The following is a 144179-nucleotide window of genomic DNA, read 5'->3' as shown; positions in this document are numbered from 1 at the left end:
GCTTTGTTTTGCCGTCACTAGTATTACACACCTATAAGTAAAGGTACAAAACAAGTGTTTCTACCCCCTTAGGAACAAATCTAAACTTTTGTTCGTAAGTGTGTAATGTAGTCGCCTGAAACTCACAGTTTACAGTGATGTTACGTTTGATATCAGAGCTTGAGGCATGCGTTGAAATTGCTAAGCAGCTATCTTTGAAGCAGTGTGCGGATGCCTGTATCACTTTATCAGAAGTATGTTATCAATGACGTCAAAGCTTAGTTTGATCACGTGCTTTTTCAAAAACCGTGGGTAGCAAAATGAGAGATCCCACTGATTCCGTCGTGCTTCCCGTGCTTTTTCCGATTCCAAGCTGCTTTCAAACAAGGACCTCTACTGTACACCGTACTTAGCAATATAGTTAGGATTTTGTACAAGCACTCATTTGACTGGCAGCTTAGTAGGTAGAGGAGGGAGTTACGGAACATTCAGGGACGTGGGTGTATGAGGTCGAACCCCATTGAAAGCACACTATTTAAAACAAAATATTTTTGTACTGTTGTTCAAATACTTTTTGTATTTAGTATAGTATAAGCTTCTGTTTTAAGCATTCTAAATAATGCCATAGATTCAGTTTGGAAAAATATTCAACTTGAAGGCAAGTGAAAATAATAATGGAGAAAAAAATCCCTCTATCTGATAATCGCATGCTGCTATTTATTGTTGACCAGCTAATGGGCCTTGTGAACAGAAATACGTTTTTTTTTTTTTCACAATTCGGTGAAATTGTCAAAGCCTTTCCCATCACTTCACATCAGGTCTGCTTAACACATTGTACTGGCTTGCAAAGTGATGCATACTTCCTTTTGGAATCTAGTCAGAGAGGTGTTATCAGACATTTGGAATGTTTTATCACCCACAACCTGCTTTCAGAATGTACCAGGGAAGGGAACAATAAGAAATAATAGGACACTACCTAAAGCATCTAAATTGGAACAACCATTTCAGTAACAGGTGCAATAAATGTCATGTATTGTCATGTTGTGTCTTGTTTCTGTCCTTTCCCTTCACCCTGTCTCCCTCTGCTGGTCGTTATTAGGTTACCTTTTCTCCCCCTCTTTCCCCCAGCTGTTCCTTGTCTCCTCCTAACTACCTCGTCACCCCTTTTCCCACCTGTTCCCTTTTTCCCTCTGATTAGTCCTCTATATCTCTCTCTGTTTTTGCTCCTGTCTTTGTCGGATTCTTGTTTGTGTTATTCATGCCTGAACCAGACTATCGTCATGTTTGCTGCAACCTTGTCCTGTCCTGTCGGAATCTGCCGGTCCATCTGAGCCTACCTATGTTTTGTCATTAAAGAAGCTCTGTTTACGTTAATTCGCTTTTGGGTCCTCATTCACGCACCATAACAGAAGAATCCGACCAAGAATGGACCCAGCGACTTCGGATCCTCTCCACTCAGCCGTCGAGATCCAGGGAGCGATGCTAGGCAGACACGAGCAGGAATTGTCTGCTGCTCGACATGCCGTTGAGACCCTGGCCACCCAAGTCTCCAACCTCACAGAACAGGTTCACCATCTCCGCCTCGATCCACCGGCCACTTCCAGGGCTTTCGAATCTCCGGAGCCCAGAATCAATAACCCGCCGTGTTACTCTGGGGAGCCCACTGAATGCCGCTCGTTCCTCACCCAGTGTGATATTGTGTTTTCTCTCCAGCCCAACACTTACTCCAGGAGCACTGCTCGTGTCGCCTACGTCATATCTCTCCTTACTGGACGGGCTCGTGAGTGGGGCACGGCAATCTGGGAGGCAAGGGCTGAGTGTACTAACCAGTATCAGGACTTTAAGGAGGAGATGATACGGGTTTTTGATCGATCTGTTTTTGGGGAGGAGGCTTCCAGGGCCCTGTCTTCCCTATGTCAAGGTAATCGATCCATAACAGACTACTCTATTGAGTTTCGCACTCTTGCTGCCTCCAGTGGCTGGAACGAGCCGGCTTTGCTCGCTCGTTTTCTGGAGGGTCTCCGCGCAGAGGTAAAGGATGAGATTCTCTCCCGGGAGGTTCCTTCCAGCGTGGATTCCTTGATTGAACTCGCTATTCGCATTGAGCGACGGGTTGATCTTCGTCACCGAGCTCGTGGAAAGGAGCTCGCGTTCTCCGTTGCCCCCCTCTCCGCATCACTACCGTCTTCCTCTGCCGGCTCGGGTGCTGAGCCTATGCAGCTGGGAGGTATCCGCATCTCGACTAAGGAGAGGGAACGGAGAATCACCAACCGCCTCTGTCTCTATTGCGGTTCTGCTGGTCATTTTGTCACTTCATGTCCAGTAAAAGCCAGAGCTCATCAGTAAGCGGAGGGCTACTGGTGAGCGCTACTACTCCTGTCTCTCCTTCAAGATCCTGCACTACCTTGTCGGTCCATCTACGCTGGACCGGTTCGTCAGCTTCCTGCAGTGCCTTAATAGACTCTGGGGCGGAGGGCTGTTTTATGGACGAGACCTGGGCTCGGGAACATGACATTCCTCTCAGACAGTTAAGGGAGTCCACGGCCTTGTTCGCCCTGGATGGTAGTCCTCTCCCCAGGATTCAGCGTGAGACGCTACCTTTAACCCTCACTGTTTCTGGTAATCATAGCGAAACCATTTCTTTTTTAATTTTTCGTTCACCTTTTACACCTGTTGTTTTGGGCCATCCCTGGCTAGTTTGTCATAATCCTTCCATTAATTGGTCTAGTAATTCTATCCTCTCCTGGAACGTCTCTTGTCATGTGAAATGTTTAATGTCTGCTATCCCTCCTGTTTCCTCTGTCTCTCCTTCACAGGAGGAGCCTGGTGATTTGACAGGGGTGCCGGAGGAATATCACGATCTGCGCACGGTGTTCAGTCGGTCCAGGGCCACCTCTCTTCCTCCACACCGGTCGTATGATTGTAGTATTGATCTCCTTCCGGGAACCACTCCCCCCCGGGGTAGACTATACTCTCTGTCGGCTCCCGAACGTAAGGCTCTCGAAGATTATTTGTCTGTAGCTCTTGCCGCCGGTACCATAGTCCCCTCCTCCTCTCCCGCCGGAGCGGGGTTTTTTTTTGTTAAGAAGAAGGACGGGTCCCTGCGCCCCTGCATAGATTATCGAGGGCTGAATGACATAACAGTGAAGAATCGTTATCCGCTTCCTCTTATGTCTTCAGCCTTCGAGATCCTGCAGGGAGCCAGGTTTTTCACTAAGTTGGACCTTCGTAACGCTTACCATCTCGTGCGCATCAGGGAGGGGGACGAGTGGAAGACGGCGTTTAACACTCTGTTAGGGCACTTTGAATACCGGGTTCTTCCTTTCGGCCACGCTAACGCTCCAGCTGTCTTTCAGGCATTAGTCAATGATGTCCTGAGAGACATGCTGAACATCTTTGTTTTCGTTTACCTTGACGATATCCTGATTTTTTCACCATCACTCCAGATTCATGTTCAGCACGTTCGACGTGTCCTCCAGCGCCTTTTAGAGAATTGTCTTTTTGTGAAGGCTGAGAAGTGCTCTTTTCATGCCTCCTCCGTCACTTTTCTCGGTTCTGTTATTTCCGCTGAAGGCATTAAGATGGATCCCGCTAAGGTCCAAGCTGTCATTGATTGGCCCGTCCCTAAGTCACGCGTCGAGCTGCAGCGCTTTCTCGGCTTCGCGAACTTCTATCGTCGTTTCATCCGTAATTTCGGTCAGGTGGCAGCTCCTCTCACAGCCCTTACTTCTGTCAAGACGTGCTTTAAGTGGTCCGTTTCCGCCCAGGGAGCTTTTGATCTCCTCAAGAATCGTTTTACATCCGCACCTATCCTTGTTACACCTGACGTCACTAGACAGTTCGTTGTCGAGGTTGACGCGTCAGAGGTGGGCGTGGGAGCCATTCTTTCTCAGCGCTCCCTCTCTGACGACAAGGTCCACCCTTGCGCGTATTTTTCTCATCGCCTGTCGCCGTCGGAACGTAACTATGATGTGGGAAACCGCGAACTGCTCGCCATCCGCTTAGCCCTAGGCGAATGGCGACAGTGGTTGGAGGGGGCGACCGTTCCTTTTGTCGTTTGGACTGACCATAGGAACCTTGAGTACATCCGTTCTGCCAAACGACTTAATGCGCGTCAGGCGCGCTGGGCAATGTTTTTCGCTCGTTTCGAGTTCGTGATTTCTTATCGTCCGGGCTCTAAGAACACCAAACCTGATGCTTTATCTCGTCTCTTCAGTTCTTCAGTAGCCTCCACTGACCCCGAGGGGATTCTCCCTGAGGGGCGTGTTGTCGGGTTGACTGTCTGGGGAATTGAGAGAAAGGTAAAGCAAGCACTCACTCAAACTCCGTCGCCGCGCGCTTGTCCTAGGAACCTTCTTTTCGTTCCCGTTCCTACTCGTCTGGCCGTTCTTCAGTGGGCTCACTCTGCCAAGTTAGCCGGCCACCCTGGCGTTCGGGGTACGCTTGCTTCCATTCGCCAGCGTTTTTGGTGGCCCACCCGGGAGCATGACACGCGTCGCTTCGTGGCTGCTTGTTCGGTCTGCACGCAGACTAAGTCCGGTAACTCCCCTCCTGCCGGCCGTCACAGGCCGCTTCCCATTCCCTCTCGACCGTGGTCTCACATCGCCTTAGATTTTGTCACCGGACTGCCTTCGTCAGCGGGGAAGACTGTTATTCTTACGGTTGTCGACAGGTTCTCTAAGGCGGCTCATTTTATTCCCCTTGCTAAGCTTCCTTCTGCTAAAGAGACGGCACAAATCATCATCGAGAATGTTTTCAGAATTCATGGCCTTCCGTCAGACGTCGTTTCGGACAGAGGTCCGCAATTCACGTCTCAATTTTGGAGGGAGTTTTGCCGTTTGATTGGGGCTTCCGTCAGTCTCTCTTCCGGCTTTCACCCCCAGTCTAACGGTCAAGCAGAACGGGCCAATCAGACTATTGGTCGCATCTTACACAGTCTTTCTTTTCGCAACCCTGCGTCTTGGTCAGAACAGCTCCCCTGGGCAGAATACGCCCACAACTCGCTTCCTTCGTCTGCGACCGGGCTATCTCCTTTTCAGAGTAGCCTCGGGTACCAGCCTCCGCTGTTCTCATCTCAGTTCGCCGAGTCCAGCGTCCCCTCCGCTCAGGCTTTTGTCCAACGTTGCGAGCGCACCTGGAAGAGGGTCAGGTCTGCACTTTGCCGTTATAGGGCGCAGACTGTGAGAGCTGCTAATAAGCGTATAACTAAGAGTCCTAGATATTGTCGCGGTCAGAGAGTTTGGCTCTCCACTCAGAATCTTCCCCTTAAGACAGCTTCTCGCAAGTTGACCCCGCGGTTCATTGGTCCGTTCCGTATTTCTCGGATCATTAATCCTGTCGCAGTGCGACTTCTTCTTCCGCGATATCTTCGTCGCGTCCACCCGGTCTTCCATGTCTCCTGTATCAAGCCCGTTCTTCGCGCCCCCGCTCGTCTTCCCCCCCCCCCCCCATCCTTGTCGAGGGCGCACCCATCTACAGGGTCCGTAGGATTTTGGACATGCGTCCTCGGGGCCGTGGTCATCAGTACCTAGTAGATTGGGAGGGGTACGGTCCTGAGGAGAGGAGTTGGGTTCCCTCTCGGGACGTGCTGGACCGTGCGCTGATCGAGGATTTCCTCCGTTGCCGCCAGGTTTCCTCCTCGAGTGCGCCAGGAGGCGCTCGGTGAGTGGGGGGGTACTGTCATGTATTGTCATGTTGTGTCTTGTTTCTGTCCTTTCCCTTCACCCTGTCTCCCTCTGCTGGTCGTTATTAGGTTACCTTTTCTCCCCCTCTTTCCCCCAGCTGTTCCTTGTCTCCTCCTAACTACCTCGTCACCCCTTTTCCCACCTGTTCCCTTTTTCCCTCTGATTAGTCCTCTATATCTCTCTCTGTTTTTGCTCCTGTCTTTGTCGGATTCTTGTTTGTGTTATTCATGCCTGAACCAGACTATCGTCATGTTTGCTGCAACCATGTCCTGTCCTGTCGGAATCTGCCGGTCCATCTGAGCCTACCTATGTTTTGTCATTAAAGAAGCTCTGTTTACGTTAATTCGCTTTTGGGTCCTCATTCACGCACCATAACAATAAAGCCATGTAACAAATTGTATTTGTTTAGAAAATGTATGTAATTTATATTTGCGCAGCATAATATTCGTTAATCAATCAATGTACATGCACAAACATAGATATTGAAACAAACAATTTTAAAAATCTACCTGCAATAGAGCACGCTGAGAATTATGATAATAATGGGTGTTGTTTTGGTTCACAGTGATGTGTATGAGTTTCAGGCCCTTGTAGGTTAAAACTAGACCCTCAGTTTAAAACCTTACAAAATGCATATGATATTGTGTTAAATATAGATATGTTTTAATAACATATTCACTTAGGATCTCACTTGGATGAATGCAACAACCATGTATCTGTCACTAATAAATACAGTCATAGGTGGTAACTCTACTCCTTACACTAAGCAGTGTGTTCATTTAACATTGGTTCCAGTGTGTATACTGTCCCATTCATTCACTGTTGATTTAACTTCCCCAGTGTTGATTTAATTTAACACTGGTTCCAGCGTGTATATGGTCCTACTCTTTCAGTGTTGTTGTTTTAACACTCTCAGTGTTGATTTAACCCTGCAGAATTTGCTGTGCAGGAGAAACAATTGGCTGCAATAGCTACCGGTGCAGTCATCGTTCTACAGTAACTATAATTCCTAAGGTGTACATTTTAGGACCTCCCTACCTGCATTGATGTAAGACCATTCCATTATAACTGACTCTGAGTCGTTGATTATCACAACTCAGAGTAGTGGAATGTAATTTCATCTCACCTAAGCGATGTATTTCATCTGACTCAATCATCAGATTATTAACTAAACACCCATTTGTGTTTTTTAAATTACAAATGTAATTTCCTCTTCAAGATGATAGGCACTGGCGTTCAATAAAAGTTGTGACAATAATTGAATAACTCTCCTAATCAATACAAGCAGTTTGGTAATCCTCACAGCAGTTTCTGGAGTTTAGTCATGTGAAGTATGGTGTTGAAAATTCTAATATTGAGTTGCAAGTAGGAAACATTTTATTCACAGTCCTGCAGCCCCCTAGCATTCAAAGAGGTTAAACAAAGGTCATTTAGTAGGTGTATTTTGGGTACTTCAGTATGGGCTGTCTTGTATTGTTTTCGAGGCTGCAGGTGGAAAAGCGTTTCCAGGAGGGGACAGTGGGCTGGGTAGGAGTCACCTTGCTTGTGGGGCAGGAAAGCAGGCACACACACGCAGGCAGGCAGACAGACAGACGGGCATGGAAACTGGCAGGCACAGAGACAGGCAGGCACATTTGGAGAAAGAGTAACCTGGTGTTGTCGCTGAGGACATCCTTGGGACCAAGTGAGTCAAGCTGGCCTGCGGCCACAGAAGTCTATCACCTTCAGACAGCACTTTGCCCATTGGGGAGCGACACTAATACTGCCTGTGGTCACTGCTGGCCCTCCATAGCTTAACACAGGGAGCAGGTGGTGAGAACACACTGCCAAAAGAGACATATTTTTGGGCTGAGATTCTGAAACAGAAGAGGATGAAAATCTTATCAGAACAGTGGTAATGGGATAGGGGTCATTCTCTAAAGTGATATTTAATCACAGATTTAGTTTTGATTTACAGGTTTTATATGACATATTTGAGGCTGGAGATACAGTGCTGTTGTAAATAGGATTGCTGTTTTCATCAATAATGCTTAATCAATAATGTCTTATTGATATGTATCATGATCGTAGAAATACCATTTCAGACTAATCGAATCCATGAAACATAATGGGGTGTTTTGTTGTGGGTGGCATTCCGCTGTGAGCAAATGTTCAAAGATATTAAAGAAAATGTTCACTGAATATAATATGATAATGTTTTATTCAAATGCAATGATTCAGAAACATTTTGACAACTTTTATTAAAAATGCAATATTTAATGTACCACCACCTGGAAAATATTAGATGTCTTAAGAGGTTAGAGGAAAGTGATCTCATTATCTACCGGAAATCAATGTTATGCTAACCAAAATGTGTTTGCCGCCTGGTGATGCTGCAGCAGTACAGTGAGTGGTCTGTGTAGATCAAATCAAAATGTATTGGTCACGTACACAGATTTGCAGATGTTATTGCAGGTGCAGCGAGATGCTTGTGTTTCTAGCTCCAACAGTGCAGTAATAATACCTAGAAAACAACACAAAACACATCATCCAAAAGTGAAAGAAAGAAATTAAGAAATATTGCCCTCAGGTAGCCTGGTTCTGGTCTCCGGTTTAGGAATGGCTGAAAAAGCATAACATGAATCTAAAATTCACCCTGGAATAGCCCTGTTAGGAGATCTGGAGAGACCTGGTCAGTCAATTACTAATATACCCATACCCTTCAACTCGCAATCTCTGGATTCTATTTGATTCGATAGATTCAAATTGTATGTTAAACAACACAGCATAGTTGAAAGATATATGGCGCGTAGAAATCTGAAGAGGGTGGCCAGCAGAGATAGGTGGGATGGGCTGAGGGAAGCTAGGGGTTGGGATGTGGTATTGTAGACATTTGGGAGCAGAGTTGCTGGGCGGGGAATAATAATGACGGACAAAGACAAAAGTAAAAACAAAGTAAAAAAAGCAACAAAAAAAAAGGACGTTTGAATGACACTGAGGGGTAATGTTGTTTCATTTAATGGCTGTTTGCCTGAGGCTGATGCCGCGCAGGTGTTTGTATGAGTGTACACATGCATATACACACACTCGCATTCAAACACACACACGTGCACATACACGGACACACACACACATGTAAATAGTGCCATACATGCACTCAAACGTATTCAGTTGGCCTTGCTGCTTACGATTTTTTGTTGTCCTTGATGTCTTTTGTTTTTGCATTGTTGTTTTCTGTATTCCTTTTTTTCTGATATCTTTTGTTGATTTGATGGTTGCTGGAGCATTGGGGGATGGTGGCTTGGGAGGGGAGGAGTTTCTTGCGGGTGAGGAATGGAATTATGAAAAAATAAAAATAAAATGGGGGGGCTCGGATGTTTGAGGGGCAGCTCTCGGGAACTGTGAGAAGGATCTTGGAGGGCTGGTGGCTTAGCGGTTGGGAGGTTGGTTCTGGTCCCTGTTTTGACCTTGTGGGAGATCTGTCGACATGCCCTTGGGCAGGACGTTGACCCTAGTTGCTCTGGATGGGAGTCTGTTAGATGACTGAATCCATTTTAATCGTTGAGCAGCTTCAATGCTAGTAGATTGTATGTTTTAATATATTTAAAAAAAAAATAAAAAATATATATATAATAACATATATTTATATAAACTCAGCAAAAAATAAACATCCTCTCACTGTCAACTGCATTTATTTTCAGCAAACTTAACATGTGTAAATATTTGTATGAACATAACAAGATTCAACAACTGAGACATAAACTGAACAAGTTCCACAGACATGTGACTAACAGAAATTGAATAATGTGTCCCTGAACAAAGGGGGGGTCAAAATCAAAAGTAACAGTCAGTATCTGGTGTGGCCACCAGCTGCATTAAGTACTGTAGTGCATCTCCTCATCATGGACTGCACCAGATTTGCCAGTTCTTGCTGTGAGATGTTACCCCACTCTTCCACCAAGGCATCTGCAAGTTCCCGGACATTTCTGGGGGGAATGACCCTCACCCTCCGATCCAACAGGTCCCAGACGTGCTCCATATGATTGAGATCCGGGCTCTTTGCTGGCCATGGCAGAACACTGACATTCCTGTCTTGCAGGAAATCACGCACAGAACGAGCAGTATGGCTGGTGGCATTGTCATGCTGGAGGGTCATGTCAGGATGAGCCTGCAGGAAGGGTACCACATGAGGGAGGAGGATGTCTTCCCTGTAACGTACAGCGTTGAGATTGCCTACAATGACAACAAGCTCAGGCCAATGATGCTGTGACACACTGAACCAGACCATGACGGACCCTCCACCGCCGATCTACATGCACATTTATTTATGTGTTTTAAAATACAATATATATGTAATGAGTATTTTAAATAAAAAAGTATTTTCTCATTTATTTTGATACATTTATCTTTATGGCAATACATTTGATACATTGATCTTTTTTTGTATTTTGAAATAAAGACCCAGGGCCCTGAGCTTAGTGATGAGCTTGGAGGGCACTAAGGTGTTGAAGGCTGAACTGTAGTTGATGAACAGAATTCTTACATAGGTATTCCTCTTGTCCAGGTGGGATAGGGCAGTGTGCAGTGCAATGGCGATTACGTCATCTGTGGATCTGTTGGGACGGTATGTGAATTGTAGCGGGTCCATGTTGTTGGGTAAGGAGGAGGTGATATGGTCCTTAACTAGCCTCTCAAAGCACTTCATGGTAACAGAAGTGAATGCTACAGGGCAATAGTTATTTAGTTCAGTTACCTTCATTTTCTTGGGTACAGCAACAATGGTGGAACAAGTGGGGACAACAGACAGTGATTTGGTGAGATTGAATATGTCTGTAAATACTTCAACCAGCTGGTCTGCACATGCTCAGAGGACGCGGCTTGAGATGCCGTCTGGGCCGGCATCCTTGTAAGTGTTAACACGCTTAAATTACTTATTAATATCCAGAGATGGGCAGTATTTTTTTTTATATGTTTTTAAGTTACTTCTGAGTATTTTGTCATTTGTATTACACTGTATTACACTACACTATTTTCGAGAGCTGTAATTTCTATTTTCAAAATAAAAATACTATTTTTTATAGTGGTTAACAATTTTGTGGCCCCTTTTCATACGAATTGTGATGGCACTATGGTGTGATAAGTAAATTACCTAAATATAAATATATGCAAAAATGAACAATTCTAATGAGCTCCGCCCGAAAACAAGGCCAATAGTAATAACCAGTGTGCTTTGCAGTTATTTTGGGTATGTTCATTTTCACATATACACTACGAGTAAAACATTTTAGAACACCTACCCATTCAAGGGATTTTATTAATTTGTACTATTTTCTACATTGTAGAAAAATAGTGAATACATCACAACTATGAAATAACATATATGGAATCATGTAGTAACCAAAAAAGTGTTAAACAAATCAAAATATATTTTACATTTGAGATTCCTCAAATAGCCACCCTTTGCCTTGATGACAGCTTTGCACACTCTTGACATTATTTCAACCATCTTCATGAGATGAGATCCCCTGGAATGCATTTAAATTAACAGGTGTGCCTTCTTAAAAATTAATCTGTGGAATTAGTTTCCTTCTTAATGCGTTTGAGACAATTAGTTGTGTTGTGACAAGGTGGGGGGGGGGGGGGGGGGGGGGAGGTAGCCCAATACAGATGGTAGCCCTATTTGGTAAAAGACCAAGTCCATATTATGGCAAGAACAGCTCAAATAAGCAAAGAGAAACAACAGTCCTTCATTACTTTAAGACACGAAGGTCAGTCAATCTGGAAAATTTCAAGAACTTTGAAAGTTCCTTCAAGTGTAGTCGCAAAAATCATCAAGTGCTATGATGTAATTGGCTCTCATGAGGACCTACACAGGAATGGAAGACCCAAGTTACCTCTGCTGCAGAGGATAAGTTCATTTAAAGTCACCAGCTTCAGAAATTGCAGCCCAAATAAATTCTTCACCGAGTTCAAGTAACAGACACATCAACATCAACTGTTCAGAGGAGACTGTGTGAATCAGGCCTTCATGGTCAAATTGCTGAGAGAGACTTGCTTGGGCCAAGCAAAACGAGTAATGGACAATAGGCCGATGGAAATGTGTCCTTTGGTCTGGAGTCCAAATTTGAGATGTTTGGTTCCAACCGCCGTGTCTTTGTGAGAAGCGGTGGGGTGAACGGATGATCTCCGTGTGTGTATATCCCACCGTCGAGCACGGAGGAGGAGATGTTATGGTGTGGGGGTGCTTTGCTGGTGACACTGTAGGTGATTTATTTTGAATTCAAGGCACACTTAACCAGCATGGCTACCAAAGCATTCTGCAGCGATACACCATCCCATCTGGTTTGCGCTTAGTGGGACTATCATTTGTTTTTCAACAGGACAATGACCCAACACACCTCCAGGGTGTGCAAGGGCTATTTGACCAAGAAGGAGAGTGACGGAGTGCTGCATCAGATGACCTGGCCTCCACAATCCCCCGACCTCAACCAAATTGAGATGGTTTGGGATGAGTTGGACCGCAGAGTGAAGGAAAAGCAGCCAAAAGGTGCTCATTATATGTGGGAACTCCTTCAAGACAGTTAGAAAATAATTCCGTTACTGAGAATGTTGTTGCAGTTTGCACAATCTATTTGCACATTTATTCATGTGTTTTAAAATACAAAATACATGTATTTTGAAACTCATTTAATTAAAATACAAGTATTTTCTCATTTATTTTAATACATTGATCTTCATGGTAATTTGTTATTGTATTTTGTAATTTTTTTACCATTCCTGCTCATGTTGGCCATGGAGAATGAGTGCACACAGTCTTTGTAAGCTGAGGGGGCCAGCGTTGGAGGCTGAATCTTGTTACCCTCGAAGCAGGCAAAGAAGGTGTATAGTTTATCTGGGAGCGAGGCGTCAGAGTTCGCAACGTGGTTGGCTTTCCCTTAAAATATAATAATCCATGATTATCTGGAGTCCCTGCCACATATGTCTTGTGTCTGAGCCATTGAATTGAGACTACACTTGGTCCCTGTACTGTAGTTTTGCCTTTTTGATTGCCTTATGGCAGTCATAGCTGGTCTGTTTGTACAAATCCATGTTTCCAGTCACCTTGCCATGGTAAAATGCAGTGGTTTACACTTTTGCGCAAATGCTGCCATCTAGCCATGGGTTTTGGTTTGGAAAAGTTCTAATTGTCACAGGGGGAACCAAATCCTCTATTCACATAGTCAGTGTATAGGTCAATACTATTGTCAGAGGTGACCCAGAACATTTCCCAGTCCGTGGGATCAAAACAATCTCGAAGCATGGATTCCGATTGGTCAGACCAACGTTGAACAGTCCATACCAAAGGTGCTTCCTGTTTAAGTGTCTGCCTGTAGATGGGGAGGATCAGAATGGAGGCGTGATTTGATTTGCGAAGGGAGGGCGGGGGAGGGCCTTGTAGTTGTCCTCGGAGGGAGACTAGCTATGATCCAGAGTATGTGATGCATGTGTACCACGGGATGTGTTGATATATTAAAGTCACCAGCTACAATAAATGCGGCTTCAGAATTTACGGTTTCCAATTTGCACTTAGTCTAGTGTAGTTCCTTGAGAGCTGTCGCTGTGTCGGCTTGGAGGGGAATATACACGGCAGTGACGATGACTGAAGAAAATTATCTTGGGAGGCAATGCAGTCGGCACTTGATGTTGAGGTATTCCAAATTGGGAGAACAAAAGGACTTGAGTACCTCTTACCACAATCACACCATAAGACAAACCCCTCTGCCTTTTTCCCCTGGACAGTTCTTTCTTCCTGTACATTGTTCCTGTCCAGGTATGAGTCCTGATGTGGTCTGGTCTGGTCTGTGCTTATTAATTGAGAACATCAATTACAACAGGGTCGGTTCTGTCTGGTGAGGAGAGCATTCATCATGAGGCCACAGCAGGCACTGGAGCCAGCCAGGAGAAACTGGAGGAGAAAATGGGACAGCTTTGGCCTAGCCATGGTGAGCAGAGCATGAACAGACTGGCTCGCTGCACAGGCACTGCAAATCATCGCCACCTCACCAAAGTGACAAAGTGCCATAACACAGGCCACACGTTAATGTAAAATTACTACAGCATGTTTCTGCCGCGATCATGTGTATGGGTATCAGAGCTTTCTCTTTCTTGCTCAGTCACTTTTCTATATTGTTGGACGTAATGCTATCAGTTTGGGTGAGACTCACATGATAGCAATTGTAATGATATGGAACAGCAGGAATAACAAAGTAGGTAGGCTTATACAGAGATGGATACTAGCAGAATATCAGTGATCACACCTCTTCAATGCTTGGCTGAAAATAATCCTCATGTTCAATGTCATATGACCTGTTGTGTGAGCATAGTAGAGCATGTTTCTGTAAATTTGGGTTTGGTTTAAGGCTTGGCCAGTTTTAGAATCCTTACAGTAAGACTGTGAATGAGTCTCTCTGTCTGTACCACGCCTGTTTCCTATGCATGCAACAGCCATTTGATCAGAGCTAGAGTGGGTAAAAAAGTGATTTTTAAGTTGATGTTATATTTATATTTACGTGGCCGGATGGGTGTGTGTTCATATCACTGCTAGTGGTGGAGGTTTGTTGGACGCTTATAAGGTGGATGAATTAACGGTGGACTGCAGTACACAGATGAGGTCATCTGTTTATAGACTTCCACTCCACTCTCTCCACTTCCACTCTCTGTTGAGACAGCAGTCTCCAAGCCCCATAGTCAAATAGCCTGGTTAAGCCAGACTGAACCAGCCCCATATTCATACTGTTGACTGGTTAAACCAGACTGAACACTGACAAGCTTTCCAGCCCCATAGTCATATAGCCTGGTTAAACCAGACAGCATACTGCCTACGCCAGACTGTGCTACTAAATTCAATCATAGATACAAGATTGATTAGAATAAGTAGAAAGAAATCATTACTTTCATTTCTATTAGGTAGTACTTGGAACGCTTTGTTCCCTACGATATCTTGACTAAAATCAATAGATCTCAAAGTCTTACCTCATCATGTTCATCTTATTAATGTCGCCCACATGGAGTGTGCAGTACCTCCATTCATTGAAGTACTCCATTTTACATGGGGTCCCTTTGAAGAAGAATTAGCATTTTTTATTATATTTTCATGTCTCCCTATAACATGCCACTGTGCTAGGCTCTGCGTTGGCGTCTCCTTGGGTCTGGGAGGAATAACATAACAAAATTACATGATTTATCCAAACAGCTATTGGGAAGGTTGTACTGTTCTAAAACACTGGTGTGAAACAACCCTTAGCCCTTCTTTTGACTTTATTGACTCCAAGACAAATAAGTATTTTAAATGCATGCAGCCTTTAAATAAACAGAAATGTACCGCATAGTGTACATCGGGTCAGGTTAAGTAAGGGACATAGCTGCTCATTTTAACAAATAGTATTTAATTGTCCTTCAAAGTTAATATGACACAAAGTAAATGTCTGGCATTATTTCCTGTGTCTGAGATTCACTGTTCATCTCATTAGACTGCAGTAAAGCATCATTACCATTATTATTACATTTCTACAGTCTAACAAACCAGTGCAAAAGCTCCCTCAAAATAGCACTTTCAGCCCTCAGTTTTATTGTTCTGGCCTTCGCTCACACGTCTAAAAAGGAGAAAGTGGTGATTAAGGAGCCTTTTCAAATAACAACCAACCCTATCCTCTAATCTTCAAATCAAAGTCCCATTATAGTTTTCTGGCTGCCTACAGATTATTCAGCTAACAGGGGTATAATGCCTCTGTTTTACCTGTCAGGTTTGAACGTTTGAAAGCTCTTTGGTCTGTTTTTAAAGAGTTGAAATGGCCACCCATTTGTCCCTCAGAGAGCTGGAGTAAGCTGAAAACTCACTGTGATTGGTCGGTTGGGGTATTAACCACTAGCCCAGACGACAGGAGGAAAGAGACAGACATAACACATCAGACAAAAGTAGCTTAATCTTATCATCCAATATAAAAACAGAAATTAGTAATGTTTTCTGAGTGCATGATTATTATTAAGTTACATGTTGTTACATGTTGTCGTTTTTGTAAACCTGTCAGTCTTACAGCAATTTTATTTCGTTTTTTGCTACGGAGGCCAAATATGGCCTTAACCCTCATACTAACCTTAACCCTGACCCTTACCCTAACCTTAACTCTTACCTAACCCTAACTTTAACCCTTACTTTAATTAAGACCATAAACAAAAAGCTCATTTTTTTTTCATTAATTTATACGATATAGCCAATTCTGACTTTGTGGCTGTGGGAACTAGTGACAACGCAGATTGAATGCAGACATTTATTAGCACCCACACACACATCGTTGCACTTTGTTGCCATGACAACCCATAATTTATTTTAGCAATAGATGTTTGGATTCCCTTATGTTTTCTCCCCCCAGGCAATTTTAGAAGGTAATACGGTGATTATAAAGTCATTTTATTTAGATCAGAGCAGCTTTACAATAATATAAATTGCAAAACCGTTTCATGTGTCATTAATGAGGATTTGAAAACAACTGGAATTCTGCAGAACTATGTTATTCTTAAAACATCAAGCAGTAACTGCCGGGGCCGTGGTGGTTAGAGCGGTGAACTTGTAACCAGAAGGTTGCAAGTTCAAACCCCTGAGCTGACAAGGTACAAATCTGTCGTTCTACCCCTGAACAGGCAGTTAACCCACTGATCCTAGGCCGTCATTGACAATAAGCATTTGTCCTTAACTGACTTGCCTAGTTAAATAAAGGTAGAAAATAAATACAATTGTTGTATATAATATGAATGAGGTGAGTCTGCTGCTGAAAAAGACACAAGCAATAGGTATGGCTTCCAAACAGCCAAGCAATGATACATCAAAACACTGCTTGAGGAGTAGGAATGTTCTTGGTGAACAAGTGTTCAAATGACAATACAGCATGGATGGATATACATTTTCCAAACAATGTTTGACAAGTGTCATTGTTGTTGAGGTTGCATTACATTAGATTGCTAAGACCTGAGTGGTAGGCTGTGTTGTAGTGTGCTAATGTCCCTCCCTATCCATCGATCGTACCCTGGTGCATATCCGTCTCCTGGATGCCCCTATTAGGCCATTGTGTGTTTGTGTGTGTGTGTGCATGCATGTGGGTGTGCGTGCGTGCGTGTGCGTGCGTTCCTGCCTCCATTAAGCCAGTGTTTGGCTGACCTTTGTCTCTATAAGAAAACAAACAGGGAAGGAGCGAATATGTTTGCCTGAGCTAAAAGATGGATTTGATGTATTTCTGTCTGCTTGGTGTGCCACACACACACCTGTTTTATTTCCTCATATTTCTCAGCTCTTAACTTTGTATAATTACACTCTAACAAGGACCATAGCTCTCCATATGGTGAAGGACGAATTAAATCATGCAAAATTAAAGTTTTCACTCATTAAATACTACAGTAAAGTAAATTGATGTACGCTCTCTTGAGTGAGAAAACAAACAAACGTTATAGAACTTTACATACATGGCAAGTTTCTATGTCAGTATAGCTATAGTATTATGTAGCTTATTAATCTACCTATAGACTCTATGCTAGGTTCATAGGCTTCATTAACACAATAGTATATTTAAGTGATAATGTCTGAGAAGCCTGTGTTCGGAGGATATATTGACACGGGTGGCCCGAGACGAAGTTGAAAACCGTGCCAATATATCCTCCAAACACCGGCTTCGAGGACATTATCACTTTTATACCACAGGTCACCAACATATTCAAATAATGATTGACATATTTTGATTCATTTATTCATACTATTTCATCCTTCCACAAGATATAGTCCAGACACAAATCTAGGGTTTACTACCCAAGCTAGCTGGTCGTTCGTTCAATCTATTCGGTTGCCAGAGACGCGACCCAGTTGTTCAGTCTTTTTGTTCTGTATCTAAGGACAAAACCCAGTCGTTCCTTCTAAATGTTCCATTGCCATACTGGCTGGCAACGTTCTTATCCCTTGCTTGCTAGCTATCCAACTACGGCTAACTTACAGTCACGTCAAAAGGTACAGCCAGAATAACAGCAAAGTAGAGCATTTGCATAAGCTGTTTTCTAGTGACACTTATTTGGATAACAATGAGCTAATGAGGGGAGATTTCACCTGGCATAGAAAATGTGCTCACTCGTCAGAACACTGTTGTTCAGAGGAGCTAACCAACAACACAGCTAACACAATCACTTCAAACTGAAGCTGGAAAGACTGCAACCCAGCTGCATTTAGTTTGACCTTTTTTCAATTGACATTTTTTTGTATATATCCATAAAAATATCCATTCATGATTTCGACTGGCTGAGAAACACTGCCTGCCTGTCTCTTCCCGACTCCCGAAACCTTGATATAGAATTTCAAAATTGAAGCAATGTTGCAAATGTCAAAGAAACAGACAGCAAGGTTTATACAAATCTCTGCTGTTGAAAACTAAATGTTAGTACAAAGGAAATGTGAGATAATGTCTAGATGTTTTTTTATAATGGAGATCAACTTTATAAATTGCTTGGCTGGGCTGATGAGACAGTGGATTGCTGAGGCAGATGGAACAGAGTAAATAGGCATTTTAACGTCATAGATTTAGTCGGTGGTAACTTTTGGAATAGACACCGGCTGGCATGCACTTTTAACCAGTCAGCATTCAGAATTAGACCCACCCATTGTATTAAAACTAGTTAAGCTCTAGTATATTATTTTCCTCTAAAAAGGTCAGTTGAAGTTGCACTATATTATATGAATATATGTTTATTTCACCACTGTATGTGTTTGCTGTATTCCTTTTCCCATCTGTGGTGGTCTGCATCTCAACGAAGTCCAGCAGTGGCTGACAGCCATGTTAATTGGCTGTTGAAAAGGTCAGATGCCAAGTAATGAAACGAGCAACACAGCCATACTGCAATTAGACATTGTTCCTGGGTAATTATCAACAGTAATGCTGCACTGCTATTTTCAAACTTTCTCCCATCATAAGACTGAGTGAAACAAGGTATTATAGTGCCTTCAGAAAGTATTAACACCCCTTGACTTATTTCACATTTTGTTGTGTCACAGCGTGAATTCCAAATGGATTAAATATGTATTCATCTACATACAATACCCCATAATGACAAAGTGAAAACATGCTTTTAGAAATGTTTGCCAATTTATTGAAAATTAAATACAGAAATCTCTAATTTACGTAACTATTCACACCCGAGTCAATACTTTGTAGAAGCACCTTTGGCAGCAATTACAGCTGTGAGTCTTTCTGGGTAGGTCTCTAAGAGCGTTCCACACATGGATTGTGCAACATTTTCCCATTATTCTTTAAAGAAAATTCAAGCTTTGTCAAATTGGTTGTTTATTATTGCCAAAGATGAATTGCTCTTGTCTCAATCCTCTCATATTTTAGCTGTGAAGTAAACAGAGTAACAGAGGGAGAGAACCCCCGGCACAGCCAGACATTTTATATTCCTTTCTTTTTACCTGGCGAGCCGTGAAAGATCAGATTGATTGTCATTTAGAGAATTAAATACATCTTCTCCTCTCTCTGTTCTAAGGGTTTATAGGTCCTTTAAAAGAGGATGATCTGGCCTCTCCTTGATAGATTTGAATTAAAACATCCCAGCCCTGGCAACATCCATATCATAATGTTGTCTGTTTATTCTAACCTTGCATTTCCAACTGTAACACTAGTATAGATTTCTAGTCAAACACTTAACTACAGAGGAACAAAACAAATGTATAGGTAGTCCAGATAACGAATTACCCCTGTTTCTAGTATAGCGGAATGATACCTTCATCCTTCAGAAGTTGTAGACTACATGTTGTTACGGTTCTGTCGAAGGAGAGGAGGACCAAAATGCAGCGTCGTTATTTTGATACATCTTTAATAAAGATAACGAACAATACAAAAACACTAAACGTAACGTGAAAAACCAAAACAGCCCTATCTGGTGCAACAAACACAGAGACAGAAACAATCACCCGCGAAACACTCAAAGAATATGGCTGCCTAAATATGGTTCCCAATCAGAGACAACGATAAACACCTGCCTCTGATTGAGAACCACTCTAGGCAACCATAGACTTTCCTAGACAACTCCACTAACCACAATCCCATTACCTACAAAAAAAACCCTAGACAAAACACACCACATAAATACCCATGTCACACCCTGGCCTGACCAAAATAATAAAGAAAACACAAAATACAAAGGCCAGCGCCTCTCCACCTCCAGCTCTTCCTTGGGGCAGCGATATTCTCCTGGCTGTGCCCAGGGTCCAAGATTTCCTCCCATGTCCAGAAATCTGGATTTTGCTGCTCCTTCTGCTGCTGCCTGTCACCACACCGCTTGGTCCTGTTGTGGTGGGTGATTCTGTTACGGTTTTCTTCTGTCAAAGGAGAGGAGGACCAAAATGCAGTGTGGTTATTTTTGATACATCTTTAATAAGGATGACAACGAACAATACAAAAACACTAAACGTAACGTGAAAAACCAAAACAGCCCTATCTGGTGCAACAAACACAGAGACAGGAACAATCACCCACGAAACACTCAAAGAATATGGCTGCCTAAATATGGTTCCCAATCAGAGACAACGATAAACACCTGCCTCTGATTGAGAACCACTCAAGGCAACCATAGACTTTCCTAGACAACTCCACTAACCACAATCCCATAACCTACACAAAACCCCTAGACAAAACACACCACATACCCATGTCACACCCTGGCCTGACCAAAATAATAAATAAAACACAAAATACAAAGGCCAGGGCGTGACACATGTACAGAAGACCCAAGTATTGAGAGCAGATAATTTACATTTTAACAAAATATTATACATTTAAAACTACAATTAAACATCAAACTGTAATATTACTCCAAATATTGACTGCCCACTGGTGATTAAAGGGAAGGTCATCACCCAGTACAGTAGCCTACAATACAGTCTCTCTCTGGGGATTTTACACATACCAGACTTGATTACCCACATTTAATCTAATAACCAAATATCATCCCCTGGTTGGTGTCTGCAGGCCAGATAGGACCATCTTCCTGCTCTCTTCACACTAAAAATACTGGTTTAAAAACATTCCAATTTGGGTTATTTGGTAAATCAGTGAGGGGTGAATATTGGACAGAACAAAAGCTGGGTTACTTTGATCTAGCCAGTTGGGTTGTTAACATTACAAAAATATTGGTTGATTTAACCATTAGTTGTGTATTTTTTGCTGTCATGCTGGGTTGACCTAGCAGCTGGGTCTTTTTTAATGTAATCCTTAGACTATTTTCAGGAGGCATAGCTTATTAGGGTAGTGGCTTTCAGCTAGATGGCCACCCGTGAGAGCAAATGTAATTTGTGTTTACAAACTACAAATTTTCCATATTTTTTGCATTTCACACATTTGTCTATAATAATATGATTATTTATGACATACAAGAAAGTGTACAACCTTATTACATAATAAGGTACATCAGAATATTGTATCCCAACATCAGGATTTACATAAACTCTAAAGGAACTCATACACTGCTGTAAGGCTCATTCAATTTGCAAAAATATTACTTTCCAACAGAAGCATGTGCTGACTAGACAACAGAACATATGAAAAGGAATGAGATTTAGTCTCAATGGTGGCTAAAATAATGATCTAAAAGCCACACCCCTCTTAAACCACACCTCCAGTCTTCTGATCTTACACACTGGGTCACATCTCCATTACAATAATCAACAATAATCCAGCACCCAGCATCAATTACCCAGCAGTTTTTAAAGAAAACAACCCAACTAAGTGACGCAATGCCTGCAATCCAGCAGTTGGGTCAACCAAACAACCCCGCAGTTTTTAGAGAGTACAAAGCCCTTTGAACAGAAACCACAAATGTGTTACAGGAACCGTTAATGCAGCCAAATGAGTTTAGCTTCAGGCTCAGAAAGTGAAAAAGCATGTTATACTCAGTCTTCTACAACAAGTCTTAAGTTTTGCTTATCACTTCCTTATCTTACTTCAGCTGCAGGGCAGAGGCTGGGGCAGAAGCTGCATACCCATACGTACAGTTAGGCATACATGGTTTTGAATGCACACAAGCACAATGTTACACTTTATGTAATGGCTAGGTATTCAGCTATAATTACAGTACTATACCATGGTGACAGAACACTGCCTCAATATAAAGCCTTTAACAAGACCTTTACAAAGTTAAGATTCTCCAGTTGTAAACTCATATCTCAAAGAAAGCCCTTTCTTTAACCTTCTATTAGCAATTGCATAGGAGTTGTATAGCACTCTTCCACAAATGACATAGGCAAACAGTGGCATGTCAACACAACCTTTGCGTAAGTGTAAGGACAGTAAGAAATCTTGATAGTTGTCCCTTTTTAGAGCCATGGCTGCTAAACCTCTAGTCTGTTGGATGAAGAATTTTCCAGCTTTTATTTGTATAATGTATGAAGGTGTAATACTGTGGTAGTCTTAAATATTGATTTCTTATGAACTCTCAGACAAGCTACTCAGTGCTGGTCCCTGAGGACAATGTGATCGGCTGTTTTTTGTCGCATCTCAGTGGTGTATTGATTCATCAAAGTCTTTCAATCAGCAATTAGCTTTCCAAATAATGAGTCCAATCTCCCAATTAAACAGTGAAACCACAGCATGGCTGTCTTTGACCAGATTAGCATCCCACTGAGCCCAAGTCTACATGTCTGAAGTCTAGTCCACCTTTTATCTACAGTAGGATTTATATAAGATGTATTTATTAATTACTCAACAGTATTCCAGTATAAAACCACAAGATGCGTGACCTGTTGTAACTATGTGAAATGCAGACGTAACAATGAATCGCGACTATTTCTTCATGATCATCTCTTCCCACACATGGCAAATATCAAATAAAACAGGCTGCTCTCCTCATCAAGCGGTTGTATATGAAATGCTCTGGTGGCTTCATTTTTTTATGTTACGTTCAAATTTCAATTTACCACAATTACATTGGCTCATACTGAAGTCTAATAGGACAGGGTTATGAGAAACATTAGATGCGACATGTGCTCCCCGTTTTCTAATGAAATTAAACTAATCAGATCTGCTAAAGCTGCCTTCCAGCTGTAAGCCTGGGCTCCACTCACTGAGGGAGAAACTGGAAACTTTTCATTTCATTTCTTTAGAGCAGGTGTATCTTAATCAGAGGCATCTGTGATGGTACTGTCAGCCAGCAGCAATGATACACTGCTATATCACATTAGTGAGAGGGAAGGGGTTTAGTAGAAAGATTTTATTTGTTTTATCCTTCATTGTCTTGCTGAATTCCTGGCTGCTGTTCCTTTACTGGCTGTCAATATTCAGCCAAAAATGGATATCTATAGAAATCTAGTCAGCAACAAAAATGTTTGTTCAATAAAATCAATTTGTTTTAGTTCTCTAGGGTTTTGTACACATTTCTGTGTACAGGAAGCCAAACCTTTTCTATTCTGGCAATTCTGCGAACATGAAAAATGACCTGGTTCCAGCTGTTATACCTCAGTGATAAGAGTAACAATCTACCTTCTCGCCAGCTGTACAACTTGTCATCTAGACATATTCACATCCATAGAGTTGCTGTGTATATCTTCCTAGCTTTGACCACATCATATGCAGTTTCAGAATACAATCTAGATGTAGACTTATACACATTACTCACAGGGCATCCATTAATATACATGTTGATGTACCTCCCAGTCATCAACATTTACACAAATGAACTTACCTATTTTGATAGACTGTATATTTGCTAAATAGTTAGGTTCAGTACTTTGGTTTGACAATGTAGCCCTACACAGCAAAGTTTCCAGTTTTCCACTGAGAGTGTTACATCAACACTGAAAGAGTGGGACCATATACACACTCAAATCAAATCAAATGTCATTGGTCACATACACATTGTTAGCAGATGTTATTGCAAGTGTAGCGAAATGCTTGTGCTTCTAGCTCCGACAGTGCAGCAATATCTAACAAGTAATCTAACAATTCTACAACAACTACCTAATACACACACATCTAAGTAAAGGAATGGAACAAGAATATATACTGTACATATAAATATATGGATGAGCAATGACCGAGCGGCATAGGCAAGATGCAATAGATGGTATAAGATACAGTACTGTATATACATATGAGATGAGTAATGCAAGATATGTAAACATTTTTAAAGTGGCATTATTAAAGTGACTAGGAATCCATTTATTAAAGTGGTCAATGATTTCAAGTCTGTATCTAGGCAGCAGCCTCACTGTGTTAGTGATGGCTGTTTAATATTTACAGTAACAGTCTGATGGCCTTGAGATAGAAGCTATTTTTCAGTATTTTGGTCCCAGCTTTGATGCACCTGTACTGACCTCACCTTCTGGATGGTAGCAGGGTGAACAGGCAGTGGCTTGGGTGGTTGTAGTCCCTGATGATCTTTTTGGCCTTCCTGTGACATTGGGTGCTGTAGGTGTCCTGGAGGGCAGGTAGTTTGTCCCCAGTGATGCGTTGTGCAGACCGCACCATCATCTGGAGAGCCCTGCGGTTGTGGGCGGTGCAGTTGCCGTACCAGGAGGTGATGCAGCCTGACAGGATGTTCTCAATTGTGCATCTGTAAAAGGCCAGTGTTAAATTAAATCAACAAATGAGAGTGTTGAATCAACACTGAAAAAGTGGGACTTTATACACACTGGTACCAGCTTTAAATTAACATACTGCTTAGTGTAAAACTTTATTCAATTATTTTCCAGAGTGCTTTGCTTTTCCAGAAAATGTTAAAGTAACTACCAATGAATGTATTTGTTAGTACCTACACTCAATTGCATTCAACCATTTTTGGATCTATCGATTTCACCAAATAAGATTCTAAGTGAATGCTATAATTGTTTTTGTTTGTTGTATAATAATACATTTTTCTTAAGATCTTATTTTGAAGGCCTAGTTTCACCCTACAGGGGCCTGAAACTCATAAACTGTGTTCGAAAAGTCATGCTAACCACATTAACTGTACTATTTGTGAAGTAAATTGAGAATGTAGTATGCTTATTCGTCATAATATGGATATACAGTTGAAGTCAGAAGTTTACATACACCTTAGCCAAATACATTTAAACTCAGTTTTTCACAATTCCTGACATTTAATCCTAGTAAAAATTCCCTGTCTTAGGTCAGTTAGGATCACCACTTTATTTTAAGAATGTGAAATGTCAGAATAATAGTAGAGAAAATTATTTATTTCAGCTTTTATTTCTTTCATCACATTCCCAGTTACCTACACTCAATTAGTTACCTACACTCAATTACTTACACTCAATTAGTATTTGGTAGCATTGCCTTTAAATTGTTTAACTTGGGTCTAACGTTTCGGGTAGCCTTCCACAAGCTTCCCACAATAAGTTGGGTAAATTTTGGCCCATTCGTCCTGACAGAGCTGGTGTAACTGAGTCAGGTTTGTAGACCTCCTTGCTCGCACACGCTTTTTCAGTTCTGCCCACAAATGTTCTATAGGATTGAGGTCAGGGTTTTGCGATGGCCACTCCAATACCTTGACTTTGTTTTCCTTTAGCCATTTTGCCACAACTTTGGAAGTATGCTCATGGTCATTGTCCTTTTGGAAGACCCATTTATGACCAAGCTTTAATTTCCTGACTGATGTCTTGATGTTGCTTCAATATATCCACATAACTTTCCTGCCTCGTGATGCCATCTATTTTGTGAAGTACACCAGTCCCTCCTGCAGCAAAGCACCCCCACAACATGATGCTGCCATTCCTGTGCTCCCCCTTTTTCCTCCAAACATAACGATGGTCATTATGGCCAAACAGTTCTATTTTTGTTTTATCAGACTATAGGACATTTCTCCAAAAAGTACGATCTTTGTCCCCATGTGCAGTTACAAACCGTAGTCTGGCTCTATTATGGCGGTTTTGGAGCAGTGGCTTCTTCCTCGCTGAGCGGCCTTTCAGGTTATGTCGATATAGATACTTTTATACCTGTTTCCTCCAGCATCATCACAAGGTCCTTTGCTGTTGTTCTGGGATTGATTTGCACTTTTCGCACCAAAGTACGTTCTTCTCTAGGAAACAGAACGTGTCTCCTTCCTGAGCGGTATGATGGCTGCGTGGTCCAATGGTGTTTATACATGCGTACTATTGTTTGTACAGATGAACGTGGTACCTTCAGGCTTGTGGAGGTCTACAATTTTTTTTCTGATGTCTTGGCTGATTTCTTTTGATTTTCCCATGATGTCAAGCAAAGAGGCAATACGTTTGAAGGTAGACCTTGAAATACATCCACAGGTACCCCTCCAGTTGACTCAAATGATGTCAATTAGCCTATCAGAAGCTTCTAAAGCCATGACATCATTTTCTGGAATTTTCCAAGCTGTTTTAAGGCACAGTCAATTTAGTGTATGTAAACTTCTGACCCACTGGAATTGTGATACAGTGAGTTATAAGTGAAATAATCTGTGTGTAAACAATTGTTGAAAAAATTACTTGTGTCATGCACAAAGTAGATGTCCTAACCGACTTGACAAAAGTATAGTTTGTTAACAAGAAATTTGTGGAGTGGTTGAAAGACTAGTTTTAATGACTCCAACCTAAGTGTATGTAAGCTTCCAACTTCAACTGTAGTTAGTATTCCAAAAGTTCCCGGATGTCGTACTAAATTAGCCAAAATACGAAGTATACAAGTAGTGGACACTATTTCTGTGCTTTTAGGGAACCAAAATGCAATTCTTCAGAAAATGGGCGTGGCATCAATGTATTCAGATTGGAAGAAAATGGCAGAAAATCGGACAAGAGGGGATACAAATGCATTGCTTTAACTAATTAGAACAAACGTTAAGAACATTTTGAGCAATGTAATAGAGTAATTACTTTTCAAATAAGTTACGTTACGCGTTATGTTGGCTGACAATTTGTTAGCTACGCTATCCTTACGAACCGCATAGCATTACAGTATGTACCGGTATGTTAGCTAGTTACCATCCTAACATTAGTTGGCTACTAATACATCGAACTCACCAGGCAGTATATTAACTATATGCTATCTAACTACCAAACGTTTATTGATTTATTATTCACGTCATTCTTAGCTACGTGGTATAGTTGTTCTGAGTTCTCAATGGACATTGTTACTTCTGGCTATCTATTCCTATTTCAGAGCACTCGTCTGAGTGTGCCAGTGCCCAGAATAACTAATGGATGTATCAATGCTCAAGACCCGTTGAATATGGCCAGTGTCAGTAAACGTTGGCAAAAACAATCATAATTCAATAGTTGCCAGCAGCACAGTTACAGTCACCAAAGCGCTGGATAACATGAGCACAGCCTATCCACCTATGCAAGGGCAAGTACAATGGTCAGAGTGAGGTGTATGTGTGTATAGAAGTAGCTAGCAAGATAGCCAATGTTAGCCAGTTAGCTTGGGTGCTTGACTGCTGTTGTGAGGTCAGAACGATCAGATCAACCCTACTCCTCAGCCAGAGCATCCAGTGTACGCGCCGAGAGCAAAATGCGAGAGCAGAATTTACGAACGGACAATCTGACCATGCTCTGGATTTGTGCACTCTGGCACTCCAGATTGTATTTTTACGAACACACCCGAAATTGTAAAATGTCTAGCTAGTCATTTGTTATGCTAACAAGCTAGCAAGAGGTTGCATAGCAACAGCATCAACTTCCAGTAGACAGGCAAAGCGCTAGTACGCTCAACTGAAATGATACTGTTTGTTTACAGTATACTAAAATGAACTAATAGTATATAGTATACAGTATGCTAGTATGGGTATTCGAACACAGCTATACACATCACTGGAAACTAAAACCACACCCATCATTATCATATTTCCCAGCATGCTCTACTGCAGGTTGATTTTTAGAATAGTTTGTTTCAATATCTATGTCTGTGCTTTTACATTGATTAATATTTATTTTGCTACGTAAATATACATGACATACATTTCTTTGATTTGTTCCTGAAGGGGTACAAGCACTTGATTTATATCTTAAGTTATAGGTATATACAAATAGGGTACCACCACAGCAAAAATCTATGTTTCCCCCTTGTAAATGGTAATGTTGTACCCTTACCATACACCACTTAAACTGGTACACTTCCACTCACAGGTGGCAAAAAACTTTGCCGCCAATATCATTTCCGAGTGTCCCTAGCCTTTGAGGGAATTGTAGAGTTACCACCCATAAATGTACTTGTTCGTAATAGAGATATACTTGTTGAATTTATTTATTTAAAAAACCTGTGGCTTTCACCAAGTCAGTTTCTAGGTTGAATGTTACCATTACATTTACGTCAATAAATTATATATTTCAAGAGGCATAGTGTAACCCTAACACAGTGGCTTGACACTCATGGAGACCAGACCACATGACTAATAATGTATGTATGCAACAAACGTGTCTCGGTCACTAACAAATATGGCCATGGGGGTAGCTTTACAAGTCACTAGAAAGGCAAGGCAGTCTGGGACATTTTCAAATAAGGTTTTACACTAAGCAGTGTGTTAAAACTAGTTCCAGTGTGTATATGGTCCCACTCTTTCACTGTTGATTTAACACTGGATAAATTATTCATGCATTTTGACTATAAGATACATTGATTTTCAAAGGTAGTTAAGTTTTGTCAGGGTCTTATCCTTTTCTATCTATGCACTATATATGAGTGGAGTCGCCCTTTGTCACCTACACAGAGACATGTTGCTTAGCAAAGTGGAGCTGATGGGTAATGGATAGCTCTGTGCAGACACTGCAGAGGTAATCCATCCCTCACAGTAACAGCTCTCACTCTGACTCTACAACACAGATGATGGATGCTCCTAATGTAGGATAGACACGCACACACAACCCCCCCCCACCCCATTGCAAAAAAATGAGCCCCAACAGAACCTTGACTGGCAGTTCACCCCGTAGCTTGACAAAGATCCTGTCACATGAAGCACCAATTATTCACTGTGATTGGTCATCATGACGTGGTTAGGGACATAAATCCTATATAGGACCCAGGTAAAATGGAGTTCTCTGATAGGACACAGTGATTAGGTTGACCTTGGACACAACTTGGAATGGGGCCATATGATTATCAACCACCACGTTTACTAACTAACTGCACATTGCCATGCATATGCATTTTTTGGCTGTGCTGCCACCTACCTGTATACAGAGTAGGCACTTAGGATGTATTATGTGTTGTGTTGCATCTAAAGAATTGTTATGAAATAATGGAGGGGTGACCTGGCTTATAGAGGCTTTCATTGCATCTTAAGTGTTGACATTTAAGAATAGGGGATAATGATCTGGTTTACAGAGACTTTTGATTCTCACTCAGGGAGCTCAACCTCAAGTAACATTTTCTGAAAAACATTTTTACCCTGCCGTTGATAATACGAGTATTCAGCTCTCACTTGCCAAATAACAATTACTACCGCTATGATTCAATAACCCATGAGATCCTGTACTTCCGCTGTGAGGCGCATTGTGCTATAATGCTTTGTCTTGCATGTGGAGCCAAAAGGGAAGCAAAGGACCGAACAGCTTAAGATAATTCTCATGAATCATTCAATGTTTACTCTGTGGAATAATGCCAAGCAGCAAGGAGGTGCAAGGCTATTCCAGCATTGTCTTTCTCCTCCGAAACTTTTCCTGCTGGTTGTTCACTTCCTTTGCTAATGGGTTGACATGGACTGGCTGCTGCAGAGAAAATAAAAGTGACACTTCTCAGTAACCTGGTCTCAGAGAATTTTGAATTATTCTGTAAGTACATTTGAGTATGATATATTACGTTTCACATGTATTCATTTGTAGATGTTCACCATCCATTTCGTATGATATGTAATGCATTACAATTCGTATTACATACAATGTGTTACACATTCTAGCTAGGTTAGAAGTTAGGGTTAAGGTTAGGAGTTAGGTTAAAGGGTTAAGGTTAGGAGTTAGGTTAAAGGGTTAAGGTTAGGAGTTAGGTTAAAGGGTTAAGGTTAGAAGTTAGGTTTAAGGGTTAAGGTTAGGAGTTAGGTTAAAGGGTTAAGGTTAGGAGTTAGGTTAAAGGGTTAAGGTTAGGAGTTAGGTTAAAGGGTTAAGGTTAGGAGTTAGGTTAAAGGGTTAAGGTTAGGAGTTAGGTTAAAGGGTTAAGGTTAGGAGTTAGGTTAAAGGGTTAAGGTTAGGAGTTAGGTTAAAGGGTTAAGGTTAGGAGTTAGGTTAAAGGGTTAAGGTTAGGAAAAGCAGTTGCAACGTTTTTATTTGTCATTTTTTAACTAGGTACGTCAGTTAAGAACAAATTCTTATTTACAATGGCGGCCTAGAAACAGTGGGTTAATTGCCATGTTCAGGGGCAGAACAAAATATTTTTATCAATCTAGCAACCTTTTGGTTACTGGCCCAACACTCTAACCACTAGGCTACCTGCCGCCCGAACTAATTAGCTAAAGTTCTAATGCTGTCTATGATGAGATTCAAACTTGTACTCTTTGGATTGCTAGATTTACGCATTATACGCCCACCTCTTCACCCCGAACAACCATTGCGTTATACGCCTACCCCTCCACTCCTTAATTTTGGCCATAAGTAACCATCTGTCTTAGGTAACCATACCAAACCTAACATATCATACTAAATGGAGTGAATCGTATTTACGTACAGAATAATAAGAAGGGCCCTGAGACCAGGCTGTTCTCAACGTTGAAGGTCACGCTGTGTCTAATGAAGACCCTGTTGTCCTTTTTCGTTGATTTCTGACCCAGTTCAGTTAGGATGCAGTTGTTGCTGCTCCACGTTGCCATGTGAGAAAGGTCCCCCGGCAGAGTCTGACATGACTTTCCTCCGGCTAGTTTAAGTGCTTAATGGAATTTGTAATTTGTAAACGCATCCTTCTCTCCTTTGTACATCATTATTTTCTCTTACGCAGAACAGTATGCTAATGAGTTGGCTATGCAAGCACTCACTTTATCTACCCTTATAGCCATTATTCTTGGCCTGAGGGAAATGGACTAAGTCTTGTGTCAATACTGATGACATTCACATAATTCCATATGGGTGGAAGCCTGAAAAATTAGTGTAATTCTGAAGTCATTTATTACAAAGAACAAAGTAATGGAGCTCTCACGTCTTCATATTCCTGATCAGAGTCAACGTGGATGGCATTTTGGTTCTAAATACCACATGGAGGGTGTCACCATGAGAGATAAGCCTGTAATAAAGATTAATTGGAGTGTTAGCGACAGGCAGCAGCATTGAAATGCATGACATTGGCTCTGCATTGGGATTCATGGCAGACATGATGTGAAGATTAGGATAGGGCTTGAACACGTCCGTGCTGCAGTGTGGTTATATTCTTAATAACCTGCTCAGTTTGGCAGAGCTCCCTCTCCTCTCATCCATAATGTATATGACCCACAGCTGGCCAGGAAGAGGAGTCGATGCTGACGTACAGTAATGTTGTGTTGCATTGTACGTGTGTGTACGTGTATGTGTGTGTATGTGTGTGTGTGTTTACCGTAAAACTTAAATTAATAGTCTGGGTGTTTATTTGCTTCAATCACTGAACACAATGCTTCTATTTGAGCCAGGCGTCTATTTCCTTAATGCACACAGATTTTGGTCAATAAAATGTGAAAAGGACTACCACAGTGTTTATTGTGACCAGTCCGACCAGTATAAACACTATAATAACAAATCCATTGCAGATCAGACTTACAAAGGCTGCCTATCATACACCCCCGATTCTTTGATTCAGCACCAAGGAGAGCAGTATCGGTACTCACTCATTTAATGTTGTGTTTTCTTTTTAGAGGCGCCATGGCTAGCAACATGCACATGACTGTGGGAGTACCAGAGCTGTGTCCATGGTAACCTCGCAAACAATTAATTTAGCCCCACGGTTTATTTGAAACATGTGTTAATTTTCTGAAATGTGTGCTGATACCCGACTATTAAAAGGGATAGGTGAATATTTGAGACTCAGTGTTTAATTTAAGTTTTACGGTATTTATATTTGTCCCCCTACATAAGACCTTCAGTACCTGATGCCAGTTGAGTATTCATTGGGCTGTCACTGGACTGTCGGTTCCACAGCCACACACAACCTGTAGGGGAACATTGTGGAGAGGTTATGTCTGCGGAGCAAATTAACCAGCAAACAACACAGAGCAAAGACAAATGTTAAACTTTTAAGGTTTAATTTAAGGTTTTCAATAATAGTGTTGGATATTAATTAAACAAGTCTCTCCAGCATTGTATTGTTGCAGAGTTCCATTCCATTTTGTGTATATTTAGTTCCTGCATAGGATATATTATGATGGAGATTTAGCCATGGTTAGGAGGGAGGGAACATCGAATGGCAGATGAAAAGTTTAATAAAGGCAATGTAATGATCAAGTAATGTATTTTCTATTAGAGGGCCTGCTCTTTATCAGCCAACTGTTGGATGTTCAGATGTCAAGTGTCAAGCCTTTTTTCAGCCCTTTCCATGGATAGGAAAGGGTTTATGATACAGCACTAAGTATTATTATGAAGTCCACTCTGCTCTGTAATGAATAATGGTAGGGTTTCAATTAATGAAGCACAGTTCTGTATCTTAATGATGGATTTACAGAACAGTGTCTCACGATTAATCAACATACTGAACCTACACTATAATTTCACTTTCAAAAGAAGTAGTCTGTTATGTATTCCCTGTTAGAAAAGCAGCTGCCTTCATAGTTTTCCAGTTCTACTCACTATCAGCTCTGAAAGCCATCTTTCCTCTCTCTCTTCCTGTCTCCAAATGACATTTTCTGTTCTGCTCTCTAAAATCTGCCGTGTTTCAAAGAGCTCAATGGATTTAATGAGCAGTGGTGTTCCGCCCGTCATAACGGATGCAGGGTGTCAGGAATGAAGCTTGTGATAATGTGCCCAACCAGGCTCCACTGAACGTTTCTGACCGACCAAAGCCTGCTACGGTAGCTGCCATTTTGTTATGCTGTTATTTGTGCTGTTAGCCATCCACCACTTATGTTTGTTAGAAATGATCTTCAAATAATTATACCATTTAGTGATGCAGTGTCTGTGGCATGTTTCTTTCTCATGCAAATTCAGTCGTTGTCCTATTTATTTTACTGGGGATCGACAAGACAGTGATGTTAGTTTTTTTCCCCTCCATAGAATGTTTGTTTCTTTCTATTTCACTCTGAAATTAAATGGGGTGCAACAGTTGCAGTGCCAGCAAACATTAAGAGTCAAGAAGTAAAGGCTTTTGATTCTGAAAGGGGAAATAAATTGACATGAGAGGTCAACCAAATGACTCAAATGTGGCCCTTTGCCTTTCAAGGCTGGCAGACAGGCAAGCATGAAAGCAGGTAGACACATCAATGGAAACCCTGCCTGCTCTGAGGTCAAGAGGCCCTCTCCTTCTTTCATGGCCCCTGCTGCCTGCCAGGAGAGTAAATGGCCTCTCAGTCACCACGAGCCTCCACCAGCTCCCTTCCTACCTTCAATGGTAATCAATTCAGCTTCAAAGGTACTAGAAACATCCATTCTGCAAACCAAGCACACCTGGTCCAACCCTTTATAACCTAGCTATTAATAGCTTATTACCCTTAGCTCGTATTTATATTGATACCTTATAGCCTTATGCTCTCTCATGTTGTCAGTGAAGGTGGATAACCATTTTTGTTTACTCGCTCAACATACCCATTATTTTTCTTTTAAAAAAATGCAAAGATTTTATAGCAAAAGTCCCAGAGCACTGATTTCTGCAAACAAAAGTGTATGTTCAAGACAATAATCTTTGTAAGCAGCTGTCACCACACATGTACACCTGTATTTTGTAGAATGTCATTATCCGATGTGCAACCATATACATTTTACATAAAATAAAGAAAGACCTGCCTTAACCTGGTACAAACCATTTAAACCTTTAAGTACACTTTACTTTACTTTTACTTTACTGACTTTATTGTCCCCCTGGAGAAATGTTGTTGCAGTGGCATGGACACGTTTAAATAACAAAACAAATTGACAATACAACTTTCATAACAGTTACATACCAATAAAAAGAGACTGGCCTTACTGGGTCGATAGGGACATTAGCCCAAGCTATTTAGGAGGGATATCCCACCTGGCACAAATTATTGTCTAGTTCTGTTTTTTTCTGCCAATGGGTGCCCTATACCGACGCCAAGAGGGGAGTAGTTCAAAGTCTGGTACAGGGGGTGGCTTGGGTCTAAAAAAAAATTGAGCCTTGCAGAGGGCCCTGATCTTAAAGTTCTCATCCAGGCCTGTCAGTTTGACTCCAAGTACCTTGCTTGCTGTGGTGATAATCCTTCTCAGAATATTTATCTGGCTGACAGTGGAATTGCCAAACCAACAAACAATACAAAAAGTTAAAATACCAACAATGAAAGATTTGTAAAACAGAGTCAGTGTAGTACAATTAACATTAAAAGATCCCAGCCTTTTGAGAAAGTACAGTCACCGTTGTCTATTTTTGTAGATCAGTTCTATACATTTATTCCACTGAAGCGTATTGTCCAAGAGGACACCCAGATAATTGTATTCCTCTATAATCTCTATGTTCTGACCTCTGATAGATGTTAAAGAGGTAGGTGTGGTATGCTTCCTGAAGTCTATGCACATCTCTTTGGTCTTATTGGTATTGAGGACCAAGTGTGATTAATCACACCACTCTACAAAGTCATCTAGGACCGGGCCATGGTGTTCCTCATCATCATGCAACAGGCTGATCAAGGCAGTGTCATCAGCGAACTTAACGAGTTATCTATCAGGATGGGAACTAGTACAACTATTAGTGTACAAGATGTACAGGAGTGGGGACAAAACACTTCCCTGAGGAGAACCTGTGTTGGTGTTGCGAATGTCTGACACGTTGGGACCTATTTTGACCCGCTGTGACCGTTGGCTCAGGAAGCCCAACAGCCATAAAACCAGCCCCTCATCTAAGGTGAAGACACAAATGAGTCTCTATGCCAGAATGTAAGGCTGGATTGTGTTGAGAGTAAGAATGGCATCATCAACTCCTCTGCTGGGCTGATTTGTAATGATGCTTCCATTTGTTTTACCTCCGACACAAGGTTGTCTGATTCAAATCTTGAGAAGAAAACATTCAGTTCATTAGCCATGTTCTGGCCCTCATGTCTCCCAAGGTCAGCACTGGTTTTGTAGAACCAGGGTTGTGGGGACCACCCGTATGCACACATGACTGTAAGTTGCTTTGAGTAAAAGCACCTGCTAAATTACATATTTTATAAGTACAATATATTGTGTTTTCCCATCTATCTACTCAGCAATATAGCTCAGAGTATTGTCTAGTGGAGACTGTACTAATATTTTATCATCTCAATCTCAGTGTTATCAAAAATATTTATGTGAATAACATTGTCTCCCTGTATATTTCCATAACACACACACACACACTCTCTAAAACACTTTCAAGCTACCAAAATGAAATGCCCCCTGTAATGTTATAAGTACCTTTCTGGCAGCACAGAAGCCAGTAAATTACCGTAGATTTACAGGACATTTACTGAAACACACATTTACAGTATATTACTGGAACACCTGACGACAGCAACATACTGTATTTTTAGAATTTACAGTGCATTACTGGAAGCACAGTGGTTAGTAAACCGTTGCAGGTTTACGATGGGCAGTATTTCTGTTACATGTATTTGATATAGCTATTTCAATAGTTTCAATAACAATTTTGTAATTTGTATTTCACTGGCCTGAAGTACAATTCATGTAGTTTGTGACAGTATAATTAGAACACATTGTAATGCATCTGTGTGTAGCTGGTGAGATGAGTCAGGCGCAGGACAGCAGATATGAGTAATGAAAGCAATTTTACTCAAATATATAACAATACACATCGTATAACTACAAGGCCACAAATACGGACCGCAATACAATAAACAATTACTCACAAACAAACAGAGGGTTAAATAATGAACAAGTTATTGGGGGATTGAAACCAGGTGTGTAAGACAAAGACAAAACAAATGGAAAATGAACCCCCGCGTGGCTCCAGCAGTGCGCCGACACCGACCTCGGGGACAACCCGTAGGACGAGGTGCAGGGCGATCCTGATGGAGACGGTGGAACTCCCGCATCAAAGAAGGGTCCAAGACGTCCTCCGCCGGCACCCAGCATCTCTCCTCCGGACCGTACCCCTCCCACACCACGAGATACTGAAGGCCCCTCGCCAGATGCCTCGAATCCAGGATGGCTCTAACAGCATACGCCGGGGTCCCCTCGATGTCCAGAGGGGGCGGAGGAACCTACGGCACCTCAGACTCCTGGAGTGAACCAGCCACCACCGGCCTGAGGAGAGACACATGGAATGAGGGATTCATACGGTAATTTGGGGGAAGCTGTAACATGTAGCATACCTCATTCAGTGGTATCAGGACTTTGAATTGCCCCACAAACCGCAGACCCAGCTCCGGCAGCGCCGGCGGCGGGGCAGGTTTCTGGTCGAGAGCCAGAATCGGTCCTCACTGCGGTGGCAGTCGGCGCTCGCCTTTTGCCGCCTCACGGCCCGTTGCAGGTGCACATGGGCGGCGTCCCAGGTCTCCTCCGAGCGCTTAAACCATTCGTCCAACGCAGGAGCTTCATTCTGACTCTGATGTCAAGGTGCCAGAACCGGCTGATACCCCAGTACGCACTGGAAGGGAGAATTGGGCGCACACTGAGCAGGAGGAAACATAAACCCTCACGTCCTTGGCCAAGGTAGTACACCAGTACTTCCCACTAAGGCAACACACGGTCTGACCGATGCCAGGATGACCAGAGGAGGGTGTCGTGATGGCCCAACAGATCAAACGGTCGCGGACAGCAGACGGAACGTACAGGCACCCAGCTGGACACTGGGGGGGAGTGGGCTCTGTGCGTAGCCCCCGCTCGATGTCCGCGTCCAGCTCCCACACCACCGGTGCCACCAGGCAAGAGGCCGGATGTATGGGAGTGTGATCCATGGACCGCTGCTCTGTGTCATACATCCGGGACAGTGTCTGCCTTAGCGTTCTGGGAACCTGGTCTGTAGGACAGAGTGAAAACAAAACGGGTAAAGAACATGGCCCACCTTGCCTGAGGAGCTTTGGTGGCGTGCCCGAGCGCTGAGAGAGCACAGCTCCTATCCCAGCCTCGGACGCGTCCACCTCCACTATGAACCCCAAAGAGGGATCCGGATGAGCCAGCATGGGAGCCGAGGTAAACAGAGCCTTCAGGTGACCAAAAGCCCTGTCCGCGTCAGCCGACCACTGCAGTCGTACCAGTCCCCCCTTCAGCAGTGAGGTAATGGGAGCCGCTACCTGAACAAAACCCCGGGTAAACCTCCGGTAGTAGTTGGCAAACCCTAGAAACCGCTGCACTTCCTTTACCGTGGTGGGAGTCGGCCAATTACGCACGGCTGAAATGCGGACACTCTCCATCGCCACCCCTGAAGTGGAAATGCGGTACACTAGGAAGGAGACGGACCGTTTGAAGAACAGACATTTCTCAGCCTTGACGTACAGGTCATTCTCCAACAGTCGACCAAGCACCCTGCGCACCAGGGACACATGCTCGACAGAGGTGTAGCGGTGTATATCAGAATGTCATAGATATACACCACTACACCCTGCCAGGTTCCGGTAAATCTCATCAACAAAGGCCTGGAAGACTGATGGAGCATTCATCAACCCGTACGGCATGGTGAGGTACTCATAGTGCCCTGAGGTGGTACTAAATGCCTTCTTCCTCTTGTCCCCCTCCCGGATACGCACCAGGTTGTAAGCGCTCCTGAGATCCAATTTTGTGAAGAAGCGCGCCTCGTGCATTGACTCGATCGCACTGGAGATGAGAGGCAGCGGGTAGCTGTACCTCATTGTGATCTGATTGATACCCCGATAGTCAATACACAGGAGCAAACCTCCATCCTTCTTCTTCACAAAAAGAAACTTGAGGAGGCAGGTGAAGTGGAGGGCCGAATGTATCCCTGCCCCAGGGATTCGGAGACATGTGTTTCCATAGCCACCGTCTCCTCCTGTGACAGAGGAAACACGTGACTACTGGGAAGTGCTCCGTCTACCAGGAGATTTATCGCACAATCCCCCCGTCGATGGGGTGATAATTGAGTCGCCTTCTTCTTACAGAACGCAAGAGTCAAATTGGCATATTCTGAGGGGATGCGCATGATGGAGACCTGGTCTGAACTTTCGCACCGATGGAAACTCCTACACACCTCCCTGAGCACTCTCGTGACCACCCCTTGAGAGCCCTCTGTTGCCACTAAATAGTGGGGTCATGACAGGCCAACCAGGGTAGGCCCAGCACCACGGGAGACGCAGGAGAATCAATAAGGAAGAGACTGATTCTCTCCTTGTGACTCTCCTGCGTAACCATGCTTAGTGGAACGTGCTTAATCATGCTTAATCAGCCCTGACCCTAATGGTCGACTATCTAGGGCATGCACAGGGAAGGGCTTATCCACAGGAACAAGGGGGATCCCTAAACTATGAGCAAATGAACGGTCAATAAAATTTCCAGCTGTGCTTGAATCTACGAGCGCCTTATGCTGGGAATGCAGGGAAAACTCAGGAAGTTTAATAAAGACATACATGTGAGCAACAGGGAGCTCTGGGTGAGCCTGGTGCCGACTCACCTGGGGTGACACGATAGTGCCCTGTCTGCTAGCTCGACTCCCTGAGGAACCTCCCCAGCACCGACCAGCAGTGTGCCCTCTACAGCCACAGATGGTGCAGGGAATGGCCCCTCCTCCGGTCGCCCTAAGCGCTGCACCTCCCAGCTCCATGGGTGTTGGAGCAGAGGTGCTGGGGGATGGAACTGACAGGCCCCAATCTGGACGGCCGCGTGCAGCCAGCAGGTTGTCCAGCCAGATGGACTGATCCACCAGCTGGTCTAAGGTGAGGGTGGTGTCTCGGCAGGCCAACTCCCGACGAACGTACAGACTGCACCGGTAGTGATCGATCAGGGCCCTGTCTTTCCATCCCGCGCTGGCAGCCAGGGTCCGGAAGTCCAACGCAAAATCCTGTGCGCTCCTCGTCCCCTGCCTCAGGCGGCACAGACGTTCACCCGCCGCTCAACCCTCAGGCGGGTAGTCGAAAACTTCCTGAAATCGGCGGGTGAACTCTGCGTAATGGTCCGCCGCGTCTCCTTCACTCCATACGGCATTGGCCCACTCCAGGGATTTGCCTGAGAGGCAGGAGACGAGGGTGGACACGCTCTCATGTCCCGAAGGAGCCGGGTGGACGGTCGCCAGGTAGAGCTCCAGCTGGAGTAGGAACCCCTGGCATCCGGCAGCCGTCCCCATCATATTCCCTCGGGAGTGCGAGCCGAATCCTGCTGGGACTGGGTGTAGTGGGGGGCTGGACAGTGGGGCCTGCTCTTGTGGGGTTGGTGGAGCCTCTGGACGACCTCCTCCTCTCTCCCAACGATCCATCGTCTGCAGTGATCCATGGCGGTGCCCAGACGTTGCAACGTGGTCACCTCATTTAAATACAAGGCCATAAATACAGACCGCAATACAATAAACAATTACTCACAAACAAACATGGGGGAACAGAGGGTTAAATAATGAACAAGTAATTGGGGGATTGAAACCAGGTGTGTAAGACAAAGACAAAACAAATGGAAAATTAAAAGTTGATTGGCAATGGCTAGAAGGCCGGTGACGTCAACCGCCGAACGCCGCCCGAACAAGGAGAGGGACCGACTTCGGCGGAAGTCGTGACACACATGTATTTTGTACTTTCTAATACAGAAATAAACTTGCTTGTAGTCCGCTTAACTGCAAGTCGCTCTGGATAAGCGCTTCTGGAAAATGACTAAAAGGTAAATGAACACACATTTTACATTTTGGTCATTTAACAGACGCTCTTGTCCAGAGCGACTCACAGTTACAGTTTGAACTAAGGTTGATTAATAAAATACATATTATAGTCAGAGCAAGTAAAGAGTTTCTGTAACCGTTACTGAGAATGTTGTTGTAGTGACAACAACATTGGTCGTCAAGGTATTTTGTATTTGGAATACCTTACCATACCTTTTGATGTCTCTTTTCCCATCTCTGGCCAGTGCCAAAAACATTACTGTAATATTCATAATAACTTGCCACCAGCTTCCTGCAAGTTACTGTAATATCAGATAAATTATACAGTTCAATACTGTAAGAAAGTAAATGCTACTAATCATAATATTGGTATTTTGTCATTACATGGGATTGGTGCAAGCAGGTTGGCTGCTAGGTGTTTTTATAGTACAGCATATTTATGAACATTTGGTGTTATAAATCACTTGCATTTCTAGAGGCTTAGACAAAGGCTTCCAAACTGGCTGTGATTACAGGGAAAAACAGACCCAAAGAACTTTACAAAATACAACCAGTTAAAGTTTAAAATGTACTATTACTCTTCTCTGTCCCCTATACACATACAATTGTTAGGGCACTACTACCACATATCAGTTCAATTGGTAGAGCATTCTCACTAACGGGTGCAACAAATATAGTTGCACACCTTGCAATAAATTATTTCGCCAGCAATTATTTCGCCTCCCACAACATTTTTCCACAATGCACCATAATTTACACAACGCTGCAGTAAATATACAGCAAAATATGAACACGGTCATTTATTGTTAAATTGTTACATTGTATAGTAATAAAATGACAGCAATTGCTAACAGTGAATATGTAATTAAATTTGACGGCATACCAATTCATATTTGGTGTTTTGACATGTAGAGGCTTAACAAAGGCTTCTAAATTGACAGTGACTATAGAGTGAAACAGATCAAAAGGACATGGCTTAACACTCAACCTTTAACTTCTTGAGTGTAGGGGGCAGGATTTTCGTTTTTTTGGCTAAAAGACGTACCCATTTGAAACGGCCTATTTCTCAGGCCCAGAAACTAGAATATGCATATAATTGTCAGATTAGGATAGAAAACACTCTAGAGTTTCCAAAACTGTCAAAATATTGTCTTTGAGTACAACAGAACTGATATTGCAGGCGAAAACCTGAGGAAAATCAAACCAGGAAGTGCTGTTTTTCCTGAAAGCTCTCTGTTCCATTGGATGCCTTGCCTCCATTTAAAGGGATATCAACCAGATTCCCTTTCCTATGGCTTCCTCAAGGTGTCAACAGTCTTTAGACATAGTTTCAGGCTTTTATGTTTTAAAATGAGCGAGAAAGATAACATCCCGTCAGTGGATAGCTGGGTGTTAGCAGAGTTTTGCTTGAGCAACAGAGTGGGGCAGCCATTGTCTCTCCATCTCCGATTGAAAAAGTGACAGTCCTGGTTGATATATTATCGATTAAATATTTTAAAAACAACCTGAGGATTGATTATAAAAAACATTTGACATGTTTCTGTGGACATTACGGATACTATTTGAAATTTTCGTCTGCGATGTCATGACCGCTCGAGCCTGTGGATTTCTGAACATAACGCGCCAAACAAATGGAGGTATTTTGGATATAAAAAAAAATCCTTATGGAACAAAAGGAACATTTATTGTGTAACTGGGAGTCTCGTGAGTGCAAACATCTGAAGATCATCAAAAGTAAGCGATTTAATCTATTGCTTTTCTGACTTTCGTGACCAATCTACTTGGCTGCTAGTGTTTGTAATATTTTGTCTACTGCGAGAGATGTTCTTACATAAACGCTTGTTATGCTTTCCCCGATAAACTGTATTGAAATCTGACACACCAGGTGGATTAACAACAAGCTAAGCTGTATTTTGCTATATTGCACTTGTGATTTCATGCGGTGTCAGAGGAAGGCCATAATAATTACCAAAGACTCCAGACACCCTAGTCATAGACTGTTCTCTCCTCTACCGCATGGCAAGCGGTACCGGAGCACCAAGTCTAGGTCCAAAAGGCTTCTTACTAGATTCTACCCCCAAGCCATAAGACTGCTGAACAGCTAATCAAATGGCTACCTGGACTATTTGCATTGACCCTCTCCTTTTAATTTTACACTCCTGCTACTCGCTGTTTATTATCTATGCATAGTCACTGTACCCCAACCTACATTTACATTTTACGTTAAATACCTCAACTAACTGTACCCCTGCACATTGATTTGTTATCGGTACCCCCTGTATATAGTCTCGTTATTGATATTTTACTGTTGCTCTCTCATTTTTTTTTACAGTTTATTTAGTAAATATTTTCTTAAATCTTATTTTTCTTAACTGCATTGTTGGTAAAGGGCTTGTAAGTAATAATTTCACAGTAAGGTCTACACCTGTTGTATTCAGCGCATGTGACAAATACAATTTAATTTGATTTGAGCTACCTGACCAATTTAACACTTGGGCACCCGAGCGGCGCAGCGGTCTAAGGCACTGCATCTCAGTGCTAGAGGCATCACTACAGACACCCTGGTTCAAATCCAGACTGTATCACAACCGGCTGTGATTTGGAGTCCCATATGGGGTGCCTGGGTTTGGCCGGTGTAGGCCGTCATTGTAAATATCAAGCCGAGTGGCGCAGCGTCATTACAGACACTGGTTCGTCTCCAGGCTGTATCACAACCGGCCGTGATTAGGAGTCCCATAGGGCGGCACATGTGTTGGCCCTGTGTCGTTAGGGTTTGGCCAGGGTAGGCCATCATTGTAATTAAGATTTTGTTCTTAACTAGCTTGCCTAGGTAAATAAAGAATAAATAGAAAATAATACAAAAAAATCTAAACAGTACCCAGCCTGAGACTTCATATGGATCAGTCAAAAGGCAGGGATACATATTCTACATAAATTTCACTCCTACTAGGGCCCGGACTCTGAGGTCTTTCCCCTACACACATTGAATTGTTTCTGAACTACTCCCACATTTCAGTTGAATTTGTCCAGCACTCGAACTAACGGATGCAACAAATATTGCCTATTACAAGGCACATATCAAAATATGTTAATGAGACAGAGATTCTTTTTCAACCTACATGTTCCCACAATGCATCACAATTCATTGTACGCTGCTTTAAATATACAGCGAAATAATTATGCTCCATCTTTAGAAGAGGCACCTTTTATAGTTATTTATTGTAAAATTGCTGTAATTTTACAGCAGTGTAGCGGAAAGCCATTGAGCCCACATAATGCATTGCTCTTTACAGTACTGTACTACAGAAATAAAGTAGCTAACTGTAAAATGTTTGCTGTAAATTTGTTACAGTGAATGAAGGCATGTGTTAAGGAGGCTAATGTCAGGCCAGAATACTTACTGGGAATGATATATTTTAGAGCAATACAAAAATCCCCCTGGAAAGATTACTACAGCTCTACCCATAACCTCCTGTTATAATGCATCTTATTACAGTGACACAAATGTTACTATTTGTTATGGAAGTTGAGTGCTGTGCCACTTTATTTTATGGCTGTGCGCCAAATTTTTATTAGAAGGACTACAATAAATGTCTCTTAATATTTTGTTTTATCATACTAGCTCTCTTAGCCTTCGTCTTTGGATATGAAGATTAAGGTCTTGCAATAGTCCAATTAGATTTGATTGTAATGACAATCTTCAATATTTTCTATTCCCAGTCCCCACTCACATGGGTATGAGTCAGGAAGGACTCAGGGGTTTGCAATATGATCAATATGCTCCATCTTTAGAAGAGGCACCTTTTATAACATAAAAACTTTCAATATTTCAAAGAAGACCTTGAATGAAACGGGGAGGTTTTTAGATGGATGGCACCGGTGGAATTAGATAGAAGAAAAAGTGTAAAAGATGAGATGGTTGACCTTTTCATATCTGTCCCCGGGTAGTGAATTTGCTTGAGGGCACTATAGGGAATAGTGCAGTGGTGCATTGAATTATCACCACTACTTACGTGCGGCAAACTTGTTCCCCCATCCTCCCCCTACACACACACACACACACACACACACACACACCCCCTTCCTTCCTCCTTCCCACCATAATAGCGTTCAAAATTCAGTGTGTGTGTGTGTGAAAGAGAGATTTGGAGGTGGTAACTGAGCTGCACTTCCTAACCTCCTGCCAAATGTATGACTATATTAGAGACACATATTTCCCTCAGATTACATAAACCCACAAAGAATTTGAAAACAAACCCAATATTGATAAACTCCCATATCTATTGGCTGAAATACCACAGTGTGCAATCACAACAGCAAGGTTTGTGACCTGTTGCCACAAGGGCAAACAGTGAAGAACAAACACCATTGTAAATACAACATGGATTTATGTTTATTTATTTTTCCCTTTTGTATTTGCACATCATTAAAACACTGCATATAGACATATGACATTTGGAATGTCTTGATTCTTTAATGCTTACAGTCCATTTTTTATTTTACTTTAGTTTATCTTTTTCACTTGCTTTGGAAATGTAAACATATGTTTCCCAGTTTCCCATGCAGAGAGAGAGAAAGGGAAAGAGAAAGAGAGAGAAAATAAAATGCCTGAGCATTAATGCTTTTAAACAAATGATTTGTTCTCTGCAGGACGGAGAGGAGGAGATAGTGGTGGGTAACATGGTGTCAAATCTTCAGCAGAGCATGTGTGAATGATCACACAGAGTGTCTGACAGCTCCCGGCAGGGAAACATGTCAACATGCTGACAGATGCCCTGCTATTGGAAGGTTGGGATGACTTTTTATTTGACCAGGTTTTCACTTTGGTCAGGGCTGGGCAAAAACAATAAAGTACCACAATCAATGTGGTACTTCATATTCAATGTATAAAAAAATCAACTAGAACATTCTTGTATTTTATCATGTATTTACAGTAATTAAAATACATGTATTTTGTAAAATAAAATTAGAAGCAGGCCTCCGAACAGCTACAACATTTTCAGTAACGGTTACAGAAACATTTTGCTTGCTATGACTGTGATATGTTATTGTTTATCTACCTTAGTTGAATGCACTGTAAGCCACTCTGGATAAAAGTCTCTGCTAAATGACCAAAATGTCAATGTATATGTGAAAAAGAACATACCAAAATGAACTGCGGGACAAAGCAGAAAGATGACTGTTTCCAAATGATCTGCGAGTCAACAAAATATTTTCATTGTCACGTTGTATAAATGATTGGAAAAAGGCACAGTAATATGTAATAGGGGGTTTTAAAACTCCACCCAAAAATACAACATGCCATGAAAAGGCACAGGGACAAAGCCCAAAACAAACACGTATACAAAAATACAGGGATGTAACCCAAACCAAAGAGCGAGGTTACAACTCTAATAAATACACAGAACGAGACCCATAATACACTACAAGGGGTGAGATCCGTAATTACAAACGCACAGCAATAACAAGTACACTATACATGCAGCACGATCGCCGAAACCACAAAGCAGAGGTACTCAAAACCAACGGCCATGGGAACAATAACCAACAAGACAATGGTGAAGAGGGCACATATATACAATTACTAATCAGGGGAATTGGAATCAGGTGTGCGTAATGAGGCATTTCAGTGACGCCTAGAGGCCGGTGACACAGAGCTGTATCCCTTCTACCCGTAACCCTTGCATATGTATGTCTCTTGTATTGTTGGCCTAGGCTTTTGGCTAACAAGCAATCAAAAAGTGTCTCCTCGTGTCCAAATTATGAATTGTGAATAAGCTCTGTATTGCAGGGATTGTTAAATATTTGATCTACAAAACCTTGTGATCTACAAAATATCATTTCAACATCACCACCACTAAGTAATGAGCTTTTATAGCTATCAATCTTAAACAAGTTTGTGTCTAGAGATAAGGAAAGAATTCTTAAAATAGCTTACTCACAGTGAATCTCCAGTTTTTCTGAAAAAGGTATATAGTTAAACGAACTTTATTGATCGCTAGAGAGGGAATTGTGTAAGGAAGACCACATCCACTGTGTTTTATGTTTATAGAAACTAGAGTACATGTAATAAGATCATCTCTTTTAACAAACCTATAACCGCCTCAAACTAAATACACAATCACTTCATAGTCGTCCGACTACAGGTCGATGTTTTGAATGAAACATGTAAGCCATCCATCCCATTCCCTCCATAACATCTCTATCTCCTCTCTCCAGCCACTCTCCTCCATCCAGAGCCCATACTGTGTGACGTAGGGGAGTTTCACTGCCATGACCAGGTGACCTGTGTCCCAGAGGGCTGGCTATGTGACAGGGAGCCAAACTGTCCAGATACCTCGGGTGAAACACAAGACAGATGTAAGTCACTCACTCACACGTTCATCCATGCTACCATTCACCATACACTTCAATAGCGCCAGACAGATGTAATTCACTAAATTCATTTATTCGCCCATTCACCATATACAGTACTTCAAGGTCACCATACTATTTCACATTCTGTGATCTCTTATTGCATGGTTTTACTTGCCTTTAACTGAACACATTCTTTAATCGTTCTGCAAATTCTCAGCATAGAAACGGGTATTGCTTCATGCTTATATCCAGTTTAGATCTTTAAGCTCATTTTATTATATTTTATGATATGAAATGTAGCAGGGTGACCAGATAAGAATCCACTGCAGTTGATGATAGATACAGCAGCTTCTACTTTCGACAAGTTCACAATTCTCTCCATAAGGTTACATCTTGATATTTATAGTTGAGGCTGCTGAGGGGAGGATGGCTCATAATAATGGCTGGAATGGAGTCAATGGAATGGTATCAAGCCGAGTGGCGCAGCGTCACTACAGACCCTAGTTCGATTCCAGGCTGTATCACAACCGGCCATGATTGGGAGTCCCATAGGGCGGCACACAATTGGCCCTGTGTCGTTAGTGTTTGGCCAGGGTAGGCCGTCATTGTAAATAAGAATTTGGTCTTAACTGATTTGCCTAGTTAAATAAAGGTTAAATAAATATATAAATAAATAAAATTAAAATTAAAATCAACCACATGGAAACCATATGCTTGATACCATTCCATTGACACCATTCCAACCATTACTAGCCGTCCTCCCATCAGCAGCCTCCACTGCTTGATAATGATTACAGTACCTTTCCTATTGACCTCCTGTTTGTGAGAAGATGGTACAGTATTTTACTTAACCATGGCATGTATTCCAAGGTTGCAGTGGGCCTTTTCTGCCCCGCCTCACCAGGTATTCCATTATCATTTAGATTAATTGTGTTGGCTCCATTTTATTTACTAAGCCTGTAGGGAGAAGGCCCTGAATATTCATCATGGGAATTTGGCGCAGCTCATTATCATGGATTATGTATTTTTTTTTTAAAGGAATTAGATCAGCTTTGAGTGCTGCAAAGAAAAGCACAGTGAAATTAAACCACCCCTGTTTATAGGCTACCAGTGCTTTGTTTCCAATACCTTACACCATGCCCAAACCGGAAGTGCGTGCGCCATGGTGTGCAAATAGATTTTGTACCCACACACCAAATCGTGAAACGCAGGTTGAAATACCAAAACAAACTCTGAACCAATTATATTAATTTGATGAAAGTTCGAAAAGCATTAAACATATATGGAAATTTAGCTAGCTTGCATTTGCTAGCTAATTTGTCCTATTTAGATAGCTAGCTTGCTGTTATTGGCTAATCTGTCATGGGATGTACACATGGAGTTGTTAATTTACCTGAAATACACAAGATCCTCTACTCCAACTATTAATCCACACATAAAAAGGTCAACCGAATCGTTTCTAGTCATCTCTCATCCTTCCAGGCTTTTTCTTCTTCGGACTTTATATGGTGAATGGCAACTAACTTTTATAAGGTGTATAACCACAACCGACCTCCGTTCAAATTTCAATCGCCCACGTGGGTATAGCCAATGAGGAGATGACACGTGGGCTTATGCTTTTAAAAGCCAATGATGAGATGGGCGAGGAAGGACTTGCAGCGTGTTCTGAGCCACAAATAGAAGCAATTTCTATTTAAGCGCCTGTCAACGCAGACGCTCGTTGGTGCGCGTGAGCCGTGTGGGAGCGATTATTGAATAACATGTATGTGTAAATTTATTTTGCAAAACTCATGCACGCGACGCGAGCGTTGTGGTCAGCATGTTAGAGCAGGTTTTCCAAGAGTCGGTCATGCCCCCCCTTTTGGTTTCTCCCTGGCACTACACAGCTGATTCAAATAATCAAAACTTGATGATGAGTTGGTTATTTGAATCCACTGTGTACTGCTAGGACAAAAAGCTAAACGTGCACATAATGGGGGCCCCAGGACTGAGTTTGGGAAATCCTAGTGATGGGAAACCAAGGCTTTTTAAAGGTGTTGTTGGTGCTCTCACCATATTACTCAGAGCATCAGTATCTGTTCACAATGCACATTAGTGAAATCTGCTGGTCAGAAATAAATATCAAATCAAATTTTATTGGTCACATACACATGGTTAGCAGATGTTATTGTGAGTGTTGCGAAATGCTTGTGCTTCTAGTTCCGACAGTGCAGCAATATCTAACAAGTAATATCTAACAATTCCACAACAAATACATCTAGGTAAAGGAATGGAATAAGAATATATAGATATATGGATGAGCAATGTCAGAGAGCATAGGCCAAGATTGCAATAGATAGTATAGAATACAGTATATTCATTTGAGATAAGTATGTAAGATATGTAAACGTTATTAAAGTGCCATTATTAAAGTGACTAGTGTTCCATTTATTAAAGTAGCCAATGATTTCAAGTCTATGTAGTCAGCAGCCTCTTTGTGCTAGTGATAGCTGTTTAACAATCTGATGGCCTTGAGATAGAAGCTATTTTTCAGTCTCTTGGTCCCAGCTTTGATGCACCTGTACTGACCTCGCCTTCTGGATGGTAATGGGATGAACAGGCAATTGCTCGGGTGGTTGGTGTCCTGGAGGGCAGGTCATTTGCCCCCGGTGATGCGTTGTGCAGACCGCACCCCCCTCTGGAGAGCCTTGCGGTTGTGGGCGGTCAATGCCATACCAGGTGGTCATACAGCCCGACAGGATGCTCTCAATTGTACATCTGTAAAAGTTTGTAAGGATTTGTATTTGACAAACCACCTTTCTTCAACATCCACACTGTCAATGTGGGTGGACCTTTTAAGTTTGTCCGTGATGTGTACGTAGAGGAACTTGAAGCTCTCCAGCTTCTCCACTGCTATCCTGTCAATGTGGATAGGGGGTGCTCCCTCTGCTGTTTCCTGAGAGGCTATTTTCCTGACACCACACTCTGAGAGCCCTCACCTCCTCACTGTAGGCTGTCTAGTCGTAGTTGGTAATCAAGTCTACTACTGTTGTGTCGTTTGCAAACTTGATTATTGAGTTGGCCACGCAGTCATGTGTGAACAGGGAGTACAGGGGGGGCTGAGCACGCACCCTTGTGGGGCCCCAGTGTTGAGGATCAGCCAAGTGGAGATGTTTTTTTCCAACGGCACGTCAGGAAGTCCAGGACCCAATTGCACAGGGCAGGGTTGAGACCAAGGGCCTCAAGCTTAATGATGAACTTGGAGGGTACTATGGTCCTGAATGCTGAGCTATAGTCAATGAACTGTATTCTTAAAAAATATATATTTTATTTTAACCTTTATTTCACTAGGCAAGTCAGTTAAGAACACATTCTTATTTACAATGACGGCCTAACAAAAGGCAAAAGGCCTCCTGCTGGGGCGGGGGCCTTGGATTAAAAATAAATAAATATATACAATAAAAATATAAATATAGGACAAAACACACATTACAACAAGAGAGACAACACAACACTACAAAAAGAGAGACCTAGACAACATCATAGCAAGGCAGCAACAAATGACAACACAGCAACACAACATAACAACAACATGGTAGCAATACAACATGGTAGCAGCACAAAACATGGTACAAACATTATTGGACACAGTCAACAGCACAAAGGTCAAGTAGGTAGAGAGAATAATACATCACACAAAGCAGCCACAACTGTCAGTAAGAGTGTCCATGATTGAGTCTTTGAATGAAGAGATTGAGATAAAACTCTCCAGTTTGAGTGTTTGTTGCAGCTCGTTCCAGTCGCTAGCTGTGTTGCGAACTGAAAAGACGAGCGACCCAGGGATGTGTGTGCTTTTGGGACCTTTAACAGAATGTGACTGGCAGATCGGGTGTTGTATGTGGAGGACAAGGGGGGAGTGAGGCCTAAGAGGATTTTATATATAAGCATCAACCAGTGGGTCTTGTGACTGGTATACATACAGATGTGACCAGTTTACAGAGGAGTATAGAGTACAGTGATGTGTCCTATAAGGAGCATTGGTGGCAAATCTGATGGCCGAATGGTAAAGAACATGTAGCCGCTGGAGAGCACTCTTACCTACCGATCTATAAATGATGTCTCCGTAATCTAGCATGGGTAAGATGGTCATCTGAATCAGGGTTAGTTTGGCACCTGGGGTGCAAGAGGAGCGAATATGATAGAGGAAACCAAGTCTAGATTCAACTTTGGCCTGCAGATTTGATATTTGCTGAGAGAAGGACAGTGCACCGTCTAGCCATACTCCCATGTACCTGTATGAGGTGACTCCCTCAAGCTCTAAACCCTCAGAGGTATTGATCACTCCTGTGGGAAGAGGGGCATTCTTCTTACCAAACCACAGCCAACGCTAGATAAGCATTTGTGTAAGTTTATCATGGCATAATGCTATGCATTAGAAGGGGTGGGAGATGAGGAAATCTTGGATGGGCAAGGAGGCATGGCTGAGTCAAATACGAGACCTGACTTAATGAAGTGGTGGTTAAAGAGCTCAGCCATGTGCTTCTTGTCAGTAAAAACCACATCATCAACATTAAGGGACATGGGCAGCTGTGAGGAGGAGGGTTTATTCTCCAGGTCTTAAACCGTTTTCCAGAACTTCTTGAGGTTAGACCCACAGAGAGATAACTGTTCGTTAAAGTAACTAATTTTGGCCTTCCGGAAAGCCTGGGTGCACTTACTTCTCATTTGCCTGAATGACACCCAGTCAGCTTGAGTATGCGTGTGCTGACCCTTTCGCAAAATGCAATTCTTGAGGTGGGGTATCTCTGCAAGATCACGGTTGAATCAGGGGCTGAACCTTTTTAATTCTCATTTTCTTTATGGGGACGTGTTTTTTAACAATACCACTGAAAATATAAAAAGCGTCTTCGACAGGATCAAGCTGATTCTATACCATTTTACAAAGGCCAGTTCATGAAGGAAGGCTTGCTCTTTAAAGTTTTTTAGCAAGCATCTATGACAAATCAGGACAGGTTGTTTCATTGAGCAGCCATTATGAACACAGGCTGTAAAACAGTGATCACTAAGGTCATTACAGAAAACACCAGACTGATACCTAGCAGGATTATTTGTGAGGATAACATAGAGGAGAGTAGCCTTTTCCACCTTGTGGAATTGGTGTTCATTTTAAGAAAGGTTTAGGGAGTCCCATTGCTTTAGGACTTGGTCAGGTGGTTTAAGAATGTCCCAGTTTAGGTCACCTAACAGAACAAATTCAGACTTAGAGTAAGGGGCCAGGAGAGAGCTTAGGGCCGGTGCTGAATGAGGACGATAGCTATTTGAAAATGTAATGCTTAAAACCAGCAAATTAATTGTTTAGGGACAGACTTGGTGGAGACAACTGAGCACATAAGGTGATCCTTGGTAAAGATTTCCACTCCTCCACCTTTGGAAGATCTGTTTTGCCGAAAAAGGTTATAACCAGAAAGGTTAACATCAGTATTGAAAACACTCTTTCTTAACCACGTCTCAGTAATGACCAACACATCTGGATTGGAGCTGTGAACCAACACTTTCAATGGATCCATTTTAGATAATAAGCATCTAGTGTTAATGTGCAGAAAACCCAGGCTTTCACGAGAGCAGAAATCAGTGAAGCAGATATCAGAGCACAAGTCAGAATTGGGGTTAGCAACTATAGATGGGCCAGGGTGTACATGCACATTTCCAGATAGTAATACAATCAAGGGACGGCATAGTACAGGGAGAGCTCTACAGTGCTGACATCTGAATGTGCATCAGATGGCAACAAGATCATATTGTACAGAAATTTCATCAGGTAACATGAATACAAAGCTGGCGAGAGGTGGTGAGAATAGGATGGGAGGCCAAAAGTCTGTGTAACCAATAGAGAGTCAGAGACCCGAGTTTGGGAAAAAAACATAGTCTGTCCCACGGTTGGGTAAAGAAAGTTTGTGGTCAACAAAGCATGCAGGAGTCATGAGGCAAATAGCAAAATGCACAATAATTAAAATAAATATATAACAACTTGGGGCTAGCCATTGTAAGTTGGAGTCACTCGCCCCAACAGTGCATGTGTGCTGGAGGCGAGCGAAAGCTCGGGAGAGAGGGGTGAGTGTGGTGGGGGTACCTGTCCCTGACAGGGGGAGACAAGCCAGGGCAGACAGTGAACAGATCAGATCGCCAGGTGGAATCCAAGCAGCAGTGCAGCAGGCAATGGGAGTCGGTGTCACACCCACTTGGGAGAAACTTTTATTTCTGGAGGCCAGTGAATTGTCTTTGAAACAGCAGGAGGGGGCTTCAGAGGATGCTTCAAAGACTCCTGACACTTGTTGGGCCCAAAGGCCTTATACTTCACACCTAGTGCTAATTGAATTTGTATCTGGCTCAGTTCCAGGTTGGAATGGTGTCCTCAGGTCTTTGCTGTTTGTTGGCTAGAGCACCCTCCATATAGCTTGGAAAAATAAAACCTTGGAAGCAGTAATCTCTCCGGTTAAGGCCATACTGTGGAGGGTAGCATCCTGCACATGTACCTGCCGAAAAATCCAAGTTTACCTAACTCCAAATCTATCCTTTTGTAAACATAGGTATTCCTTTTGTCTAAATGGGATTTGGCAGTGTGCAGTGATGATGGCGATTTCATTGTCTGTGGACCTATTAGGGTGGTAAGCAAATTTTTGTGGGTCTATGGTGGCAGGTAAGGTGGAGGTGATATGATCCTTGATTAGTCTCTCAAAGCAGGGAGTGCTATGGGGGAGTGGGAGTGCTATTGGGCGATAGTAATTTAGTTCCGTTACCTTTGAATTCTTGGGTACAGGAACAATGTTGGACATCTTGAAGCATGTGGGGACAGCAGACTGGGACGGGGAGAGATTGAATATGTCCATAAACACACCAGCCAGCTGGACTGCACATGCTCTGTGGACGCGGCTAGGGAAGCCGTCTGGGCGGGTAGCCTTGCAAGCGTTAACATGTTTGAATGTCTTACTCATGTCAGCCATGGAGAAAGAAAGCCCACTGTCCTTGGTAGCTGGCCACGTTGGTGGCACTGTGTTATCCTCAAAGCGGGCAAAGAACGTGTTTATCTTGTCTGGCAGCAAGACGTTGGTGTCCGTGACGTGGCTGGTTATCCTTTTGTAGTCCGTGATTGTCTGTACACCCTACCACATACGTCTCATGTCTGAGCCGTTGAATTGCAACTCCACTTTGTCTCGATATTGATGTTTTGCCTGTTTGATTGCCTTGCAGAGGGAACGACTACTCTGTTTGTATTCTGCCATATTCTCCGTAACCTTTCCATGGTTAAATGCGGTGCTTCCTGCTTTCAGTTTTGCGTGAATGCTGCCATCTATCCACGGTTTCTGGTTAGGGTAGGTTTTAATAGTTACAGTGGGTACAACATCTCCTATACACTTATTTATGAAATCAGTAACTGTCTCAGTGTACACGTCAATATTATTCTCGGAAGCTACCCGGAACATATCCCAGTCCGCGTGATCAAAACAATCTTGAAGCATGGTTTCAGATTGGTCAGACCAGCATTGAATAGGCCTTAGCACAGGTGCTTCCTGTTTGAGTTTCTGCCTATAGGAAGAGAGGAACAAAATGGAGTTGTGGTCAGATTTGCCAAAAGGAGTGCGGTGGAGGGCCTTGTATGCATCCCAAAAGTTCAGAACTTCCAGTGAAGTTCCTTGAGGGCCGTCGTGGTATCGGCCTTAGGGGGGATATACACGGCTGTGACCAAAGATAATTCTCTTGGGAGATAATACGGTCGGCATTTGACTTTGAGGAATTCTAGGTCAGTGAACAAAATGACTTAAGTTCCTGTATGTATTACAATTACACCATGAATCATTAATCATGAAACATACACCCCCGCCCTACTTCCTGGAGAGATGTTTATTTCTGTCGGTGCGATGCACTGAGAATCCAGATGGCTGTACCGACTCTGACAGTATATCCCGATAGAGCCATGTTTCTGTGAAACAGAGTATACTACAATCCCTGATGTCTCTCTGGAAAGCATCCCTTGCATTGATCTCGTCAACTTTGTTATCTAGGGAATGAACATTAGCGAGTAATATACTCGGAAGCAGTGGGTGGTGTGCGCACCTCCTATGTGTGACTAGAAGACCGCTCCGACTTCCTCTTCTCCGGCGATGTTGTGTGAGTCTGATTATCAGATACGGTAGGCATTCTCTTTCGCCAGTGTTTTCATCAAAACTCTGTGGTGCAGCGGTAGGTCGTTGGCTTTAGTAGGCTAGTATAATTTGGTACACCAGGTTTGCATTTTACATCATGCTTCCCTTTTTGACAAAATACAGCCTTTGTTATGAGATATTGTATGTGTTATCAGTGATGGCACCATACAATACTTTATTAGTGCTTTGTGTTGAATGTAGTATGATTGATGGATGTATCTTCTCCAACCAAATAAGAGGCTCTGTGTTTAAGGATGTTTTTCTTTGGACATAACTTTTCCCAGTTGAACTCCATGTAGTTGTACCCCACCCTGCATATTCCAGGGAACGGTCATGTCATGGTACCATTTGCTGGTACCGTTTGCTTGTCCTTGGCTCTGCCTCTCCCTCAGTGGAGAAGTGTAATCACCACATGTAAAGCCCCAGAGGGGAGACCAGCCAGGCATTCCATTACACACACACGCACACACACACACACACACACACACACACACACACACACACACACACACACACACACACACACACACACACACACACACACACACACACACACACACACACACACACACACCTTCCATTCCATTAACGTGAGACTGTAGTAGGCCACTGGTTCACATGCTCAGCCACGGCATAGCTTACCCTGCAGGGACTGGACTGCTGACGCTCGCTACCAATACCATACTGCACCAGGGGAACTAGAAATCAGGACACTCTCCTGAAATGGCTAAAAGAAACACCAGTGAATTGTAAAGTGGCAATTCTGGGAGTCCCAGAGCAAAGCAGACAGTCTCGATAGAGAGAATGAAGAATTAAAATAAATCCGTGTTTGGGAGTCCAGAATATTTTGAACCTTAATCGATAGAAGGTAAATTTATTTCAATATACAGTGAGCTCCAAAAGTATTGGTTCAGCGACACATTTTTGGTTGTTTTGGCTCTGTACTACAGCACTTTATATTTGAAATGATACAGTATAATGATGATGAGGTTAAAGTACAGACTGTCAGCTTTAATTAAAAGCTATTTTCATCCATATCGGGTAAACCTTTTAGACATTACAGTACTTTTGTACATAGTGGGGACCAAAAGTATTGGAACAAATTCACTTACATGACTGTGTATTAAAGTTGAAATAAGTTAAGTATTTGGTCCCATATTCATAGCACGCAATGACTCCTTGACTCTACACATTTGTTGGATGCATTTGCTGTTTGCTTTGATTGTGTTTCAGATTATTTTGTGCCCAATAGAAATGAATGGTAAATAATGTATTTTGTCATTTTGGAGTTACTTTTATTGTAAAGAGTAGAATATGTTTCTAAAAACTTCTAAATGAATAAATATGCTACCATGATTATGGATAATCCTGAAGGAATTGTGAGTAATGATGAGTGAGAAAGTTACAGACGCACAAATATTATACTCCCCCAAAAATGCTAACCTCACTTGTTATTGTAATGGTGAGCGATTAGTCAGCATATCTTGGGGATATGACATTGTGCGTCTATAACTTTCCTGAAATGCAATAAGGAGGGGACTTGCAGTGCGTGGAGAGTCTCAAATAATACAAAGTTCTATATTAACGTTTGGCTACGCAGACGCATGTTCACACGCACAAGCGGTGTGAGTGAAATGATTGAATAACGTATGTGTACATTTATTTTACAATGCTCACACAAGCAATGTGGCCGGTGCGGTTTGTGTGTAACTATGAACTGGGTGATTCGAGCCCTGAATGCTGATTGGCTGTTTATAATAGCAATAAGGCACCTCGGAGGTTTGTGATATACAGTGGCTTGTGTTCAGACCCCTTGACTTTTTCCACAATTTGTTATGTTACAGCCTTATTCTAAAATTGATTAAATTGTTTTTTTCCTCTCATCAACCTACACACAATACCCAATAATGACATGAGCATAACTATTCAACCCCTTTACTCAGTACTTTCCACGGTTTCTGGAAAGTACTTGAAGCACCTTTGGGAGCAATTACAGCCTCAAGTCTTCTTGGGTATGATGCTACAAGCTTGGCACACCTGTATTTGGGGAGTTTCTCCCATTCTTCTCTGCAGATCCTCTCATCTCTGTCAGGTTGGATGGGAGCATCGATGCAACGCTATTTTTAGGGCTTTCCAGCGATGTTTGATCGGGTTCAAGTCCAGGATCTGGCTGGGCCACTCAAGGACATTCAGAGACTTCTCCCGAAGCCACTCCTGCATTGTCTTGGCTGTGTGCTTAAGGTCATTGTTCTGTTGGTAGGTGAACCTCTGCTCCACTCTGAGGTCCTGATGGCTCTGGAACAGGTTTTCATCAAGGATCTCTCTATACTTCGCTCCGTTCATCTTTGCCTCGATCCTGTCTAGTCTCCAAGTCCCTACCCCTGAAAAACATCCCCACAGCATGATTCTGCCACCACTGTGCTTCACCGTAGGGATGGTGGCAGGTTTCCTCCAGACGTGACGCTTGGTATTCAGGCCAAAGAGTTCAATCTTGGTTTCATCAGACCAGAGAATCTTGTTGCTCATGGTCTGAAAGTCTTTAGGTGCCTTTTTGGCAAACTCCAAGCGGGCTGTCATGTGCCTTTTACTGAGGAGTGGCTTCCGTCTAGTCACTCTACTATAAAGGCTTGATTGGTGGAGTGTTGCAGAGATTGTTGTCCTTCTGGAAGGTTCTCCCATCTCCACAGAGGAACTCTAGAGCGCTGTCAGAGTGACCATTGGGGTTCTTGGTCACCTCCCTGAGAAGGGGGAGCCCGATTGCTCAGTTTGGCCAGGCGGTAAGAGTCTTGGTGGTTCTAAACTTCTTCCATTTAAGAATGATGCTGCAGAAATGTTTTGGTACCCTTCCCCAGATCTCTGCCTCGACACAATCTCGTCTCAGAACTCTACAGACAATAATTTTGGTTTTTGCTTTGACATGCACTTTCAACTGTGGGATCTTATATAAACAGGTGTGTGCCTTTCCAAATAATTTCTAATCAATTGAATTTACCACAGGTGGACTGCAAACTGTATAAACATCTCAAGGATTATCATTGGAAACAGAATACACCTGAGCTCAATTTCGAGTCTCAGAGCAAAGGGTCTGCATACTTATGTAAATAAGTTATTAATGTTTTTTATTTTTAATACATTTGCAAATATTTCTTAAAGCCTGTTTTCACTTCATCGTGATGGGGTAATGTGTGTTGATTGCTGAGGATTTTATTTATTTAATCGATTTTAGAATGAATACCTTCCTAAGGCACTATATGGCCATTATACCACTTTCACGAATCCCGCCGAAGATGGTGCCTCTTCCTGTTCAGGCGGCGCTCGGCGGTCGTCGTCGCCGGCCTACTAGCTACCATCGATTCCCTTTCCTTTTGCTTCTGTTAGTTTGGTCTAATTGGTTACACCTGTTTTGAGTTTAGTTTTGTTTGTAGGCTATTTAAGGGCACTAGGCCTGCGGGCTTGTTCTCTGTTTTATGGTGTTGGTTTAGTTTGTGGTCTCTATTTTTCCGGACAGTTTTAGTCCTGTTTGTTTGGACGGGTTGTTTCATGCGCCCTTGTGTTTTGCATGTCCGTTTTTCGCTGTCATTGGAATAAAGATCCACATACGGAACTAACATTCTCTCTGCGCTTGACTCCTCCACCCACCATTCATAGAAACCGTAACAACCACGGCTAAGAGCTGTGTCCAGGCACTCCGCGTTGCGCATAACAACAGCTCTTAGCCGTGGTATTTTGGCCAAAAACCACACCCATTCGGGCCTTATTAAGCGTAATGACAATCAGCCTACAAAGTGGAGTGCATTCATGGATGCCAAGGCAAGCCAGGCTTCCCACAAAAATGTAACAATAAAAAAAAGAAACAAACTAATGAAATTATTTCTCATTCGTGTCTATCTGTGTTTCATAATTTCCCTTAAATTCGCAACAGGCTGAATCTATTTCACCAAAGAAAGCATCCAAGCGAGGCAAACATACTCTTTTTGGCCAGACGGCATAAGATACATGGGCTACACATACTTAAACAGAAAGGCGCTGTTTTGCTGTTGGTGCATATCAATATATTCAGGGACGACCCATCAGGTCTAAACATTTCTGGGGGTGGCACTGGTGTGGCCAATCAGACTTCAGGGGCAGCTATGGCTACCCCTGGGCCACCCCCTGGACACACCACTGTGGGAGACAAAACATCCTGTGAAGCATTCAAGTATGTATAGGACAAGTACTGATATACACACAGTAGCTTAATCATAGTAATATAACTTAGCAGACAGGTAGGTATATCTCAGCGCCAAGTCTCTCTAGAACAATATGCATTGTTGTTGTTGTTGTTGTTTACTGCATATATGAAAAGATGATTAATAAGTGGGAGTGCAGGGGCCTCCCAAGTGGCACAGTGGTCCAAGGTTCAAAACATACAATATTCCATTTGTGCCACCAGAGACCCTGGGTTCAAGCCCAGGCTCTGTCCCAGCCAGCTACAACCAGGAGGTCCATGGGGCAAAGCACAATTGGGTTTGGCCAGTAGGGATCTTAGTAGAACCCTATAAGACCCAAAGGGGCTTAGGTGGTGGGTGTGACAGGTGGAGTGGCAGAGGGCGTAGCAATGTGCAAGGTTGGCCCGTCAGCATGGCTTGTTTGTATTTTTAAATACATTTCTTGCAATTCCATGGAGCTGAGAGAAAATGTTGCCGTTTTAAAGCTAATTTCCTGCGATTCTACATACGTGACCGACCGGCTTGATTCGGTCATATGTAGCAATTTTTTTGAAATTATGTTTTTTACATTGGGATAAAATTAGAAACTCAGACTTGCATATCATACACTACAGTTGAGGAACAATGGAAAAGTTATTCTGCTTTGAAAGTTGATACCCCCTGTGATTATTATTATTATTTGACCCTGCTGGTCATCTATGAACATTTGAACAACTTGGCCATGTACTGTTATAACCTTCAGAAACTGGTTCCACTCTAGGTTTCTTCCTAGGTTCCTGCCTTTCTAGGGAGTTGTTCCTAGCCACCATGCTTCTACATCTGCATTGCTTTCTGTTTGGGGTTTTAGGCTGGGTTTCTGTATAGCACTTTGTGACATCGGCCGATGTAAAAAGGGCTTTATAAATGGTTTTACCAAGAATAATCTCAATACCTGGTTCAAACAAGGGTATTACACTAACATTAGGCTATAACTAGCAAAGCAAATGGCTCTGAGATATGAATAATATTACTACACATACATACAATGTTAGCGAGCCAGCCAGCCAGCTAAAGTTAGCTAGTTAGTTAACGGTACACTTTATGTGAAATGAAAATTACTTTCTGGCAAAATTAGAAACGTGTAATATCTGAAAATAGAGCTAGCTTGACTATCTTACCGTATACATGGATGGATGCTTCTCCCTCTCTGTCAGGGATGCCCTTAGTTTGAAGATGTAATACGGAGACAGGTGTTTTCTCCATCTCCTTAGCTGTCATACTCTAATTCCACTGATTTCCAAACTTGGTCCTCCAGAAAGTGGAGAGAAACATTTATGCAGTTCTACTATGTGATATCTTTAAAAAAAACTGTGTTAGAAAGGATTACCTACACATTCTGACCAGCTCAAATAGACAGAACTGAGCTACATGACAGACCAATCCAAACTCATCTCTCAGCATGTCCAGCCCACTCATTATCTCAGCCAATCATAGCTAGTGGGAAGGCTCTCTCTATATTTTTCTGTGGCTAAACCAACTAGACTCATAAGTTAATAATTGTATTCGTATTTACAGATGGCATACAAGTTTGTTATTAAGGCACATGAAAGTTCACATGTTCCAGAAGGCATTTCTGCAAGAAAATGCATTTTGTTTAATTTTTTTAAGTTGACTTTCAAATGGCTCTCCTGTGAAGTAGTGATGTGTGACATACGCATAGTTTCCTGAAACGAGTCATATATTCTGCCATGGAGCTGAGAGAAAATGTTGCAGTTTTAAAGCTTATTTGTTGCAATTTTCCACATTTAACGCTATGTTATATTGCTCAAACCAAATAACAAAATTAATACTGCTAAATTCACTGTTTTGGGAAATTTTCAATTTGGTAATTGTTTGTTCTCAAAGATTATAAAAAAATATATAGTTCCATTATATTTTCTACATATTTTATATCTGGTTTTAGTCGTTTAGGTTTCCATACAGATTAATTATGTGAGATTTGCCAATTTTTGTTACACTTAGGTGTCCCGGAAATAGGCTTAGGCTAACTGCCCAAGGTTTTCAATAGCAGAAAAATCCCCAGTACAGTTTAAACTGCCTGAATGTTCTCTTTTCATTAGTATCCCAAGAAAAATAATATAACTACATTGTGGAAGCAAAAGGGTCTGCAATTTGCAGATGATTGCAGTTTTCTTAATGCACTATAGTTATTTTGAACAGGTCATGATAATTTACTTTAGGTTAATTTGTGCTGCAGTCCACTCAAAAGGAATGACCGTGGTCCAATTTCTGTCAAATCATCTTCGCTTTACATTGCTAGTAATTATTATATTTTGTGGATATACAGTACCAATGACATAAAACACTGCTGAACTAGCAATGATTTCTGATGATGCACTAAGCAGCCTAAGTTTCAGGTTTAAAAACTTTCAGGCATGGCTTCGAATTATTCAATTTTTAACAAAAATAGGTGAAAACCAGGTCACGTCGCGATAACAGCCTGAGGCTATAATGCATCAGGGTGTTTTTTTTCTGTCTGTGTCCATAATGCAATAAAATGTATTGTAAATGTGTCCATTCCCTGATAGTGTTGGCAGCAATAGGACGGAGGTTTAGGGGGGTAATGTAGCGTAGGACCTTGTTTTTGAGCTGAAGGACAGACTAGGCCTTCTGCATTATGTAATGTTTACCTCCCCTGGCTGTCCTGCAGCCCCTGTTGACTCGTTGTAAAATCTGAAACACATAGATTGCATCCTAAATGGCACTCCATTCCCTATGTACTGTAGTACAATGAGCCCTGGTCAAAAGTGGTGCACTACGTCGGGAATAGGCTGCTAGTTTGGACAGAGACATTGATCTGCAGTGAAAATAGAGAGCCCTTTTCAAGGATATGATGTTTTAATTGAGAATACACATGTCCTTGTAATGTGCATGCTTTAACTGTCTTCTCATCTTATATTTCCCTTCGATAAGGGGAGGAGAAGGAGGACGTGTCTCAGGTATGAAAGCCGTTCCAGGTCGTATTCTGACAGCTCTGACACGTCATTATTTTGTGTGTGACTGGAGTGACATCGTTGAAGCAGTAGGTAATTGGATCTGGTGTTTAGATCGTCGTCCCGAAGTCAGGACGCCTAAGTGTGATACAGATCAAACATAGCCCATCGTCATTTACCCCTCATTAGCATCCGGGTGCTGTTCATAATGTTCACAATGCTGCTGTCAGTGTCTTCTCTTTAACCTGTCATGTGCATTCTGTTCAGTTATGATCTAAACTCATATTTTCCCATCCAGAGGGGAGGGTTGTGTTGTGAGGCAGAGGCAGAGGGCTTTGGAAATAAGACTTTTAATTTAGTGGCAATCTCTCCCCAGTTGGAGTACGGCTCATCTAATTCCGGAGGCTGCTGCCACCTGCTTATAGAGAGCACAGAAACAGACACACCAATGATTATGTTTTCTCACCAGTTTGTGTGTGTGTGTGTGTGTGTGTGTGTGTGTGTGTGTGTGTGTGTGTGTGTGTGTGTGTGTGTGTGTGTGTGTGTGTGTGTGTGTGTGTGTGTGTGTGTGTATGTGTGTATATGTATGTGTGTGTGTGTGTGTGTGTGTGTGTGTGTGTGTGTGTGTGTGTGTGTGTGTGTGTGTGTGTGTGTGTGTGTGTGTGTATGTCAGGCCTGGAATTTCATGATTTAGGGGCAAGGCCACTTGGCCTTAAGGGGCTGCCCAATTTGCCAGGGCACCAAGGGCACCAAGGCAGCTAACCCACTGTTCCTAGGCCATCATTGAAAATAAGAATTTGTTTGACTTTCCTAGTTAAATAAAGATAAAATAAAGGCCTTCGGCCAGGGCACTAATGCCATTAACCAAATCGGTTAATTAAATTGATTCGGAAACACTATTCTGTTAAGAAAAACATAAGCAATTACTGTGGAAGATTGATTCATTGCTTCTTTGAAATATTTTGTGTGTCCCTTGCCTTAGTTATATATCTAGTACCTACTGGCTAAAACTTGATGCTTTCCAGATGATATCCATGGAAAAGAAAAGCTTGTAGGCCTATTGTGTAGGCTATACAATAAACCCTTTGTCCTCCCGATTCTGTAACCTATACTTACCAAACAATATAATCAAGAATTATAGTTAATGAATTAAGATGTATTGATGACTTTAAAGGAGCATTATGTAATATTTTAACATTGTTATTCAGAAAAATGTTCATGAATATCTGCAGTAATGACCCAACACACCTCTAGGCTGTATAAAGGCTATTTGACCAAGAAGGAGGGTGATGGAGTGCTGCATCAGAGGACATGGCCTCCACAATCACCCGACCTCAACCCAATTGAGATGGTTTGGGATGAGTTGGACCGCAGAGTGAAGGAAAAGCAGCCAACAAGTGCTCAGCATATGTGGAAACTCCATTAAGACTGTTGGAAAAGCATGCCAGGTGAAGCTGGTTGAGAGAATGCCAAGTGAGTGCAAAGCTGTCATCAAGGCATAGGGTGGCTACTTTGAAGAATCTCAAATATAAAATATATTTAGATTTGTTTAACACTTTTTTGGTTACTACATGATTCCATATGTGTTATTTCATAGTGTTGATGTCTTTACTATTATTCTACAATGTAGAAAATTGTAAAAAATCATGAAAAACCTTGAAATTAGTAGATGTGTCCAAACATTTGACTGGTACTGTATAGATTCTGATGCAAAATTGCATTCTATTTGTGCAGCTTTCCTATTTGTCAACCAAAGCCATATTATTTCTCGCACAGGGCGTTAAGTTGAACAATACAATAGGTAAACTATTCTACTATGGCGGATAGCAGATTGAAGTGATTTTGCTGTCCATTGCACGACTTGTTGTCTGAGGTAAAGTGGACAGTTCTTCTAACATCTTCAAATGTTTGTTCCATATTTTTGGGGGAGTGGCGGCAACAATTTAGCAACAGCGCAGAGATGGGGTAGAGCAGTGGCAGCCAGTAGGGATAGCAATAGACCTACTTTCTTTTCTAAATTCTATATAAGGACGGGTGGCGTTGCATCCCCGATGTGTCTGTCTTCACTTGAACTTCGGAGCTGCAAGGGCTGAGAGAAGGACCCGGTCGTTGGCCAATATAAATGAGATATCTGAGAGTGCCAGTGAGTGAGGTGCTTCGGAGTGTGGTGATTGGAAAGAGCAGTGTGAATTTCACTGGCAGCCGGGAGAAGGGAATTATAATTATATTCAGCCCAAGGGCACAACAGCCACTTTGGCCGCAAGGCATGGATTTTTTGGGGGGCCATTATAGCCACACAAGGGTGGCTGGGTAATTCGAAGCTGTGTGTGTGTGTGTGTGTGTGTGTGTGTGTGTGTGTGTGTGTGTGTGTGTGTGTGTGTGTGTGTGTGTGTGTGTGTGTGTGTGTGTGTGTGTGTGTGTGTGTGTGTGTCAGGCCTGGTGTGTGTTCTAAATGTGCATTGGTGTGTTCATGGTGGCCTTTGGAGGTGGCATACTGTATCTCACCCAAAGGATTCAATAAATAGAGGAATGACAACCACACAGTGTACCAACAGGTATATTATATTAGAGTTTGAGTTTCACTCTTGATGTTGATTTCCCTTTGTGATTGATGAGAACTGAACTGACCACTCTGCCCTTGAAATATGGTTTGCTCAGAAATGTTTTTCTACCATGCTGCAGTGCAACTTTCTCAGAATCTTGGCTGGTTATGTTTGGAGCACTTGAAATGGTTTGAGTCCTATTCCTGTTCCCATTGTGTTTCTAACATGGCTGATGGTGCATTGGGAGGATAGTAGTTTCAAGTTTCAAAGTTTATTTGCCACAAGCACAGGATGCGACAGGTGTAAAGCAGTAAAGTGAAACACTCAATTGAGAGCTCTTTCACAACAATGCACACAGCAAATTGGCCAGTGTTGATTTTTCTAGTGTTGATTCTTGAGTTAAATTCACCCCTTAAGAGTGAAATTAACACCCAGTGGTGTTAAATAACCCACAGTGTTGGTGTTAATAACCATAATTATTGTGTAGAAAAAACAGTCCAATCAAAACTATGCCCACCAGTATCATATTTCCCAGCATGCTCCACTGCAGGTTACTTTTTAAGGATTGTTTTTAATGTCTGTGTTTTTGCATGCACAATAATTGATTAATTAATCTTATGCTACACAAAGATAAATATTTTATTTAAAAAATAAACTGAAATGGTTGTTCCAGTTTAAATGGTTTAGGTAGTCTTCTTATAAACCTTCCTAACCCTTACAGTTGTTCTGAATGGAGGTTGCAACATTTCAAGCGTTGGATATCCTAACTCTGGCTGAATTCCAAAAGGAATTACACATCACTTTGCCAGCATAAGGTGACTTGCAAGGTTGATGTGGTCTTTAAATTATGAGTTTCGTAAGACCTCTGTGTTTGGAAAAATTCAGCTATCAAAGTAAGGCTTTTTGATATACCTGTATGTAGTTTAATAGAGGTTAATATTAATGACAGCTTTTGCCTAGATGCTCACTTGGTAAAAGCCACAGACTTTCCAAATGAAGGAATTCAATAACGATGTCTGTCGCTAACAAATACGGTCATGGTAATTCGACAATTCACTCAGCAAAAATGCACCCTGGGAAATACGCAAATTAGGCTTTACACCACACAGTGTTAAAACCCTACCCAAAAAGGATTTACTGTAAAACTACAGGTTTTAATTTCTTACACTGAGAAAGTGTAGATCTTTTCAAACACCACAATCAACTTAATTTGAACACTTTAAGAGTTAAATGGGGAACACTGCAACATAGTTAAATCTTTAACACTTTCAAAAGTGTTATTTTAAAACCATTTCAATGAGACTTATATGTTCACTGAAAATAGTGTACATTTAACACTTTCGGAGTTAAATGTACACCATTGATTTTACTGTGCAGTGATAATCACAAAAATAATAATATAAATTTTAATAAAAAAACACATAAGAAGTATGTTATCAGTTGAAGAAAGACAACTATGCAAGTATATACAGATCATTGCCAGTACCATGTGCAGGGGTACTGGAGTGGTTGAGGTATGTTTATACATAAAAAGTGACTGGCAGTAGGATATAAATGTAAACATGGCTGAAAGGTGACTGATAACAGGAATATATAAATAATTATGGTAATATACTAACGGTAATATATAAACTCAGCAAAAAAAGAATGTATGAACATAACCAGATTCAACAACTGAGACATAAACTGAACAAGTTCCCTGAACAAAGGGGGGGTCAAAATCAAAAGTAACAGTCAGTATCTGGTGTGGCCACCAGCTGCATTAAGTACTGCAGTGCATCTCCTCCTCATGGACTGCACCAGATTTGCCAGTTATTGCTGTGAGATGTTACCCCACTCTTCCACTAAGGCACCTGCAAGTTTCCGGACATTTCTGTGGGGAATGGCCCTAGCCCTCACCCTCCGATCCAACAGGTCACAGCAGTGCTCAATGGGATTGAGTGCCGAGCTCTTCGCTGGCCATGGCAGAACACTGACATTCCTGTCTTGCAGGAAATCCCGCACAGAACGAGCAGTACGGCTGGTGGGATTGTCATGCTGGATGGTCATGTCAGGATGAGCCTGCAGGAAGGGTACCAAATGAGGGACAAGGATGTCTTCCCTGTAACGCACAGCATTGAGATTGCATGCAATGACAACAAGCTCAGTCCGATGATTTTGAAAAATGTTTTACCTTTATTTAACTAGGCAAGTAAGTTAAGAACAAACTCTAATTTTCAATGACGGCCTAGGAACAGTGGGTTAACTGCCTTGTTCATGTGCAGAACAAGAGATTTTTACTTTGTCAGCTCGGGGATTCGATATTGCAACCTTTCGGTTACTAGTCCAACACTCGAACCACTAGGCTACCTGCCGATGCTGTGACACACCGCCCCAGACCTTGACGGACCCTCCACCTCCAAATCGATCCCGCTCCAGAGTACAGGCCTCGGTGTAACGCTCATTCCTTCGACGATAAATGTGAATCCAACCATTTCCCCTGGTCAGACAAAACCGCAACTCGTCAGTGAAGAGCACTTTTTGCCAGTCTTGTCTGGTCCAGCGAAGGTGGGTTTGTTCCCATACGCAACGTTGTTGCCGGTGATGTCTGTCGAGGACCTGCCTTACATGCCCTCAGTCCAGCCTCTCTCAGCCTATTGTGGACAGTCTGAGCACTGACGGAGGGATTGTGCTTTCCTGGTGTAACTCGGGCAGTTGTTGTTGCCATCCTGTACCTGTCCCACAGATGTGATGTTCAGATGTACCGATCCTGTGCAGGTGTTGTTACACATCGTCTGCCACTGCGAGGACAATCAGCTGTCCGTCTTGTCTCCCTGTAGCGCTGTCTTAGGCGTCTCACAGTACGGACATTGCAATTTATTGCCCTGGCAACATCTGCAGTCATCATGCCTCCTTGTAGCATTCTTAAGGCATGTTCACGCAGATGAGCATCCCTGGGCAAAAAACAAACATACAGTCAATAATACAGTAAAAAAAACAAAAAAAACATGGGAAACAGTGTTTAAACCCTTTACAATGAAGATCTGTGAAGTTATTTGGATTTTTACTCATTATCTTTGAAAGACAGGGTCCTGAAAAAGGGACATTTCTTTTTTTGCTGAGTATAGATGTAAACAGGAGTAATAGTGAGCAATAGCAGTAATAAATCAAATCAATAGTCATTTAGCAGCAGTGTGAGGGGGTGTGTGCGCGTGGGTGTGTGGCGTCAGTAATGAGTGTGTGTGATGATGTATATGTGTCACACTCTGACCATTATTTGCGTTGTTTGTTTCTATGTTTTGTTTTTTTGTTTGTTTGTTTGTTTAGGGTACTTCGTGTTTTTTCGTCTTTCATTAAAAAGATGTATTCACAACACGCTGCGCTTTGGTCTCCTCAATATGACGATCGTGACAATGTAATTGTATGTATGTGAGTATATTTGTGTGCGTGTGAATAAGAGTGACAATGGAAGGTACAGTATGTGTTTCTGAGTTGGAAGAGACCTGTGGATGACCAAAGAGTCACTCTGGATAGTCTGTGGGAGAGAGATGGCAGTAGTTGTTAGGCATTTAACAGTTTTATGGCCAGGGGATAGAAGCTGTTTGGGAGTCTGTTGGTCTGAGCCTTAATGCACCGGTTCCACCTGCAGACGAGAGCATGGGGAACAGCATGTCTCGGTTGGCTGGAGTCTTTGGCAATTTTCGAGCCTTTCTCAGTCATTACCATCGTGTCGTCAGCAAAGTTGATGATGGAGTTGGAGTCATGCATGGCCACACAGTCATGGGTAAAGAGGGAGTACAGGAGGGGGCTGAACATACACACCTGGGGTGGCCCCCGTGTTGAGGGTCAGCGTTGTTGCCTACTCTCCCCACCTGGGATTGGCCCAAGGATTCATTGGCAGAGGGAGCTGTAGTCAGTGAACAGCATTCTCACATAGGTATTTATCTTGTCCAGGTGGCAGAGGGCAGTGTGGAGTACAATTGAAATGGTATCGTCTTTAGATCTGTTGGGGTTGTATGCAAGTTGGAGTGGGTCTAGGGTGTCTGGGATGATGGAGTTGATGTGAGCCATGACCTGCCTTTCAAAGCACTTTATGATTACAGTGAATGCTACAAGGTCATTTTGGCAGGTAGACTTACAGTTTTTGGGAACAGGAATCATGGTGGTCAGTGTGTGGGGATCACAGACTGGGATGAGGAGAAGTTGAAATGACCGTGAAGATGCCTGCCAGCTGGTCTGCACATGCTCTATGAACGCGCCCTGGAATACCGTCCGGCCCCGCGCCCTTACGATTGTTGACCAGATTAAAAGCCTTACTCATTTCGGACTTGGAGAGCAGGGCTTGTACGTGTTTGTGTCCTCAGCCATAACCTCGGGGTTGGCTGCGACAGCCCTGTGTGTTGTGGTAACTCTGTACCTATGTGTTAATCCAAGGCTTTTGATTGGGTAAGCAGCAAACCTTCACTGTGGAGACAACGTCGGCGATGCATTTCCTGATGAAGCCGGTAACGGAGGTGCTTAGCTCGTTGATGCTATCGACAGAGTTCCGGAACATATTCCAGTCAGACCTAGAAAAGTAGTCCTGCAGTATAGCCTCCATTTCTCTACATAGTGGACCATTTCGCTACAGAGCGTTTCATGGGTACTTACTGTTTGAGCTTCTGTTTGTAAACATGAAGCAGGAGCACTGTTCTGTATTTCATCCCCTATCTCCCAACATATGCTCTAACAGTTACTATTTTCTGTATTTTCCTCTCCCCCTCTATTAGTATTATAAAGGACAACGTATCCATCTTGGCACCTGGAGACCTTAAAAAGGAGCAAATTGTATAACCTGTCAGGGTGGTTTTCATTGAACCATGGAGTGACATCAAAGTACTAACGCCTACATTAACCCCCTGCTGTTTCGACAGAGGAGATGTTGTTGGCGCGTATCAAATGAAAATGTATTTGTCACATGCGCCAAATTACTTAAAAACCCTTAAACAACAATGCAGTTTTAAGAAAATAGAGTTTAAAAAAATGTACTAAATAAACTAAAGTTAAATAAATATATATATAATAATAATTATAAAGTAACACAATAAAATAACAATAATGAGGCTATATACAGGGGTATGTCAATGCAAATAGTCCGGGTGGCCATTTCATGAATTTTTCATCAGTCTTATGGACCTAGACTTGGAGCTCCAGGACCGCTTGCAGCGTGGTAGCAGAGAGAACAGTCTATGATTTGGGTGACTGGAGTCTTTGACAATTTTTGGGCCTTCCTCTTACTCTACCTAGTATATACAGTAGGTCCTGGATGTCAGGAAGCTTGGCCCCAGTGATATACTGGGCTGTACGCACTACCCTCTGAAGAGCCTTACGGTTGAATGCTGAGCAGTTGTCATATCAGTTGGTGATGCAACCGGTCAGGATGCTCTCGATGGTGCAGCTGTAGAACTTTTTAAGGATCTGGGGCCACATGCCAAATCTGTTCAGTCTCCTGAGGGGGAAAAGGCGTTGTCGTGCCCTCTTCACAACTTTCTTGGTGTGTTTTGACCATTATAGTTTGCTGGTGATGTGGACACCAAGGAACTTGAAATTCGACCCACTCCACTACAGCCCCGTCGATGTGAATGGGGGCATGTTCGGCCTTCCAGTTCGCTTTGAGTCAGTACAAACACAGACAACACATAAGGGCTATGCCACCAAAAGTCACCAAGAGAATGAATTGATTCCCTGTAAAAATATTATATTTAGTAATACAACATGGATAAATGCATTTTGAGCCTCTGTACTTCAGAATAAACTGTATAATGTATTGTAATGACCATAAATCAATAATTGCTATTCTGGTTTGTTTTTCAGTAGTGTAAACACAGTTAGATTATGAAATAGTGCTATTGCCAAACCAATTATTATAGGCAACATAAAAACACTGGTTATAATCAGATAATTATCTTCCAGGAAGCTGGATTATAGCCAGCTGTTATTGAGTTCAACTGTAGTTTACTGCACCTAATGTTTATGCTAATATGTATACCCCACACAATGCTGCAACATACAATGCCTTCTAAAAGAACGGCTATGAATTACATTTATGTGAATGGCACTACAACGGTACAGTACATGATTGTGCCAAAAGTATTGATTGACAGATTATTGATAGAATGCACAATCTGTAAATGTTTTCCCTCTATGATTGGCCAGGAGACATGAAAAAAATACTGCACAATGTATTCCAAACCAATAGCTTGTAGACAAGATTGGTTGTAGCCTTTTCGTTAAATAATGTACCATATTATTCATTTGAAGTCTCCCCCACCCACCCTCCCTCTAAACAATTTGATTTGTGCGTTTTCATCTAGATTCCTCCCTTAACACAAATTATGTTACTATTTCTTCCCTTAAATTAATTTGACTTTTTTGTGATTGCTGTGCTGCTGTGTTTTGTGTTTTTTTTTCTAAATGTAAGTTGTTGTGAATTGGCCCCAGCCCCAGTCATCACCGCTTGAGGCTGATGTATGGGAATTTTATAGTACAGTAAGTGGTTTTGAATTTGATGTATTAATACTCGCAAGTTTATTGAAGTGATAGCCTCCATTTCATTGCATTTTGATGACATTACTCTGCTCTCTCTCTCACAAATGTGCATATCTAAATTCTCTATGTGATTTACATTGGATTTGTGATCAATGCACACGTCTCCGTTTTGGGTCACACTTTATTTGGGTAGTGAAACTGTGCTCCAACCAGTTAGTTATTATTAATCGTAGATATTTGTTGATGTCCACTGGAAAGAAAAAAACAACATCTAAATGTATATTAATGTTGAGGAGACTCGAGATGACATATGGATCTAAAGGCTTGCAGCTAATCTGGTTGACATTTAAAGATACATTAACAGGGACAACATGAATGCCACTGCCTCTCAGAAAGAATACAAACAGACTATTCCTGATGCAAACCTTAATAGTACAATAACATATAAATATTGCAAAATATGATATTTTTCTGAGAAGTGAGCTAAAGTGAATCACTGGCCCACCCACACTCTAAGCGGTCTCCTGCCCTTAAACCAAGAGCACAGTGTGGGGGAAGAAGGGGCCATTCATAAAGAGACTAAACACAAAGAACAAGTAAACAAACACCAACTAATGAGACCTAGTTACCATCCAGGGGTTCTGCAAAGTGAGGACAGGGCAGGATACTACTCTTTACCTTCACATGTTCTACCCAAACACACTAGTAATTGATTCACATTATAGGACCAAATCAAAAATAACTTATCCAAGCCAGCACAGAATGGTTCAGGTCAACCCCATGATGCTCTAGTTATTTCAATGGAAACCAGGCACTGGTGTAAAGCCTTGTCAGGTATTCTCTAATGAGTGGAGAACAGAAGGAAATGATACTGATGTATTAACTGAAGCAGTGAGGCAATGTTCATGGGTGACCACGAAACCATGAAATGGAACCTCAGCTCTTATATGTCATCAGAACAATTTGCCTCTGTTGTCCTAAGGGCAGGAAAATACAGAGCAGAATCTCCTTCTGGCTGTAAGCAACATTTCAAATGTCAACGACCTGAAGGTCACTGGGGGAGAAAAGGTTATTTGAAAAGAGGGTAGTTTTAAGGTTGTTGAGGCTATTGAAGTTAGCGTGGTGAGTTCATTTTTGGCTTACTCTTGGAGCCATATTCGCTTATGTATTGTCGGAAGCTACATGTCTTTTTTTCCAAACCTAAAATACACCCACCATTGTTTTCCTAGATCTGTTCTTCAAACAAATTAACTGGCAATTATAGTACTCTTTCAGACGGACCTTATAAATCCGGGATGTCAAACTCATTTTCCCCCGGGGGCCACGTTCGGTCTGCAACGAGGGCCGGACAGCCGCACTGAAAATTTGATATATTTACTCACCGTCAAAATTGTCCTCTATTCATTGTTTTTGGAATCTTCAATGCTCCCCTTCTGTCTAGCTTACTTTTCAGTGATTATTAGCAAGCTGGACACAGTCAAGGAACTGTATGAATGTAGGTCCATTATCATGAGGAGAGTAGAGGAGAGAAGTGGAGAGGAGAAGAGGAGGCTGATTATGTGGCCAGGGTAAGGTTTGGAATTTATCCATGACACTCTCCTACTCTCACTACCATGGTTTAATTATAACCACTCATTGTCAGGACCTTGGTTTACTGTCCAATCCACAAGATTGAACTCTTTGTAGGGCAGTTTCCCTGATCACTGCCCTGAGGCATTGGTGTCTGCTTTGACCAGAGGGATGATTGCCCCTTACTGCCCTCACTAAGCAGCAACACCGCTGGTCTCCCTTCCAGGGCTATACCAGGCCCAACTCTGCTGAATTCTCAAACAGTAGCTTGCAAGAGAGTGTGGTGGTATGTCTTACGTTGTCATGACTGGGTCAGTCTCAAGTTAGGATTTGGTTCTTAGCATCTACAGGTCTAACATTTTTTTTCTATTCGTTTTTGTTTCCAAAGTCAGAGGCAGAATACACATTATGCGCTAAGGAGAGCTTGCGATGTGTGACCTTAATCATCAACATGGTTGGAAAAGGAATCCATTGGCACACATGCAATCACAAGGCATGAGCGTTACGAATCTAGAACAGAAGAGTTCAATGAGCATCCCTACTGATTGATTTTCTATACATTTCTTCCAAGAATTCATCATTCCACATACCGGTGGTGGAGCTCTGAATTAAAATGATAATTATAATGAACATAGCTTATGAAATTTTAGCCAGAAGGCTTTTCATTGCACATTAAATAGATGGATTAGCTAGCCCAGTCCCAGCTGATTTCTCACTATTCTCTCCTCCAAAGAGTGTAAATATCACCATGGTTTTTAATTTAAAATACTATGTGGATAGGGATAACGGAGATTGAAGATTTACTTTGGCAGTAAGTGGACTCACACCAGCAAATGACATTGCATATATTATTTTAAGTTAATGGAAAGGACAAAAACAAAAAAAGCTGATTTCCGTTGCACTGAATAGAGTGGACCCACTTATCTCCTTGTAAGCTCATTGTTCATAGGAAAACATTTGATATCCTCAGCCCCTTGGGCAGCAATAGTCTCTCTCTCACTGCACCCTCTGTTATTGAGAATGATATGAATAGTTTTTTCTTCACAGCAACATTAGGTTGGGATATGACCCTTGATGGCTTTGGAACCTGGGTGAGCCCTCATTTCCTGTGTTCTATCACGCACCCACCGGCACGCAACCAATTGTGCTATTTTGTGTGTTTTTTTTGCATTATTTGTAACTTATTTTGTACATAATGTTTCTGCCACTGTCTCTTATGACCAAAAGGAGCTTCTGGATGTCAGAAAAGCGGCTACTCACCTCGAACTTGACAAAGATTTTATATTTAATGAGTCGGAAACTAAAAATGTACTGTTGCTACCAGACCAGGCCCAAACCCCGTATTTCGCATGAAGAGGAGATGGCGATACAGGAGACGGGCCTTGTGAGAAGTCGCCGGCGAGTGGGTAACCCACCTCTACATCCGTCCTATTGGCCAACCTACAATCACTGGAGAATAAACTGGATGAGCTCTGTTCAAGACTATCCTACCAACAGGATATTGAAACTGTAATAGCTTATGTTTCACCAAGTCGTGGCTGAACGACGACATGGATAATATACAGTTGGCTGGGTTTTCCATGCATTGGCAAGACAGAACAGCTACATCCAGTTAGACAAGGACTGGTAGTGTGTGTCTTTTTGTGAATAACAGCTGGTGCGCAAAATCACATTTTAGGGAAGTCTCAAGGTGTTGCTCGCTTGAGGTAGAGTACCTCATGACAAGCTGTAGACCACACTATTTACCAAGAGAGTTTTCATCTATATTTTTCTTAGCTGTCTATTTACCACCACAAACTGATGCTGGCACTAAGACCGCACTCAATGAGCTGTATAAGGCCATATGCAAACAAGAGTCGGTGCTCCTAGTGGCCAGAGACTTAATGCAGGAAAATGTACAGTACATCCGTTTTACTTCATTTCGACCTGTATGTAACACCTGCAACCAGAGAAAAAAAACTCTAGACCACCTTTACTCCACACACAGAGATGTGTAAAAAGCTTTCCCTTGCCCTCCATTTGGCAAATCTGACAATAATTATATCCCCCTGATTCCTGCTTAAAAGCAAAAACTAAAGCAGGAAGTACCAGTGACTCGGTCAATACGGAAGCGGTCTGATAACTAAGCTACTGGACTGTTTTGCTAACACAGACTGGAATATGTTCCAGGATTCATCCGATGACATTGAGGAGTATACCACATCAGTCACCGGATTCATAAATATGTGCATTGATGACGTTGTCCCACAGTGACCATACATACCCGTACATACCCCAACCAGAAGCCATGCACTACAGTTAACATTAGCACTGAGCTAAAAGGTAGAGCTGCCACCTTCAAGGAGCGGGACTCTAACCTGAATACTTATAAAAAATGAGCTGACCATTGACACGAGCCTACCAGATGAGTAAAATTACTTCTATTCACGTTTCAAGAGCGACAAGATAACTTCTATGCACCCAAGAGCGACAAGATAACCTGGGTAAATGTCGACCAACTGGTAGCAGTCACATCTGTAGCCACGAAGTGCTTTGAAAGACTGGTTATGGCTCACATAAACACCATCATCCCGGAAACCCTAGACCCACTCAGATGATGCAATCCACATTTCCCTTTCCCACCTGGACAAAAGGAACACCTATGTGAGAATGCTGTTCATTGACTACAGCTCAGTGTTCAACACCATAGTGCCCTCAAAGCTCATCACTAAGCTAAGGACCCTGGGAATAAACACCTCCCTCTACAACTGGTTCCTGGAATTCCTGATGTGCCGCCCCCAGGTGGTAAGGGTATGCAACAACACATCTGTCACGCTGCTCCTCAACACAGGGGACCCTCAGGGGTGCGTGCTTAGTCCCCTCCTGTACGCCCTGTTCACCCACAACTGTGTGGTGAAGCACGACTCCAACACCATCATTAAGTTTGCCGATGACACAACGGTTGTAGGCCTGATCACCGACATCGATGAGACAGCCTATAGGCAGGAGGTCAGAGACCTGACAGTGTGGTGCCAGGACAACAACATCTCCCTCAATTTGATCAAGACAAGTGAGATGAACGTGGACTACAAGTGAAGGAGGGCCGAGCACACCCCCATTCACATCGACGGGGCTGTAGTAGAGCAGGTCGAGAGCTTCCTTGGTGTCCACATCCCCAACAAACTATCATGGTCCAAACACACCAAGACAGTCGTGAAGAGGGCACGACAATGGCTATTCCCCCTCAGGAGACTGAAAAGATTTGGCATGGGTCCTCAGATCTTCAAAATGTTCTACAGCAGCACCATCGAGAACATGGTTGCATTACCGCCTGGTAAGGCACCTGCTCAGCATCCGACTAACCTCGACTAACCTGTACCCCTGCACATCGGTACCAGTACCCCCTGTATATAGACTCTTTATTGTTAATTTATTGTGTTACTTTTATATTGTTTTTTTGTTTTTTTAATGTGTTTCATCTCTTGACATGATTCTTTTATTAATCAATTATTGTGAGGCCGGAGTTGTGCCACTCTCATCTACAGTAATTGGAGAGACTTAACTAAGACACCAGTTACAGGAGCTACAGCTGCCTGCGTTTGGCATACATCTACCCACTGAAGACGTGTCATACTTAATTATCTAAAACTTTATCGTACCTGACTGTTTGATGTCTTGAAGTCTTAGTTTTGCAAACTTTTCCACAGACCCCACAGCACCATAATGAGCAGAATGTGGTTGGTAGTTTTGTGCTGGGCTATGTAGAATGATTGTCATCATCTCTCAGCTGTAGAAAGACCATCTGTGTATTCCTGCATGCTGGATCAGAACCATTGAATATTCAGTATTTTCTCTCATTGCATTTTATCAGTGCACACAGGGAGAGGATTGGGAGATATTGTCAGAGACCTACACATTCCTACACAGCAAATTATCCTGTGTTAAATCAACACTGAGAGTGTTAAATTAACACTGAGCGTGTGGACCTGTGTAGACGCTGGAAATAACACACTGATTGATGTAAAGCCTTTCCCCCAGAGTGTTTTGCCTTTCATGTGAGTTGCAGAGTGCCATTTGTTAATTAATGACAGAGACATGGTTGTTGCATTCATCCATTTTCAGTCCTATGGACTTCACCAAGTGACATCCGGAGCGAATATGTTATCATTCGAAATGTATTATTTAAGGCAATCAAGGACCTACATAAACATTAACTCTGCAATAGTTGAATTAACATTCATGTAAAATGATGTAAAATAACACCAGTGTTGGCATTAATAACATGTTTAACCAACACCACACCCATTTCCCAGCATGCTCTATTGAAGGTTGACTTAAATTATTGTTTATTTCAATATCTATGTTTTTTGCATGTACATTGATTGATGACATACATTTTCTAAACTAATACAATATGTTGCTTGGATTTTTTTGTGCCCGTTGCTGAAATTGTTGTTCCAGATTAGATGCTTTAGAAAGCTTAGTCTCTCCAACCCTGGCAGTCATTCTGAATGCAGATTGCGGGTGATTAAATATGAACATCAAACCCTGCATGGATTTCAGTAGGAATTACACATCTCTTTGCAAGCCAGCATGATGTGACAGGTTGTTTATATTACCCAAGCATGTGTTAATTTAACCTTCAATTGGGTTTTCATTCACGTTCATGCTGTGTAGACCAAGCAGCTGGGTCTTTTTTAATGTGGAAATCACATTTTGATTTGCATAGGTTTTTAAGGAACTCTCTGACTTTGCTGATAACTATTTTATTGAGAAAAAAGTGTACATACTATACCTGTGATATGTGGTTGTCCCATCAAGCTATCTTTAGATGAAATCACTAACTGTAAGTCACTCTGGATAAGATTGTCTGGTAAATGACAAAAATTTCATTTTTTTGTTGTTGTTGTCATTCCAGACATAAAATAACACAATATATGGCACATTATATGTCAATATATGTCACAGGGGTAAATATATGGGTCATGACAGTGTTTTGACCATATTATGACAGGTTATGACAAGTTGTCAGCTGTTATGACATATTTTGACATGGTTATGACTGTGTTATGACACTGGGTGTCAAGTAAAGTGTTACCATTTGCTGTTTGTATGGTGTTCACTTTGAAAAGCATTTATTCGGGCTACTAGTGAATATTCTGTTAAAGATTTTCACCTATTTCCCTTAAAATGCACCTCTTTTCTAATGTTGGTTGAACTGTGGATCCCAAACTGTGGATCGCGGCAGGGTTCCATTTGGGTCACTGGATGACATTGCCCCCCAACATTTTTTCTGGGGAAATACATTTTCAATGTAGAAAAACACTTTCAGTGTTAACGTAAACGATTAGAACCATATAGAAATGAAATAGAAAACATAATGGACCTATATATTTTTCAATAATAGCCTATAGTCTTTCAGAATTTACAATGAACAAAATAAAAACTGGACATTCAGGCCCCCATTGATTTTGTTATAATGTTTGAGCATAAGAACACAAGATTAGCCATGTCAAAATGATTAGAATTGTAGGAAATTGCCTTTAAAACTGCAAAATGTTATGTTAGCTCCGTGGCAGGATGTGTGGAACTGCACATTTTTCTCTACTACCAAGATATATATATATATATATATATATATATATATATATATATATATTATTATTATTTTTACTTTTTTTTACTCGACTCGAAAGACAGAAATTGGTGGGTCAGTAAGTAAAAAAGTTTGGGAACCCCTGGTTTAGGCTACTGCTTTCCTAGTATACTATATAGCCTACTCTATACGAGAACAAAGATTACATCCTATTGTGTGCAATGTAGGCTTCATTCCAAAACGGATAGAGAAAATGTAACCTAAAAGATTGACTCTTAACACAGGTCTCAGAGGAAAAGTGTGAAAAGAGCCCAGTTGATTGGGCTGCCATTTTGCTCATGTATGAAATATGAACTATCAGAGTAGAGGTCACTTATATTTGACTTTCCCTAAATCTACCATATCCTCGGGGCTGGGGCGATATGTCATAGTAATAAGAGACCTAAAAAGATCAAATTTCGATTAAATGTAATAAAGCAGGCCTGAGAGGAGAGGAGAGACCATGGCATTGTTACAGGGAATCATTATGGTCTCACTTCTATTGCTCCCACAAATCTCACAAATCTTTAATCTCTTGGGAATGACAGACCCCTTTTGTAATAATGGCCACCTTAATTGTGGCATCATCCTGCCTTATGAAGTGTAATTGAAAGCTGTGAATAAGTAATCCCTCAGCGAGGATGGTTCAAGTGCTCTTGGTTTTATACGAGTTTCTACAGAGGTACATGGAGGAACACTGGGGATCGATAAGAGATCCTGTCACATGTAACAATAAATCTCCTTGTTAAAAGGCTATTGTTGCCGTTATGGTAATTGACACCACTGTAGTTAGGTGTGATATAACACATTTACAGTGCTGGCTGTTTGGGGCAGATGTGTTTTATGTGCTGTCGTGGGTTGCTGCCACGCAGATGAGGGTCACCTATATGCCTCATGAATCCTTAAACAGCTGCTCTTTCGCTGTGCGTGTGTGCGTGCGTTTTGTGCTTACGGTGTGTGCATGTGTGCGTGCGGATGCATGCGTGTGTGTGATTACACTGTTATAGGTTCTACTGTGTGGTTCAGGAGCATGGCTTTCCCATTGTAGCTCACTGAACATCTACCGTGTATAAAGAACAATACTGTCTAGTGTAAACAGAATTTGCATACTCAGGAATATGCCTCCTATATGTGCTGCTGTGAATGGTAATCTTGTTTCCGTAGTGGGGGAATAGTTATTTGGGAAGAGCTTATAGAGTATGAAAAGAATATGTCTCAAAACAGTGCATACAAACAATGGTCATAAAAATAAATGCTTATATGATTAATTAGGTATAGTGATAGTGTTGTAATTTATTACCCATTCGCCTAAATAGCAACGTTTCAACCTCACATCCCAAGGATTTTGTAGTGAGCTGATTTGGAACCATGGGTTTATTATCAAAGGCATATTAAAGCAACACCCTTGGGTGTTCCTCAGAATCGAACACCTATAATCAGGTGATGAACATAGACTTGTATCACACATCATATCATACACGGCTTGTGAGCTTGCTAACAGTGACTGTCTTCTCTGTTCCAGGTGCGGGGGATGTGGTGGAGAGATGTCCCCTGAATCACATACAGTGTATAGGGACCAGGAAGTGCATTCACTTCAACAAGCTCTGCAACGGAGCAATAGATTGTGAGGATGGCTTCGATGAAGGAGTTCACTGTAGAGGTAAGAGCTGGTTGTATCTTATCCACATCAATTAGCAGTCCATGGACCACAGTAACAGCACTGGTTTTAGTGTAGCATGTGGTAACAATTTGGTACTGCAGCTGGTCTTTTATAATTTTCCCTCGGAGTGTGCCAAGGTCACTTCCTATTACCCAGGTATGTTGTCAGGAACAGACCAGGTTATTGGTTGACTCAGCAGGTCAGTTGTATACAGGTTGTTGTTGCTCACAACATTCTAAAGCAGCAGGTAACACCAATCTTCTATAGACACCTGGCTTACTGTGATACTGACAAAGCCTACCCAGCGGGCAGCACTGACTAGATGCCCGTTAGCTGCTGTCGGCTTTTCCAGTTCTGCCAATACTTTGACCTGGAAGACATACAAGTCACACTGTGTGTCAGTTCAAGGTGATGATCTTGGCTTTAGATTTGAATTGCTGAAAACAGTCTAAACGCCCCATCCCATTCACTGTGATGCCACTGGACATTGCACTGGCTGTTCTGTTAAATTCAATGTTCTGCTCTGGTAGCATACCGTAATGTTGGCTCTGATGAATTGGCTTGGTGTGTTGGCTGAGAGAAAGACAGGACAGGAATTGCATTAATATCGATCTCAAAGTGGTTGACATTGTAATTGAGCACTGCGTGTGTTTATTTTTTTAAACCCTCTTAAAATGTTTGATTTTGAATGAATATCAACTCCCAAAGTGATTTCATACTGTATTTGTTGAGTCTGCAGTTTAACTGCTGTATATAGCCTATAGACCGATACAGGGCTGTCATTGGCCTTAATGCAATAGTGCAATCTAGCCATGTTCTGTCAACCAGAATGTACCTAATCCATTTGCTAAGAAGTTGTTTGAAAGACTGTAAAGATTTTTTACAAACAAAAAATCAATGCAATCATTTTAACAGTGGCTCTGGCTCTTGTTTTAACAGTCATATTCATCCTCAAATTACTCATATCTGGCACCATGCAGGGATTGACTGTGGAATTGTTTTTGCTTTCTGGCCTTTTTAGTAATTCCAGAGGATGGAATAATACAGAGCATCTAATTTAACTGGAGTGGCAGTGACCTTCTGTTAGGTCCAGCTCAGGTTGGGACACATATGTTCTATTCTACTATTATGCACATAGATAGCAGTGAGAGCAGAGCAGGCTCATTCGGAGGCAGCAGAACGAACAGAGGAGGAATTGAGGTCACTAAGAGAAGTTAGATAGAACCAGCTGGGTCTATGACAAAACTTTTCCTGCTACCTACTCTCCACTCCTCTTATGAATATACATGGCTAAATCCCAGGAGGACATAATACCAAGGTGCCCATATGGAAAAGCACTAAACCCTTCTCTCTCACCTTCAGAAAATGTGTTTATTTTTAATCACATACTCCACTCTGGGCAGTGCATGGTGGAACTTCTTCTCAGGACCACAGGGCATGATCATATTTTTCAACTGAGCCACCTGGCTCTGTTTGCTTAGTACAGTCTGTAAAGTAGCCTGAGGTGACTTCATTCCCTGAAGTCTACAGGTGCAGTGAAGAGAACATTTAGCAAACTGGCTACTGTACTAATATACAGTATACTGTACACATACTGTAACCACAATATCACAACAGCAAACTACACACACCATTTAACTACTCAAGACCAAATGATAATGATAATGATAGTAGTGAAGAATACTACTATTACTTCTACTACTACTAGCAGCCTGAAAATACTACTACTGCTACTACTACTACTACTACCACTAGTCATACTAGCCTGCTGCTACTACTACTACTACTACTACTACTACTACTACTTCTACTACTACTATTAATACCACCCTGCTGCTACTACCACTACTACAGTACTACTATTGCTACTAATACTACCACTATACAGGATTCTACCCTCCACAACATAACCTTCACTCCAAATAAAACTCCAAACCTAGAACCTGATTTTGGACAAAATTACCTGGAAGGATTCCTACTACCAAAGATTCTTATTTCCAAGGTCTATACAGCAAATTCTCTGGCCAACCAACGGCCAGCAAAATAAGCATAAGAAAGCTGAAAACACCATCCAACCTAGAATTTAGTGAGTAATGTTTAGTCTGAAGCTACCTTTAAAGTAAAGAAGAAAAATAAATTACAATTATATATTTTACTTTATAAGGACTTAATGCTAAGTTAAGGCAACCAAGCTTGCTAGGACAGATCAGATCAATTAGCACTGAGGTGTGAAGTGAGAGGTGTCAAAGCCCTTGAGCCCAAACAATGGCAGGAGAGTTTCACAGCCTCCCCCACTCAAATGCAGATGCCTTTGAAGCCCCCTCCATCTGTGCAGAGGTCATTACAATACAGTACCCCCTGGATTCATATCTATTTTGAACTGATATGCAGCCAGGACCCTTCAATTGTAAGTTACCAAGAAGAAACAATATTGTTGCTTTGATCAATCACATCAGAAGATATCCTCCTCACAATCTCCAAAATACAACAGCCACAGGACAACTTTGTTTGGACATCGTAAAGGACCATTCACCAAAACTGAAGAGATATAGCTAGCTAACAACCTCCTTTTCTACAAGGAAAAACATGATGGACAGAGGGTTTTTCTACAAGGAATCTGCCTCCCGAAAAAAGGCTTCTCCCAAGTGGGTGTGACACCTACTCTGGTTGTCTGCTGTACTGCTGCTTGGATTCAACCTGGCGATCTGTTCACCGTCTGCCCTGACCTGTCTTCCCCTGTCTGTGCCGTGACTTGACTTTACATCAATCTGAAGACTGTTATTTATCTAATTACCTAACTATGTTTAATTGTTACCCGATTAAATTATTCATGTAACAATTAACTCATTAGGATCTGGGGCACCACGAGAGCGGTTCTTTAAACAGTTACCATCTCTCGAATTAAACTCGAAAAGGTCTTTGCCTATCACAACTATAAACAGTCAACGTATCATCATTCTGAACAGTCATAACCTCCTTGGATCTGCAAAAACCAGAGCTTTACTTATGATTCAGTACTACACAAATTGGTTTAATTATGTATGTACTAGCTAATTAAATGGAAACAGAGGATAAACATACATACTCTGCACCGGTTATTGACTGGAGATGTAATATGCTGAAAACAGGTCCCTAGTGGAATGACAACAACATTGATGCTTGTTAAAGATGAGATGGAGAGGGAGGGGGAGAGAGAGGGACAGAGACACTTAACACTGGTACATTCAGAAACTACTCTCACCTACCATATACTTTGCACACGAACCGCCGCCTCTTTGAATAAGAAATCATTAATATATTTATGTGAAATGCCTGGGTTCGCCAGGGGTCTCTTGGTGAACAGGGCAACCTTGGAAAGGGGGTTGGGCCTTTTCGCGGCACGCTTGTAAGGCTCTGATTGTCCAAAATGGTTCCAACAAGTCTTCTATTATTGTCCTTCTTTGTAGTTGTCCGGTATCCGGTGACTTGTCGTGTAGTCCTGAACAGAACTACAGAGTTGACTTTCCTAGCCATCCGTATCAATGGTTTGAGAGCAGAGTAACAGGATGGTCCTACTTAAATTCGCTTTCGAAGATACTTTACGTAGGACAGTTAATCAGCGTACCAGTGATTGTCCGGGAGGTGAGTTTATCATCGCCACTTCGTGTTGAGATTCAAAGTTCAAACCACTTTAAATGTGCAGCTACAGCTTCACATCTTTCTGGTCTGGTATGTTAATTTCTTAACCCATAATTTATACAGTTTGCTCAAAAGGGGTGTTTTTTTGCAAGCTGTCACGCTCGATGACCTCACTCCGGGCAGTAACTACTCACTGTGCAAAGTTAGGTAAATTAATTATCTCCTATAGCTTCTCAAATCACATCCCTCTCTTAACAAAAAACATTTAATCATTGTTCATATTACATGCACAACAGAGTATGGAAACTTCATACATGTAGTGGGTATACTTTCCAAGTTTAACATTTGTAAATACATCACAAAATAGCAAAAGTACATTAGTGTTCTAAAGTTTCGGTGGGTACAAGTCTGTTGAAACAAAGAACATTCCTTTGGAGAATCTTGAGAGCTCAAGCCTGGATCTTCTCCCTTGATTTACAACAGGGCGTGAGTTGTTAACCCACACTAGTTCTTTCCTTCCCCCTCTAGGGTAAGAGGGGGTCTGATTGCAGTTTGCATTGCAAACCTGATCTGACCTATTTGGAAGCCGATAATTCAGCCAAATGATTATTGACTTTGAAGTAATGGAAATAATTGTAACGTGAAGTTAAGGTACAGTAGGCATGTAATACTGTACAAGGCAAACAAGAGAGTCATACTTTACAGAATGCACAAATCCTTTTACAGAGAGCGCTAATAGTTACCTTTAAACATACACAGACTTCACTGGATGTGCAATATCATCTTGAACCCGTCACATTTACGGAAACATCTTCACTGGCTTCTTATTAGAGAAATATGAGTGCAATAATACAACTCCAGATGTCTTAAAATATTACAGAGATAAGGTGTTGCCTGCTGCCTTCAAAACTGCACTGTTTTGACAGGTGCATCTCAGTTTGATCCACAGAAATATGGAACACTGTTCTGATGATTCCTCATGTCAAACCCCCACCTGCCAGAAGTCTGTCTGTCTGTCTGTCTATCTGCACTGCTCAGCCATGTTGGAGATTTAAAAAAAATATTCAGTCGCCTTTTAAAACACATTTCATAAAAAATATACCTATCCTGAAGTTAGGTGTTATACATTATGTCTAAATGATGAGAGCCGCTCTCACTTAGGAGCAACTTCACAAGGCAAACTGCATTTGTAGTTTTTCATTTCGTAGTTATACCTTTCATCATCTAGTGGACCTAGACATGCTGTAAGTGATACAAATTACTTTTTTTCCCCCATCCCTTAATTGTATTTATTTTTTAGAAACAATAGATTTATTAATAAAAAAAATGTGTTTAACTCACAGAGTAATGAGAAACATTGTCACACAAGCCCTCTCCCCTCCCTCTCTTTACCTCTCAACAGCATTCAATTATCTCACTTGATTAACTTTTCATTACCAACAATTCCAACAAACAAACAAACGATATCCACCAGGGCGAGGGAGGCTGTGATAAGAGACAACGTCCCTGTTACTAAAATGACTAGCCATGTATACAGTCCAAATAATTTCCTGCTTTTCTTTTTAGCTTGAAGGAACAAACCATCATTTTAGAGGCAACTATTAGCATATTGATTGGAATCATACTTCTATAATATTCACAGAAAAAGGGGTAAATTGCTTACAATATGAACTCTGTGTTACACTTACTATGGCTTTATGGTGTTGTTTGGTTCATTCTTATCATTACAATTCATATGGCTGTTTGTAAAACACTGATTGAGTTGTAGTCAAGAGTTTATTTTATTTTAATTGAACTTTATATTACACTGTTTATCAGTGGTGCAGTGTTCCATGTAGGTAATGACATTCAGTTATTCAGTTCACTTAAACGGTTTGTTTTAATGGGAGTTCATGATTTAGCCCTGTCTAAAGCGGGCGAACACTTTTCAAAGTTAAAGGCTGCATTGTCTTCTACCTCAGCTCAGCAGTTAAATATTCTCTGGGAACTATGGAACCCATAACATAAGAAATACATACTTATTCTATTTAATATACTGCTTCCTGTTAGCTTAGATTTGATGCAATAACGCAATTGAAGGCATATAATAAAAGAATAAGGCCATGAATGTTTAGTTTACTGTAGATGTGGATTCCAAACTTTTAAGTCCAACTCTTTGACAAGTTACACATTTCACTCATGTTTTGTGTTTTGCCAGTGTAGCTGCATGCCAGGCGCACATACACACGGCTACGTGCACACACACACACACACACACACACACACACACACACACACACACACACACACACACACACACACACACACACACACGTCATATAAACAATGACAGACTCTCACAATCAATATTTGATGCATCTCACTCGGTTTATTCGCAGTCTGGTGAGATATTGTCAGTCATATCATTACTCTCCCTAATGGCTTAGACAATCTGGTGAGATCAAATCCTATTATGTAGGCTTTTCCTCCTCGCAAGTGGATTCTGAAATAACAATGTGTGGGGTTAGATTCACATTCTGACACTCACACACCCAGGAGATTTCTTCCAATATTTAAGGGCATGTCAGAAAATTTGTGGAGTACCCGTTTCTGAAATCCCCCAGAAGATTGTGCTTTGAGGGATTAACAAAATTTCCTGTCCCATTTGAGCCTGATTCCTGAGCTATGGGATTATATGTCTTCAAACTAACATGTACATGTTCATGTATCGCACATTTTTTATGACTATTTACACTGTCAGGATCTAGACAGTTCTATGTCACATCAAAGCTGACACACTTAAAGCTACTTGGATAACTTCATAACTTCAAGAAAAAGTATTGTTCTTCTCTTCTACAGACAATTGCTTGGTGTGTTATAACTTATAAGATCGCTACAAGAAAATGCTTTGTAACGTCTCTTCTTACTGCAACTTCTGGTCCATTTGAATGTTTGAACCTTGTTACTCTGCTTACCCACTCAGAGGACACCCACAGTGATTAGAGAGCAGGATGGGTTAGTGTTTTAATACGGGAGCAGGGGAGATCCACGCCATACCATGCTTATTAAAGCTCCTACAGGCTGGAGACAGCCCTGGCTTCTGTGTTGGGTCAGCATCTTAATTTGGTCTCACATTAATTGGAGGCCTTCAGAGCTAACGTGGGAGGCTGGGTAGGGGAATGGAGATGCTTGTTAAAGGGCTGGCCTTCCCAGATACAAAGGCCACGCATATCCCAGAAGGAAAGCCTATAATGAGTCCAGATGGGGGGAGATCACTGTTAGTCTGGCCTGCCCCTTTTGTAGCTCCGTGGTGAAGCAGCACCAGCCATGTTTGTGCTGGCACAGGATCCAGTGCCACAGTGATCACTATGCAGGTCATACCTGGCCATCTGTGTGACCTCCTGTGGTGTTTGCTCAGAGCCGGTTAGATTAGCGCAGGGTTTCCTGGGGACTCCATTGGGTGCACGTTTTGGTTTTTGCTGTAGCGCTACACAGCTGATTCAAAAAATTAACTCCTCATTTATTTAACCATCAAGCTTTAATTATTTTAATCAGCTGTGTAGTACTAGGGCTACAACCAATACTTGCAACCCTTGGGGTTCCCGGGACCGAGTTTGCGAAATGCTGAGTTAGTGGTTTGCTCAGAGCTCAGAGCCAGGTTATGTTAGCAGTTAGCTCAGAGCCGGGTTAGTTGTTAGTTGAGAGAAGGTTTAGGTTAGCGGTCAGCTCAGTCACTGTGTTTTCAGGTGGATGATGAGTTTATCTTTCCTTAGATAAAAAAGGTAACACTTTTTCAATAAGGTTACATTTGTAAAGGTTTTATAACGAAGTTATAATTACGTTATTAATGATTATTTAATTGTTTGTAAATACATTATATACCATTCATAGACATTTATATTGCATTGTTCAACATAGTGCAATAACTGGTCAGTGTTTTCCAAATAGTGAGCCAATATTTACCTAATAATATTTTATTTTCAATAGTTGCACAGTTGAACAATAGTTATTTTCTCACTTTTGGGTGTGATGCATTGGTACTCTGTCCCAGGAACAGAAATGGTTGGTTTTCATGATGTGTCTTGATCCAACTTTGAAACCCTGATTCCCTGGCCAAATGTACATCCATGACATTATTCAATCATCATTCCTAACACATTACCCCTTACCAGATTATTCCAACACACTTACCACTTCTCTGTGACAGTTCAAGTATAGTGAACATTCTGGTGTTAAATGGTAACCATAATACCTTTGGTTGGTGAAACAGTGGAGGAGGTATCCTCTCATAACGTTTAATGTTTTGCTCTTCATACCCACCATTAATTGACTGAACATTTTTAACAAAGTTTTGAATCTTCTCTTGAATGTAGTGATGAGGTACCCAATACTGCGTATAACACAGGGGGTTGGTGGCACCTTAATTGGGAAGGACGGGCTCGTGGTAATGGCTGGAGCGGAATCAAGGGAATGGTTTCAAATACATCAACCACATGGTTTCAAGTGTTTGATGCCATTCCATTTGCTCCGTTCCAGCCATTATTATGAGCCGTCCTCCCCTCTGCCTCTTCCACTGGCGTATAAGTAAGTCTAAGCTCTGAGTGAACTCTAAAATCATCTATACATGATTTACCCACATGTATAACTGCTAAAAGTATGCCTTATTTTAAAGTCACAGACCTATAAATATTTATAACTGAGTTAACAACATTTATAACTGCTAAAAGTATACCTTATTTTAAAGTGACAGACCTATGAACATTTATATAACTAAGTTATAAACATTTATAGCTACTAAAATGATACCTTATTTTAAAGTGGCAATGCACTGACCATTAACAATTGAGTTACCAACATGTATAACTGTTGAATAGATATGTTTAACTCATTTATTAATGAGTTGCAAACATGTATAACATAATATAATCTCCTCAAACATACAATATATATAAGCGATCTTTAAAAAAAAATGTGTAGCCTATCATTGGTATGGTGAGTAGCCTAACTAATTCAGATAAACAGGGCATGTCTTTTTCTCCACTTCTTAACATTACAAGTCAGAATAGAAATGGACAACAGATTAACTACTTAAAATACAATACGCGACTCACCACCTGGATTCGGTCTTATGTGGAAAAATGTTTTTTTTTTTAAATTTGTTTTTACATTGTATAAAAGTAGAGACTCAGCGCTACAAAATGGAACATCATACACTGCATAGGGTCTCATGGTCCCCTTCTGTGTTGTCATATGTTTCTTTCTGGTTAAGAATTTATTTTCCAATCCTGGAGTCTGAGACCTTATGAGAATATGTGGGAGAGAAGAGGAATTCATGACAATTTAGCATAGACACTCTAGCTATACAACTCTGCTATAATCATTATCAAGATTTATACCATTTAGGCTTAGCTAGTTAAGTTATCCACTGCTAGCTAATAATAATAGCTAGTTTTTAACTTGCTGACACTAATAGCTAGATACACCAGATTAAAGGGGTTAGCTAGTTATCACAATTGCGTCTAATTTACTAGCTAGTTAGCTAGATAATAAGTTAGTCGGGCCATCTGATTCCTCACTATGCGCTGTCACAATGTAAGTGTCAAACAACATTCTGGGCATGTTCTAGGTCGTCTTTATATTCAGCGCAATTCACCGATGGGCAGATCTCACAAAGTCAGGGGAATTTCTTCAAAACTAGCAAACCACACCAATATTATCAAATCAAACTTTATTTGTCACATGCGTTAAATACAGCAGGTGTAGTAGACCTTACTGTGAAATAGTTACTTACAAGCCCTTCACCAACAGTGCAGTTTAAGAAAGAGATAAGAAAATATTTACAAAATTAACTAAAGTAAAAAATTATTTAAAAAAGTAACACAATAAAATAACGATAAAAAGGCTATATACAGGGGGTACCGGTACCGAGTCAATGTGCGGGGGTACAGTTTAGTCGAGGTAACTTGTACATGTAGGTAGTGGTAAAGTGACTATGCATAGATAATAAACAACGCGAAGCAGCAGTGTAAAAAAAAATACATGGAGGAGGGGGGTGTAAATTTAAATAGTCTGGGTGTTCATTTCATTAATTGTTCAGCAGTCTTATGGCTTGGGGGTAGAAGCTCTACATGGTCTGCCTGGTTACGGCAACTGCTCTGCCTCCGACCGCAAGGCACTACAGAGGGTTGTGCGTATGGCCCAGTACATCACTGGGGCTAAGCTGCCTGACATCCCAGACCTCTACAACAGGCGGTGTCAGAGGAAGCCCCTAAAAATTGTCAAAGACCCCAGCCACCACAGTCATAGACTGTTCTCTCTACTACCGCATGGCAAGCGATACCGGAGTGCCAAGTCTTGGACAAAAAGGCTGCTCAACAGTTTTTAGCCCCTAGCCATAAGTCTGGTAGGCTCACGTCATTGGGCAGCTCACAGCTGGGTTTCCCTTTGTAGTCCATAATAGATTTCAAGCTCTGTGTCAGAGTGTGTGCAACTGGTCAAATGAAGTCAGGTGCAGGAGAGCAGAGATGAGTGAACAGGCACACTTTAATCAGGCAGAGGAAAACAGCCAGATGCAACTGCGTCAACAGTCTGGACCAAGGAAAAAGCAATAGCGCACAAAATCACATAACATGGTACAAAATAACAAAACCACGGGTTAACAATACCCGGCGCAAAACCAGCCTGAAGCGACACACACATAACAAATGAACAAAACCACACACAGACATGGGGGGGAACAGAGGATAATATACACGTAGAGTGATGAGGGGATGTAAACCAGGTGTGCGGAAAAACAAGACAAAACAAATGGAAAATGAAAGCGGCGATGGCAAGAAGACCGGTGACGTCGACCGCCGAACGCCGCCCGAACAAGGAGAGGGACTGACTTCGGCGGGAGTCGTGACACTCTGCCACATCCGACAAGCGTCAGAGCCAGTGTAGTAGGATTCAATTTTAATCCTGTATTGACGGTTTGCTTGATTGATGGTTCATCTGAGGACATAATGAGATTTCTTATAAGCGTCCGAATTAGTGTCTCGCTCCTTGAAATCGGCAGCTGTAGCCTTTAGCTCGATATTGATGTTGCCTGTAATCCATGGCTTCTAGTTGGGATATGTACTGTACGTATGGTCACTGTGGGGACGACGTGGACTTATTGATGAAGCCGATGACTGAGGTGGTATACTCCTCAATGCCACTGGATGAATCTCACATATTCCAGTCTGTGCTAGCAAAACAGTCCTGTAGCGTAGCATCCGCGTCATCTGACCATTTCCGTATTGATTGAGTAACTTCCTGCTATAGCTTTAGTTTTTTAGCAGGAATCAGGAGGATATAATTATGGTCAGATTTTCCAACTGGAGGGCGAGAGAGAGCTTTGTATGCGTCTCTGTGTGTGGAGTAATGTGGTCTAGAATTTTTTTCTTTGGTTGCACATGTGACATGTTGGTAGAAATTAGGTAAAATGGATTTAAGCTTGCATGCATGAAAGTCCACGGCCACTAGGAGCGCCGCTTCTGGATGAGCATTTTCTTGTTTGCTTATGGCCCTATACAGCTGGTTGAGTGCTGTCTTAGTGCCAGCATCAGTTTGTGGTGGTAAATAGACTGCTACGAATAATAAAGATGAGAACTCTCTTGGTAGATAGTGTGGTCTACAGCTTATCATAAAGCTACCTCAGGCGTGCAATAACTAAGGACTTCTTTAAGATTAGACATCGCGCACCAGCTGTTACTGACAAATAGACACACATCGCCGCTCCACGTTTTACCATATGTAGCTTCTCTGTCCTGCCGATTCATGGAAAATCCCGCCAGCTCTATATTTTCCGTGTCATCTTTCAGCCAAGACTCGGTGAAACATAAGATATTACAGTTTTTAATGTCCCGTTGGTAGGATAATCTTGATCGTAGATTATACATTTTGTTTTCTAACGATTGCACGTTAGCCAATAAAACAGATTGCAGTGTGGGTTTACTCACTCACCTATGAATTCTCAGAAGGCCGCCTGACCCTTTTCTCAGTCTTTTCTTCACGTAAATGACGGGGATTTGGGCCTGGGAGTTGGGCCTGTTAAAGAAAATCATCTTTGTCCAGTTTGAGGTGAGTAATCGCTTTTCTGATGTTTATTTTCAGTCATAAGAAACGGTAGCAGCAACATTATGTACAAAATAAGTTAAAAAATAAGTTTCAAACAACGCGAAAATACAAACAAAATAGCACAATTGGTTAAGAGCACGTAAAATGGCAGCCATCCCCTCTCATCTTCAGATGAGGCTTTCGTTCCTAGAATAAATACGGTGCATTCGGAAAGTATTCAGACCCCTTCCCTTTTTCCACATTTTGTTACGTTACAGCCTTATTCTAAAAAAATATCTATATTTGTTTTTCCTCATCAGTCTACACACAATAGACCATAATAACTAGACAAAAACAAGTTTTTCGATATTTTTGCAGATGTATAAAAAATAAATATCCTTAATACCTTATTTACATAAGTATTCAGACCATTTGATATGAGACTCAATATTGAGCTCAGGTGTATCCTGTTTCCATTGATCATCCTTGAGATGTTTCTACAAGTTAATTGGAGTCCACTTGGTGGTAAATTCAATTGATTGGACATGACTATCTATACAGTAAATTTACCAATGCATCATAAGGGTTTCAAACATGGGTCAAAAATACATTGTGGGAGCTGACCATTGGTCTGAAAACAAACTATTTCTGTTCCTGATGAGGAAATTATAAAATTGCAGTTGTTTAACTGTGCAAGCATTGAAAATAAGGTTGCATGGTGGGCTCCCGAGTGGCGCAGTGGTCTAAGGTACTGCATCTCAGTGCTTGAGGTGTCACTACAGACACCCTGGGTCAATTATAGGGCGTTGCACAATTGGCCCAGCGTCGTCCGGCTTTGTCCGGTGTAGGCTGCCGATTCTGTCTTGCCGATTCATGGAAAATCCCGCCAGCTCTATATTTTCCGTGTCATCTTTCAGCCAAGACTCGGTGAAACATAAGATATTACAGTTTTTAATGTCCCGTTGGTAGGATAATCTTGATCGTAGAAATAAGAATTTGTTCTTAACTTACTTGCCTAGTTGTCACGCCCTGGTCGAAGTATTTTGTGTTTATCTTCATGTATTGGGTCAGGCCAGGGTGTGGCATGGGATTTTTGTATTGTGGTGTGTTTTGTCTTGGGGTTTTGGTGTGTATGTATTGGGATTGTAGCTAGTGGGGTGATCTAGCAAAGTCTATGGCTGTCTGTAGTGGTTCTCAATCAGAGGCAGGTGTTTATCGTTGTCTCTGATTGGGAACCATATTTAGGCAGCCATATTCTTTGAGTTTGTCGTGGGTGATTGTCCTTAGTGTCCTTGTTCCTGTCTTTGTTAGTTTACATAAGTATAGGCTGTTTCGGTTTTCGTTTCGTTCATTACGTTCTTTTGTTTTGTAGTGTTTGTATTAATTCATGTTTACGTTTGTTCATTAAACATGGATAGCAATCTACACGCTGCATTTTGGTCCGATCCTTGCTACACCTCCTCGTCCGAGGAGGAGCTAGAAGAAAGCCGTTACACTAGTTAAACAAAGGTTACATACAGTACATAAGGGTTCAATATCATAAGCATTTGAAAGTGCATTTATAAGTGGTTAATAGCTGGAGCTGGAGTGGCTCACTATTTGGTAAGGACTGGAAATCGCACTATTTTGACCAATTTATTGATGGTTTATAATGCATTTACAAATGATTAAATAACCATGAATATAATAGTTACAAACCCTTCCCCTTGTTACCAATAAATAAAATGCTATTTGGTCTACTCTGTGAATTCTTAGCTCAGGATGTTATTACCTACCCTCCCCCTATCCTAGGTTGAAAATGACCCAAGATACGTAATATCCTAGGTAATATCTCCAGTATTGTTCTCCAAATTATGAACACACATTTAAAATGAAATGAGAACACCTGAAAGCATGTCCTTCCAGTTGGCCAAGTACATAGTCTATTTATCTGCTGCCATGTCTGAGCTTTAAAATCACAAAATAAATATTATATTGCTCTGCACTCCATCTCCCTATGGGTGTAGCGATGCACTTTTCATCTGCTTTGCATCTCTCTGTAGCTGCTCCTCTACAGTAGTTAGTCCCTGATGCATAAGTGAAACGAATGCTATTTAAAAAAATATATTTTTACCTGTGACTGAGCAAACAAACCTCCAGCCAGCCATATAACATCTCTAGAGGTGATTAGAGGTGACTGCTCAATGATACACTCAAAATATAGAAAAAAATATATGAAGGGACATTATAACTGTCATGCACATGAAGGCTTTATGAATGCTACATTTAAGGTGGTACCCAAGGCTTGGCAGTTGCTTTAGCAACAGAGCAGAAGGCAGGCATCTCTCCTTACCCAGCCTTTTGTCTGGGAGTGAAATAGATGGTCTGGTGTCTGCTAGGAGATATGCGGATTAGCTTTGGTTTGGATATCTTTGGGCCCAGCGTCTAGTCGTTTTGCATGTTCTCTTCCCACAGAACAGGGAAGTATGCCAGTTAACACATCCTGAACGATAACGCCTGAATCTTACTGGGCATAGAAGAAAGGATCAAGAGAAACAATACTAGCGGGTGGGCTTTACAGAGTACATGCACCACAGAATACACAGACAGCTTGGTGCATTTGAGCTATTTCAACAAAGTATGTCTTTGTTACATAAATGACATGGTCTGTGTCAAATACAGCTCTTGCCAGTTAAATACAGTACATTTGGAAAGTATTCACACCCTTTGACTTTTTCCAAAATTTTGTTATGTTACAGCATTATTCTAAAATTGATTATATAATTTTTTCCTCATCAATCTACACAGAATACCCCATAATGACAAAGCGAAAACAGGTTTTTCAAAATTTTTGCAAATGTTTTTATAAAAAATATAAAACAGAAATACCTTATTTACATAAGTATTCAGACCATTTGCTATGAGTCTCTAAACTGAGCTCAGGTGCATCCTGTTTCCAGTGATCATCTTTGAGATGTTCCTACAACTTCATTGGAGTCCACCTGTGGTAAATTTAATTGAGTAGACATGATTTGGAAAGGCACACACCTGTAAGGTCCCACAGTTGACAGTGCATGTCAGAAAAAAACCAAGCCGTGAGGTCGAAGGAATTGTCTGTAGACCTCCAAGACAGGATTGTGTCGAGCCTCAGATCTGGGGAAGGGTACCAGAAAAATCCTGAAGCATTGAAGGTCCCCAAGAACACAATTGCTTCCATCATAAATGGAAGAAGTTTGGAATCACCAGAACTCATCCTAGAGCTGGCCTCCCGGCCAAACTGAGCATTCACTGTCGAAGGGCCTTGGTCAGGGAGGTGACAAAGAACCCGATGGTCACTCTGACCGAGCTCCAGAGTTCCTCTGTGGTGATGGGAGAACCTTCCAGAAGGACAACCATCTCTGCAGCATTCCACCAATCAGACCTTTATGGTAAAATGGCTAGACGGAAGCCACTCCTCAGTAAAAGGCACATGACAGCCTGCTTAGAGTTTATGAAAGGCACCTAAAGGACTCTCAGACCATGAGAAATAAGATTCTCTGGTCTGATGAAACCAAGATTGAACTCTTTGGCCTGAATGCCAAGCGCCACGTCTGGAGGAAACCTGGCACCATCCCTACGGTAAAGCACAGTGGCAGAAGCATCATGCTGTGGGGATGTTTTTCAGTGGCATGGACTGGGAGACTAGGCAGGATCGAGAGAAAGATGAACGGAGCAAAGTACAGAGAGATCCTTGATGAAAACCTGCTCCGGAGCGCTCAAGACCTCAGACTGGGGCTATGGTTCACCTTCCAACAGGACAACGACCCTAAGCACACAACCAAGACAATGCAGGAGTGGCTTAGGGACAAGTCACGGAATGTCCTTGAGTGGCCCAGCCATAGCCATTTAACATCTCTGGAGAGACCTGAAAATAGCTGTGCAGCGATGCTCCCCATCCAACCTGACGGAGCTTGAGAGGATCTGCAGAGATGAATGGGAGAAACTCCCCAAATACAACCCGTTATTGCTTTGTCATTATAGGGTATTGTGTGTAGATTGATGAAGTGCTTTGAAAGGTTGGTAATGGCTCACATCAACACCATTATACCAGAAACCCTAGACCCACCAATTTGCATACCGCCCAAACAGATCCTCAGATGATGCAATCTGTATTGCACTCCACACTGCCCTTTCCCACCTGGACAAAAGGAACACTTATGTGAGAATGCTATTCATTGACTACAGCTCAGCGTTCAACACCATAGTACCCTCAAAGCTCATCACTAAGCTAAGGATCCTGGGACTAAACACCTCTCTCTGCATCTGGATCCTGGACTTCCTGACGGGCCGCCCCCAGATGGTAAGGGTAGGTAGCCACGCATCTGCCACGATGATCCTCAACACTGGAGCCCCCCATGGTTGCGTGCTCAGTCCCCTCCTGTACTCCCTGTTCACCCCCGACTGCATGGACTCCAACACCATCATTAAGTTTGCAGACAACACAACAGTGGTAGGCCTGATCACCGACAACAACGAGACAGCCTATAGGGAGGAGGTCAGAGACCTGGCCAGGTGGTGCCAGAATAACAACCTATCCCTCAACGTAACCAAGACTACGGAGATGATTGTGTACTACAGGAAAAAGAGGACCGAGCACGCCCCCATTCTCATTGATGTGGCTGCAGGTTGAGAGCTTCAAGTTCCTTGGTGTCCACATCAACAACAAACTAGAATGGTCCAAACACACCAAGACATTTGTGAAGAGGGCATGACAAAGCCCTATCAGGAACTAAAAAGATTTGGCATGGGTCCTGAGATCCTCAAAAGGTTCTACAGCTGGTTGCATCACTGCCTGGAATGGCAATTGCTCGGTCTCTGACCACAAGGCACTACAGAGGGTAGTGCTTATGGCCCAGAGTTAGTATACATGTATGTATGAATGTGTGAGTGTGTGTGTATATTCATGTGTACTGTACAGCATTGCATTGGGATTCATACATAATGATTTCAAACATGCCTTTGAAATGAAATTATCCATCTGAGATGTCTTTATCCTTACTAGTTAATGCACTAGGGTCCAACAGCCACCCGGACAGCTTGTATTTTTCACCTGCCATCTATCCACCTGACCAATACATCTTCATGTGTCAGCAAGCAGCCTGCAAAGACACATAATGAAACATTAACTTCTGACGCCTCTGTACATCAATGAAGCATTCTACGCTTTTAAACTGTCAACTTCCTCTGTATAGTTAAGCAATAAGGCAATATGGGGGTTTGTGGGATATGGCCAATATACCAAGGCTAAGGGCTGTTCTTATGAACGACGCAACTCAGAGTGCCTAGATACAGCCCTGAGCCGTGGTACATTGGCCATATACCACAAACCCCTGAGGTACCTTATTGCTATTATAAACTGGTTACCAATGTAATTAGAGCAATCAAAATAAATCTTTCGTCATACTCGTGGTGTCCGGTTAGATATACCATGGTTGTCAGCCAGTCAGCATTCACCACCCAGTTTATAAATGCATTTTAATTCCTAAAAACAAGACCAATATAAATCTATTTATTTCTGTTCTGTTGGCTATCTCCTTCACTCCACAGATAGTGATGTTCTGAGGCTTTGGTTATTGTCTGAGCTCACTGATGTCTTCCTGTCTAAGCATAATGCTGTCAGGAGTTTGCTTGGTTCTGCCGCAAGGTTCCCAGATTGTTTTAAACACCAACTAGTGCTATGTTGTTGGTAATAGAAGAACCACAAGTCAAATCAATGAGCAGCCTTAACAGCCTTCATCCTCACGGTTTCTATTTGACAGTAATTAATGTTCAGGGCAGCATATCCATATTTTCAACAGTTAAAACTTTTTTTTCTCTATTTTTGAAGCTCATTCTTTTCTATCTGTCACTTATTCCATTGAACGTCTATCAAGTCTAAAATTGCCAGTCTTTTGTTCTGTTCTGTACAGAGAATGGTGTAACACAGAGAACATCCGTACAATAGAATGAACTCTAGCAGCTTGGGACAAGAGAAGTTGTCCCTCTCAGAACTGCTGTCATTTTTTATTCCAAGTAGACAAGTGTACTAGAATAAAAGGTGTACTAGAAGTGTGCTAGAATACAAGGCTGATGTCTCCTTTGTTGTAAGTCCCACAAAGTCATTTTAGACTGCTTTGCTTGCGATAGACTAGCATCCTGGCCTGTCCTGGGGATGTACTTGTAAATCAAGCTGCCTCACGCTACAGAAAAAGGAGATATAGGCTCTATGGGACGTTCTTGCATATAGTATTTGTTCTATACTGTGAGCAGGGTTCTAAATTCAAGTTATTAATTGGTAGCACTAGTCACGACTGACACCAGCTGTCATCCTTGACGACTACAATAAACTTAGGGTACTCTGCTTCAATTATTAGTATAATTGAGTGTAGCACAGTACATGCAGATTTAGTCTGTAAATGGAAAACTAATGTACTTTGATCCTTTTTCTTCTCCTCTTTTAGCTTCCGTGATTTCTCTGAGATTGTAAGAAGGCTGTCTGCAGAGAGAATATCTACTAATATAAGTTTTTAAGTTTTTAGAGTTAGCAGTTACATGAGCGGCTGTGTTCCAAACCATTTTGCATTTCCCAGAGACTGACAGTAACTGTTGCGCAACATACCTATTGATTCTCTCTCTCTCTATCAGAGCTGCTGTCAGCCTGCCATGAGCTGCGTTGCCGCTACGGCTGTGTCATGACGAGAAACGGCACCTTCTGTTTCTGCGCTGACGGCTTTGAGGTCAGCGAGGATGGGACAAGCTGCAGAGGTAGGTTTCGTTAACGCTATCGCTCCTCTCTTTTCTCCTTCACCCTCTGCCAAACTTCTGAAATCACTAGTGCAGGCAGGAGGCCTGTTGGAAATGAGAACCATCTGTCTGCAGGGCAAGGAGTTCTTCCCTCAGACCCCTTAAGTAGCAGCCCAGTCCAGTCTGACAGCTGCTGTGACATATCAGAGGTCAGGTCAGTTTTGTAACCAATGTTTGGTTCATGATGGCAATGACAGACTAAAATAGACAAAACATTATAATATAGTTCTACTTTTCTAGTATATCTAAAGTTTACTATAAAAATACTATCATAAACCTTCAATACACTTTGTTTTTCAGTCTTTAAGTATACTAAATGTTCACTATCATTAAACTTAAACACACAAAAATGTAATCCTGGTAAAATAAAATCCCTGTCTTAGGCCAGTTAGGATCACCACTTTATCTTAAGAATGTGAAATGTCAGAATAATAGAAGAGAGAATGATTTATTTCAGCTTTTATTTCTTTCATCACATTCCCAGTGGGTCAGAAGTTTACATACACTCAATTAGTATTTGGTAGCATTGCCTTTAAATTGTTTCATTTGGGTCAAACGTTTTGGGTAGCCTTCCACAAGCTTCCCACAATAAATTGGGTGAATTTTGGCCCATTCCTCCTGACAGAGCTGGTGTAACTGTGTCAGGTTTTTAGGCCTCCTTGCTCACACACGCTTTTTCAGTTCTGCCCACAAATGTTCTATAGGTTTGAGGTTACTCCAATACCTTGACTTAAGCCATTTTGCCACAACTTCGGAAGTATGCTTGGAGTCAATGTCCATTTGGAAGACCTATTTCCGACCAAGCTTTAACTGATGTCTTGAGATGTTGCTTCAATATATCCACGGAATTTTCCTACCTCGTGATGCCATCTATTTTGTGAAGTGCACCAGTCCCTCCTGCAGCAAAACACCCCCACAACATGATGCTGCCACCCCCGTGCTTCACGGTTGGGATGGTGTTCTTCGGGCTGCAAGCTTCCCCCTTTTTTCTCAAAACAAAACAATGGTCATTATGTCCAAACAGTTCCATTTTTGTTTCATCAGACCAGAGGACATTACTCCAAAAAGTATGATCTTTGTCCCCATCTGCAGTTGCAAACCGTAGTCTGGCTTTTTATGGCGGTGTTGGAGCAGTGGCTTCTTCCTTGCTGAGCGGCCTTTCAGGTTATGTCGATATAGGACTTGTTTTACTGCGGATATAGACACTTTGTACCTGTTTCCTCCAGCATCTTCACAAGGTCCTTTGCTGTTGTTCTGAGATTGATTTTCACTTTTCGCACCAAAGTACGTTCATCTCTAGGAGACAGAACGCATCTCCTTCCTGAGCGATAAGACGGCTGCCTGGTCCCATGGTGTTTAATACTTGCGTACTATTGTTTGTACAGATTAACGTGGTACCTTCAGGCATTTGGAAATTGCTCCCAAGGATGAACCAGACTGGTGGAGGTCTACAATTTTCTTCTGAGGTCTTGGCTGATTTCTTTTGATTTTCCCATGTTGTCAAGCACAGAGGCACTGAGTTTGAAGGTAGGCCTTGAAATACATCCACAGGTACACCTCCAATTGACTCAAATTATGTCAATTAGCCTATGAGAATCCTCTAAAGCCATGACATCATTTTCTGAAATTTTCCAAGATGTTTAAAGGCACAGTCGACTTGGTCTATGTAAACTTCTGACACACTGGAATTGTGATACAGTGAATTATAAGTGAAATTATCTGTCTGTAAACAATTGTTGGAAAAATGACTTGTGTCATGCACAAAGTAGATGTCCTAACCGACTTGCCAAAAGTATAGTTTGTTATCAAGAAATTTGTGGCGTGGTTGAAAAATCTGTTTTAATGGCTCCAACCTAAGTGTATGGAAACTTCCGACTTCAACTGTATGTATATATATATATGTATATATATTTATGATACTCTGTGAGTGATCAATCTGTCACGTCCGTCGTATGAATGAGACCAAGGGCAACCGTGAGTAGAGTTCCAAATGTTTTTAATAAAAACAAAACTCAGCAAAACAAAACAAACATGCACAAACGGAACTCTATACGAATAGTGCAGACAGTCAACTAAACATAGAACACGATTCCACAAACACCAAAGGGAAATGGCTACCAATATATGATCCCCAATCAGAGACAACGATAAACAGATGCCTCTGATTGGGAACCATATCAGGCCACCATAAACATACAAATCACCTAGACCTACAAAACCCCAGACATACAAAAACCCCAGACATACAAAAACCCTAGACATACAAAAATCCTAGACATACAAAAACCCTAGACAATACAAAACCCCTAGACAATACAAAAACTAGCGTACCCACCCTAGTCACACCCTGACCTAAACAAAATATAAAGAAAACAGAGATATCTCAGGTCAGGGCGTGACACAATCAATCAAATGTATATATAAAGCCCTTTTTTACATCAGCAGAGCAATGGAGATGTAGAAGCATAGTGGCTAGGAAAAACTCCCTAGAAAAGGTGGAACCTAGGAAGAAACCTAGGAACCTAGGAAGAAACCTAGAGAGGAACCAGGCTCTGAGAGGTAGCCAGTACTCTTCTGGCTGTGCCGTATGGAGATTAAGTACACTAAAAGTATACAGTGCCTTGCAAAAGTATTTATACCCCTTTGAGTACAATTTGGCTTAACAAATCACATAATATGTTAGATGCTTACTCTTTGTGAAATATTAAGGGTTGGCATGATTTTTAAATGACTAATCCTTCCTCTGTTCCCCATACATACAACATCTGTAAGGTCCCTCAGTCAAGTATTGAATTTCAAGTACAGATTCAACTACAAAGACCAGGGAGTCTTTCAAAAGCCTCATAAAGAATGGCATTGATTGGTAGATAGGTAACAATATCAAATGAGACATTGAATATCTCTTTCATGACGGTGAAGTTAATAATTATGCTGTGGATTATGTATACTCTACCTTCTGAACTGAGCTGCAGGACAGGAATGGGATGTTACCAAAACATGCATCTTGTATGCAATAAGGCACTAAAGTAATACTGCAACAACAACAGAAAACACGGCGAAGGAACACACTTTTTGGCCTAAATGCAAAGTCTTATGTTTGGGGCAAATCCAACACAACACATCACTGATTAACTGCCTCCAAGCATGGTGCTGGCTGCATAATGGTATGTGTATGCTTGACATATTGGGGTGTTTGTCAGGGTAAAAAGAAACAGGATGGAGCAGGATGGAGCTAAGCACAGGCAAAATCCTAGAGGAAAACCTGCTTCAGTGTGCTTTACACCAGACACTAGTAGAGGAATTCAACTTTCAGTAGGACAATAACCTACAACACATGGCCAAATCTACAAATCTACACCAAGAATACCAAGTGACTAAGTTACAGTTTTGACTTAAAATGCCTTGAAAAGCTATGTCAAGACTTGAAAATTGCTATCTAGCAATGTTCCCCAACATCTTGACAGAGCTTGAAGAATTATGAAAATAATTATAGGCTAATATTGTACAATCCAGGTGTTCAAAGCCCTTAGACGCTTACCCAAGAAGACACAAAGGTGTTTCTAACATGTATTGACTCAGGGAGCAGAATACTTACGCAATGACTATGTTTTAGTTATTACATTTCTATCAATCTTTAAAAAAATAATACAAATTGTCTTACACTGACATAACAGATTATGTTGTGTAGATTGTTGACCAAAAATTACAATTACATCCATTTTTATCCCACTTTGTTACAATAAAATGTGAAGAAATCCAAGGGGTATGAATACTTTTGTAAGGCACTGTAGTTTCAGTTCCAATAATGAGTCCTGAAGTACTTTCTGAATTTGAGTTCAGAAGAGTGGAGACAGTTGGCAATGATAGCAATTGTTTATTCCACATAAGGAAACATGCACACCTGAGAGTATACTTTTTTGTATCTCAGGAAAATATACTGAAGTATACTTTCAAAAAAGTAGATTTAACTTAAATGTCCACAAAATATTGCATACGTTCAAAATACATGTGCTAAAAATTTGCATATTACCCAGCATCCTTTTCAGCAGCTGAAGTTTTGATTCATGATATTGTTCCTCATATTTAGCTTATTGAAATGTTTTCATTTTCACTGAACAACTGAATGATGTTGTACTTTTAATTGCACATTACATGTTACACATTTTATTGAAATGTTAATTTATCACCATAATATGAACAACTAAAGTGTGAAATCCAACTAGGTCAAGGTTAATGTGGATATTACTTATGAATTGCTGCCCCACCTTTAACTGTTTTGCAAATAGCATCTTAACATTGGTGTATAAGAATATTTGTTATGTCAAGGTAACCTTTACATGGCTAATTACAACATCATATGTGGTTAATGAATGAAAGACTATTTCTGGAATGCCTACTTGTAAAGAAAGTAATTAAATTATAATTAAAATACCATTTTAGTATACTTCAAATTTAGGAGAACTATACATAAAATGTAATTAAGGTGTACTGAAAGTATATTTGTTTTGCTCATTATCTAATATACTAACAATATACTTAAGTACAAACATGTATTTAATATACTTAAATGCTAATAAAAACAAATAAAATGGGCATTAAAAACATTAAATATATTTTAATTGTTCCAATTTAGATCATTTTCAATATACTTAAGTATATTTATCACAGACCTATGTAAATATATTAAAATATATTAATGAAGTATTTTTTAAAGTATTTATAAATATATTTATGTTTCGCATGGGTGGCTACAGCTCATACAGTATGACTATGAGGCTAGGAATATGCCTGTAGCATAAAGAGTAGAAAAGAGTGCCCGAAGTGACAGTTTTCACACTACAGGATCCAATGACTTTCCAACGTAAGGTCCTTGGTTGTGTGGTAACCATTTCTAAGATGGTACAGTGAGGGCCACATTAAGTATACTTTATGTATTTGGGTCATGTTTGAGCACACCTAATTTGTTAGAAATGGCTCTCCCTTTCTGCTCAGATCATGATGAATGTGCTGTGTACGGAGCATGTAGCCAAACCTGCCTGAACACCTACGGCTCATATAGATGCAGCTGTACAGAGGGATACATCTTACAGAATGACAGAACATCCTGCACAGCCAAACAAGGTGAGACTAAGAGAACTGTATTACAAACAGCATCATCTGCATATATGCCATATATTCTTCATTTCTATTAATAAACATAGACGATACAATGTTGGTTCTTCGTATTACAAACAGCATCATCTGCATATATGCCATATATTCTTCATTTCTATTAATAAACATAGACGATACAATGTTGGTTCTTCGTTCAACCATTCTGGGTGTCGGTATATGATTAGGCCTAGTTCATCGTAAACTTGTTTTTCAGCATTAGGTAGCATCAGTAGAGGAACTATTAATTTGTTCCACCACTGACCACATCTATCTTCCCCCGAGTGGCGCAGCGGTCTAAGGCACTGCATCTCAGTGCTAAAGGGGTCACTATAGACACCCTGGTTTGAATCCAGGCTGTATCACAACCGGCCGTGATTGGGAGTCCCATAGTGCGTTGCAAAATTGGCCCAGCGTCTTCAGGGTTTGGCTGGTGTACTGTAGGCCGTCATTGTAAATAAGAATTTGTTCTTAACTGACTTGTCTAGTTGAATAAAAAATATATCTGCCACCAGGGAATGTGGTAGTAGACATAGTCAGGATAATGACAGATTGAAGGATTCTGAGGTTTTAACTGGTAACCATCTCAACACTCTGGGGGAGTTTTGTGGTGAGACAATACCCGGTGCTGCCTTGATTTATGTTTATGGTCCAATAACTGGCAAACAAAGCAGCACACCTAGCTGGGGAGAGTCGCACTGTTGCTAGTTTTAATCAATGTGACTGGTTTCCTACCAGGAATAAACTGAATATGATTACCCATAAACTTAACTGAACCTAATGTTCACACACATTAATATTAATTTAGCAGAGAAAAATTGCAGTACAGGGATAACTATGGGTTTACCATTAGTTGTATAAGCTCACAGATATAAATTTAAGGAGCATATTTTCTCAGAGGCCATGAGATGGGGAGATGTAGAGAATGAAAAACATATTAAGGGGTTTAATGTTTAATTCAAGTTGAGAAAATATAAAGCATTGACTTGATTTCTTCTTCTACACTGTAAAACATTTCCTGTAAAATGTACAGTAACTTACTGGCAGCAAATAGCTAGTAAATTACTGTAACTTATTTTACAGTACAGCTACTGTAATCCATTGTATGGTAATCCATTTTATGGCACAAAAATATTACTGTAAACTATTTAACAGTATATTACTGGAATTGCCCATGCAGTGACATATTACCCAGTGTTCTTTGCAAGTTTTCAATTTTATATTTACATTTGTATTTTGGTCATTTAGCTGGCGCTCTTGTCCTAAACAACTTACAGTCAGTGCATTCAACCAAGGTTGATAAAATAAAAATGTATAATTACATTTCAGCGGACACTTTTGTCCAGTGAAACTTAAGTGGACAATATTTCCACAGTTGTCCCCAATGGGAATCAAACCCACAACCCTGGCATTGCAAGTGCCAACCAACTGAGCCACACAGGACAATATCACAGTTGTAGCAAGTCAAATATTTGTGTAACCGTTACTGAAAATGTTGTTGTAGTTAAGGATACTTTTTTTTTTCAATTTGGACTGTGTGGTTTCGGGGGAAAAAAGTGGTGTTTCATTGGTGGGGTGGCCATGTTGTTGGGGATCAGAAATGTCCTTTACAAGTGAAACAGATTGACGTTTCCAGGGTGAAAGCAGTGCAGAAAGTGTCATATGGTGAGGAATGTAGAGGATGGTGGACAAAGGGTGAGGGAGCCTGAAAGGATCCCTGTTAGTAGTAGGCCAGTACAAAGTGACCCGAACAGTTTGTGCTTTAGTAAGGTTGACTTCTTGGCGTTTATTGCTATTGTCATTAAAGATGGAAAGGAAATCCCAGAGGTTTGAATTGGTAGTAACAGCAGCAGAGAAGATTTTGGATATCAGAGATTTTAGTGCAGAAAAACTACAATGTAGGATCTGTTGGGGCGTGTTGGGGATAGTGGTACAGTGCCAACAGAAAGTATTCACACCCCATGACTTTTTCCACATTTTGTTGTGTTACAATCTGAATAAAACATTTATTACATTTACATTTTGTGTCACTGGCCTACACACAATACCCCATAATGTCAAAGTGGAATTATGTTTTTAAAAATGCTTACAAATGAAAAAATGAAAAGCTGAAACGTCTTGAGTCAATAAGTATTCAACCCCTTTGTAATGCCAAGCCTAAATATTTTCAGGAGTAGAAATTTGCTTAACAAGTCATATAATAAGTTGCATGGACTCACACTGTGTGCAATAATAGTGTTTAATTGTAAAAAATTTTATCACTACCTCGTCTCTGCACCCTACATAAACAATTATCTGTAAAGGCAGTGGCGGTCGGTGCTGTTTAAAATGAGGGAGGACGCAGAAATGTTTTATGAACATGGACTCATTTCTATTACATTTCTATTATTATTGGATGACTGTCATTCATATTCCATTCACCCAGCTCAATATAACATTGACGGTTTAGGCTACTACATGATACTCAAATGTTCTCTATACCCATCATGATGTTGCTATAACCTAGCCTATAATGAAAGTTTACAACGTAGGTGCACACAGGTCTAGAGACATTTGAGTATTCAAGGTGGCAGACATTGACACATTCATTACGGCCTCGCACACTAGCTAGCTGCCCAGAAAGACTCACAGTTGTAATCGCTGCCGAAAGGTGATTATTTCTGTATTTTATTTTCAATAAATTTGCTAAAACTTCTCCAAAAATACTACCTCGTGAAGCTGGTTGAGAGAATGCGAAGAGCGTGCAAAGCTGTCATCAAGGAAAAGGGTGGCTACTTTGAAGAATCTCAAATATAAAATCTATTTAGATTGGTTTAAAAAAATGTTGGTTGCTACTTGATTCCATATGTGTTATTTCATAGTTTTGATGTCTTCACTAATATTTTTCAATGTAGAAAATAGTAAAAATATGGAAAAACGTTGCAAATGATCCATTAGTACTTGTTATTTGTAGCGTTCTGACAGATGACTGTGAATACCCAGTAGGCTCTCCAATGCCATTTCCAAAAGGACAAATTCACTCTCCTTTCCGCTTTCAAAGTATGGCAGTTTGGGTCTGGGAATTCCATAGGCTGAGGCTACTAGAAGTTTCATAATGTTGGCTCCCTCTTCTGGTTGCATGAAGGATAATCCCGGGACTTCTGATGAGCCCACTGTGGCCTCATTGGGCCGGTCCCCTACTGTCCTAGACCCTCCATTTGTGGCAGCTGGAATTGGGTGAGAGCCCTCCGACCTGATGTTTGAGTACTGGCCTGGCCCTGGATGAAAGCAACAATTTGCCGTGGTTGGTAATTGGCACAGGGTAAAAAAGCTCACTCAAACTCAATTGAAGGCCTGGATCACTTCAGGCGAGCGATGCTACAAGTGTGCCCGTAGCCATAAGGCGGAGACCTGCACATTGAGGAAACCCTGCAACCGCTGTAAAGAAATATATCTCACCGTGTTACATGATGTAATTCCCCAAGCACAGAAGGAGCAGAGTATGCTCATGGTAGGAGCTGCAAAGGAGCTGTATCTCGACCAGCAGAACCGGTTTCCAAGGGTCATGTTGAAGGTGGTCAAGGTCACTCTGCAAACTGAAGGGAGAAGCATTGATACATTCGCCGTTCTAGATGATGGGTCAGAAAGAACAATCATTCTCACGGCTGCCACCCGTCAGCTTAACCTGGAGGGGACCCCCGAGACCCTTAATCTCAGAACGGTGCGACATGATGTTATCCAAATGAAAGGCTCTGCTGTGACCTTTAGCATTTCACCTTCAGGAAACAGGGACGTGGCCTATAACATCACCAATGGCTTCACGGCAGATGGCTTGAATCTCGCAGAGCACTCCTGCCCGGTAAGTGTTCTACAGAAACAATATCCTCATCTACGAGGATTGCCTCTTCCTAACTTGGCCAGAGTAGCGCCACTTATCCTGATTGGGTCAGACCACCCACATCTCGTCACCCCGACTGAGCCTATACGACCTGGACTAGAAGGAGGGCCCATTGCTGTCCATACATCCTTGGGTTGGGCTGTGCAAGGTCCAGCCCATCTACTTCTCTCCACCCAAGCTGTACAGTCACAGCAAGTCCTCTTCACCAGAAGCAATCCAGATTCATCCCCATGTGCAGCTACTGACCTCCTTCGGAATGTTGAGATGCTCTGGAAGATGGACACTTTCTCCCACCGGAAGCTACAGGAGGTCACTCGTTCGAAACATGACTCCTATGCATTAGACCTCCTGGAGAAGAGCACCACCACCACTGAAATGTATGGCGTTCACAGGTATGCGACCCCACCGCTACGGGTGCCCAACCATCCTCCTCTGGCAACCACAACACGGGCTGTACTCCCCACTACTGTGTGGAACTGAGCGACACCTGGTGAAGAATCCTGAGCTTGCTGAAGTTCATAACCGAGAGATTCATAACCTTGTGAAGGCAGGCTATGTCACAATAGTGACCGCTCATGAAGAGGGAAACCCACTCAGCGAGTCCTGGTATCTCCCTCACCATGTTATCCAGCAACAGCTCTCCCTGACCTAGCACAATCCCAAACACTGCCGGATCTGATCGCCTCCACAAACCAGACCTCATATGGGGTGGCTTCAATACCCACCTCCCTCGCGGCAGACACACTACTCCTCCAGCAAGCACAAGCAGTTAGCTTCCCGGAGGAGTTAAAAGCTCTGAAAGCCGGTATTGAAGTGGCTAAGGACAGCCGTCCTCTCTCTCGCCCTAGAATATGATCCAATCCTTGGAGTGATCAGAGTCGGAGGGAGGCTGTGCCAAGCAGAGGTTTTGGACCCAGATGCTATCCACCCAATTATCCTTGACTCCAGACACCCTCTTACCAGGCTCCTCATCAAGAGTTATGATGGAGGCTTCTCCACCCAGGGCCAGAGAGGGTCTATGGGGAGATGAGGCGGAAGTACTGGATAATTGGAGGACGAGGAGCCATTCGTAAGCACCAATGTAGAATGTCAGAGATGGCGGGCCGGAGCCACGGTGCCCAAAATTGTAGATTTACCCCCTGTTCGCTTGCGCCTCCTTAAACCACCCTTCTGGTCAACAGGAGTAGATTGCTTTGGCCCCTTGATCATCAAGCTAGGTCATCGTGTGGAAAAGTGCTGGGGCATTCTATTCAAGTGTTTGACAACCAGATGTGTCCACCTGGACCTACTGGAGAGTTTGGATACTGAGGCCTTCCTCATGGCCCTACGGCGGTTTATCTCCCGACGGGGGAAACCCTACGAGATCCTGGCTGACAGAGGTACGAACTTCAAAGCAGGAGAAGCCAGGTTGAAGGAAGCCTTCCAAGCCATGGAACCCAGCCTCCAGGATCAGCTGATGGACCAACAAATCTCATTCAAATTTAACACTCCAGGAGGTCCTCATTTTGGAGGAACATGGGAGCGAGAGATCAAATCTGTAAAGACGGCCTTATGAGTCGTACTAGGGGACAAAACTGTCACTGAAACTGTCTTGAGGACCGTCCTGATAGAGGTGGAAGGGATTCTGAACTCCAAACCCTTGGGATATGTCTCTGCAGACATCGCTGACCCCGATCCGGTTACACCGAATATGCTCTTGATGGGACGCCGAGATTCGTCACTTCCTCAAGACATGTATGCTGATACCAACCTCGTAGGCAGACGCCGGTGGCGACACAGCCAGATCTTAGCTGACCATTTTTGGGCCCGATTCATTCTGGATTACCTACCAAGTCTACAGCACAGAGGGAAATGGCGGAGAGAAATGGCCAGCCTGGAAACTGGCCAAGTAGTAATGATGGTGGACCCTCAGCTGCCTCGAGCCTCCTGGCCGGTGGGCCATATAACTAAGACCATGCCTGGGACCGATGGTCGCGTTAGATCAGTGGAGATCCAGGTGAAGAACCGGACATATATCCGGCCAGTTGCCCGACTAATTCCTCTCCCTGAGATGACGGGGAGCAATGAGCCTTTTTTGAGGAGTGTGGAATTTAACACATTTCCGGGGTGACTGTAGAAAAGGCCCATGGAGTTGGTGGAATAATCCTTTAATTCATTGCCATTTACTCAGCTGGGCCAGGGGTGCTTTAATTAGGTCAGGTGGAAATGTCCGACAGATCTCAACTCCATAAAAGAAGGAAATTGCCATCGCCTGATCTAGCTGCTTTCTCTTCCTTAACTCCATCTGATCCAGAAGTTCTGTGTGTTTATGAATCCACGTAAGTCCACTGACTCTGTTACCTTTTCATCTGAATTATCTGTGGCGATCGGGGGAGTGGGCTATCAGTTATTGCTTATCGTTATTACCGCGTAGCGCGGCTTGGAGCGCACGCTTCAAACATATTGTGTAATGTGAATTGTCCATGATCATGGCCCTACGGATCCTCATAGGCCAATTATGCAAGCGATTTGGTTAATATGTAATGAAATGAATTATATGTACACATGAAGACAATTGAAAGGGTGAAATGAGAAACGTCATTGTTTGCTAACTGATCGACTTTGATACCAAACTAATGGGGATTATAGATTGAATAACCATTCACTGTTTGTATTCTTTCATGATTTATGATAAATGGTTGCGAGCCTAAATGACTCACAAATAATTACTATTGACTTCTTAATGAACTGGACTGTTGAACTCCCTAAATGATGTTAATAATGAATGATATGATTTGATCTTTGATTGCATACATATTATTTGTTTATTTTGTGATGCAGCACAGACTACTCAGTAAATATACCACTTTATGGTTAAAGGAATTCCTGCCTCAGTCTCATCCATTCTCTGACCACCTGTTCACCTTCACTGTCAGTCATCCTACCTGTCCAGCTACCCACACAGATTCCACTAATCTTTCAGGTACTGTATATAGGTTCACATGGCGGTGCAATTTCGTTTTTTTCCCCTTTTCCCCTTTTTTGTGTACAAATGTGCAACGCACTTTCCAAACTGTGAAAGGCAACAAAACGCAACAAAGCGTTTAGTCTGCTGGAAAACCACGCAAAGAAGAAGACATTTTATGATATACAGTGCATTCGGAAAGTATTCAGACCCCTTCCCTTCTTCCACATTTTGTTACATTACAGCCTTATTGTAAAATGTATTAAATAATTTTCCTAGAGCTGGACGCCCGAACAAACTGAGCATTCAGGGGAGAAGGGCCTTGGTCAGGGAGGTGACAAAGAACCCGATGGTGACTCTTACAGAGCTCCAGAGTTCCTCTGTGGAGATGGGAGAACCTTCCAGAAGGGCAACCATCTCTGCAGTGCTCCATCGTGGAAACCACTCCTCAATAAAAGGAACATGGTAGCTAACTTGGACATGGTCTTGTTTCTATTACAGCATATTGGATGACTGTCATTCATATTCCATTCACCCATGTCAATGTAACAGCGATAGGTTTAGGCAACTACATGACACTCACATTTTCCCTATAACCATCATGAGGTTGCAACAACTTAGCCTATGAATTAAAGTTTCCAAAGTGGGTGCACACAGGTTGAGAATTATTTTTTAGGTGACAGTGGCATTCAATACCGCCTTGCACATTCTTGTCTGCATCTAGCTGATATAGGGTGTAATTATTAGTCCAACAGTTGCAAACGACAGTTTATTTTGGACAAATTCAGGTAGGTTTATCCCCATTTTGCTCCACTTGCTTCCGTTTAAGAAAAGTTTTCCAACAGTCGTGGAATGAATACACCCATGATCACGAGTAAACCGAGTTGACTCTCATAACAGCCACGTTGTATTCCTTCTCTTCCCTTCTCTTGTGGACTTCAATGCACAACAAATCAGCTGTTTGTGACCAGGCGAAAAAACCTATCCAAGCCAAACCTCTACAAACATCCTACATATTTGTCACCCTATTAGCTAAAGTAATGTCATAGTCAGCATAGCTAATATAACTAACGCATTAGTAAACCCGTTACAATCATGCAGTAACGTTAGTGTACATTCAGTAAGCAGTTACACCGGCGGGCCCCGGTGGCAATAAATTAGTAATACCAAAAGCTTACCTTGATTTGGAAGAGTTCCAGTTAAATGTTGGAACGTCATAGCCAGCTAGCTACCATAGCATCCCTCTGTTTGAGCAAGGTGTTTCAGTAGGCTAAACTGGCTAGCAGCATTTGCTAGCTAAGTAAGTGAAACTGAAACTGAAAAAGAATGACAAAATCTCTCTCCCTAGCTTCTCCTTCATTTTGGAATGAATTAATATGTTCAAAACTGTTCACCTATTGTCTCTCTCTCTCTCTTTGAGTCAACTACTCACCACATTTTATACCCTGCAGTGCTAGCTAGCTGTAGTTTATGCTTTCAGTACTAGATTACTTCTCTGATCCTTTGATTGGGGGGGGGGGGGGGGCAACATGTCAGTTAATGCTGCAAGAGCTCTGATAGGCTGGAGGATGTCCTCCAGAAGTTGTCATAATTACTGTGTAAGTCTATGGAAGGGAGTGAGAACCATGAGCCTCCTAGGTTTTATATTGAAGTCAATGTACCCAGAGGAGGACAGAAGCTTGTTGTCCTCTGTTTACACCATGGTGCTACCCTACAGAGTGCTGTTGAGGCTACTATAGACCTTCTTTGCAAAATAGTGTTTTATTCAATAATTTGGTGATGTGATTATATTTAGTGTAGTTTTATCTAAAAATGATAACTTTTTTATGTTTTACAATTTAAAAGAAAAAATGTAATTCAATGAGGAGGATTGTCCACCCCTTCCTCCCCCGAGGAGCCTCCACTGCTGGCCTCATTGAATTCTACAGCAGGATTAATACGTGCTCCTCAGGCTCAGTGGCTCCAGATACGTGCTCCCTTTCTGACCAGCAACTGTCTACGATGTGTGTGAGGGAAAATAGATCATGCTGCAGTGTCACGCCCTGGCCATAGAGAGGCTTTTTATTCTCTATTTTCGTTAGGCCAGGGTATGACTAGGGTGGGCATTCTATGTTATTTTTTCTATGTTTTTGTATTTCTTTGTTTTTGGCCGGTTATGGTTCTCAATCAGGGACAGCTGTCTATTGTTGTCTCTGATTGAGAACCATACTTAGGCAGCCTGTTTTCCAACTATGGGTTGTGGGTAGTTGTTTTCTGTCTCTGTACCAGACAGAACTGTTTTGTTTTCGTTCGTGCTTTTGTTTTGTGTTCAGTTTAAATAAATATTAACATGAACATGAACATGGACATGTACCACGCTGCATATTGGTCCGATCCTCCATACTCCTCCTCCTAAGAAAAGCAGGAAAACCGTTAGATGCAGGCAGCATAGAGAAGAAAAAGACTGATAATTGATCGCATGGTGCAAGAATGAATGCAATTAATTGATTATTGAGTGTTATAATTGACACAGATTTGTAGAACCAAAACATACACAGCCTCTGCTCCACAAACTTGATATTGAGAAGGAATAATTTGAGGGGCTGCAGTTTGCAAACGATATTGTGCATATATATCACTCTCACAGCAGTCAAGCAATGCACTCCGCCAAGACTTGTTCACAATCTAGTCCGGTTGCGGCCACAACTAGACCTCTCAAATGTATCTAGAAATAATCAAAAAATGTACATTTTTTAAAGGTCATGAACAGTCAAAATCCTGTTTTTCATGAAATTGGATGGTATTTGGATGAAACCAGATCAAAGTATGATGACCAAAGTATGAAAAATGTCTGTTGCTTATACATTGATAAAGTTTCATCATAGTTACTGGTCCACTCCCCATATCAAACACATGGATTCAGGAGGTGTGATAATTAAGTGGATAGGGTGACATCACCTTAACATGCATTTTAATACACCAATGGTCATATGATATTCTCTTACCTAATTTAAATAAGTACCACCTTTTAACCAACATTGTAGAAGGCGTGTTTACGGAGGTGCGTCTTTTATATAGCTTGTTAGCTACTCTACTGGTGGCAAAATGTGACTGTGGGGTGTCAGCAAATATAATTACAAGTTTACCCTATTCATATATGGCAATGATACTTATATGTTTTCCCTTTCATCTGTGTCTGGTATTAGATAGTTACTGGCTAGCTAGGTCTTCAGCCAGCATGGAACAAAAGGAGGAGATGGGTTGTTCAAAACACAGATGCAGTTGTCAAGTCATTACATCCATCGGTGCTGCAGTGAACCACATTATGAGAGACATGCCAAACGGGAGATGAATAAAACTTTTTTGATGTCATTGATTCAATTTCAATGTTGTTTTGTGTATCCCTAGATTTGCTTGAGATGATTTTACTGCAACACTGCTCACTGCGTCCAAGTTCCTTGACATAGGCATTTCAAAGAGCTGCAGTCAAGGTGAACTCATGAATATTAGCTCTCCGCCCACTCAGCCCGTCATTTCAAACCTCCTGGTAGTTAGCCATGAGAGATAAAGTACTTATTCTCACATTTTTTGCCTTTTTATCCAAAACAAATACTGTATTATGGGTGCTATTTTAGTCACTAAAATGGCATTTTTACATGAAAATCAGAATGACTGTTCAGGACCTTTGACAAAGGCTTCTAAACGGACAGTGATTACAGGGCAAAACAGATCAAAATGACATGGCTAGCCACTCAACCGTTAAAGGTTTGAGATTTGCTGCCACTCTGATCTAACAGCACTCTCACTAACAGGTGCAACAAATATAGCCTCTTACAAGACCTGCCTCAAAATGTTAATGACTGAGAAACAACAATACCATGCACCCACTATTGTTCAAAAGGTAGTTAGTGCTCAAAAAAATATGGTATGGTACTGTGTTCTTAATTACAATGCATGACTGACAGCATTTGGTCAGTAAGCTACTATAGCATTTTAGGAAAAAGTTGGTAGAATTCCTAAAATGCAGTATATTTACTGTGCATTCTACAGTGTTTTACTGTTGAAATTACAGAAATGTCTTACAGTAAAACAAATGTCATTTTTTTCAGGGGTGGATCAGCTTTAATATTGCGATAGATTGTTGCTTCCATTAATGTAATTGTCTGCATCATTTCTAATCCCCCATATTTTTGGGGGGGGTAAATATATATATATATATATATATATATATATATATATACATACACTACCATTCAAAAGATTGGGATACTTAGAAATGTCCTTGTTTTTGAAAGAAAAGCACATATTTTGTCCATCAAAATAACATCACATTGATCAGAAATACAGTGTACATATTGTTAATGTTGTCAATGACTATTATAGCTGGAAACGGCTGATTTTTAATGGAATGTCTATGTAGGCGTATAGAGGCCCATTATCAGCAACCATCACTCCTGTGTTCAACTGGCACGTTGTGTTAGCTAATCCAAGTTTATAATTTTAAAGGGCTATTTGATAATTAGCGAACCCGTTTGCAATTATGTTATCACAGCTGAAGACTGTTGTTCTGATTAAAGAGGCAATACAACTGGCCTTCTTTAGACTAGTTGAGTATCTGGAGCATCAGCATTTGTGGGTTCGATTACAGGCTCAAAATAGCCATGAATAACTTTCTTCTGAAACTTGTAAGTCTTTTCTTGTTCTGAGAAATTAAGGCTATTCCATGCAAGAAATTGCCAAGAAACTGAAGATCTCATTCAACGCTGTACACTACTCCCTTCACAGAACAGTGCAAACTGGCTCTAACCAGAATAGAAAGAGGAGTGGGAGGCCCCGGTGCACAACTGAGCAAGAGGACAAGTACATTAGAGTGTCTAGTTTGAGAAACAGATGCCTCACAAGTCCTTTATTTGACAGCTTCATTAAATAATACCCGCAACACACCAGTCTCAACGTAAACAGTGAAGAGGAGACTCTGGGATGCTGGCCTTCTAGGCAGAGTTGCAAAGAAAAATCCATATCTCAGACTGGCCAATAAAAATAAAATATTAAGATGTGCAAAAGAACACAGACACTGGACAGAAGAACTCTGCCTAGATGGCCAGCATCCCGGGGTCGCCTCTTCACTGTTGAACTTTGTAAGGATTGTTTAAAAAATAGCGATATTTTGGAGATTGTTTCGTTTTAATGTAACTGAAAGTGAGCAGTTGTAATCTGAATGAAGGGAAAAAGGCCATTCTTGAACATGGGGTGAGACATTCTTAGTAATTTACTAGAGAACCATTTCAGATTTAAGTATAACTTTTGCATGACTGAAGCCTTTAGTGAAAGGTTTAATGCTTTAATATTTAATAATTTCTGCCCTCCGAATTCCTATTCGTTATACACTGCTCAAAAAAATAAAGGGAACACTTAAACAACACAATGTAACTCCAAGTCAATCACACGTCTCTGAAATTAAAGTGTCCACTTAGGAAGCAACACTGATTGACAATAAATTTCACATGCTGTTGTGCAAATGGAATAGACAGCAGGTGGAAATTATGGGCAATTAGCCAGTTACCACCAATAAAGGAGTGGTTCTGCAGGTGGGGACCACAGACCACTTCTCAGTTCCTATGCTTCCTGGCTGATGTTTTGGTCACTTTCGAATGCTGGCGGTGCTTTCACTCTAGTGGTAGCATGAGACGGAGTCTACAACCCACACAAGTGGCTCGGGTAGTGCAGCTCATCCAGGATGGAACATCAATGCGAGCTGTGGCAAGAAGGTTTGCTGTTTCTGTCAACATAGTGTCCAGAGCATGGAGGCACTACCAGGAGACAGTCCAGTACATCAGGAGACGTGGAGGAGGCCGTAGGAGGGCAGCAACCCAGCAGCAGGACCGCTACCCCCACCTTTGTGCAAGGAGGAGCAGGAGGAGCACTGCCAGAGCCCTGCAAAATGACCTCCAGTAGGCCACAAATGTGCATGTGTCTGCTCAAACGGTCAGAAACAGACTCCATGAGGGTTGTATGAGGGCCCGACGTCCACAGGTGGGGGTTGTGCTTACAGCCAACACCGTGCAGGACGTTTGGCATTTGCCAGAAAACACCAAGGTTGGCAAATTTGCCACTGGCACCCTGTGCTCTTCACAGATGAAAGCAGGTTCACACTGAGCACGTGACAGATGCCGCGGAGAACGTTCTGCTGCCTGCAACATCCTCCAGCATGACCGGTTTGGCTGTGGGTCAGTCATGGTGTGGTGTGGCATTTCTTTGGGGGGCCGCACAGCCCTCCATGTGCTCGCCAGAGGTAGCCTGACTGCCATTAGGTACTGAGATGAGATCCTCAGACCCCTTGTGAGACCATATGCTGGTGCAGTTGGCCCTGGGTTCCTTCTAATGCAAGACAATGCTAGACCTCATGTGGCTGGAGTGTGTCAGCAGTTCCTGCAAGAGGAAGGCATTGATGCTATGGACTGGCCCGCCTGTTCCCCAGACTTGAATCCAATTGAGCACATCTGGGACATCATGTCTTGCTCCATCCACCAATGCCACGTTGCACCACAGACTGTCCAGGAGTTGGCGGATGCTTTAGTCCAGGTCTGGGAGGAGATCCCTCAGGAGACCATCCGCCACCTCATCAGGAGCATGCCCAGGCGTTGTAGGGAGGTCATACAGGCACGTGGAGGCCACACACACTACTGAGCCTCATTTTGACTTGTTTTAAGGACATTACATCAAAGTTGGATCAGCCTTTTCCACTTTAATTTTGAGTGTGACTCCAAATCCAGACCTCCAAGGGTTGATAAATTTGATTTCCATTGATAATTTTGTTGTCAGCACATTCAACTATGTAAAGAAAAAAGTATTTAATAAGAATATTTCATTCATTCAGATCTAGGATGTGTTATTTTAGTGTTCCCTTTATTTTTTGAACATTGTATAAATAGGCCCTTTTAATTTTGTCTGGCTTGCCATTCCTAATAAATTTGAGTGTTTTTTGTTCACATAATTTAAAAAGCAGGTCACTAGGTGTAGGCAAAACCATCAGAAAATAGGTAAACTGTGATATGACTAGAGTTAATCAGGGTGATTTTTCCACAAATAGGCAGGTATTTTCCTTTTCATGGTAGCAAGATCTTATTTATTTTTGCTAACTTTCTATTAAAATGTATTTGAGTGAGATAATTACTTTCTTTCGGGATATGTATACCGACTATGTCCACATCCCCGTCAGACCATTTTATTGGTACACTACACGGTAATGTAAAAGTATACATTTTTTTGTGATCTAATACGTAATATATAGTACACTTATCATAATTTGGTTATAATACAGAGAGGTTAGAAAAAGTATCTAGAACCTCTGAGGCTGTGGAGGGATTCTAATTGTGGTTTTAAAAACATGCATCATCAGCGTACAATGACACCTTTGTTTTTAAGACACGAATTTCTAATCCCATAATATTATTGTTGGATCCAATTTTACCAACTAACATTTTGATGGTAATAATAAATAGATATGCCGATAGTGGGCAACCTTGTTTTACTGCTCTTGAATGTTTAAAACTTTCTGAGATGTAGCCAAATGTACTTTATTTTACAGTGCATTCTACAACCTGCTGTATTCAGTTCATGCAGTATCATACTATTGATTATTACAGTAAGTTACTGATAAAAAATAAAAAATGGTTAATAGTGTGTATTTGACTTAATCAGTTTTCATCACAATGTTACAAGGTTATGATTATATAACACAATGCTTTCACCTTGCATGTTCCAAAAAGTGCATAGTCCAACACTTTGTGACATTTACCTTGAATTGACATTTCATGAGTTAAAAACATATTTTTGCCTCTTTTAAAATCTAATATTTATCAGACAAATTCAATGCAATTCTAGAAATGATGTGGAAGGTAGATAGGCAGGTAGCCTAGTGGTTAGAGCATTGGACTAGTAACTGAAAGGTTGCAAGATTGAATCCCCGAGCTGACAAGTCGTTCTGTCCCTGAACAAGGCAGTTAACCCACTGTTCCTAGGCCGTCATTGAAAATAAGAATTTGTTCTTAACTGACTTGCCTAGTTAAATAAAGGTACAAATATATATATATATATATATATAAGGTAATTGTTTGATCCTTTTGATACAGTAGTGATATGTAGAGTTGAATGACAGCTACAGTTTTGCATTCAAGACAACAATGTCTCTATCAGAGAGCTTGGTTGTGCCCAAAGTGGCACCCTATTCCCCTATGAACTCTGGTCAAATGTAATGCATTACACTACAAAGAGAATAGAGTGCCATTTGGGACGCAAAAATGTGCTCGTATGAGAGAACCAAAGCCCCATCCATGCTGTAGTAGTATCCCAGGGTATATTATCTAGCTCCTAAAGGTTGACTTAGAGGGATCAGGGTAAAGAAAAGTGCTTTTCACAGTGGACACACTCATTTATTGCCCATATTAGGAGAGCCAGCTCTGACTTGAACTTGTGTGGGGGATCAGTGGCAATCAATTAATCAAAATGTGTTTATAATGCCCCTTTTACATCAGCAGTTGTCACAAAGTGCAGAAACCCAGCCTAAGACCCCAAAGACCCCAAAGAACAAGCAATGCAGATGTAGAAGCACAGTGGCTAGGAAAAGATCCCTAGAAAGGCAGGAACCTAGGAAGAAACCTAGAGAGGAACCAGGCTCTGAACTGTGGCCAGTCCTATACTGGCTGTGCCAGCTGGAGATTATAAAGGTACATTGTCATTAAGGACAGATCGTTCTTCAAGACATTCAAATGTACATAGATGACCAGCACGGTCAAATAATCCCTGTGGTTATAGAGGGTGCAACAGGTCAGCATCATAGCCGAGCATTCAGTGTTTGAGACAGCAGGTAAAGGAGAGAGCGAGAGAGAGAGGAGAGCTGGGGGGGGGACAAACACTGTCAGTTAGGCCTCAGAAGTGGGTTGTGTTAGCCTATCACTGGGCTAAATCCCCCTTCTGACACAAAGCTGGGGAAGGAGCTTGGACTGTGGAACAAAACGTTTTGTTCATCTTCCTCCGCTTTTCATTGAAAAACAAAGTTAGTTTGCTCACGTATAGAGAAAACAGCTGGTAATGGAAATAGGGGTGTATTGGGTAGAGGTGGAGATAACAGCTGTATAGAAAATTGTAATTGCAATAGTTGTTTTATTGAATCTGATGTAGTTTTGATGTAGCTTTGATGTTCCTTCTGGAGTTTATTCTGTTTAGTTATAAATTACAGAAATGTCTTGAAGAAAATACACATTGTGTTTAATATCTTCTTAGTCCTCCTGGGTTGATACAGGCATTTTATATTCTTTGTGAAGGATTTCCACCATGTTGTTTTTCCCCAATTTTCCCAAATGTCCTTTTTCTTGTGTTCCAGACCCTGGCGACTCTCCTCCAGCTCTACTGATTGGAAGGTCAGATTGCATAGCAACCACACGATTAAATGGATCTAATCTACAGACCTTGAAACTGTTGGATGAAAATGGATCCCTTTCATTGGATTACAATTACCAGGAAAAGGAAGTGTGTTGGCTTCTTTCCTCAGACTCCCTCAGACGGCTACGCTGTGCTAAAATGAAGAATCTGAATGGATTTACAATGGAAATGGATATCAAAACAGTACAAAGTTTACAAAGTATGTCTTGCAGTGTGTCAAGTGGTCAAAGATATTCTCCAATTTACAATGATTGGCAACTATTGATTTTTTTTGCACACTCAGTCATGCCCCTTCAGAAAGCCTTAAAACACTCCCGGTCTCTCTCTTTCTCTCCTTCTTCCTCTCTCTATGTCTCTCTCTTCTCAATGTACATTTTCCTCCCCCTTCAAGCAACCACATGCACCCACAGCACTTAGGCCTGTATATCTTCATATTTTCAATTCTGTTTTTTTCCCCACTTACTTTCACAATGTAGGAAATGCCTACCCAAATGCACTTCCCATGGTCACTCTCTTCTTCAGGGTCATTGTAGTGCTAGTGTATCCTGTTAATTCAATAATTTAAGGAATGCTGTTCACTCTCAGTATACCATCAATGTTAGATTCCTTCCTTACTTTGCATTCAGTTATGTATCTTTACCTTTAATGAATGACATGAATGTCCATAATAAAATGCTATCTAACATAATGGAAGATCAGCAGGTCTATCCTCACAATATGTCCTTAATCAAAGAAAGTTTTGGTGGCAAGAATTTAATGACTTTGTTTTCATCCATAGATGTAGAACACATGACCATTGATTGGCTCACTGGAAACTTCTACTTTGTGGACCATGTAAGCGACAAGATATTTGTTTGCAGCCATGTTGGGGACACCTGCATCACCATCATAGATTTAGATCTGACCAATCCTAAAGGAATCGCTGTGGATCCTCTTATGGGGTAAGTTATCTTTGTATGTTTACTTTGACTGGCAATTACAAGTTTAACCTTTAGTATCCCTCAAGTCCATTGGCTCCATCTAGATCTCACAGATCTTGTCACGTACCCATGATATGCATTGTTTGTGTCCATTTAACTTGACAAACCAATTAGCTGGTATTCAAACAAGTTCGCAGAGTGGTTTTCCGAATAGCGCTTCCAGAAATGTGTTTTCCATGGTAGCACATCACAGATGGGGGTAGTAAACACTTCAAAACTGCCACTTCTGAAAAACCATTCCAGAAACACAGTACAGTATCTTCAGTTGATTGAATAAAGCCTTTCTCAGAATGTTAAGTCTTTAAAACCTTGTGCCTACCGTACCATATAACAATATGCATGATTGCCTGACCTTACGTAATGCAGATATTGCTTTCCTTTCGGAGCATGTCTTGCTGTGTAAATGCTGGGGAGCCAGTGCTCCAGACAGCTCCCACTGTCACCAGGTTTCATCAGTATTTACTGATTCCCCCTCACATCCCCCTGTATAAAACTCCCCTGCAGGACCCTCTCTGTTTGAACATTTTTGGTTATGTCACCACCACATGTACCCAAACCACTGTGGGGGAGACAAAATGGCTGTCTGAAAACAGTGCTTCAAACGGAGGAGGAAAGGGGGGGTTATGGAAAGGGGGGAGATCTGATTATATTATTCGTTATTTATTTAGTCATCAGCAGCTAAAAGGGTTTCTGTTCTGTTGTAAGATTCCCAGGGAGATGGAACCCAGGAGCTCAACAAAAGAGAGAGAGAGTCAGACCCATTATTTTCATGAGGGTACAAGGACAGTCAGTAGACATGAATTCAGAACAGCTGTGTAATGAGAAGCCTTTCGCTGAGAGATGCTGTATCTTAGCACTACGGCTCTTGGTGGAGCAAAGGCCATTTACAGTGCAAACAACACCAGAATGAGAACATCGGAACTTCTCTTCTCAATGTGTGTTATTTGGCGGTTATATACTAAGCCATGCCCGGAAAAATGGCCGGGCCTTAGGGGGCCTGGCCCGCACTACCATACCTCCTTGCCTGTCCAAATAAAACATTGAAATATTGATCATTTATTAGACCGAGACGCATGTCAATCTCACTTAAAACATCTGAAACAGCGCTCCTCTGTCTCAGTATGTGTAGACCATGTATCTGATGCTGTCTGGACCAAAAGAGTATGGCATGTCATACTATTTCTGGCCAGACAGCATCAGATACATGGGCTACATATAGAGGGGCACTGTTTTGCTCGCTCAGATTCTTTCTCCAGTGATATATTTTCAGCAGAGAGGAAGAGGCGAGGAGAGAGGGCTCGCTTTCGCAAATCTGTCTAGAATAAGCCCAATGCATTTCTATGGGAATAATATGCAGACCTAAACTTGTCGCCTACCTTCCCGCCTTTGGGACAAAGGCTCCCATTGTTAGGGCGGAGACATGAGCATCTTGTCATTATGGGATAAAAGAGCTAGAAAATTATGTATCATACACTGCCATTGAGGAACAATGGGAAAGTAATTTTGTTTTGAAAGTTTGCGAATGAAAGTTCCTCAGTATTTGAAAAATCTTTCCAACACTCCCGGCCTCGATAATCACCAAGCCTCGGTGTGAAAGAGCAAAATATCATGATCTGATGACCCCATATATCTAGTGGGAAAAAAACAACTGTCTGTCCCAAGCTCACTGGCACTGGAAACTCTGAGAACCCAGAATAGGCTAGTTGATACAATGTTTAAAGTTCACTAATGACAGCTTCTGGCCGGACCCAGTGATGATTTGATACAATGTTGAACTTCACTGGCAATAGTTCAAGACAGATAGAAAGGGAGGCAGACAGGCGGCGTAGAGAGATTAATGTGATTGAAAGAACCAGAATTTTTGTCAGGATATTTTCGACTATTTTTATTTGTCGGCTTATGCATTTTACTTAGTTGACGATGAACGTTATAGGCCTACTGCTGCATCAAGCTATCTCTGAGTTCTATGCTCTCATTTCTTTAGCTGTCAATGGACCACACAGTGAATCAATGTTTCCATATTGCAGAGGCTGGTGCTCTTGCCATATTTATATTTTAACATTTAGATGTGTATCATTTAACTTCACATTTTTATGATTAACCACTTGACAAGGATTTTGACAAACAAAAACATTATTATTGAAATCAAACTGTTCCACGAAAATGCACATATAACTGGCATGCAGATCAGTAGAAATGGTAGGATAAATTGTAACCCCAATTTTGAAACTCTTTACAGTACTTTTCCTCAGCTAAACCTCAGCATCCAGATTATTCAACATAACTTCAGATTCATGCTTCTGGTTCTCAATATAACTCCTGTATCTCTAAATAATGCAGCGTCTACTCTGCACAGCAAAATGATTCCTGTGAAGTGAACATTTTTATTGATACACGGATTTTAGATTGGTTTCTCACATCCTCGCAATGAATTCCCCACCTAATTCCCCAAAACACTTCCTTCCTATGAAATGTCTCTGTGTTGTTTTGCTAAAAGCAATGCGGCTTGTCTCTTATGATTCACTGTGAATCTATGCAGCGTGTTGCTGTGACTGTGTTTGCATGGAGAATGACAAACATTCCCTTTTAACTTCATGAAAATAGAATGAAATTACTCCCAGGACAAACATGCCTGTTTACTTTACATGAAAAAACATTAGTTGTGGAAAAGTTAGTCACTTACACACTTACACACACACCAACACATACACACACACACACACACGTGCGTGCATGATGTGACGTGGTGTGTGTTTTGAGGGATAATGGTGTAGGAGGAGAGTGCATGTGCAGGTCCCTCCGGGAACAGGGAGTTGGGCATGAATTCTGCCAGCTAGATTGGTTATCAGGAGGAAGCGTTTTTCTGGTCTCGTCTTCCTCTAATTGGTGAGACATAGCTACAGCTGTTTCTAGTGAGAGAGAGAGCCTGGGGCAATGGAGTGAAAACAAAAAGAAATAGGGGAGGTTGGTGATAGCAGCATAGCATGAGGAGCAATGTTAAGGGAATATGTTCTGACAACACCCTACATTTTATTTTGCTGTTTAGATTTTTTCTTTCTCTTTCATGAAAAGGAATGCTATTATTTTACTTGTTGCCCCTGGAAATCTTTGATGGATATGGTATGGTCTATTCTTCCCACTGTTAAAATTATATTTGAAAAGGAATTGAAATGCGAGTGAACTTTGTTTCATCTTGCCTGTGGTAGTTATAGTTACACTCTTACTTCCCAAACAAATACTGTTGACTGAGGGGGCATATTTTTCCATCATCATATTTTGATGGGAGAATGGATTTTGACTAGGCTAAAAGCAAAAACTAAAGTTACAACAATGTTTATTAGTTTAGTCAGGCCTAGAGTTATTTTCCCATTTGATTGTGGAACATACATACTTTAAACCCTTCTAAACCCGTTGATAAATAAATCCTCGACAATATGAAACCTAGTGAGCTCTCTCAGCGTATGATGTTGTAGGTTCTCTGCAGTGCAGGCCTCAAAACAAATCTAATTGTATTTATATCATACACGTGGTTAGCAGATGTTAATGTGAGTGTAGTGAAATGCTTGTGCTTCTATTTATGACAGTGCAGTAATATCTAACTAGTTATCCAACAATTCCCCAACAACTACCTAATACACACAAATATAAAGGGGTGAATGAGAATATGTACATATAAGTATATGGATGAGCAATGGCCGAGCGGCATAGGCAAGGTGCATAAATGGTATAAAATACAGTGTATACATGTGGTATGGGTAATGTAAGATATGTAATCATTATTAAAGTGACATTATTTAAAGTGGCATTGTTTAAAGTGTCTAGTGATCCATTTATTAAAGTGTCCAGTGATTGGATCTCAGTGTAGGCAGCAGCCTCTCTGAGTTAGTGATTGCTGTGTTACGGTGCGTGAATGAGGACCCAAAAGCGAATCAACTTAAACAGAGCTTCTTTAATTACCAAACATCGGTAGGCTCAGATGGACCGGCAGATTCCGACAGGACAGGACAAGGTTACAGCAAACATGACGACAGTCTGGTTCAGGCATGAATGACACAAACAAACAAGAATCCGACAAGGACAGGAGCAGAAACAGAGAGAGATATAGGGACCTAATCAGAGGGAAAAAAGGGAACAGGTGGGGAACGGGGTGAATGGGTAGTTAGAGGAGACAAGGGACAGCTGGGGGAAAGCGGGGGAGAAAAGGTAACCTAACACGACCAGCAGAGGGAGACAGGGTGAAGGGAAAGGACAGAGACAAGACAACATGACAGTACATGACAGTACCCCCCCACTCACCGAGCGCCTCCTGGCGCACTCGAGGAGGAAACCTGGCGGCAACGGAGGAAATCATCAATCAGCGCACGGTCCAGCACGTCCCGAGAGGGAACCCAACTCCTCTCCTCAGGACCGTACCCCTCCCAGTCAACTAGGTACTGATGACCACGGCCCCGAGGACGCATGTCCAAGATTTTACGGACCCTGTAGATAGGTGCGCCCTCGACAAGGATGGGGGGGGGGGGGGGAAGACGAGCGGGGGCGCGAAGAACGGGCTTAACACAGGAGACATGGAAGACCGGGTGGACGCGACGAAGATATCGCGGAAGAAGAAGTCGCACTGCGACAGGATTAATGACCTGAGAGATACGGAATGGACCAATGAACCGCGGGGTCAACTTGCGAGAAGCCGTCTTAAGGGGAAGGTTCTGAGTGGAGAGCCAAACTCTCTGACCGCGACAATATCTAGGGCTCTTAGTTCTACGCTTATTAGCAGCTCTCACAGTCTGCGCCCTATAACGGCAAAGTGCAGACCTGACCCTCTTCCAGGTGCGCTCGCAACGTTGGACAAAAGCCTGAGCGGAGGGGACGCTGGACTCGGCGAACTGAGATGAGAACAACGGAGGCTGGTACCCGAGGCTACTCTGAAAAGGAGATAGCCCGGTCGCAGACGAAGGAAGCGAGTTGTGGGCGTATTCTGCCCAGGGGAGCTGTTCTGACCAAGACGCAGGGTTGCGAAAAGAAAGACTGCGTAAGATGCGACCAATAGTCTGATTGGCCCGTTCTGCTTGACCGTTAGACTGGGGGTGAAAGCCGGAAGAGAGACTGACGGAAGCCCCAATCAAACGGCAAAACTCCCTCCAAAATTGAGACGTGAATTGCGGACCTCTGTCCGAAACGACGTCTGACGGAAGGCCATGAATTCTGAAAACATTCTCGATGATGATTTGTGCCGTCTCTTTAGCAGAAGGAAGCTTAGCAAGGGGAATGAAATGAGCCGCCTTAGAGAACCTATCGACAACCGTAAGAATAACAGTCTTCCCCGCTGACAAAGGCAGTCCGGTGACAAAATCTAAGGCGATGTGAGACCACGGTCGAGAGGGAATAGGAAGCGGCCTGAGACGGCCGGCAGGAGGAGAGTTACCGGACTTAGTCTGCGCGCAGACCGAACAAGCAGCCACGAAACGACGCGTGTCATGCTCCCGGGTGGGCCACCAGAAACGCTGGCGAATGGAAGCAAGCGTACCCCGAACGCCAGGGTGGCCGGCTAACTTGGCAGAGTGAGCCCACTGAAGAACGGCCAGACGAGTAGGAACGGGAACGAAAAGAAGGTTCCTAGGACAAGCGCGCGGCGACGGAGTTTGAGTGAGTGCTTGCTTTACCTGCCTCTCAATTCCCCAGACAGTCAACCCGACAACACGCCCCTCAGGGAGAATCCCCTCGGGGTCAGTGGAGGCTACTGAAGAACTGAAGAGACGAGACAAAGCATCAGGCTTGGTGTTCTTAGAGCCCGGACGATAAGAAATCACGAACTCGAAACGAGCGAAAAACAGCGCCCAACGCGCCTGACGCGCATTAAGTCGTTTGGCAGAACGGATGTACTCAAGGTTCCTATGGTCAGTCCAAACGACAAAAGGAACGGTCGCCCCCTCCAACCACTGTCGCCATTCGCCTAGGGCTAACCGGATGGCGAGCAGTTCGCGGTTACCCACATCATAGTTACGTTCCGACGGCGACAGGCGATGAGAAAAATACGCGCATGGGTGGACCTTGTCGTCAGAGAGGGAGCGCTGAGAAAGGATGGCTCCCACTCCCACCTCTGACGCGTCAACCTCGACAACGAACTGTCTAGAGACGTCAGGTGTAACAAGGATAGGAGCGGATGTAAAACGATTCTTGAGGAGATCAAAAGCTCCCTGGGCGGAAACGGACCACTTAAAGCACGTCTTGACAGAAGTAAGGGCTGTGAGAGGAGCTGCCACCTGACCGAAATTACGGATGAAACGACGATAGAAGTTCGCGAAGCCGAGAAAGCGCTGCAGCTCGACGCGTGACTTAGGGACGGGCCAATCAATGACAGCTTGGACCTTAGCGGGATCCATCTTAATGCCTTCAGCGGAAATAACTGAACCGAGAAATGTGACGGAGGAGGCATGAAAAGTGCACTTCTCAGCCTTCACAAAAAGACAATTCTCTAAAAGGCGCTGGAGGACACGTCGAACGTGCTGAACATGAATCTGGAGTGACGGTGAAAAAATCAGGATATCGTCAAGGTAAACGAAAACAAAGATGTTCAGCATGTCTCTCAGGACATCATTGACTAATGCCTGAAAGACAGCTGGAGCGTTAGCGAGGCCGAAAGGAAGAACCCGGTATTCAAAGTGCCCTAACGGAGTGTTAAACGCCGTCTTCCACTCGTCCCCCTCCCTGATGCGCACGAGATGGTAAGCGTTACGAAGGTCCAACTTAGTGAAAAACCTGGCTCCCTGCAGGATCTCGAAGGCTGAAGACATAAGAGGAAGCGGATAACGATTCTTCACTGTTATGTCATTCAGCCCTCGATAATCTATGCAGGGGCGCAGAGACCCGTCCTTCTTCTTGACAAAAAAAAACCCCGCTCCGGCGGGAGAGGAGGAGGGGACTATGGTACCGGCGTCAAGAGCTACAGACAAATAATCTTCGAGAGCCTTACGTTCGGGAGCCGACAGAGAGTATAGTCTACCCCGGGGGGGGGTGGTTCCCGGAAGGAGATCAATACTACAATCATACGACCGGTGTGGAGGAAGAGAGGTGGCCCTGGACCGACTGAACACCGTGCGCAGATCGTGATATTCCTCCGGCACCCCTGTCAAATCACCAGGCTCCTCCTGTGAAGAAGAGACAGAGGAAACAGGAGGGATAGCAGACATTAAACATTTCACATGACAAGAGACGTTCCAGGAGAGGATAGAATTACTAGACCAATTAATGGAAGGATTATGACAAACTAGCCAGGGATGGCCCAAAACAACAGGTGTAAAAGGTGAACGAAAAATTAAAAAAGAAATGGTTTCACTATGATTACCAGAAACAGTGAGGGTTAAAGGTAGCGTCTCACGCTGAATCCTGGGGAGAGGACTACCATCCAGGGCGAACAAGGCCGTGGGCTCCTTTAACTGTCTGAGAGGAATGTCATGTTCCCGAGCCCAGGTCTCGTCCATAAAACAGCCCTCCGCCCCAGAGTCTATTAAGGCACTGCAGGAAGCTGACGAACCGGTCCAGCGTAGATGGACCGACAAGGTAGTGCAGGATCTTGAAGGAGAGACAGGAGTAGTAGCGCTCACCAGTAGCCCTCCTCTTACTGACGAGCTCTGGCCTCTTACTGGACATGAAGTGACAAAATGACCAGCGGAACCGCAATAGAGACAGAGGCGGTTGGTGATTCTCCGTTCCCTCTCCTCAGTCGAGATGCGGATACCTCCCAGCTGCATGGGCTCAGCACCCGAGCCGGCAGAGGAAGATGGTAGTGATGCGGAGAGGGAGGCGACGGAGAGCGCGAGCTCCTTTCCACGAGCTCGGTGACGAAGATCAACCCGTCGCTCAATGCGAATAGCGAGTTCAATCAAGGAATCCACGCTGGAAGGAACCTCCCGGGAGAGAATCTCATCCTTTACCTCTGCGCGGAAACCCTCCAGAAGACGAGCGAGCAAGGCCGGCTCGTTCCAGCCACTGGAGACAGCAAGAGTGCGAAACTCAATAGAGTAGTCTGTTATGGATCGATTGCCTTGACATAGGGAAGACAGGGCCCTGGAAGCCTCCTCCCCAAAAACAGATCGATCAAAAACCCGTATCATCTCCTCCTTAAAGTCTTGATACTGGTTAGTACACTCAGCCCTTGCCTCCCAGATTGCCGTGCCCCACTCACGAGCCCGTCCAATAAGGAGAGATATGACGTAGGCGACACGAGCAGTGCTCCTGGAGTAAGTGTTGGGCTGGAGAGAAAACACAATATCACACTGGGTGAGGAACGAGCGGCATTCAGTGGGCTCCCCAGAGTAACACGGCGGGTTATTGATTCTGGGCTCCGGAGATTCGAAAGCCCTGGAAGTGGCCGGTGGATCGAGGCGGAGATGGTGAACCTGTTCTGTGAGGTTGGAGACTTGGGTGGCCAGGGTCTCAACGGCATGTCGAGCAGCAGACAATTCCTGCTTGTGTCTGCCTAGCATCGCTCCCTGGATCTCGACGGCTGAGTGGAGAGGATCCGAAGTCGCTGGGTCCATTCTTGGTCGGATTCTTCTGTTACGGTGCGTGAATGAGGACCCAAAAGCGAATCAACTTAAACAGAGCTTCTTTAATTACCAAACATCGGTAGGCTCAGATGGACCGGCAGATTCCGACAGGACAGGACAAGGTTACAGCAAACATGACGACAGTCTGGTTCAGGCATGAATGACACAAACAAACAAGAATCCGACAAGGACAGGAGCAGAAACAGAGAGAGATATAGGGACCTAATCAGAGGGAAAAAAGGGAACAGGTGGGGAACGGGGTGAATGGGTAGTTAGAGGAGACAAGGGACAGCTGGGGGAAAGCGGGGGAGAAAAGGTAACCTAACACGACCAGCAGAGGGAGACAGGGTGAAGGGAAAGGACAGAGACAAGACAACATGACAGTACATGACATGCTGTTTAGCAGTCTGATGGCCTTGAGAAAGAAGCCGTTTTTCAGTCTTTCGGTCCCAGCTTTGATGCACTCTCTCGGTCCAAGCTTTTTATGTACCTTCTGGATGATAGGTGTGAACAGGAAGTGGCTCGGGTTGTGGTCCTTGATGATCTTTTTGGACTTCCTGTGGCATCAGGTGCTGTAGGTGTCATGAAGGGCAGGTAGTTTGCCCCCGGTGATACATTGTGCAGATCGCACCACCTTCTACAGTGCCTTGCAGTTGAGGGCAGTGCAGTTGCTTTATGAGGCGGTGATACAGCCCGAGAGGATGCTCTTGATTGTGCATTTGTAAAAGTTTTTCAGGGTTTTGGATGACAAGCCAAATTTCTTCCGCGCTCTGAGGTTGAAGAGGTGCTGTTGTGCCTTCTTCGCCACACTGTCTGTGTGGGTGAATGATTTATGTTTGTCGGTGATGTGTACGCCCAGGAATTAAAAAATGTTCCACCTTCTCCACTGCTGTCCCTTCGATGTGGATAGGGGGGGTGCTCCCTCTGCTGTTTCCTGAAGTCCGCAATCATCTCCTTTGTTTTGTTGACGTTGAGTGAGAGGTTGTTTTCCTGACACAACACTTCTAGTGCCCTCACCTCCTCCCTGTAGGCTGTCTCGTCGTTGTTGGTGATCAAGCCCACTACTGTTATGTCGTCTGCAAACTTGATGATTGAGTTGAAGGCGTGCATGGCCATGCAGTCATGGGTGAACAGGGAGTACAGGAGAGAGCTGAGCACACACCCTTGTGGGGCCCCAGTGTTGAGGGTCAGCGAAGTGGAGATGTTGTTTCCTACCTTCACCACCGGGGGCGGCCCGCCCGAAAGTCCAGGACCCAGTTGCACAGGGCGGGGTTGAGACCCAGGGCGTCCAGCTTGATGATGAGCTTGGAGGATACTATGGTGTTGAATGCTTAGCTGTAGTCAATGAGCATAATTCTTATATAGGTATTATTTTTGTCCAAATGGGATAGGGCAGTGTGCATTGTGATTCCGATTGCGTCATCTGTAGACCTGTTATACCGGTATGCGAACTGAAGTGGGTCTAGGGTGGCCGGTAAGGTGGACGTGATATGATCCTTGACTGGTCTCTCAAAGCACTTTATGATGACAGAAGTGAGTGCTAGTGATAGTCATTTTGTTCAGTTATATTTGCCTTCTTGGGTACAGGAACCATGGTAGCCAACTTGAAGCATGTGGGGACAACAGACCGGGATATGGAACAATTAAATATGTCCGTAAACACACCAGCCAGCTGGTCTGCGCATGCTCTGAGGATGCGTCTAGGGATGCCGTCCTGGCCAGCAGCCTTGTGAGGGTTAACAAGTTTAAATGTTTTACTCACATCAACCACGGAGAATGATAGGGGGGACGCAGTCTTTGTTAGCGAGCTGCGACGGTTTCACTGTATTATCCTCAAAGTGGGCGAAGAAGGTGTTTAGTTTGTCTGGAAGCGTGACGTCTATGTCTGGGACATGGCTGTTTTTGTTTTTTTTGCCCGTGATATCCTGTAGACCCTGCCACATACTCCACGTGTCTGAGCCGTTGAATTGCGATTCCACCTTGTCTCTCTACTGGCATGTCACTTTAATTGCCTTGTGGATGGAATAACTACACTGTTTATATTCAGCCATATTTCAAGACCTCTTTCCATGGTTAAATGCGGTGGACACGCTTTCAGTTTTGCACGAATGCTGCCATCCACCCATGGTTTCTGGTTAGGGTAGGTCTCCAAGTTAGGATTGAGGGGGTGAGGAATTGGATGATTGGATAGAAACACTTCTGATTTGGAGATGTGGAGAGTAGTCGCACTGTTATCTTTTCAATTGAATTATGTCACTGAAATCACAAAATTAATGCAGATTCAGCTTCTCTTTTCAGTTCCTATATCTACACCATCTTTCATGGTTATTTAATCTAATGGACACAAAAATACAAAAGCAACAATACCTTGAGATATTATGTGTATAATGTGCTGGTAGTCATTGTCTGTTTGATGGAGGTCATGGTACAACCCAAATGTCACCTCATTATGTTTTCAATTATTTTTTAAAGAAAGTAGTATTTAACAGAGAGAATGTATCACATTCACTGTATTTTTATGGAAGAAAGGATTTGTGGAGATGTGCAGTTTGTCTCTTTTGAGGAACAGCTGCACAAAGAGGAGCCCTGGACATTTTTCCCAACTGTTCTATGGACTAGACAAATGTGTCCTCGTGCAGATATAGTTATAGATATATTATATGTATTGGAAGTGTAGCGGTATAAAAAAGGCCAATGAAAGGCATGCCAATGTCATTTATTGTAGGATGTATGAACCTAAAATGTTTTGAAAGACGTTCTAAAAAAACTACTGTAAAAGGTAACTGGATATATTTACAAAGGAGAAGAAAAATAGACTTCAGATAGGATGTTTAAAGACCATCATCCACTAGATTTTGGAGCATTGCTTCGGGGACTTGCTTCCATTCAGCGACAAGAGCATTAGTGAGGTCGGGCACTGATGTTGGGCGATTAGGCCTGGCTTGCAGTCAGCTTTCCAATTCATCCCAAAGGTGTGGGGTTAAGTTCGAGGCTCTGTGCAGGCCAGTCAAGCTCTTCCACACCGATCTCAACAAACCATTTCTGTATGGACCTTGGTTTGTGCACAGTGGCATTGTCGAGCTGAAACAGGAAAGGGCCTTCCCCAAACTGTTGCCACAAAGTTGGAAGCACAGAATCGTCTAGAATGTCACTGTATGCTGTAGAGTTAAGATTTCCCTTCACTGTAACTAAGGAGCCTAGCCAGAACCTTGAAAAGCATCCCCAGACCATTATTCCTCCACCAGATTTTTACAGTTGGCACCATGGATTGGCGCAGGTAGCGTTCTCCTGGCATCCGCCAAAACCCAGATTTGTCCGTCGGACTGCCAGATGGTGAAGCGTGATTCATCACTCCAGAGGATGTGTTTTCACTGCTCCAGAATCCAATGGCGACGAGCTTCACACCACTCCAGTTGACGCTTGGCATTGTGAATGGTGATAATGTGCTTGACGACGGCTCCTCTGCCATGGAAACCCATTTCATTAAGCTCCAGATGAACAGTTCTTGTGCTGATGTTGATTCCAGAGGCAGTTTGGAACTCGATAGTGAGTGTTGCGTTCTGTGAGTTTGTGTGGCCTACCACTTTGCGGCTGAGCTGTTGTTGCTCCTAGACATCTGTCCAAAAATGTATCTGGTGGATAGCTGTCAATCTAAGCTTTCTAGTGATATATAATTAAAGAGTATATGTGTGCAATAACTTATTATATACTGACATTGTTTGTCATAGGGTAAAATCCCTATGGGAAAAAATGAATGGGATGGAGGGATGAAAGAAAGATTGATAACACAGAGAAAGCTACCATTGCTGCACTGAGATCACACATTCTCCAACTCTGAGCACAAAGTCCTTCAAGAAAATCCCTATGAGACATTGTCGGCCCAAATTTGGGTTCTGTCTCATGGACTGTCATGACCGTGGCAATGATTATTTTTATACTGTTTATTATTTCATCTGTACTCCATCAGCAACAATCATTATCCCAGAAAGCCATCATTGCTTTGCCACGTGGAGGCTCATCTGTTTGAGGAAGTTGATTCTCCCTGACAGAAGCTATTTTTCAGTCTAGCATGTATATCTGGGTTTAAACATCACCACTATCTCTCCCTTGACTTAACTTGTATAGATTAAGTGGTCTCTCTGGCTCCAGCGCCCCTCAGCTCTCTAACTGTCTTTCTCTCTCGTGATGGTCTGATGCTGCTCTGGTCTGGTTCTCTGTCTCAGAGAGCCAACATGACACCATTAGCAAGGCATGTTACAATCTTAACCATTAGGAAGGCATGTTATAACCAGTAACCCTATTTCGCAACAAAGCATCCTTCACTCATGCTGACAAATATATCCGTGTAAAACTGACTATCCTACCCATCCTCGACTTTGGCGATGTCATTTACAAAATAGCCTCCAACACTCAACTCAACAAACTGGATGCAGTCTTTCACAGTGCCATCCATTTTGTCACCAAAGCCCCATATACTACCCACCACTGCGACCTGTATGCTGTCGTTGGCTGGCCCTCGCTTCATACTCGTCGCCAAACACACTGGCTCCAGTTGATCTACAAGTCTTTGCTAGGTAAAGCCCCGTCTTATCTCAGCTCACTGGTCACCATAGCAGCACCCACAGCACCCACCAGCAGGTATATTTCACTGGTCACCCCCAAAGCCAATTCCTCCTCATGCTGACTTTCCTTCCAGTTCTCTGCTGCCAATGATTGGAACGAACTACAAAAAATGCTGAAGCTGGAGACTAATCTCCCTCACTTACTTCAAGCACCAGCTGTCAGAGCAGCTCACAGATCATGGCACCTGTACATAGCCCATCTGTAAATAGCCCATCCAACTACCTCATCCCCGTACTGTATTTATTTATTTATTTTGCTCCTTTGCACCCCAGTATCTCTACTTGCACATTCATCTTCTGCACATCTATCACTCCAGTGTTTAATTGCTATATTGTAATTACCTCGCCACTATGGCCTATTTTATTTCCTTCCTTATCTTACCTCATTTGCACACACTGTATTTATACTTTTTTTTCTTCTGTGTTATTGACTGTATGTTTGTTTATTCCATGTGTAACTCTGTGTTGTCGTATGTGTCAAACTGCTTTTCCTTATCTTGGCCAGTTCGCAGTTGTAAATGAGAACTTCCTCTCAACTAGCCTACCTGGTTAAATAAAGTTTAAATAAAAAATTAAAAAATTAAAAAATTAGCAAGGCATGTTACAACCCTAACCATTAACAAGGCATGTTACAACCCTAACCATTAACAAGGCATGTTACAACCCTAACCATTAACAATGCATGTTACAACCCTAACCATTAACAAGGCATGTTACAACCCTAATCATTAGAAAGGCATGTTACAACCCTAACCATTAACAAGGCATGATAGAATTCGTATCAATGTAAAGGAGAAGAAACTTATGTTGTATCTCTCTTTACGTATCTTTTATTCACCAGATTTGTGAATACATTTGGCCTTCCTTCTATTCGTTAATTGACAATGTACATTTAATGGTCAGTTTAAAGCAATGGCATTTCCATGTAGGTACTGTAGAAAAGGTGATTCCTGGAAAGAGCTGGCTATAGACTGCTAGCTTAACAGTGGGTACTCGTGGGGGGTAATTTTAGACAGCCATACAAAACTACAAAACCATACTGGCCCTGACACACCATTTTCTTCTCTGTACATGTATAGGTAAAATCAGGAAATTAATAGTTCAATTTATAAGACTTACAATGATAAGGTTCAGTGGGGTTGATTGCTTTTCATACCATGCCTACAATTAAACCATTAGCAATGGGTTTCGTCAGGATTCTTCTTGTATCTGTTTTGAGTACCGTGTCCCTTTTTCTTATTGCCAACTCCTTCCATTTGTAAACCTGTAGGTTCTATACAGTCACTCCAGTTCATTTATAACTGTCCTTGGTAGTTGGCTCTAACTTAGGTGCAGTAATTGTGTTCAAAAAGTGCTGTGGATATTTCTGAATCATTACCAATGTAGGCATGAATAACTACATGCCTACATGATCACATACACCTACTATGTATTCACTCACTGTGCTCTATGCTCTCACTATGAATAAAAGTGTTTACTCAGTGGCATATATCTACAAGTTTATTTATACACATTATCTTCTCGTAGAATGCTGTTCTTCACTGACTATGGAGACGTAGCCAAGGTGGAGCGCTGTAACATGGACGGCACCAACCGAACCAGGCTGGTGGATTACAAGACAGTGCAACCCACAGCCGTGGCCCTGGACCTGGCCAAGAAGCTGGTGTACTGGGCAGACGCCTACTTGGATTACATTGAAGTGGTGGATTACAACGGAAAAAACAGGCATGCAGTCATCCAGGGCAGTCAAGTGAGTGTCTAGCCTCATTGTGTTGTCGTCGTGAGGCTAAGCTGAGCTCTGCTTCTGATGATTGTCTTCTTGGGTTTACAGTTTACACGCCACGCAGGGAAATGAGTCTGAGGACATTTATATGAATTTTGAGAGGGAACAATCTGAGCTGTGTTTGTCCAGTGTGTGGGTCAGTTGTTAAGAGCGTGGCGCTAGCAATGCCACAGTTGTGGGTTAAATGTTTGCAAGGGTCACATACACATACTAAGACATTACAAGAATGATAAAATCTTCCTCCTTGCAGACTGTTAACTACAGCTTTCCAAAACTATACTTGCGACGGCAGGTCAGAGGGCAGTTCAGGGGGCATTTCAGGTGAAGTAATAAATGCCTTTCTTCTACCTACAAAATTAATTCTACCTTGCCCAAGTCACTGTAGAGCTTTAACATCCCAAATGTCACCATCTTTCCTATATAGTGTACTACTTTTGATGAGAGCCTCTGGTCAACATTAGTACACTATTTAGGGAATGGGGTGCCAGGGTTGCACCTAAGGTTTGATATCTCCTGAATATGGATTTCACTGCATGGTGATAAATCAGTGTGGATGAGCTTGAGAAGCTGTGATAAGATCACTTACAAATAGCCCAAATGGTTAGTCCTTCTCCCTGTACTACACTTTGGAGATGGACAATTAGGGGAGGATATTATTCAAATGATGCCCCTTGAAAGCAACCTACTGTAATGCGAGGGAGACTTATATTGTAGGCTACGATGGAGATGGAAGGAAAGAAGGAGGCCAGGGCGTATGAAATACACCTCATTGTGTGTGCAGGTGTTCTTAGCATAATGATGCCTCTTTCTGTTCATAAATGAGTGACCTCAGTAGACCTCTGAGATGTTGCTCTGCATATCGTCTCCATGACAAATGAAAGACAGATTTGACATTTTCTACTGGCAGACGATGTAGTGTTGCGTCGTAATCCATTTTTTAAATTCCACTTACATTTCAGCTCCAACACCACAGGGTTAATTTAACACAATACTAAAAATTCAATACAATATGCAGGTTCAGTCATAGGTCTATAGTAATTGTGAATGCTATATGATAACCTGTGTAGAAATCACACAGCCTTGGACAAAATATTTGAAGCAAACTGTTTCAACATCATATTAAAAGAAACCATATGCAGGTCAACCCTGGGCGTATAGTGTTTGTGAACAGAATATGAAAAACCTCTGTAGTTTATAGATCACACAGCCTTGAAATAAACTGGAAATAAACTGGCTGATATTAATATTCAAGCAAACTGTGTGTTTCTGAAGAACAAGATGGTTCACTGGTTTCCTGGTTGTGTTTTTTCCCCTGCCACATGTTTTGCCGCCCCAGGGTTGAGGTGAGGCCCAGTGGGTTAAGGCATACTTTCTGTGTACAATGATCACCCAACCCTGTCCTGTGTGTGTGTGTGTGTCTGGGGGGGGGGGGGGGGGGGTCGTGTGTGCATGCACATGGAAGGTGTTGCTGGGTAAATGTAGCGTGTAGGGCATTATGCCCACTCCATGGCCCTGTGATGGCTGGGGAATACACACACATCTCCTGTCTTAGATCCTGGAGCTCCCACAGTTGAGTTATAGATTAAAAGCTTTGTTATGTTTGCAGGGTTGGGGGTTCTGTTGCATGTCAATGCATTGTTCTGCTCTGTTTTAGGTGTCCTACATCCATGGATTAGCTGTCTTTGAGAACTACCTGTATGCCACTCGTTCTGACCCCTCCAATGGGAATATCATGGAAATCTTCAAGATTCATCGGTTTAACACCACAGAACCCAGGACACTTACCAGCCTAGGGAGTTCCAGAGGACCAATACGGGTTTACCACAGTCTCACTCAGCCAAAAGGTAAAGGATATTTGGTCTCCAGTTGTAACATGTGCATGTATGCACAGTACCTGTAACGCACAAACTCATGGAGATGTCTGCATCACTGTGACTTGATCCAGTCAGGGTACTGCAATGCATGCTGGTGTCAAATGTATCTGTAGCCTACATTTGAAAAACGTGTGTCACGTTCGTCGAAATGATGTGACCAAGGTGCAGCGTGAAAAGAGTTCCACATATTTTTTATCAACTGAAACTCACCGAAAACAAAACAAAACAAAACAAAACAACAAACAACCAAACGAAACTTGACGCTACTAGTGTGCACACAGGCACCTAACTGTAGCCAAGATCCCACACCAGAAAGTGGGAAACAGGGCTGCCTAAATATGATCCCCAATCAGAGACTACTATAAACAGCTGTCTCTAATTGGGAACCATATCAGGCCAACATAGAAATACAAAAACCCCTAGACCTACTACAACCCTCGACATCCACCACCCTAGACATACAAAACCCTAGACATACAACACGGAAGTACCCACCCCAGTCACACACTGACCTAACCAAAATCAATAGAAAACAGAGATATCTAAGGTCAGGGCGTGACAACGTGGTGTGAATATGAGAGGATTCTCCATCATTTGATAAAGTACAGTCAAATTATTGTGTTAGAGCTGTGTTTAATGAGTCTAATAGACTTTTCTACTCCTCCTGTCCTCTAGTTAGGAGTCACGCGTGTGAGACGGACCCGTATGGAAAGCAAGGGGGATGCTCCCACATCTGTCTGCTGAGCGGTAGCTACAAGTCCAGGACCTGTCGATGTCGGACAGGCTTCCGTCTGGAGAGTGATGGACAGTCCTGCAAAAGTCAGTGTCACGTCTCTCCCTCCTTTCCTTATGTCATAAACATGTCATCTGTCAGTGTCACCTCTATTCCTCCTTTCCTTGTGTCATAAACATGTCATCTGTCAGTGTCACCTCTCTCCCTCCTTTCCTTATGTCGTAAAAATATCATCTGTCTGTGTCACATCTATCCCTACTTTCCTTATTTCATAAAAATGTAATCTGTCATCTGTCAGTGTCACATCTCCCTCCTTTCCTTATGTCATAAACATGTAATCTGTCAGTGTCATGTCTCCCTCCTTTCCTTGTGTCATAAACATGTCATCTGTCAGTGTCACGTCTCCCTCCTTTCCTTATGTCATAAACATGTAATCTGTCAGTGTCACGTCTCCCTCCTTTCCTTGTGTCATAAACATGTAATCTGTCAGTGTCAAGTCTCCCTCCTTTCCTTGTGTCATAAACATGTAATCTGTCAGTGTCAAGTCTCCCTCCTTTCCTTGTGTCATAAACATGTAATCTGTCAGTGTCATGTCTCCCTCCTTTCCTTGTGTCATAAACATGTAATCTGTCAGTGTCAAGTCTCCCTCCTTTCCTTGTGTCATAAACATGTCATCTGTCAGTGTCATGTCTCCCTCCTTTCCTTGTGTCATAAACATGTCATCTGTCATCTGTCAGTGTCATGTCTCCCTCCTTTCCTTGTGTCATAAACATGTAATCTGTCATCTGTCAGTGTCATGTCTCCCTCCTTTCCTTGTGTCATAAACATGTAATCTGTCATCTGTCAGTGTCATGTCTCCTTCCTTTCCTTATGTCATAAACATGTAATCTGTCAGTGTCACCTCTATCCCTCCTTTCCTTGTGTCATAAACATGTAATCTGTCATCTGTCAGTGTCATGTCTCCCTCCTTTCCTTATGTCATAAACATGTAATCTGTCAGTGTCACGTCTATCCCTCCTTTCCTTGTGTCATAAACATGTAATCTGTCAGTGTCATGTCTCCCTCCTTTCCTTATGTCATAAACATGTAATCTGTCAGTGTCACGTCTATCCCTCCTTTCCTTGTGTCATAAACATGTAATCTGTCAGTGTCATGTCTCCCTCCTTTCCTTATGTCGTAAAAATATCATCTGTCTGTGTCACATCTATCCCTCCTTTCCTTATTTCATAAAAATGTCATTTGTAATCTGTCAGTGTCACGTCTCCCTCCTTTCCTTATGTCATAAACATGTAATCTGTCATCTGTCAGTGTCAAGTCTCCCTCCTTTCCTTTTGTCATAAACATGTCATCTCTCAGTGTCACCTCTATCCCTCCTTTCCTTATGTCATAAACATGTAATCAATGTAGATAATTAATAATGTAGATTAAATAGTTCCCTAAAACTACAAAAGTGTCTTGTGGAAGAACGGTAGAGATGTCGCCAAAATGTATAATAATAATAATAATGAGAACATATTTTCTTAGGAACAAAAAATGAAGACTACAGATTAATGTATGGGACAATATACAAACGTTTTTGAGAAAGATAATTTGAAAGACAACATTTTACAGAGTAAATGTACTTTTTGGTTTCTTTTCATTTTGATAAGATATGAAAATGCAATGAATTGAAGGTTATTTGTTGATGTAAAAATCTAACTTTACCAATTTTAAAGTTGTGTCATTAGATTTGGGGTGGGATAACAAGACATTCTCATGAAAGAAATTGGGTCAAATACAGATGTAGGATCTTAAATTGATCACCCTGTTGCAGGAGAACTTGCCTGTAATGCGGGAAATTTAAAACATGTGCTAGTATTTTAGGTTTGACTTCTGAAGTTTGTCATTTCAAATGTGATTTTTCAGACTTGATTTTCCCTTAGGAAAAACAAATCAACTTCTACAAAAATGTCCATGAATTATAATCCAAATAATAATGTACATTTCTGTTGCTGCAGGATTATTTTCCTGCTGTAGCAAATTCCCTCAAATTAAGATCCTGTTTATTGAGTTGTGTGTCATGCATATTGTATAGGTCAACTCTCACTTGGTGCTAGTGAGGATGTCACTAACACACTGTTATAGAATAAAAGCTTTGTTATTTTTGCAGGGGTGGGGGTTCTGTTGCATGTCAATGTATTGTTCTGCTCTGTTTTGGGTGTCCTACATCCACATCCTGTTATTGCAGGATTATTTTGCTGCGACAATACAGGTCAAATTAAGATCTTACATCTGTATATATTGCCCAGCCTCAGATAGTCAGACAGTGATGAAGACGAATGCTGGTTGAGACTGGTCCATTAGAAGATTATGTCCCACTATTGACCTGTCAGGAGCTGCAATTCATTATGGCCTTAATGGAGTTTTAAGTTTGTTTGCATTTGTTAGCTTGCCTGATCAATCCACGGACATTGTGTAGTTGACAAAAAAAGCAGAAGATCAAATTGAAGACACAATCAGAGGTCCACCTCATTTCGATCGGGTGTACGAGTGCCTTGCCGTATTCTCCCTCCGAGACACATTTGATTTATACCTCCTTGCTAGATGTTCTGATGACACCAGCTCTCTCTTCCCTTAGCCTAATGAGATTCAGTGCTAAATGGTAGTGCTTCTTTATGTCGCATCGCAGCCAGTCACGGTGGGGTTTGAGATCTGGGTCTTAATTGTCTCCTGGGGTTGCCTGGCTCTCCCTCACAGGATGATAAATTGAAGTGATGCCTGTGTGGTCTGTCTCACCCAAGCCAGTATGGTCTCCTGGGTAAAGGGGGTAGAGAAGCTGGGGGTAGAGTGAGGAGAGGTCTGGTTCTGTCTTTGTAGCCCTGGAGGATCCCTGGGGTCCCACCCAGAACCCCCCAGAGTGACTGGTGCTTTGCCGCAGTGGAGCTGCCTCAGCTTTCTATGCAGGCTCTCTGTCTGCCTTTCAAAGGAGATACTGTGAAAGTCTGTTCATTAGAAGTTAATAGTCCTAGTACCTTTGCTTTATTAGTCTCTCTCACCTGACTTTCATATTGTTAAAGCAGAAGGCCAAAATAGCTAGCGAGTATACTGCTCTCTCAGTGTTCTTCAGCCATTTCTCCTCGCAGACTTGTTACAGGTTTCAGTTTATCTAGCCATTTTGAGGTTGGTTAGCACATTAGCACATTAGCACTGATTGGAGTCACCTCGTTAGACATTGTGTGTTTCACTTGCGCAGGACCAGCGCATCAGTTGGAGAGGCGATGTTGAGAGAGCCACACCTCACATCAGACAACCACATTAGTTTGAAAGAAGCCTGAGTTTTGGTGTTTGGCTCCATTTTCTTTTTACACCCTATCCTAAATTGGTGGGGGTTATTCTTTTAGTTTGTCTTTCCGGAGACACGTTAGTGGGCATCCATGTTGTGTGTCTTTTAGAACCCCTTTTGAGACCCTTTGTTTTGGTTGTCTAAGGGAACGACAACATTTTGAGTTTGTCTTATGGGAAAGTAACAGACTGAAATGCCAGTTTGGAACAAATGTGACAGAAGGGAAGTAAAACATGAATTGGCGCTGATCATTGCTCCCATTAAGGAGAATAGAGGTGGGTGGAGACAATCACAAAGACAGGTGAAACAGATCAGTGCGTGACAATTAGGGCCTATACATTTTATTGTAATCTGTTTAAGTGCTGTTATTCTCAGAATTCTGAAGAGGTGATTATCAGATTGGAGGACCCATGCATGAGGGGTTCTTCACAGCAGTATAAGTTCTGGATTTAGAGAAAGTGAGCATTAAAACGTATCATCCAATACTTTGTATACTTCGGTCCAGAAATGATTGAGGACTGGGCAGGAATATAGCACGTGGGTGTGGTTAACCCTACTCTCCCCACGTCACCCAGCAACTTGATGTGATGTCACAGTTGTCCTTTGATTGTATTATAGGAGTTACGAAAAATATTGAGTGCATTTTCAGAGTATTCCCTGAAGAGTAGAAAGTTGGTTGTCTTGGACGTGTTTCTAGATATGTCCTCCCAGTCCTCTTGGGTTACTACTATTTGCAGCTCGTCTACCCAATTGGTTACCGATATAATATTCTCATCTTTTGTGTCTTCTTTGGGGATGCTATATACAGTGCCTTGCGAAAGTATTCGGCCCCCTTGAACTTTGCGACCTTTTGCCACATTTCAGGCTTCAAACATAAAGATATAAAACTGTATTTTTTGTGAAGAATCAACAACAAGTGGGACACAATCATGAAGTGGAACGACATTTATTGGATATTTCAAACTTTTTTAACAAATCAAAAACTGAAAAATTGGGCGTGCAAAATTATTCAGCCCCTTTACTTTCAGTGCAGCAAACTCTCTCCAGAAGTTCAGTGAGGATCTCTGAATGATCCAATGTTGACCTAAATGACTAATTATGATAAATACAATCCACCTGTGTGTAATCAAGTCTCCGTATCAATGCACCTGCACTGTGATAGTCTCAGAGGTCCGTTAAAAGCGCAGAGAGCATCATGAAGAACAAGGAACACACCAGGCAGGTCCGAGATACTGTTGTGAAGAAGTTTCAAGCCGGATTTGGATACAAAAAGATTTCCCAAGCTTTAAACATCCCAAGGAGCACTGTGCAAGTGATATTGAAATAGAAGGAGTATCAGACCACTGCAAATCTACCAAGACCTGGCCGTCCCTCTAAACTTTCAGCTCATACAAGGAGAAGACTGATCAGAGATGCAGCCAAGAGGCCCATGATCACTCTGGATGAACTGCAGAGATCTACAGCTGAGGTGGGAGACTCTGTCCATAGGACAACAATCAGTCGTATATTGCACAAATCTGGCCTTTATGGAAGAGTGGCAAGAAGAAAGCCATTTCTTAAAGCTTTCCATAAAAAGTGTTGTTTAAAGTTTGCCACAAGCTCCTGGGAGACAAACCAAACATGTGGAAGAAGGTGCTCTGGTCAGATGAAACCAAAATTGAACTTTTTGGCAACAATGCAAAACGTTATGTTTGGCGTAAAAGCAACACAGCTGAACACACCATCCCCACTGTCAAACATGGTGGTGGCAGCATCATGGTTTGGGCCTGCTTTTCTTCAGCAGGGACAGAGAAGATGGTTAAAACTGATGGGAAGATGGATGGAGCCAAATACAGGACCATTCTGGAAGAAAACCTGATGGAGTCTGCAAAAGACCTGAGACTGGGACGGAGATATGTCTTCCAACAAGACAATGATCCAAAACATAAAGCAAAATCTACAATGGAATGGTTCAAAAATAAACATATCCAGGTGTTAGAATGGCCAAGTCAAAGTCCAGACCTGAATCCAATCGAGAATCTGTGGAAAGAACTGAAAACTGCTGTTCACAAATGCTCTCCATCCAACCTCACTGAGCTCGAGCTGTTTTGCAAGGAGGAATGGGAAAAAAATTCAGTCTCTCGATGTGCAAGACTGATAGAGACATACCCCAAGCGACTTACAGCTGTAATCGCAGCAAAAGGTGGCGCTACAAAGTATTAACTTAAGGGGGCTGAATAATTTTGCACGCCCAATTTTTCAGTTTTTGATTTGTTAAAAAAGTTTGAAATATCCAATAAATGTCGTTCCACTTCATGATTGTGTCCCACTTGTTGTTGATTCTTCACAAAAAAATACAGTTTTATATCTTTATGTTTGTAGCCTGAAATGTGGCAAAAGGTCACAAAGTTCAAGGGGGCTGAATACTTTCGCAAGGCACTGTATGTGTCCCAGCTCATTCTAGGCATTTACCTTGTTATAAGTCTTTGTTATATTTCTAATTAGAGGATGTACAGTAAATAATTAAGCATTTCATTCGGTCCCACTGCTTTAGTAAGAAAGCATTTTTTTTACCTTTATTTAACTAGGCAAGTCAGTTAAGAACAAATTCTTATTTTCAATGACGGCCTAGGAACAGTGGGTTAACTGCCTGTTCAGGGGCAGAACGACAGATTTGTACCTTGTCAGCTCGGGGATTTGAACTTGCAACCTTTCGGCTGCTAGTCCAACGCTCTCACCACTAGGCTACCCTGCCGAATCTTGAGATTTCTGGAGGTTGTATTTAAAAAAAATATATATTCTTAAATGTATCTATCCCGTTGTCCGTGAACATCTGATACCTGGTCAGTCCTTCTTCAGCCCACAATTTAAATGTATCACCTATCATAGTTGGCTTAAAGTCGCCGTCTAATCAATTCCTCACCGGTAGATCAGATCTGTTTGGATGCATTTTATTTTGGTGATCTTTGTCCAGACCTCTATAGTGTTATTTTTACAGGTATTTTCAATCATCATAGTGTGTGTATTGATTGTCTTCATAAATATTGTTGCACTTATTCATTTTTTCATTTGTTGGACTTTATCTCTCCATTTAGCTGTAGATGCCGAGTTCATCCATATTTGGTCACCTACAAACAAGCAAGATTTCTGGCTCTCACAGACCTGTAACTTCTTCTTTAAGAGGCTCCTCTGTCCTCCACTTGTTACCTGTATTAATGGCACCTGTTTGAACTTGTTATCAGTATAAAAGACACCTGTCCACAACCTCAAACAGTCACACTCCAAACTCCACTATGGCCAAGACCAAAGAGCTGTCAAAGGACACCAGAAACAAAATTGTAGACCTGCACCAGGCTGGGAAGACTGAATCTGCAATA

At 42.1% G+C, this 144179-nt stretch overlaps 2 protein-coding genes across 2 annotated transcripts; both read left to right on the top strand.

The window, feature by feature from the left end:
* The first annotated feature begins 78078 nt into the window (after positions 1-78078).
* On the top strand, positions 78079-120466 carry LOC149972860 (low-density lipoprotein receptor-related protein 1B-like). Its single transcript, XM_090215075.1, has 7 exons — positions 78079-78163; positions 78960-79097; positions 97416-97535; positions 102567-102695; positions 118908-119165; positions 119745-119907; positions 120451-120466. The coding sequence occupies exons 1-7, from the start codon at positions 78079-78081 to the stop codon at positions 120464-120466; spliced, it is 909 nt and encodes a 302-aa protein (XP_090071201.1).
* Positions 120467-134639: 14173 nt separating this feature from the next.
* Positions 134640-137676, top strand: LOC149972859 (low-density lipoprotein receptor-related protein 1B-like). Its single transcript, XM_090215074.1, has 3 exons — positions 134640-134861; positions 136549-136738; positions 137444-137676. Exons 1-3 carry the CDS (start codon positions 134640-134642, stop codon positions 137674-137676), a joined length of 645 nt encoding a protein of 214 aa, XP_090071200.1.
* The last annotated feature ends 6503 nt before the right edge of the window (positions 137677-144179 follow it).

This window comes from Oncorhynchus mykiss, chromosome 22 (assembly GCF_057628025.1).
Source record: "Oncorhynchus mykiss isolate SJ-2025 chromosome 22, ASM5762802v1, whole genome shotgun sequence".
Lineage (NCBI taxonomy): Eukaryota > Metazoa > Chordata > Actinopteri > Salmoniformes > Salmonidae > Oncorhynchus > Oncorhynchus mykiss.
Note: the sequence above shows the minus strand (reverse complement) of the source record. Positions and strands in the feature narration are given on the sequence as shown.

What these genes read in the sequence shown, in the direction of transcription:
- LOC149972860 (XM_090215075.1), top strand. Translation starts at nt 78,079, where the DNA reads ATGGTTCAAGTGCTCTTGGTTTTATACGAGTTTCTACAGAGGTACATG. An exon ending in TGAAGGAGTTCACTGTAGAG is followed by an intron (nt 79,098 to 97,415) that starts GTAAGAGCTGGT and finishes TCTCTCTATCAG; the next exon opens with AGCTGCTGTCAGCCTGCCAT. An exon ending in ATCCTGCACAGCCAAACAAG is followed by an intron (nt 102,696 to 118,907) that starts GTGAGACTAAGA and finishes CTTGTGTTCCAG; the next exon opens with ACCCTGGCGACTCTCCTCCA.
- LOC149972859 (XM_090215074.1), top strand. Translation starts at nt 134,640, where the DNA reads ATGCTGTTCTTCACTGACTATGGAGACGTAGCCAAGGTGGAGCGCTGT. An exon ending in CAGTCATCCAGGGCAGTCAA is followed by an intron (nt 134,862 to 136,548) that starts GTGAGTGTCTAG and finishes GCTCTGTTTTAG; the next exon opens with GTGTCCTACATCCATGGATT. An exon ending in CAGTCTCACTCAGCCAAAAG is followed by an intron (nt 136,739 to 137,443) that starts GTAAAGGATATT and finishes CCTGTCCTCTAG; the next exon opens with TTAGGAGTCACGCGTGTGAG.